The 112960-nt window shown below is 38.1% G+C and overlaps 6 protein-coding genes across 16 annotated transcripts; 3 read left to right on the top strand and 3 right to left on the bottom strand.

Moving 5' to 3' along the window:
* The first annotated feature begins 1174 nt into the window (after nucleotides 1–1174).
* On the top strand, nucleotides 1175–10108 carry man2c1 (mannosidase, alpha, class 2C, member 1). The gene is made up of 26 exons (XM_053641732.1): nucleotides 1175–1792; nucleotides 2118–2243; nucleotides 2330–2453; nucleotides 2539–2609; nucleotides 2906–3083; nucleotides 3211–3400; nucleotides 3501–3607; nucleotides 3772–3882; nucleotides 4309–4401; nucleotides 4577–4693; nucleotides 5210–5305; nucleotides 5390–5535; nucleotides 5715–5838; nucleotides 5945–6066; nucleotides 6145–6230; nucleotides 6432–6593; nucleotides 6887–6969; nucleotides 7058–7152; nucleotides 7276–7380; nucleotides 7485–7641; nucleotides 7733–7876; nucleotides 7992–8101; nucleotides 8170–8249; nucleotides 8339–8481; nucleotides 8555–8658; nucleotides 9921–10108. Exons 1-26 carry the CDS (start codon nucleotides 1692–1694, stop codon nucleotides 10027–10029), a joined length of 3084 nt encoding a protein of 1027 aa, XP_053497707.1. The 5' UTR covers nucleotides 1175–1691; the 3' UTR covers nucleotides 10030–10108.
* A 295-nt stretch (nucleotides 10109–10403) lies between these two features.
* Nucleotides 10404–15953, bottom strand: neil1 (nei-like DNA glycosylase 1). Of its 2 annotated transcripts, none has more exons than XM_053641734.1 (9): nucleotides 15238–15953; nucleotides 14346–14465; nucleotides 14026–14125; nucleotides 13853–13937; nucleotides 12164–12285; nucleotides 12031–12058; nucleotides 11870–11931; nucleotides 11598–11760; nucleotides 10404–11495 (listed from the first exon to the last, which is right to left on the bottom strand). In XM_053641734.1, the coding sequence occupies exons 1-9, from the start codon at nucleotides 15690–15692 to the stop codon at nucleotides 11386–11388; spliced, it is 1245 nt and encodes a 414-aa protein (XP_053497709.1). In that variant the 5' UTR covers nucleotides 15693–15953; the 3' UTR covers nucleotides 10404–11385. The 2 variants fall into 2 exon arrangements, with proteins under 2 accessions (XP_053497709.1, XP_053497708.1); XM_053641733.1 differs by having other exon boundaries at nucleotides 14017–14125; nucleotides 15238–15951.
* An 896-nt stretch (nucleotides 15954–16849) lies between these two features.
* Nucleotides 16850–20151, bottom strand: commd4 (COMM domain containing 4). Its single transcript, XM_053641735.1, has 8 exons — nucleotides 20081–20151; nucleotides 19791–19862; nucleotides 19601–19666; nucleotides 19476–19515; nucleotides 18088–18207; nucleotides 17851–17931; nucleotides 17536–17712; nucleotides 16850–17431 (listed from the first exon to the last, which is right to left on the bottom strand). Exons 1-8 carry the CDS (start codon nucleotides 20081–20083, stop codon nucleotides 17391–17393), a joined length of 600 nt encoding a protein of 199 aa, XP_053497710.1. The 5' UTR covers nucleotides 20084–20151; the 3' UTR covers nucleotides 16850–17390.
* A 1086-nt stretch (nucleotides 20152–21237) lies between these two features.
* Nucleotides 21238–32466, top strand: sema7a (semaphorin 7A). Its single transcript, XM_053642187.1, has 14 exons — nucleotides 21238–21676; nucleotides 21846–21979; nucleotides 22355–22396; nucleotides 23565–23660; nucleotides 23772–23874; nucleotides 24411–24521; nucleotides 24741–24883; nucleotides 25270–25448; nucleotides 25882–25990; nucleotides 26823–27018; nucleotides 28747–28862; nucleotides 29676–29821; nucleotides 29954–30009; nucleotides 30113–32466. Exons 1-14 carry the CDS (start codon nucleotides 21586–21588, stop codon nucleotides 30490–30492), a joined length of 1902 nt encoding a protein of 633 aa, XP_053498162.1. The 5' UTR covers nucleotides 21238–21585; the 3' UTR covers nucleotides 30493–32466.
* Nucleotides 32467–35584: 3118 nt separating this feature from the next.
* islr2 (immunoglobulin superfamily containing leucine-rich repeat 2) lies at nucleotides 35585–97703 on the top strand. 10 transcript variants are annotated; one of them, XR_008387650.1, is made up of 4 exons: nucleotides 35585–35932; nucleotides 93990–94099; nucleotides 96380–96481; nucleotides 96841–97703. XR_008387650.1 is itself a non-coding variant. In XM_053641310.1 (2 exons), exon 2 carries the CDS (start codon nucleotides 45791–45793, stop codon nucleotides 47921–47923), a length of 2133 nt encoding a protein of 710 aa, XP_053497285.1. In that variant the 5' UTR covers nucleotides 35585–35932; nucleotides 45782–45790; the 3' UTR covers nucleotides 47924–49834. The 10 variants fall into 10 exon arrangements, 6 of the variants coding, with proteins under 6 accessions (XP_053497285.1, XP_053497282.1, XP_053497284.1 ...); XR_008387653.1 differs by lacking the exons at nucleotides 35585–35932; nucleotides 93990–94099; nucleotides 96380–96481; nucleotides 96841–97703 and adding exons at nucleotides 36885–36898; nucleotides 69654–69820; nucleotides 90701–91288; XR_008387652.1 differs by lacking the exons at nucleotides 93990–94099; nucleotides 96380–96481; nucleotides 96841–97703 and adding an exon at nucleotides 37638–38965 and having other exon boundaries at nucleotides 35585–36824.
* Nucleotides 50358–64249, bottom strand: stra6 (signaling receptor and transporter of retinol STRA6). Its single transcript, XM_053641313.1, has 17 exons — nucleotides 63921–64249; nucleotides 63111–63177; nucleotides 62447–62529; nucleotides 62125–62258; nucleotides 61485–61651; nucleotides 60723–60848; nucleotides 60074–60144; nucleotides 56946–57022; nucleotides 56807–56868; nucleotides 56547–56709; nucleotides 55647–55722; nucleotides 55102–55235; nucleotides 54588–54705; nucleotides 54260–54361; nucleotides 53549–53712; nucleotides 52106–52243; nucleotides 50358–50690 (listed from the first exon to the last, which is right to left on the bottom strand). The coding sequence occupies exons 1-17, from the start codon at nucleotides 64001–64003 to the stop codon at nucleotides 50464–50466; spliced, it is 1992 nt and encodes a 663-aa protein (XP_053497288.1). The 5' UTR covers nucleotides 64004–64249; the 3' UTR covers nucleotides 50358–50463.
* Nucleotides 97704–112960: the final 15257 nt, after the last annotated feature.

Below are 112960 nucleotides of genomic sequence, written 5' to 3'. Positions count from 1 at the left end.
TGTAGATGGAATTATTCTATACCCTATTAGCACACCTCTGTGGGAAGGGATCCATTTAGACTTCAGCCTTAAAAGTTATGATTTCACAATTACAAGTTATGTAGTTACGAGTTAATGTAGTTGCTTTTGTGAGTCCTTGAATTAATTTTAAAAATCATTAAAAATGTGTGCCTTTTCTAAAGAAAAGTGACACAATTTGAAAACGCATGTTACATGCTTAGGTGGAATTCATAACTAAACTCAACAAAAAAGAAACGTCCTCTCACATTCAACTGCTATTATTTCCATAAAATTTCTTAACATGTGTAAATATTTGTATTAACATAAAAACATTCAACACCATCAGAGTCAGTGGTGGCTCAGTGGTTAAGACATTATGACAAGTTCAAATCTCATCACTGCCAAGCTGCCACTTCTGGGCCCTTGAGCCCTTAGCCCTCAACTGCTCAGTTGTATAAATGACACAAATGTAAGTTGCTCTAATGAACAAGTTTCACAGACACTTGACAAAAAGAAATGGAATAAACAAAGGGTGGGGGGTCAATATTAAAAGTAACGGTCAGTATCTGGTGGCCTCCACTGCTTTAAGTACTACAGTGCATCTCATCCTCATGGACTGCACCAGATTTGTCAGTACTTGCTGTGAGTTACCCCACTCTTCCACCAAGGTTCTTGATCACCTCTGCGGTTCACATGGTTACATGTCATTTTCCACTGCAAGGACGATCAGCTGTCCTTTATGTCTCCCTGTAGCACTGTCATAGGCGTCTTACATTACAGACATTGCAGTTATTGCTCTGGCCACATCTGCAGTCCTCATGCCACCCTGCAGCAGGCCTATGGCATGTTCACGGAGGTGAGCAGGAACCCTAGACATCTTTCTTCTGGTGTATTTCAGAGTCAGTAGAAAGGTCTCTTTAGTGTCCTAAGTTATTGTAACTGTGACCTTAAATGCCTACCGTCTATTAACTGTTAGTGTCTGAAGGACTGTTCCACAGGTGCATGTGCAATAATTGTTTATGGTTCATTGAACAAGCATGAAAAACATTGTTTAAACCCTTTCCAGTAAAGATCTGTAAAGCTTATTTGGATTTTACAAAATTATCTTTAAAATACAGTCTCCTGAAAAAAAGGACGTTTCTTTCTTTCTTTCCTTTTTATTTTATTTATTTTTTTGTGCTGATTTTACTGTGTCTACGCAATTTCATTTAAAGAGAGCACGTTACACGTTACTCGTTTACTGTTCCATGCTTTTATTTTGAAACGCTCAGGCGCTGTTTGATGACGTCATCGCCGCTAGACGGCCTCTCCGTTCTTCGTTCCTTCGTTGTTGTTAATGTTTAAACAAACAAACCTTCGAGTTCATCACTTCACAATGGAGTGTCAGTGTCCCGTAGCCACATTAATAACATAAACCGCGCATGTCTTCAACAACAATAACAACAACGATCAAAACGGCCTCTCTAGGCTTCCGTACCTTTCTCATCAGCCAATCATTGACTCACTGATCATAGTTTCGAGTCTCAGGATCTTGCTGTAGTAATAATAATCTCAGGTGCTTTTGAAGAACCGATTTAACCTGTGTATAATTATCACGATTAGTAAAATCTGTCACGCGTCATTTTTTTTCTTGGATTTGTTAAGCTGGGCACGGAATCGGTTCAGTGATTTGAACCAGTTTGTTTTCAATCATGTTTCACCGACCGGTGCTTAAAAACAGACGGACTCTTCTGGAGCGGGCAGAAAAGTTTATTTCTGATGTGTATTTCACTGACTGTAATCTCAGGGGAAGGTGTGCTGAAATGTTATTTCTAGTTTTGTTTTGTTTTGTTTTGTTTTGTTTTGTTTTGTTTTGTTTTGGCTGCTATGTTGTAATGTTCAGCATGTGTTCTGATCGACAGCATGATTGATATCAAATCTCACATTTATGGATTATAACATGAAAGTCTGCTTTTCAAATAAATAAAATAAAAAGTAAAGTTCTCTAGAGAATAAAAAAAAAGTTTGCAACAATGTTCTTAAGTGTCCTCTGTACTCTGGCCTTCTGATAACTCCTGTGATTTTATTAATTTACAGCAGTGACACCAGTAAAAGTTTGTTTATTACTTTCCTTTCAGACTTTATGGAGAAACCTGTCCTCTTGAGTCTCTCTCAGTGTTTCAGACTGCAAAACGTATCCCATTCTCAGAGGCAGTTCAGCAGAACTTTGAGTCTTGCAAAGTTGGTGATGCATTTGGACCCACGTAAGGTTGCCCTGAACTTTAAGTGTTTTTTTTTATGTGGCACCAAAATGAGAGAACCTTTAAAATGGTGCTCACTTTTATGGCAGGTGGTGGACTTGCTGGTTCAGACTAGTCCTAAAAATTCCAAATGAGTGGAAAGGGAAGGAGGTTCATCTGAGATGGGAGAGTGATGGAGAGGGAATGGTATGGCGAGACCAAGAACCAGTCCAGGTAAATGATTTTGGACTAACAAGACTAGCAATATGAGTAGTCATTACTCTGAGTATTCTTGCAACCTACAAAAACCTTTTGTTAGGGTTTGACCAAAGAAGGTGAAAAGACGAGCTACATCCTGACCGAGTGCCTGAAACAGGATGAACCCCACAGGTTAGTTATGATCCTGTTAACCAGATTCTTTAATGTGGATTTTGGAGAGAACAGACTGATGACGAAATATAAAGAAGAGTTAGGAGTCAAATGAAAGTTTTGGGAACATAAAATTGTTAACAACCAGCCTGCAACACCAACCTCCCTACCGCCACCCTTTTGTCTTGCTCTCTCTCAAATTATATCTGCCCCTTGCATCAATCAGCCTAGGTCACTAATGTCAGACATGATATCATGGTTGTTGTTTTGTTTTACTCTTGCCTTCATCAGTCTGATTTTTCATGAATGTGTTACAGCATGACCCTGTATGTGGAATTAGCTTGTAATGGATTGTTCGGGGCTGGACAGGGTTCCATGATAGCTGCCCCTGACCCGAACAGGAAGTACACTCTACATAAGGCTGAGCTTGTTGTTTTTAATCAAGATGTGCAGGAGCTTCTCACTGACTTTGAGATGCTTGTGGACCTTGTTAAGGTAAGAGACACTGTTCAACTGTCATGTCATATTAACTGGATAACAGTTCAAATATTTGAATTGACCTTTCATGGGAAAAAAAAGCGTTTGGCTTATATTCTTAATCTTTTTTTTTACTTTAACTCAGGTGCTAGGTGAAGGAGACCAGCGTGGATATCAGGCTTTGTTTACAGCAAATGAGATGGTAAATCTCTGTGACCCAGCCAATCCCAGCTCTTTCTCTTCAGCCCGCAGCCTGGCTCAAAAGTTCTTCAACCAGAGGAATGGACAAAGCCAACACATTGTGCATGCCATGGGCCACTGTCACCTTGACACAGGTTTTAAACTTTACTTCATCATACCTGCATAAGTGGTGATGCTGGGTAAAGAAGAGGACTGCAATTCACATTTGATGCTGCTGGTGTTTTCTTTTCCCAGCCTGGCTGTGGCCATATGAAGAGACCATTAGAAAATGTGCACGCAGCTGGGTCACAGCAATCCGCTTGATGGAGAAGAACCCACAGTTTATCTTTACTTGCTCACAGGTAATTAAATACGTCCTTTGCTTTAGAGGAGCTAGACTTTCTAAAGGGGTTTTGTTTTGAATCGTTTCTGAAAGAGAAATCCTCTGCTGTAGAGTTCTTTAAGGTTCCCTCAGAGGGACGGACTGAAGCTGAAGAACCCATTAGTCTGTGTGTTTTTCATTTAGGCGCAGCAGTTTCAGTGGGTGAAGAGCTGGTATCCAGGCCTGTTCTCCCAGATCCAGCACTTTGTGCAGAAGCGACAGTTTATTCCAGTTGGAGGCACTTGGGTGGAGATGGTGATCATTTAACTTTATTCAGTTTCGTAAAGCACAGACATGTTAATAAATGTAAATAACATGTCCTGCAAAAAAAACCAAAACACGGATGTATTTAAAGACATGAGATTCTTCTGAAGTGGATGTAATAAGACTTTGACAGCTATATTTAGCAGCATTCAAATCGTCCTTTGTTCAGTTAAGAATAAAACTTGTCAGGGAGTGCTCTTAGCAGAAAATGGAGGTGGTGTGAGGCAGCACAATGCTAAGCAGAGTTACTGTTAATAGCCCATATTTGGTATCAAAGATTACATTGGTTTTTTTTTCTCTTTTTTTGTGTGGAGTGTCTGGCATAAAACTTTGTGTGGTATAATGCTTTTTCTCACAATATCAGACTGATGTTGCTTAAAATAGAAAGAGATGCAGTGTTTTTTTTTTTAAATTTAGGATGGCAACTTGCCTTCTGGAGAGTCTATGGTCAGGCAGTTTTTAGAGGGACAGAACTTCTTTAAAGCAGAATTTGGACAATACTGCAAAGAGGTAAGTTTAGAACAACCAACTGTGAAGCAGATGTTTTCATTATGAGAGAACATTAATTGCCATTTTATATCATGGGATTGTCTTACAGACATTTTCATGATGAATCTGTACTGATTTCTATTTGTAAACTCTGAGGAAGCTATCTTCGTCTCTCTGTATTTTTATTTCCCCACAGTTCTGGTTACCTGATACATTTGGCTATTCTGCGCAGCTCCCTCAGATAATGCAAGGCTGTGGTATCTCCCGCTTTCTCACTCAGAAGTTAAGCTGGAATCTTATCAACACATTTCCAGTAAGAATAGGAAGTGTTCATCGCACCCATATGTGCTTTTTTTAACAGTCCATTTCAGATGTAATTCATTTTTTGCTGTTATAATAATCGCCACTCTTCTGGGAAGGCTTTTCACTAGATTTTGAAACATATTTTGTAGTGATTTTCAGTCACAAGAGCATTAGTTGGATGAGGAGCAGTCAGCATTCCAATTCATCCCAAAGGTGTTCAGTGGTGTTGAGGTCAGGGCTCTGTGCAGGTCACTTGAGATCTTCCACAACCTTGGCAAACCACGTCTTAATAGACCTCAGTTTGTGTACAGAGGCATTGTCATGCTGGAACAGGTTTTGGGTCTTTTAGTTTCAGTGAAGGGAAATTGTAAAGCTAGTTTGGGGAAGGCTTGTATATGGGTGTGATGGTCCACATACCTTTGACCATATAGTGACCATATGGCTTTTAAGTTACCTGTAAACAGTGACACGGTTAACTTCACTCTTGATCATAATGTGCTGAATAATTAAACTCTCTTTCTATCAGCATAACACTTTCTTTTGGGAGGGCATTGATGGATCCCAAGTGTTAACTCACTTCCCACCCGGGAACACCTATGAGATGAAGGGTAAAGTTGAGGATGTGAGTGAACATTTACCATAAAACTATTGATGACGGCTCCCTCTAGTGGTCAGTGTGATTCATTCCTCTCACTGTATTCCACAGCTAATCAAGACCCTCAGGAACAACAAAGACAAAGGGCGGGCAAATCACAGTGCAGTGCTGTTTGGTTTTGGTGATGGAGGCGGAGGACCTACCCAGGTCATGCTGGACCGCTTACAGCGCGTACAGGATTCAGATGGTCTACCCAGGTCACTTCCTGCTCCATGAGTTCAAGTGAAAAATAAAAAAAGACATCCCTTTTCCTTTAGCCTAGTCATACCAGAATGACAAAACTGACATGAGTGTGTTCAATGATGCATATTAACACTGAGCACTGCAAGCCTTGCTCTGATTAAAAATAAAAATATTTGAATGTTTAATTCATCAGGGTTCAAATGTCCAGTCCAGATCGTCTCTTTTCTGAACTTGAGGCCGACTCTGTACTCCTATGTACCTGGTCTGGTGAGCTCTTTCTCGAGCTGCACAATGGCACGTACACTACTCAGGCAAAGGTATGTGGTCATCTATCAGAAGAACACATCTGATATTCCTTCCGAGGTAGATGCCTGCTCTGTTCCTCAAGTCCTAAGGTGACCACGGTGCATGTTTTTGCCATAGATAAAGCAGGGGAATCGTCAGTGTGAGGCCCTACTGCATGATATTGAGGTGGCCAGCTGCCTGGCACTGTGTAAAAGCCCAGGTTTCTTATACCCAGCAAAAGAGCTTCAAAAATCATGGAGGTAAAGCCTTGACAGAAGACTTTAAGTGACCTGGACTCATTCGGTTACTGGTCTTATTGTCTTCTGATTTCCTTGTAGGCTTCTCCTGCTCAACCAATTTCATGATGTCATTCCTGGCAGTTGCATTGAGATGGTGGTAGAAGATGCACTAAAATATTATAAGGGTAACCTTCCACTCTTAGCATCCATACTGTAATATAACTCTACGTCTGTAGTGTATAAGCTACTGTATACTCTATTATTGTACACTATTATTTTCTGTAAATTGTATGCCCATTTTAACATTGCAAAATAGACTGATGTGACTATTTGTTAATTTGTTAATGCAACCAAAATCAGAAAAGCATTTTGTTTTTTAAATCAAGAAATTCAAAACACTGGCTCCAGACTCCTGCTTTCTGCCTGTGATGGGCTAAGATCTAGTCCCCAGCTTGGAGCAGGCACTCGGATGGCAGTTCTCAACACACTCTCTTGGGAGCGCACTGAAGTCATAGAACTACCAGAAGAGGGCACTCAGAGAAAACTAGGTACTCAAACCCGTGGTGTTTTCACCTTCACAAACATCAGGGCATTGCCAGCAAACCCTTTTTTTTTTTTTACAGTAATGTTCAGGCTTTTGATCGTTATTGACTTTTATCTTTCTTCCTGCTGTGGTAATTTTTAAATTTTAAAGCATTCACCATAAAATGTGTCCGGCTTCTGTCCCACATGGGTCCTTTAGATAAAGGCATATTTTTTTCACATGATGATAATGACAGTAGACTTAGAATGACAGCAGGTCGGGCTGAATAATAAAGTTTAACTGCTCTGTTTTCCTCAGTCTTGGTGAAAGCCCCCAGTGTGGGAGTAGCTCTGGTCTCAGAGTCTCCTGAACCAGCATCTGTAGTGACTGTAACAGTGCAGGTATTGTGTTCTGGAGTACAGTTTTCATTACAGAAAATAGTTTACACCCCCACACCACTGCTTTAATGAATGGCTCTCTCAATTACAGCCTGATGATACTATCAGAATGGAGAATGGGATTTTGAAGGCCGTCTTGGACAAAATGGGCCGTTTGGTGTCCCTGCTTCATGTCCAGACAAACAGGTGAGGTCATACAAAGTAAAATCTCTGTGATAGGAGCAACTGCATATAAATAATTTTCTACTTTGAGAGAGAGGAAAAAAAAAAGATTGAAAAACATTTATGTATTATGTACTCGGTTTATAGAGAGGCCATTTCTGAGGGCTGTTTTGGAAATCAGTTTGTGCTGTTTGATGACATTCCTTTATACTGGGATGCATGGGATGTGATGGACTACCATCTTCAGACCAGGTAATTTTAAGCACATATCATATCATCCCATCAGATCTTACTAACATCTAAGAGTGCTGCTAGTCTGCCCTATAATGTGTATGTCACGCACATTCTGTTTGCAGGAAGCCTGTAATAGATGTGGAACGGCCTGCTGACGTGCTGAGCTCTGGAGGGCTACGAGGAAGTGTGACGACCTCCCTGTGCATCAGCGGGAAGAGTAGGATCACACAAGAGGTCATACTAGATGCCAACTGTCCCTACATCAAGTTCAATACACAGGTGAAGAGAGCAGAACTCTTTTTATAATTATTGACTGCAAATCTCATGACGTCATCAAGCCCATGCTTAAGTGGTGAGAAATGTTTTTTAGGTGGATTGGGCAGAGGCACATAAGTTCCTCAAGGTGGAGTTTCCTGTGCAGGTTCGCAGTTCCAGTGCCACCTACGAGATTCAGTTTGGTCACCTGCAGAGACCTACTCACAGAAACACATCCTGGGACTGGGCTCGCTTTGAGGTGCTGAGTACACAATTGTTGTTATAATGTGTTAACCGCCTTTAAGCGCATAGATAAAAATTTCAAAGCTATTAACAAATTCCATACACGATTTTTCTTTCATTCATACCACTAGGTGTGGGGTCAGAAATGGGCTGATCTCTCCGAACATGGCTTTGGCGTGGCTCTTCTGAATGACTGCAAATATGGCCACTCTGTTCACCAGAATATCATGACCTTATCCTTGTAAGTTCACTCACTTTGAAGCATGTGTCCTGTTAAGAAACTTGTTTAAACCTCTTCTCTCCCCTCAGACTGCGAGCACCAAAAGCACCTGATGCCAATGCAGATATGGGACATCATCGGTTTACATATGCAATCATGCCACACAAAGGTGGGCCCTTACTAATTCACTAATTCATCATTTATTAAAAATAATTCTCCAATTAAAGTCATAACTCTCATGACACACTGGCTTTTCAGGCTCTTTTCAAGATGCGTCAGTCATCCAACACGCCTACAACCTCAACTTTCCGCTTCATCTGATTCCTGACGTCAACACCATCAGTCCTTGGAGCACGTTCAGCATAAGCTCAGCAGCTGTCATTGTGGAAACTATCAAACAGGTATCTAGGCGTGTTTGTCTGAATTGTTTCCTTCCCATTCTGTCAGTGCTGAGTCCATTACTCTCTTCTGCAGGCTGAGGGAAGGAAGAACATCCTCGTTGTCCGTCTGTATGAGTCTTACGGAAGCAGTGTGGCTGCAGTTCTGTCTACCTCCCTCCCAGTGCGAGAGGCTTGGCAGTAAGTCTGTGTACATGGGTGCAGTAACAGGATCATATTCACAACAAACAATCTTGAAAACTAAAAGCAGCTTTGAACTCTTTCAATGTGTATGTCCAAGAGGCATTCACATAATATTTTAGCACTAAAATCCGGCCATAAATAAATAGCTATTTGGGCTTAAACAATCCCAAGTAGGTGATGCAGGCAAACCATGGCTCATTAAAGGAAAATTGTTTGAAAGATTTTATGACAGACTATTAAGACTGTATCATCTCAGTATCAAGGATTTTGCAGTGATTTGAAGGAAGTTGGCTTACTAAAATAAGATCAAGTTCCCAGCACTCCTACTACAAGTACCAGAAACACAGTCATTTTCAAGTCCTCTCATCAACAGGAAATGCCCTCTGTATAGTATTCATTGTCTAACAATTTGTTTGTCTCCCTTATCAGCTACTAAGCCATATTACTCTAGAGCAGGGGTTTTCAAACATCTTATAGTAAGGAACCCTTTTAGCTGTATAAAAAAACAAAAACATTATTTAAATAAAAATTTGGCTATTCATTGGAGCCTTTCCACCCATAGAACCCATTATTTATTAAAAGTATCTTTAGATTCCATTTAAACATTTTTATAGGCATAACAGCTTTGGTAATGGTAGGATATGATTTCCCCCACTGTAATAAATTATTTTTTTTAAAAAGTCATGGACCCCCTGGATATACTTCACTGACCACTGTTTTTCCCGAACCACACTTTGAGAACCCTGAGTCTAGAGTAGTCTGTTAATTAAGTAGGTTGCTTAAAACAGTACTCTTTAATAATTTCAAGTAGTTTTAAGTAAATACTCCTGTCTTCTTAATTTGCCATGTGCCAAGTTGACAATTAGCCACGCCTTTATTTGAATTGGCTACATAACTCTCTCCTCTCCACTAATAGCTGGAGTGTGTTGGGCGTTCTGGTACACTATGGCTGCCGTCACATCATCCAGGTGGATGTTACACGCTAGTGGTGGTTGAGGAGACCCCCCCCCCCCCCCCCAAATTCTATGTAAAGCGCTTAAATGCGCTATATAAATTTAACTAACTAACTAGCTTTATTTTTTCAAATAGTAAGCATTATGATTTTGTTTATGATTTCTGTCCTTTAACCTTTCTTTACTTCTTAAGAATTTAGTCCTTGGAAAATCTTTAGCAATTTCTTATATAGGTTGTAATGACAAAACATGGGCCTCTGGTTAATGATGTTACTGCAACTAAATGTTTTCTCCTCTTTTTACCAGTTGTGACTTGCTGGAGCATCCTGGTTGTCCTATTGCTGTCACTGACTCTGAGATTTCCCTCAGTTTTAAACCATTTCAGATCATCTCACTCCTGTTGCAGCTACACTGAACTTAACCAGTCTTAACCATATTTGGTGGAAATAACTTTAAGAAACTTTATTAATAAAGTCAGTTATTTGGATTCTTAATATTTTCTTGTTTTATTTATCAATTGTCAAGTTCATAAACTTTTAAACACTGAGGTTTTAAAAATATTTTATTAGAGTTTACCCACTATTAAACAGGTGTTCCGTCAAATACCTACATAAACTATGTGGCCAAAAGTATTAGGACCCCTAACCATCACCCCCATATGTGGTTCTTCCTCATAACTGTTGCCACAAAGTTGGCACACAATTGTCTAGAATGTCTTGTATAGTATGTTTTTGTATGCTGTAACATTGATTTCTTTTCACTGAACTAACGGGCCTAGGCCAAAGCTGTTCCAACATGATAATGGCCCTGTGCACAAAGCAAGGTTCATAAATACACAGTTTGCCAATGTTGGTGTGGAAGAACTTGAGTGTCCTGCACACAGACCTAACCTCAACCCCACTGAACACCTTTGGGATGAACTGGAACGCAGACTGCAAGTCAGGCCTCCTCACCAAACATCAATGCCTGACCTAATGCACATGGCTGAATGAACACAAATCCCCACAGCCAAAATCTAGTGGAAAGACTTCCCATGAGAGTGGAGACTGGTAAAGGTGAAGCAGCTCCATGGTTTTGGAAAGGGATGTATACATTTGGCCATATAGTGTAGCATTATGATTTCCCTACAATGTATTTGTATTTAAGAGCTTGCACCTCTGTCGCCTCTGGGCTTGGCTCGGCTTTAACGTTCATTGTCTCTTCATGTTTTGGTTTGAGTCCCTCTAACAGTCCTTGCCTTCACAATGGGACTATAATTTGAGTGCTTTATTAAAGGTGAGGACATTTGTTTGGTTAAGCAGTTCCTGTAAAACTAAGTTACTGTGAACCTAGATTTGTCTTACAGCTGATATTAGACAAATATATATGTTGTGTGCTACAAGTGCCTATTCAATTGACCCACACTTCTCAGCTCACATATGCCTATTTCTTTCATAGATCTTCTAACTGAGGTTAGAAAAATGAAGAATGAATTAAGAATGTCAACATGGGGTCTTCAGTTTATGTATCATGCCATCTTAGAACAATTATGGTCAATAACAGTCATGCCAAGAAAAAGGCTTTAAAAATGTATTTATTTTTCCTTTAATGAAAAACACAAACGTGTTAAAAAAATAAAATGGTAATTATCATCCCAAGTAATAGCTGATGTGAACCAGATGTACATGGCTAGATTTGTTTATGAACTGCCCCTCTGCAGTTTAGTATTTACATACATACAGACAGCTGCCTCTTAATCTATTAGTCATCCTTTTTTTTTAACAAACTGCACTTAAGTAATTCTACTGCTTTTCCTAAGAGGTTTGCTGGTGGCCTTAGCTTTAGTGTTAGCGTTCCGTACACTTGCTCCTCTTGTACTTGTAGCTCTGGTTTGCCGTAGACCTGAAAAGAAAAAGAAAAAAAAAAAATCAGTGATTTAATTACAAATGGTGGTACTGCTTTGACCAAACTAACTCGTGCGATGAATAAAATGGTGGCAGTAACCTGCTGAACTGTTCTTTCTGCATGCCTTTTGTCTTCTGCCATCATCAGCTGCTTCTGCTTCCAGTCCAGTCTTGCTGGAATTCTGTCGTCTAGTGCCGCTCTGTTTCTTAGGCACATCCTTCTCCCTTTTGCCAGCCCCTGGATCCTTCTTTACAATCTTTTCCTGCGAAATGCTCTTAGTTTTCTTTTCTGTTTCACCCACATTACATACAGTGTATATATTTTTACTATTATTATTACTATTACAGTTGATACATGTAGCTGGATCTCACCTTCTTTGTATCTGTATGGTCATCTTTCTTTATTTTTCTCTTTGCCCTGGGAGATTTGGAAGCTAAAATCCAACAGCCTTAATTATAGCACCGACTCATCATGAACTACATCAATTTCTGAATAAGCAAGCTTATTCATTACATTACTGTGTAAACATTACCTTTAGGGGCCATTGGACCAGCATCACCCTGAAAAGCATGCAAACAAAAATATATATATTTATGAGATCTATGTATTTACCTATTCTGTAGCTGAGTTAAGCATTTACTTTATAAGCATTTCTAATTCCTCACTTTAAACCACATAGTTCTTCCATTGTGGTCTCTCACTGATTTCATCCCATCAACGTTGTAACACTGCAGCCAGGAAGCAAATTGTGTGTAATCGTGCTTCTCTGGGTCATAACCTTTTCCACCTAAATAATTAAAAAATAAACTGGTAGTTATTCCCAGATATAATTATCGATGTTGCATAGTTTCCATGTTAACAAGCCTGTGTCATTGCATAGAGAATAAATATGCCGTTTTTATCTGTATGTATATCCACTGTCCCATACTCCCCAATCTTTTCTTGGAGTGAGGTTTTAATTTTAAGAATGTTTCACATATGTAAGGCAGTCTGGGAAAATCTGTCAGATGTCACTGTGGCTCAATTTTGGTTTTTCTGCCAATAATATTTTGATACCTCCACTTTAAGAAGACATGAATATATTTCACCAAAACAACCTGGGAATGTTAATGCCTCGTTAGCGAAGTATGCTTTTCTCACAATTTGATCAAGCTTTCGGATAAGTACATTCCTTAATAAAACTGACATTAATCTGTACAGTATTTCATGGAGTTTTTTTGGGATTGTTGCGACCAAAATGCGTGATTTTGCTGTGGCTTTTTTCCAAAATTTGTGATGCTACTTGTAGAGTATTTTGTGATTTTTTTTGCAGAAAACTAGATTTGGTGAAATTGCAATTGCATGAAATTGTTTTTCATTGTCTTTCGCAGTGATGTTTGTTGGTAAATGAGACCTTTTAGCTGTACTCATGCACGTGAATCGAAGAGGGCTTTGGCTGAATGCATGTTGTGAAGACATGACATGACATTTCTTAGCCCAAATCTGCGGGAAAAACTGTGGTAATTTTGAAAAATTGTAAGTTCCTCCGAATATTGCGTAGTTTGCTTGATTTTGCATTCATTTCTGCAATCACAAAATCCTGGAGGGACTGACATATGCTTAATCAACTTAGTTTGTGATAAGTCCAAATGTCCATAATGTGACTGCACTATTACATCATCAAAACAGAGAAGAGCGCTTACACACTCTGTACAGACAATGACAAAGTTTTAATAATGTTTAAATTACCTAATAAAAAGACACTAATAACAAGGAATTTAGTCAAACGTACACAACAGAACTAAATTAATTAGTGATCATTTCCTAACCGATGTTAGCATTATCACTCAAATAGAGAGAATAATGAGGCGAGCTGACTTTTACCTAAGGTAAAAGTCAATGATACAAAATGATACAGACATGTGGATGATGCTCGTCATCAACCCTAACCCTTTGTTTCCCATTGTAAACTTGTAAACTATTATTTACATTTAGGCAGTAATGTTTTTCCATAAGTAGGTTGTAAATGTAGAGGTAGGTGGGGCGTCCTTCAGTGGACTTGGAATGAAATCTTAAGGTGCTATTTTCTCCCTTTTCTTGTGGGTAAACTGACTTTAATATACTCTGTATTTTTAATGTCTTTTTTTAAGTGTATTTTTACTCCCAAATGTATTCTTATGTATGTACAGCACATTAGGCAATGATTGTTGTTTTAAATGGGCTTTATAAATAAAACTTACTTACTAAAATGCTATAATTTGACTTGTGACTGAGATACATGCAAAAGAGATGAAAAGGTCTGACCATGTAAAGGGGTTTCCCCAGACTCCCACACATATACATGTTAATACAACATCAATAGATGGAATTTTTACCCAGATTAACCACTTCAAGTGGTACAGTGTGACAGAGAGAGAGGAGGTCTGGACTCTCAATTTTCTTCTCATCCACACCAGGTTTCTGAGCATGAAAGAGAACAAAGCTATTATTGTAACTTGATGAATGACTGATTCATGACCAAGACTTTTATCATGATCACCTCTGCCACCTCTGGGCTGGGTTCTGCTTTAACGTTCACGGTCTCTTCATGTTTTGCTTTGAGTCCCTCTAACACAGTCCTTGCCTTCACGAATGGAGGGATATTGGATCTGAAATGATAGGCCAAAATGACAGTGTTCTCATGAACAAATTGCATGTCTTCATGGTCTGGGCAGTCAGGGGGGTGGAAACAGGGACAATACAGGCATGCAATATTCAAGCTCAGCATCTAAACTACGGAATGGCAAAGCTTTTTCTATTGGAAGAAATTCAGTATTTAGTATACAGATTTGGATCGATACTACTGTAAGTAGCAAAGTCAGAAATAACCTGTACAGAATCTCTGCTCGGAGGTAGTTGCCAATCCCGTTGAAGTATTTCTGATTTAAGAGAGCCTCACAGATTGGCCTGTTGAATGCCTTGTCTGACAAATTGGACAAAACATTCTCCCTGAAAAATAAAGAAAACAAATACATTAGATTCAAAAACAGTCTCTTTACCACTTTGTGAGACAGTCCAAGTTTATCACTATAACAGCCAATGGCGTTCGAGATATGCCACATCCCTGCTGAATCCAAACCTGAGAGTAGTTTACGGACTAGCTACATTTGGAACAGGATAGTGTTTAGCAACAGCCACTTTTCAACTATGGGCAATTTCTCAGAGCTGCCTTGACCCACGCATGCCAACTGCAATGAAGACAGTATCCTAGATGATGACGACATGTGGTGTGTTTTTGGAGTTATCAGACCTGTCTGTATGGTAGATAATACGATATTACTTCCTCTGACTAACGGAGAAGCCCTAGCGGTGTAGGAATATAGAATCAGTCAGTCTGAGGTAGGAAGACATTCTGGCACTGAAAAGGGGTGGGACATATACGTTCTAGAGAGAATGTAATTGGATGAACAGAAGACTAGTACAGAATGAGTGTCCAAAAATGCTAACTGTTATATAAGAATATATACAATTTTATACAAGATATACTGTCCTATTGTTGTTCACTTTAACCTAGATTTCTGAGGCACTTTAATAGTTACGAGTAGATTAAATGAACAAGTATTAAGTATACAAGTATTAATACAAGTATTAAGTACAAATATAAGTATTAAGTATACAAGTGCTTAAGTATACAAGATATACTCTCCTATTGTTGTCCACTTGAACCAAGATTTCTGGGGCACTTTAATAGTTATCAGTAGATTAAGTGACCAGCCCCCACCTGAAGCTCTTATACTCAAGCATGACGCAGGGTCCTCGGTCTTTCTGCCAGCTCCCATTAGGCTGCCAGCTGCCAAACCTGCGGGTATCAACGAAGCTCAGCATTCTCTGAGGATCCTCGTTGGTGTAAAATCGCAGATGGGCATGTTTTGGGCGCTCTGATGTGGCGGTGAAGCTGAAATAGCCTGACATCCCAAACCGGAAGACCACATCCATAGGTGCCTGTTGGTTCAGGCCTGCTCTGCCTTCACTCCGGGTGCCAGTCTTGATCGGAGCGAGTGTGAGTCGCACTTCTTTTCCTCTGGACGTGGCGCTGATTCGGTAAGCATCGCTGGAAAACAGCACCTCGGCTCCATTACTCACCTCAGACTTCTCCACAGCGCCGGTGAAAATCACACCTGCACATGCTGTGTTCACAAACACACTGGCCAGGTGCAGCTCAGGACCCTCGGGCATTGCGCTGTGGACGCTATTTCAGATAAACTAGATGCTAATGTTGTATTTAAACGAGTCCATGTAAACGGCATGCGGTGTTTAGTCTGACTGATGATTCTTAAAACCGAGTGCAACTTGCGAGATGGTATTACAGAAGAGCTGAAAGATTCAATCGAGTCCAAGTTGTTGCCCAATTGTGCAGATTCTGTAACTGCTGTAGTCGGTATGAACCAGCAAAAAGTTTAGTTTACTGGCACTCTGCAGTACTTTACTCACGCTGTTTAACTAAACACCGCCATGTTTACGAAGCGGAAACAGTGGTTTGATGGGAAGTGTAGTTCCTGAGCTCGAGATACAGCAATTTTTTATTGCTGCAAATCGCTAGGCATATCGACTATTGGTTGCCATAGTAACATTTATCAGCGGCTGCGATTCGTTGTGTGTGTGAACGTACCTTATCAGCAGTCAGACTATCTGAGGCGATTTTTTCCTAAAGTTGAGCTGGGAAGCTAACGTTAAGCTTATCTTAATTTAGTTTATCTTAAGTTGATGATTTACTTTAAAAATAAAATATTTAATGAATGGCATCATGCTTTATAACCGTTTATAGTTACATCTAATGTTAGCACCTGGTATATCACTTACACTATAGCAACTGTAAACAGTCATCCCCTCAACAGATTCATTCATTCATTTTCTTTCTTTCTTTCTTTTTCGCGCTCGCTCGCGCTCTCTCTCAAAATGTAGTTTGTCATGTAACTGAGGAAGTACAAACCATCTCGTGGGGGAAAATTTACTGACCACTACAAAACTGACATTGGAGACTCCTTCCATTTTTTTATTTATTTATTTATTTATTTTTGCAGAAAGCATTACCATTATATGAATATCAAATATGAGAATTCGTCAGTGCTGTGGTATACTATTATTTAATACATAGTATGTATTTTGGGTCACAATGCTTGCCTTATTAGATTAAAGCTCAGGTGCTGGTGCTCTGTGATTGGAGGAATCACAGCCACTTACTGCTCTGTGATTGGATGAAGCTATATATGCTAATTAATTATTCCTTACAGACTGGAGTTGTTCTGTTGACACACCACAATATTTGCAAAACATGGTGGATCTACAGAAGTCAGCATAAAAAGAACTGTCATGGGCAATACATTATTGTCAAATTATTTATTTTATGAACATTCATCTAAAAAATACAAAAGGTTTTCAAATTTAAAAAAAGGAAGAAAAAAAAACCCAAAACCAATCAACATGACTGGGGGGGGGGGGATGGCAGACCAAGTAACATAACGTGTTATTTCAGTTCTTAGTACAAGGACCTGTCTGTGCATAGCTCTGTATTGTATTGATGTGCCTTATAATTAGTCTGCACACATTTGTACAGAATCACTGTGGACCAAGTAATGGAAATTGTTCTAAATTTGCTTTACGATTAGTCCAAAAAACGATTTGAAACTGCTGATTGTGCATACATCTATATAAGTGATGCACCTTATAATACAGAATTACACCACCATGTTTTCTGCTTCACAAAATAATCCCATTAATTCCACTGGAACTGAAAGCCCAACTGTGTGACTTCCAACAGGCCAATATGTGCATGGTGACCAGAAAGTAACAAAGCTACTTAAACAGTCAGAGATTCTGTAAATGTACATGACACTCATTCATAATGAATTCATAAAAACATAATACAAGATGGATTCACTGCAGTGCATTCATCATAGCTTGCGCTTGTTTAAGTTCTAGAAAGCAAAGGGGGAAAAATACATAAATGTACACTCCATATAAATATTGTATTATAAAATGGAAAATAGCAGATTTATTGGTTGCAAACTCTTAATCATACCTGTTAAGAGCACTCTGAACTTGTCTGCAGTGACTGAGACTACAGTGGTCTCAGTGGAACCGGTCTCTGGGTCCTGAGCCTGGAGCTTCAGCTGTACTGTGGGCTCATTCACCTCCTTCAGTTCGCTGGAGCTCAGTGTGTAGTCCACCCTCCAATTCACTGCTTCCAGACGCCCCACTGAACACACACACAGTGATGCACTCTGCTCATTTGTGCTATATGTGCTACTGAATATACGATATGTAGCATGTGCTCAGCAACACTTGAGTAACTAGGGGCTGATATAAAGTCTACTCCATGCCTTCTCATACTCACAGCGTAGACTGCTCTCCTTTAGCTTCTCCTGCAGGGCTATGTGTTTGTCTTCATAAGATTTACACAGTCCTGTTGTGTGCTCTGCAAAGACACAGGTGCCATTATCGCCTCTGTAACTGCTATGTGAAGATGTGTGCAAACAAATATCATGGTCACTGACTGGTAATGTAGCTGCATTAAGTGACCAAATTGTATATCACTAGTTTTTGTGTCGTAAACGTTCCCAATCATTCTCACCTTTAGGCAAGCCCAGCTGCTGAAGTTCACTGGATAGAGAGTCACTATCAACATCATGCTTTGCTGCACTGGAGAGGATAAAACTCAGTACGGCGACACTGGCTTTAATATCTCCACTCTCTGGAACAAATACACAGAACATTAAGATTGTAGGTCACAATAGCTTGCAACTGGGCTGGGCGATATGACAAAAATATCATATCACAATACTTACATTTCTACAATACACAATGCATATCACAGTATATAGTTTAGCTAACAAATTTTCTGCAAAACAGTAGTAAAATGAACAAAAACCGTTAAACTGAGTTTGACGATTCTTTTCTTTAATGCCTACAAAGATAAAGATTAAGTTTTATAAAATAAAATACATCAACTCAATGCCATCCATTCATTGCCATTTAATTTGTAATTATTAAAGACATTTAAAAAAAAAAAATCACCATACCAACGATATCTCAGAAAAGTGTATCACGTAATCATTTATCACGATATTGATATACCGATATATCGCCCAGCCGTAGCTTGCAACAAATAAATGAAAACTGTTGGTGAGAGTGGAGTTACACAAAAATGACTTTTGAACTTTTCTGATAATAAAATCAACTTCTTTGGTAATAGGTATTTTTGATAATGTTACACTTTTAGTTTTAAAATGTTAATGTGCACACAAGTGAATGTGTAATACTCAAATGTCTTTAAATATGTAAAACAGACATAAATACTGTTATTTATGCATTTAGTGGAGAACAATGGGGAAGTTCAATTGAATTTTATCTGGATAATACTTTTAAAAATAGTTATTGTTACACAGCAGAAGAAATCCATATGTAGACTTGTATTTAGATCCCTAATGAGCAAGCCAGAGGCATCAGTGACCAGGAAAAGCTCAGTGAGACAAGAGGAATAAACCTTGAAAGGAACTGAATTCAAAAGGGAATGTATTCTGTCCAGTCAGACTATTTCTTTTTAAAGAATGTTACGTGTGAGCATGTAGACACTCAGTCCGACTATAAATAGTGAGTGGTTTTTCACATTTTACAGCTTTGCTAGAGTCTCAAATGTCCTGGTAGCAGGCCAAGACAATAAAATATTACAATGCTTATTTAAGATTTAGCTTTACATCTGTTTTGTGAGTGAAGAGGTCCAGACATTTTGTGTGACTTTGTGTAATAAACGCTTATACTGTATTTGCACTGGTGATATTGTTTTTTTGGGGCACTGTATGGAAATTTGTATTAAGGGCTGTGACAAAAACATCACTGTTCGGTTCACACCCAACTAAGCAAAACCATGAAGAGCTGTAAGTTATAGCTTATTTGTGTACAGGATGTCAAAGAGGCGTATGACCCACTTTTAATACTGAAATAAATAAGGCTTTAACTCACCAAATTTTGCATCAGAGGTTAGTTTTGCCACCTTGTCATACTGAAAAGAAAAGCTAGTATTAATGATGTCTCCAGATCTACTCAAGCATACATTATAGCAGCACCATAAATGTGCTGAAACTTACATCGATGCCTTCATCGAGGATGTCTTTTATCACTTGCACACACAGAAGTTTCATCTTGACGCTTGACTGTGGTGTAAATAATAAGAAAAAGCACATCAGTGTTCCTTTGCGTTACTAATACAGTGTATGTACTGAGATCACGTGATCTAGTATGTATGTATTTTATTATAAATGAAAGCTGTTACTCAACTATTCGTGCTAAAGTGCTGATTTCAGCTAACACCCAGTCCGGGCAGTCCAAATCCCCACAAAATCGGAACCGCTGGGGGAAAAAATGAACGATCAGATTTTTAAAAACGACAGAGCATCATAACAGGTTAGCACTGCTAACTTAGCCAGCTAGATAACACGATAACCTGACAAACAACAGCTACAAGAAAAGTTTGCTTTTATTTGTTATTAGTTTTCAAATACAGCATTAACTGGTAGTTGCGAGCGAGAATAAACCTGCTGTAAAGGAAAAAAAGAACGTTATAGCACCATATTATCCTGCAGTCAGCTGCATAAACGCTCTTCTTCGTCTGTTAGCCTCGGCTTGTAACCACCATGTTCACTACACCGCCACCTGAAGGCTGACCCAGGAAATGCACCCAAAGAGAGGCTTGCACTATAATTAAAACCCTTACTTCGCAGTCTTTGACGAGCATTTTGCTAATTCATTCAGTTCATTAACGGGGTTGCTTATAAACAGCGTGCACACGGAGACTTGAATCAACAGAAACGATGAGTCACTTGTCTGGCTAATTTGATAGAGGTTTTTTGATATTAAGCAATAGATCTATCTCCCTTCCCCACCTTAGTCTTAAAGGGAAATCAGATACTCCCATATCATTACAGGAGGTGACGCGCACACAAGGGGTCACCAAACCGTATCCATCATTCAATTACGCATCATGTCACGTTTACTCGGACAGGCAAATACGACTGTAGCTTGACTACACAGTAGCTCGATTATAACTGCATATATAAACGTAGTTAATGTAATTAACAAAGGCAATGTGCAGTAATGTAGTGCTGACTGCCGTCTCTCACTCACTCTCTAAATAAAATCCAGAAAGTATTTTGGCTACAGCCATTTTTGCCTTTTGTTGGTGTTGGATAGATGGGGGCAAAGTTGACTTTAATTTCTTTATTTTTATATAATTTAAGTAAATAATATTAGATCAGTTTCTAACACAAATTAAGAGACAGGTATACATTGACCAAAAATAGCCTTATTTCTATAAATTTTACACCCATTGTTATCTAAAATATACATGATTGGAAATATGTTTTGGTGGCTTTAAAATTTTTCGGGGGGAGTATGCCCATATCCCCCATTCATAAATCTCTAGTGAAGTCCCAGGATCTACCCTTGGGGCTGGGGAGTGGAGAGTTCAAGGCCGTTTATGACCATTTTAGCGCCCTAGCGTGATTCCTATTGGTTGTCATAGTAACAACACTATCTTCAATATACACTAAACATACATTTCTGACCATCGTCTTTATGATAGCATTTTTTAAAAATCCATCATTATTATGCTAATATTCAGCAGCTTAAATGTGTTTTAACACATGGGGGATTCTTGCTAGGACAGCGTGTCATTTGTGAACGTGTTGTGCTCGTCATGATGGAGCGCTAACATGCGGCAGAACAGGTCTGCCCAATATCACCAGGGATACCAGATAAATTATTACATGCAATCATAAAGTGCTACCTGGTTAAAAATAGAGGAAAATTATTATTATTATTATTATCTACTACTACTACTACCACTACTACTAACAATAATGTACTCTCTTTCTTGTGGAGGGTGAGTCGGGCGGGGAGTTGGTGCGTTGGAGCGCTCACTGGCGCCCCTAAACCGCCGGATCCATGTGGCGACCGCCTAGTTTGCCTTTATGTAGAAACAGCTCTGGGAAGAGTGATCAGAAGAGTGATCCACAGCGCCTGCTTCCTTACACAGACCTGACTCAGACACCTACATGACCTGACGGATACAGAAATGAAATTGGTCTGCAAGTCGCTTCTTTTTGGTTCGTGTTTTCTGTCCGTTTTTTGCTCGTGGGCGATTCCCAGATTAACGTTGCGACAAGGTATGTTTATTAATCAAGCATCGCAGTTTTTTTTGTCTTGCTTTATGAATCAGGAAAACGCCAGTGATATCTAATAACTGCAGCAAAGTAAACAATGCCCTTCATCGGCTACAACGAGAACCGCATATGATTTGTGTTATTTTGTTGAAGTAAACATTTCTTTTAACAGATGATTCGCGTCACCAGCTAATCTATAACAAAAATGTAAGCCATACAGTCTTCTGCCTTCGAAATGGATCCGAGAACTTGCTCTTGGGGAAACTAAACTCTGTGCTAGAGGTGAACGATGATGGTGTAGTAGAGGTAATTATTTATAAAGATGTTTAAAAATTCAGTGCAGTCAAACCAAGGCTGTTATTACTAATACACCAAGAAACACAACTGACAGCATTTACTCACATTTATCAACTTCAGATTATTAAATGAAACCGATAACATAAATTTGTGCTGCAAGTCTATTGGTACATTAGTAGCCCGTCAATAAATACTTAATCTCTTCATTAATCATTGTGAAAGGAAGTCAAGCGATTGTGTGTTGTGTGTCTTGAGTGAATTGCCAACATATACACACATACATTATATATATATATATATATTTGTAGTATTAAGATAAGGGCTATGATACAAAAGTAATACAATAGAAATTGGTATAAAAATTTATTTACATTTTTGTTGTAGAACTTCACCCTGACAGATAATGGAGGTGACTTTTGTGATGGGGTATGTATGCCTATCATGTTCAAGTAACATTTAGGGACCATCAGAGAAGTCAGAGGAAAATGGCCAGACTGGTCTGAGCTGACAGGAAGTCTATAGTGATGTAAATCTTTTCTGGATGATTAAAATGCTTCAGCTTCACCAGAAGAAGATGCTTGAAGAATCAGGAGACCAAGAGCCAGGGTATAGTCAAAGAGATGGTTTATTATGTGCGCAAAGACACCCTGGGCACTACAGTGTTTCGTAGGCTTAATCTTAGTCTAAACATAAGTTGGACACAGTTGGCTTTTATACTCCTATGTATGTGCAAGCAACATAAGGAAAACAAAAGACAAAACACCTTGACAAAAACATAATGAAGGACAGAAACCCAAAAACATCATGCGACCATGAGTAAGCAAAAATCACATTGAGCTGATCTTAAATGATTGAATCATAATCATGGAAAATATGGAAAAATATTTCACAATAGGTAACTATTGGGGGCGGGGTTGTTGTTCTTGGCTGACAGGAGTGAAATATTATGTGGTCTTCTGCTGTTGTAGCCCATCCACTGCAAGGTTTGATGTGCTGTGATTGCTGAGATGCTATTTTTCTCACCAGGGTTGTTGCTTCTTTGATTTACTATAGTCTTCCTGTCAGCTCAAACCAGTCTGGTCATTCTCTGATTCTCTCACAACAAAGTGTTTGTCTGCAGACCATCTGCTCACAGGATGTTTTTTGTTTCTCGCAACATTCTGTGTAAAATCTAGAGACTGTTGTGTTTGAAAATTTGTCGAACCAGCCCATCTGGCACTAACAACCATGCCACAATCAAAGTCACAGAGATCAATTTTTTTTCTCCATTCTGATATTTGATGTGAACATTAACTGAGGCTCTTGATCTGTATCTGCATGATTTTATCATGGTGCTGCTGCCACATGTTTGGCTGATTAGATAACTGCATGAATGTACAGGTGTTCCTAATTAAGTGGACCGTGAGTGCATGTGTCTTCTTTGTTTAATATTATGAGTATAATTTAGTTCAAACGCCAGACACCATATGTACAAATTTACAAGCTTGTGTGGTTTTATTTAACAAGACTTCATTGGAAATGTGTAAACAGTTTATTACATGGTCTAATGAGCCAGTGGCAGTAACATTTAATGCACATTTTCACAATATTTCAGAGCTCTTGTGAAAATGTCATAACTGTAATAGAAGAACTCCAGGATTGGATTTTTGTTTGTGGGACAAATGGAAAACAACCAAGGTGCTGGAAGCTGGTAGGTGGAATATTTAACATCCATCAGCATTGTCTTTGTGCTGCTGACATGTTGTGTGCGATGCAGCTGGACTCCACTGTTCCCATATACTGTACTTTTTCTGCCTCTTAGGACCCAAGAAAAAACAATCGCTCTAGTTTGGTTGTGGAAATCATTGATGGCAGTGGCATCTCACCTTACACAGACTCACAAAACTCTCTGTCTCTTGTAGTAGGTATGGGTCATGCATTGCTACTTAAATTTGCAGATACTGTGTATGTTTTAAAGGCTGCAAGAGCAATTCAATTGTCTATGGCATACTTGTTGGCATGCTTGTAGCCTGGAAATTACTATAGTACATAAAAACACAGTGAGATGGTGCTTAATTATTAAGCATAAAGATTCAGAGGCTCAAAAATAAATTATTGGTATAAAATGCTTGTCTTTTTGCCACATATATTGCATGTATTGTGCTATTTCCTCCTCAGCAAACCCACATTCCCTTATAATGCTAAATCTTGCAATTTCTTAATTCAGGGAAGGGGTGCTTTTAAAAACAAAACAACAAAAAAAAAGAACTCTTGACCTGAATTAATATCCACAGCATGCAAGTTTCATTTTCTTACATACTAAGAGTGGGTGATTGTGAAGACATTTATATAATGCACAATATGTATTATGATGGATAGGTTTCCTTAAAAAAAACTACAAGCAAACCAGTAGTGTTGCATCATGAAAAGTATATACTTAAAAAAAAAAATCCTATTCCAGATGGAGACCTTTATGCTGCAGCTCCACTTTACCTGGAGGGAACGTCACTACAGTTCCGCAGGCAAGCTGGCAACCAAAACAAATTATGGATGTATGATCCATGGATTACAGGTAGATAAAAGTGAACACACATACCCTTGAATAATATATATTAAATGTGAAAACTGACAGCAATTCCAAAATATGTTACATTTTACCACTTAATGGGTATCTTTGCTCTATTTAATTTAAACCACTGAATATTTATGATAGTATGATGTTTATATATACAATTAACTCTAAATGGGTTTGCTGTGATAGTCGTTTCTCTCTTGGCCTATTTCTTTCCAGAACCAACATTTATCTCAGCTTTTGTGGCCAGCAGACCTGAGGACCCAATGAATGAGAAAATTTATGTTCTCTTTCGGGAGAAAAACTCAGACAACAGTCCAGAAGCTGACCCCTGGATCTCTAGAGTGGCCAGAGTATGCAAGGTGCAGTATTATATATTTGTATTGTATACTGTATATGAACATTTAATATGAAGCACACTTAAACAGGAGGGACATAACACAGATAATATGCCAAGTTACATGGTGTTGGAAGACAGTGAAATATGCCCTAAAATATTGTGTTATTTTTTCACTATGGCATATAGTGATGTGTTATCTGCTGTCAGGATCCTCATTTTACAGGAAAATGAGCATGCGTTTGAAACTGTACTGTGGGAAATCAGAACTGATGCAGTGTTATTTAATAAGTACAGTGTGATGGTGCTTAGCTTGAGCTTTGTTTGTAATATAAGAACACTGAGCTGTTTTTGTTTGCAGCAGTAGCAAGCAGATTCATTTTTGGTTTCATTCCTGGCATCTCATTGTAGGTTGACAAAGGAGGGCCTAAGATATTATTACAATATATTTGGACATCTTTCCTGAAGGCACGTCTTGTGTGTGCGATTCGTGGAGAGTCACTGTACTTTAACCGTCTGCAGGACATCTTTGTGCTGCACTCTGATGACTGGAAGAAATCTCTGGTCTATGCTCTTTTCTCAAGCAGCTGGTAAACATTATCTTCTTTTTCTGTGTAGTTTATCTAGCAAGCAGACATTCTGATCTACTTGTGTACAACTTAGTCAGTAAACATTCTCCTGTTTCAGTGTAGGTTAACACTATCCTTTAATCACGTAACGCATGACACCAGTTCAACAATATGTATGTATATATATATATATATATATATACACACACACACACACACACACACACACATATATATATATATATATATATATATATATATATATATATATATATATATATATATATATATATATATATATATAATGTAAATTATATATTAGTTTTATAGTTTAAAGTTTTTATTTTTGTCTGAAATATAAAGATGCTGTACAGTGAATTCACATTTTTTATTTTTTAATGGACCACCTGTGTGTATTAACATGTCTATTTGTTAACCCAAATGCATGGCACAGGAACGCCACGGCTGTTTGCGTATATTCCTTAGCTGAGCTTGATGATGTTTTTGAGAATTCCAGCTTTAAAGAATACAATGAAGAGATTCCCAACCCAAGGCCAGGAACTGTAAGAACTTGATTATCTTTTTACCTTTCTTTTTGTTTGAGGCTATATTCAGCTATGTTTATACTGTTATCTGTCCATTGCGACTGGAGGCAATCAAGGGAAAAAAATCAAGCAAGCCCGTGGAAATTTCATGCATCATTTGTTTTTGGATGGTATCTTTAACATGAATGTATCATTATATCCCAAATCATGCCCAAAACACACTATTTCCATGTGTATGGAGCAGTATGTGTCAACATCTTGGGTTTCCAGCTGTGTCATTTTGTTGCCACTCTGTCCTACCCTATGAGTGACTAGGTTAAGTAAAGCTAAATATATTTTATTATGGCAAATAGGCCCAGTGGTGTTATTATTAGTACATATACCAGAAATGGCTCAATTTAAAGTATTCTACCAAGGTTGTTTATTCTTGTTCCAACAATTTTCTTGATCTCTTTATCCTTTGACCTAGCAGGACCTGTATTCATATATTTGGATGGATGTATCAACAATGACTATTATATTCGCTTCACAATGGTCAGGATGTACTTAAGAATTCCCCCCAACCCCCAAATACAGATACACCTCTCTGTGGAATTTAGTATTTCTTATATACATACCTTAGTTCAATTCCACAAGCCATTATATCACTAAAATCCACATAGTTGCAGCTACAAATGTTAGTGCACCTTTTAAATATTTTAAAGAATGAGACAGGTTTGTTGCCTCACCAAATAGGAAGTTTTCATGTTTGCACAGACTGTTCTGCCTAGTATTTCATTCATATGCCCATATTTCTCAGTTTTGGAGAGATTTCATAACTAATTGTTACTGTCTTTTTTGTATTTTCCAGTGTGTGATGGACAGTAGGTCTCTGCCCATCCCTACTCTCCGTATTGTTAGATACAATCCAGAGATGACTGACTGGGTCCATCCCATACAGAAACGTGATCCTTTGTACATCAGCAATAACAATTACACCAAGATTGCAGTGGACAAAGTGCAGGCTTCAGATAAAAACTTTTACAGTGTGTTGCTGCTTGCCACAGGTATGCACTCAGCTTATATTAAATTATTATGAATTTGTTTGCCTTTTCCAGTTTTTCTGGTGCCAACCTTGATTGCTTTGACCCTGCCAATCCTGTTATTAATCTAAGTGACATGACATGGCCTTCTTAGGCATTATCCTCTGATGAGAATGAACAGAACAAGAACAAATCTATTACAAAGTAAAAATTAATAATTTCCCTCACAAACTTGAGCTCTACAATTTAGCTCATTTAACAAAGGTCTCACTGAGGCTGAGTAAGAGTCCATTTGCAGGAAGTTTAATAACAGGAATGGCAGGGTCAAAGCAATCAAGGTCGGAAACAGGAAGACTGGAAAAGGCAAACTAATCCAAAACGCGATCCAAATCATAATCAATCAACAGGTCAAGGTCACAATACCAGAAATCAGAGACAGCATTCAAAACCAAAGGCAAAGGCAGAGACAAAATAAACAATGCAGTGTCGACTGTATATAAAAGAATGACCATCCAATATAACCGTGACTCAGCACTTTTGATGGGGCAAGCTGTATGGCTTCACAGTGTATGTATGGGTCCATGTGTTTTTATAGTGTCTAATCGGAAGTTATTGGAATAAGTGAGGAGGTGCGTCAAAACTCTGATGAGGGTGACCGTTGGCTCTTAGGGGGCATGATCTATCCCATGTTCAGCTTTTGTTTCTAGGTGAACGCGTGGTGTTAACATCTCAAACATTAAACACTAAGTATTCATTGAACTTTGATTATATTAACATGTCCTATTATACTTGGAAAGTCATCACCTGTGTTTTATTCTTCGTTGTTTACTGGACTGTCCTCTTTCCTTTAGACTGTTACTCTCTGACATGGATGCTATGATGCATTATTTAGTGAGGAATTAAGGACCACGTGTGCATGAATAAAACATTTTCTGGTAGAGATTTCAACTGCACCAAATTTGATCTCTCCCAGAATTAACTCTCAAAATGGATTTGAATCACATGACACTTGTTTGAAAAAAAAAGCAATCACGAGTTCAGATGTCTAGGAGCCAATGGAGTAAACTTGGTCATGCTGTCTAAGTGGGGAGGGAGGCCATGCTGTCTGTGTCCTGTCAGTCAGCATGGCACTAGCTAATCATCTGTGATTACATATATGCAGAAGAGGGCAGATGGCACTTTCCTCTGAGTGTGTTATGCTGCCCAATGCTGCAGCATGACGCTAGTTTTCTTATTGCAAATTTTAATCATCAGTAATCAAGGAAGGGACTGGTTGTTGTTAATACACTAATTTTCCTGATGATTTGTTTGCCATGCCTTTGATAAGACTTGTCACATACAAGATAGGCTAGCATTTTAGTAACCAGCTTGTAAGAGCTGTGGAAATGTAATGATGTGTATAACGTTAATGGTTCAAAGGGAAATCTCATTTGCACACATTCTGCACAGATTCTTTGGAGCTCTGAGGCTTCAGTCATTAAAGGGTAAAGGAGGTCTGGGTTGAATGACTGCTGCAAGAGTTTTCAGCTTTGTAATGTACTTTAGACAACAGTTTTCATACAGCTGTGTGTAATGACTTCAGCATGCAGTTTACAGTTACTGATGCCAGTTAACAGTTCTAAACTGTCATTACCATTTAGATAGTAAAAGGTATAGTAATAGTAAAAAATAAAACTTGACACCAGACATGTATTGGGTATTGTGTATCTCCTCTGTAGTCATTGACTGCTTTTATATGTGTGTAAACTGCAGACACTGGAACGATCCACAAGATACTGGAGCATGATTCCAAAGCCTTTATCATTTCTGAGACAAGTCTTTGCAATGGCTCTGCTCCTGTTCTGTCTATGAAACTACACTCTGAAAAGGTACAGCCTGGTTCTACTCTAAATTTTAGTTCTTGGAAGTCTTGTCCTCTAGAATTCTTGAAATTCTCTTAATCTATGTATCTTTATGAATATAGTCTATACAACGTACATGTTAAACCACACAATTGGTACTTTTCCACTGCATTGTATGGCTTGACTCTGCTCACTTTTTGGGGGTTTTTCACTGTGGATAGTGCCTGGTACTTTTAGTACTACCTTGGTCGAGGTTCAAAGCAAGCCGAGCCAACACTAAATGTGAGCCACGCACTGAGGGAGTAGGGATTCTCCTTAATGAGTGGTTCTGTATTGTGGTTGAATAAATGTGTCATTTAATACATACTTTGCATATGGTAATATTCTAGTAATTGAAAATTGTCATTTATTTCATTACAGATAAAATTACATTAAAGGTTTCTGTCTTAGATTTTTACATCTTGCTTGTTACCGATCTCCAAACAGGTGTTTATCAAAGTCACTCCTGTCACGGCTGAATCTAAATTAGTCATATCGAGCACTACGTAGGGTCTAGAACACCATTATTTTACATTCTTAATAAGGTCTGTGTTCAGTGAACAAGAAAGGCATTTGGAATACGGCGTGACCGTGTATTTGTACGGGGCTTCGATAATGCAACATTATTCTTGTGTGAAGGCGAGTTTAAGATGGCACCCCTGTTGAGGTGGCACAAAACCGCAGTGGAAAAGCAAGCAAAGTAAAGTGAGCCGAGTTGAGTTGAGTCGAGTCGAGCCATACTGTGCAGCGGAAAAGTGGCTAATGTATTCACTCTTTGCTCTTCACATTTTACTTCCTCAGAGAAAGTTGTTTGTTGGATATCCTGGGCAAATGTCTGTCCTAGACCTGCGGAGGTGCCAGGACTATAATACATCCTGTGAAGACTGTGTTCTTGCCAGGGACCCATACTGTGCTTGGACTGAAAATGGATGCACCTCAAACATTAAGTATGTTTTCTGAACTTTTTCCATGAAGTTTGCATATTTGATAGCCTGTCATTAAAATTGTGTCCTCAAAAATTGTAAACAAGCTAAATATGCCCATTAGCTAAAAGGTATTGTATTGTAATTTAATTGCAGAGGGGGAATTCAAAATATTGCCACAGGTGAGCCGCATATATGTTCCATAAATTCAGGTAAGATTTGGCTTTAATTGCTGATTGATGGGAAAAATAACAATCTGGCACTTCTTCAGTTAATTGGTACTAAAATCATTAAAAAAACATTTTTCCTACACAGCTCCAAAAAGACTCAAGCGGGATGTACCATCTTCATTTCCAAACCCTCCAATAGTGCACACTGTGCCCAAGGGTTTCCCTTTCTACCTTTCCTGTCCAATTGACTCCCACCATGCCACCTATAGCTGGGAGCACAGACGTGAAAGCAAACCATGCCAGAGGACTCAGTCTGACTGCCTCTATCTAATACCAGCTGTCAGTGCACACGACTATGGAACGTACAGATGTGTGTCAAGGGAGCGTAACTACAACAAAATGGTTAAAGTATATGAACTGCATGGTCCCTCTGAGCCACGGACCCCAAACAGTGCCTTCAAACTCACAGCTCAGAAAGTAAGCCTGTTGGCTGTATTCACTGCACTTCTTTTCAGTATACACTAATCTGTCTAAAGAGCAGTATTTCGGCTTCACTCCTTAAGCTTCTTTCCCTCTTTGTCCTATTTAGTGATGCAATATGTCAGAGGTTGCCAGGGAAAGCAAGCATGTGTAAAAAGAATGGAACCCAGACAAAAGTGTACATCAGTGGGTGTGATGAGTCAGGGTAATACCAGTCACACAGAAAGAAACCCAGTCAAGTGGGTTACGTTCTGTGACAGCTAGGACTGTATTAAGGCTACCCACTAAACCATGTTTCAAAGTAAGCAATGAAACAGCTCAAAATCAGGTGTGGTCTAACCTAATATAACAGGGACATTAGAGCACAGTGAGATCATTTAGTATGGAAAAGACTAAAAACATTTCCGTTATATGTTTTGATTGACGCTTTCTCTGGGGAAAAATAGTAATTTATTCACTCAGTCGTACCTCAGCCAGGCCTAACGGTAACCAACTTTTTTGGTATAATGTCTTTCACAGTGTTTATAATTTAAAAAAAAAAGTTTTTAAGTCATCATACCTCTAACTGGCCTCAAAATTGCTACTAACTAGATTTATACATTTCAAAAAATTATTAAGTCATTTTGGGGGAAGAAAAAGAAACAGGAAACAATAATAACACTACTGAAGCTATTATTGTCGATATTTATGGTGATTTGTGTAAAGAAGGTTTTGGGTTTTACAGACATAGACAATGCTACAGTAAAGCTAAGAATCTGGTTTGTTGAGGGATCTTTAATCACAATTGCAGAGTGTGTGTGGATAGAGTAGGAAAAACACAGTAGGTTACAAGTGGTTATGAGTAGCTTTATTATGTATTGTATTGAATTTGTTGATGTCATTGACAGATTAGAGGCTTAATGCAGGTTAGATAATTATAAATTAGAGATTTATCATTTCTATCATGTTTGAACAGATGTAAAGCTTTCTGAATCTAAACAGCTTTAGACAAGACTTTATTCTTTATTCTTAGTCCATGCATTTTATAAGTGTTTATCAATCTCATATTGAACATTAATGATTTGCACTAAACAGAAATGACGATGGCATGCACTTCATGTGCCCCTCAGGACCCCAGTAGGATTTTTGGGTCCTATAACACTGGAATGTACTTTTATTTAGTTCCTTGGACAGTTTTTCTTCTCCTGGACAATTTTCATGTCCTTGAGTCCCCTTTGGGCCCCATATCTATTAAGGACCCTTGGCCTCATGCTCATCTTTCTCTTAACCTTCTTAAGGCATCCTTGAGTGCCCCTAATGCATCTGTAGCATTCTTGCTTGGTACAAGGTTTTAGCACATCATAAGGTTTTAAATAGCACACTACATCTTAAGTGTGGACTTACAGATTATAAAGAACAGTGTAGCAGAGGATGTGAGGCGTTAAACAACAGAGATCAGTGCTGGAGATATACTTCCTTCTGTTGATAAGAACTAGAAAGTTAGATCCGTCATGTGATGTGATTTGGGCTGTAACTGCTATGAGAGATAATGTGTTGGTGTAAGTGAACCATGTGGAAGGCCTGATGTAATTGGACAATCATGACTGCATGATTTATCTTTGCCTGGACAGGAAGTACGTGGCACCCTTCCGGGCATTGTCTCAGGGGCTCTGTTGACAAGTCAGGATTGTGAAGGAACATAAAGGATGTGGTGTGGTGGCTAGAAAACAATAATTCAGTTAATATTATTGCTGTGGACCCACTGTTAGTACAACAGAGCTGTACATATTAACAGTAATCAACTGGGGACTGAATGATGCTTGTGTGTTTGTCGTTTTTTTAAATTTATTATTATTTTAATAAGACAAGATTTTTATTTATTTTTTATTTATTTTCCAAAAGTCATTTATTACTATTTATCAAAAGTAAACTTAAGTATATTTTTAGAACTATTTTTTAGACTTTCTTTTTAAAGATATACTTTGAAACTTGTGTCCTGGTCCCTGAATGAATAAAAGACTGAATTATTATTGTGCCTGATATATATTTATATTTACATTTATTCATTTAACAGATGTTTTTGTCCAAAGCGACTTACAAATGAGGAAATACAAGCAAAATATATGGGATCATAGTGACTGTGTGCTGTTTTTATTTGTTAAATATGTGCCATTACATTATGGAAAAACATTTGCTTAAGCTATTATTTATTGACAGATGATTGCAACAGCAGGTGGTGATACAGGATACATAACAAAACAAGCAAGCATTTGTCTTGATTCTAGAGTATTTTAACTATTGTTGTAGCCACAGTATTGTTTACCCTGCGTCATAGTTTATGTACTGCATCACACCCTGCATGTACTGCTTCCTCATGTACTGAGCACAGGATATCTTCCTGTGAAATAAGGGTTGCAACTAAAATGTATTTTACTTGCTCTAGGGCAACGCTACCCTGAGCTAATAACAATATTTTATTGCAGAGATTCAAACAAGTGAAGCCTATTTTATTTTAGATATTGATTATTAAACTGAACCACTCCAGCCAACTGTGAGCAGTTTACTTAGTGATGTCAAATGAGCAAACACATCATGGAAATGGAAGTAGACACCATAGTAATGGCCAACTGTCTTATTATACCACAGGACTACTTGTTTCCTAAAGGGGGAATACCATATTGTATTTATAAGGAGGAACAAGTTGTTAGCTTAAAAAGATACAGGAAGCATGATAATGTGAATTTGGTATACCTGGAGTTTAAAGTTTGCTGGCCTTGGGTGCACAGAGCATCTTAGAGTTGTGACTGTATTATAAACCTGATTAAGGTCATGTCAGGATCTCCTGAGTAATCTAGTAATCTACGTCCTGAATAGAAAGCCAAATAAGATCATTGCAAAGGCTGCAAGACACTGCTTTATACTGTGACCTTATTCTGATGAGTGATCTGAGGCTAACATCTATAATAAGTAGTCATACCATTACTCAGAATAATAGATGCAGATTCCTCTAAAAAATTATACAATACAAAATTGTTCATTAGTTATGAGGCCAGTTTGTTCATCAAAGTCTAGACAATCGTGTTAATAAAGTATGTGCTTTATACATTATTTATTCAAGTACTTAGGGTAATTTCTTTAATAATATACACTAAGTTGCTCATTTTAGGCTTATCTACCTTGTAGTTACATTGGCTTATTTATATATAAACCTACTATATACATGCACTTAGATTATATATATATATATATATATATATATATATATATATATATATATATATATATATATATATATAAATTACTTTTTATAATAATATATAATTACTGCCTGTAGCCCATCACTTGTTCTAAACAATCCTACACTCTCTACCAAGCCACTGCAACACAAGCTGTACCAAGCGGCTTATGGGTTATAGTCAGTAAATGTGTAACTACAAAGTGGACCTGTATGATAGCCGTACCTGATTAAATGGGTAATAAGTGTAGCTACCTATCTGTACCTAATAAATGATATATTAGTATTTCTGGACATTATTAATATTATTAATATACTGCGGTGTCCAGTTGGTTAGTTTACTGCATACCAGCAATATTTCTGTTTCATAGTGTTATTTGGTCTACATTTATCATTTTTCACATGTTTCTCAAAAGTGGAAGGGTTAGTCACTTTGTCTCTGGAAGCCTTAAACGTTTCAATTCCTTTTGAACCCCGTGCTCTTGAAGCTGCTATTTCAAAACAGTTCAAAGCACACACTCTCTTATGAGTGTGTGTCTTATGAATGGGTATGGGTACAGAGGCCTTGACCAATAGAGGGCCTTCAATGAGCATAGATTTGAAGCGAATTAGGCCATTATGCTGTCAAATACAGAATGATATGTAGAATACTAGCCAATTAATGTAGTGATGCAATCAGAAAAATAAATAAATAAATACATAAAATTGGTCTGTTGGATTCAACTGATCTAAACATGGATAAATGTAAACCCACACTAAGTGTGATGATGAAAGGAAACCAAGGGCGTAGGTTTGGTCTCAATATTGGTAGGGACACCCACCCACCCTGGAAAAAAAGGACTGTTTAATGTTGACAACCAAATGGTTTATTAAAATATAACATCTATATTTACATTAAGATCTGTATTACATTTAAATACAAATTATACAAAGCAACAGATCAAAGACTAAAAGAAAGTAAACTATGAAATTACTTGTTAACTTTGGATCCCATTTATTTTTGAGGGAAATGTTAATATTGAGTGAATAGGATCTTATGTTGTTTTGATGTAAGATTTTTTTCAAAACAAACTCATGACCAATATGTTGACTTTCAAAGGTTATACTGTATATTTGCTGAACATCCTAAAGACTGACTTTAATGCTGATGCATCCCTACAATTCCAAAATATAATTCATAATTAGGACCTCACCTGAAACCCTGAAGATGCAGCTTTCATCCTGCTCTACTTCAGCCTGCTGCTGCGTTTCCTGCATACAAACTAATTCATTAAATGATGACATTTTCATGGGAATTCTAGAGTAAAATTCAACTCAACATAATGGTGTCCATTCGTTTTTTTGGTGGCATATCTACAAAGTACAAAACGTGCAGGCGATAGATGAAAGGGAGTAAAGTCATCTGAAAGACTAAATTTTTCGCCCATGCTTGAGGTATGGACTGACAGCCTTGATAATTTAGTTACCACTGACTACGTTTACATGGACAGCAGTAACGTAATTATTGACGTTACACTGGCAGCTCGAAATTTGCACGCGAGTCTTCAGATAGCCCCTTCCTTTCAGCCAATCAAATGCTAGCATGCCTAAATCCTGGAGCTTCTATTTAGAGAATGCTATTGACTTTACATGACTCCAAAGATAATGCGAACGAGTTCGCGCAAATATTGGTAGGGACAATTCTGCCCTCCAAAATATTGGTAGGGACCATATGCAAAAGTACATGCAGCCAAGGTACCAGCATATTACTTCATATACATGTTTGTGAAAAGCACCAGTGTGCAATTTTTTCCCAGAAACATGGCTCAATGCTGCTCTCTGCTGGACAAACTGTTTCCTGTGTAACAGACAAATAACGGTTTAATAAGCGTGTGCGTAGCTACGGAGCCCCTAAAGGGACATGGTGGTTATTTATTTATTTGTCTATTATTTATTTATTTATTTATTTATTTATTTATTCTTTTGCGTTCCCCCGAAAAACCTGTTATGAGTTCGATCAAACACTTCCTGTTTATTTTCCCGCGGGGTAGTGGTTCAGACAGCACCGTAGGTTCACAATTGAGCGGTGCATAGAGTTTTATTTTGAACTTGGACTCAAATATAAATAAATACGGTCTGTGCTTAGTTCGAGGCACGGTTTTGACGTAAGTGAAAGACACCTGAAAAGGATATTACGCGAAAGAGCATTGTTTCGACGAAAAAAATTTTCAGGTGATGCTGTGAAGATACAAACGCGAACCACCGCGCAGGAGTCTCGCGAGAACACAACAGGTAGGCTATCTTTGTGAGAGAACGCAAAACTTTCGATTTTTTTTCTCCCATCCCAATTTTTTTCCACCACCATGGCCCTTTAGGGGCTCCGTACGCTGCTGCCACTAACGAGAGTTTGATCACATTGATGAAGTTATTGACAAAGTTTAAGACATTGGATGTTTACCCGCTTATTTCTTTATTTTATTGTGTATGCGGCTAATTGGGAGTATTGTTATATGTTCTGTACACAAGTGAGTAAAGGTGATTACTGTGATCAGTAGTTTATGATGTTTTGTTAACCTGATAAAGATGTTAGCCCGTACTTCAGGCTGTTGGTAGACTTTGTGGCATCTGTGCACACGTGAAACCTGTGTTGTTATCAATACTATCATTTGTAATGAAAATTGTTGTATTGAATTAGAAAAGAATGCAAAATAGACGTATTGTATACGGTGGCCGAGACGTGCAAAAACAAAACACAAATATGAAAACAAAATAACATCTGAAAACAAAACAACAAATTATGAACACAATGACATCCGAAAACACATTAATATTAGGGATGCACCGAATGTTCGGGAACCGAAATTATTCGACCGAAAATAGCAAAAAAAAAAAAGCACTTTCGATGTTCGGCCAAATAAATTTGACCGGATAATGACGTGTTTGATGACGCGCCAAATAGCCTAGCAACCAGAGTGAGATGCGCGAATTTCACGACCTCCATTTCCGGCAGCGCGTTCGGAGCGATGAAGGGGCGCGCGCATGCACGAGCTACGTGCACGAGCCCATGCTCTTCCGATGTTGACAACCGTGACATTGTTTACTGTGGAGACGCGCGTTTGATTTGTTTCTGTTCCGGAGTATTCTGTCACGTTGCGAGACGTAAGGGAGTAGAGTACGGAAGCAGGTAAAGACGTTTATTTAAGGGAATGGATTACTTGCCGCTAATTGGATGATACTGTCAATCAAGATATACAGGAAGTAAGAATTTTTAAACAACTTTGTTTCTCATACATTAGTGGACTCCTGTGATTACTTTAAACCATTTTTGATCCATAGCGAAACTTTAAATGTTAGAAAATAAAAGTTTATTTTGGCAAGAAATCAGAAAAATGGATTTTATTCAGTACTACTTTGAGGAAGGAAATTCATATGCCCTGATTTTGGATCTGCTGTTAAAATACCATGACATAAAGATTAGCTTGTGCTCCCTAAAAACACACCTAAAGGACGCAGATCTGTTTAGAGGGGAAAAAACCAATTCCCTGTTAAATGAAGTAAGGCAGAGGTTCTTAACAAAACAACAGGAATTGTTATGCTGTGTGTGTGTTTCCTTGACGTCACATGATGACCCTACATTGCCGGACTAATTTTAATTGATTCTAAAATTATATTTCTGAAGATGAATGAAGGAAGGAATGACAGAGAGGATGTAGGTTTCTAATCAGTCCTTCCAGGATTTCGCAAAGGTTTTTGTGATTGTTATAGACATATGCGCTTTTCCTTTCCCGCTGTTATCTCCCACAATTCCTTGCAGCCTGAGCATACGCATATATCTCCTTATCTAAAGGTGTTTACATGCAACAAATTTCTGATTAAAACAGGCATATTCCAGGGGTGGGAATCAGAATACTGTCTTACTTTGAATCAGGCAATCAGATTGCAGCATTTACATGAATCAATACTAATGAGAATATTTCCAAATTCTGATTAATATCAGAATATTGATTTGCAGGTAGACATAGTCAGTGAAACGTCATGGAGTAAGTCCATGGAGGCGGATGCAAATACAGAACTTCTTTATTGTTGACAGACACAGGAAACAGGCTCAGGGAAACAAACATGAGGAAAGACATGCTAGGAACCAGCGTTATCAGAAAGATAGGAACTAGAAAAATAAACCCTAAGAAAATGTGACTAGAATTAATGCTCCAGCCACTGAGGAGGAAAAACAGGCAACTTAAAGAGAGCACCAATCAGGAAAATGAAAACACGTGAGAATGGTTAAGACACGAAATGGAAGGAGACAAGAGAAGTTCTGCAGAGGCAGTCAAGGTGCCCTCTAGTGGCCAAAGATAGAATCGTCCCTGGGGGCCGTGACACAAAATAGAGAATTTAACTAGTGGCATTAATTAGGTGAAATAGGAAACAGGTTCTGGTGATCAGTGAAGCATGTGACTAGGTCATGTGATGTGCTGGGGCTGATGAGTAGCTTAGTTCTGTGCCATATTTGATACTACCATGATATAGAGACTGTTCTTTGAAGTGTTTAAATATTTGTAGAAAATGTCAATTCTTTAAAAATGTATATTAATGTAAAGTTGTATATTAACGGAAAAATGTCAGATACTGCAATACTATTTCTGTGGGACAACAAGAAGTCAATGCAATGGGACAGGATTGTTTTCGTTGTTTGTTTTGAGGAGAGGAAATGGCTACAGTGAGGATTATCCACAATTGGATTTCATGGAGATGCAGGAAGCTGTATTGCTGAAATAGCTTCAGCAATAGTAATTTTTATTATTACAGACAAGACACCCAGTGTGAAAATGATGAAGCATTAGTATACATTATGAACTGTATTCTATTGTGAATGATTAAGATTTACTTTTTGTCAAAAACCCTAATGAAGCTTCACTTTTTAGAATGAAATCATAGCAGCATTTGCTGGAAGACATAAGAATATAGGCAAGGCATATGCAATTTATAATCATCATGCATCACGGACGCAGAATATCAGCATTTGATATATTTGAACTTACTAATAAAGTTAGTTTATGAGTCATGTCAAGTTTGCAACTTCAGTTCATTTTGGAGCAGTTGATTTATTCTGCTCTAATGTTTTTTTGCTGAAATGAATAGGCGCTTCCAGACTGCTGGAGCACCACTTGGGATTATTAGTTGTGAAGAAACTTATAGGGTTGTCATTCAGCCAATGCACTGTAACATTGCTGCAATCTGTCTGCTTGCTTGTCTAGAAATGAGAAAAATCATCAACTGAAAGGCTATGGGTAGTATCACCAAGAGAATCATACTCTCAGAAATAAAGGTATCAAAGTGTATTTTTCCATGTTGCTGGTGTGGTAACAAGGGTACATTGTTTGTATCTTTGGTATGTATCTTTACACCTTTAAAAATAATTGAAAGTAAAACCACTTTAAAGATATGGGCAAGTGTGAGAAAGAAGCTAAGACTCCCCACATTCATTTCTAGAACAATGAAGATACACAATACTGACTTTCTCCAATCCAAATTAGACGCAGGGTTCAAAAAATGGGAAGGAAATGGTCTAATTATGTTAGATCATTTATTTGAGGGAGGAGTCCTATTGTCATTTGAACAGCTCCAACATAAATATAATTTGCCAGCCCATGATTTTTTTAGATACCTTCAGCTAAGGCATTACTTACAGACACACAGAGAATGGGATAAACTATGCACTTCGCCATCCAATATAGAATGTTTTTTTATGTTAATAATCAAAAGAACCATTAAAAAGAAGATCATATCACACGTATATAAGATCTTACAAGAAGAACTAAAGGATGACAGTTTGGACATTAAGGAAAAATGGGAACTGGAGATGAATACCATCATTCCAGATGAAAAATGGGCACTATCTTGTGGAGAGGGACACAAAATAACAAACATCCCCATTTGGAGGGAATTTGAATGGAAAGTCAAGATGAGATTTTTCTGAACTCCCCTTATTACCTCAAAATTTGGAGACAAATCAGATCAATGTTGGAGGGGCTGTGGCCTGGTGGGAGACCATACACACATATTCTTTGACTGTCCAACATTAACAGAATATTGGCAGAACATACAAAATGAGATTAAAAAATGTTTACACATAGAACTGCCTTTAGAACCATCTTGTTATTTATTGGGATTACTTCCGGAGAAGGTGGAGAACAATAATATGATATTCTTACTGAGAGTCTTGCTCTTAATAGCTAAGAAGATGATTACGGTCTCCTGGCTGAAGCTGCAGCCCCCCACGATATCACAATGGAGGGAAAGGGTGAAGGATGTTTATTGCGTGGAATATATAACTGCAAAAGTACAACTAAAAACAGAAAAATTTTCAATTAAATGGGCCCCGATCATCTCATATTTTCTCATGTGATTTGTTGTAGGAGTCAGAGTAGATTCTCTTTGTTATCTAAATCTGAATGCCATCTTGATGTTATTCACGCATTACTATTGTTTATTCATTATTACTGTGCCTCTATTTTGGTCTCTTTTTGATTGATTTATTTATTTTTATCTATTTACTGTCTTGGTGGTTGTAACCCCTTACTTAACATTTTATCCCATGAGGGGGAAATATGTGTGGACACTGAGAAGATATTGGAAGCCATGGACTGCCCTGTAAGACATGTATACCTGTGCCATATTGCTGGATTACTAATTGTACTGTACGGCTGCACTTGATAAAATGTGATAAAAAGAAGTTAAAAAAAAAATTATAACTGGATCTTAAGGACCACTGATGTACCCATAAATCTTTACTCTAAAAGATAATTAAAGGTATCCCATATGCACTTTCCAGAGTAAAAGACAGATATGGCAACAAGACATTATATTTCACAAGAAAGGGTTTTATTTTAGTAATTTACATGTTGCTGATCACAGTCATCAATGATGCATGTGCATGCATAGTCTAGACTATAGTTGTTGACATCATGCTCTTTGACGCACAGTCTTTCAGAGTCTTTTGAAAATTTTCTGAAATATCCATAAATGACAATCGTGATCTTACACTTCTAGAGTCAAAAGACCGTTTGACAAATACATCATGCATCATGATGCATTTTTATGCAACATTGTAGAACATTGATACCTTTACATTGATACTGTTTTAATCACTCCTTTAATCACTCATTTCTATACAATAAAAAAGCAAAAAAGAACTTTGTATTGTGTTGCTCCAAATATAAAGTATGAATGAAGTAGACATTAATTTAGATTTGGGTAGCTTTATCCTGGGATCACAAGATCAAATTCTAGAAAGGAATTCGTTCTCATGATAAACATACAAGTGCGGCAGTTTGGTGGAATTTTTTCAGTGATACCTGGAGTAATATTTATTGTAGTGTCCTTCCATTGTAGATATCACCGTGTGGCCTGTATATTAGGGTCCAATCCTCTTTACACAGTAGTATCAAAAGAGCACAACACCCTGTCCTACTGCTAGTTTCATGAAATTTCTTTTGGAAAGACCACTAAGCATCATTAGACAGTGTAGGGTTTTGTTTTTACAGTGCCAAATACTGCCCCAATATGGTGGCTCTTGCTCAGTCATTGATGTGTCTTATAAACAGCGATCAATAGCGAATGCAGCATCTAGGTATTTATATCTATGATTTTATCATTCAAATTAGAAGTACTGATTCAAACTATGAGCAGTACAAGTTGATGTCTTTCAATGTAGATGCCAACCACCATCAAGAAATAATTTACAAGAACCAAATTCACTTAAACTGGTAAAGAAAAAAACAGGAGGCTTATATTCAGTATATAATTTTTTTCACACAGTATATGAAATGTAACCTATTTTCTGGAGGTCTCTGGAGGATGGACATTAATTATATAATTAGACAGGCACCTTATCCTCAAGAGTTGCACAGTATGGTATGAAGGCTGGTCTTCTATGGCAGACATAGTTCTAGCACTAATTCCTTATTTTCCTTGTCTAAGGAACACTGAGGGTTCCAGGTTGAGGTTGTAAAACAAAAAGTAGCACTCCACATAACAAATAAAAAAATAAAGACATCCAAAATGAATAAAAAACACTTCTCAGTGATAGTTTTTTTATTTATTTCACCTCTAGAGGCTGCTCTCGTACTGTATAACGACATTGGACCGTTCTCAGCTGCTCCTGCAATGGACGCAACAGGGAAAAATCGCCAGTTTTTGCTGATAACCGATAGTTCCATTTCCTGCCCATTCAGTCACAAGAGCATTAGTGAAGTCAGGCACTGATATTGGGCAATGAGGCCTGGGGTGCAGTCAACATTCCAGTTCATCCCAAAGGTGTTCAGTTGGGTTTTAGTGTAGACCACTCCACCCTTGGCAAACCATGTCTTTATGCACAGGGACATTATCATACCAGAACATGTTTGGGCCTCTTAGTTCTAGTGAAAGGAAATCTTAATGTTACAGAACACAAAGACATCCTATACAATTCTGTGCTTCAAACTTTGTGCAAGCTGGGGAATACCAGCATATGGGTGTTATAATGATAATGAGTCTTTATTGGTCACATTAAGGTGCAGCTTGGCAGTGCTGGGGCTTGAACTCCGACCTTCCGATCAGTAACTCAGAGCCTTAACCGCCAAGCCACCACTGTCATGTTATGGTCAGGTATCCACATGCCAAGCCATGTTATGGTCAGGTATCCACAAACTTTTGACCGTATGTTGGGTATATCTTGTGTTGGGTAAATATTTGTTTGCTTTGTGAATCCATGGCTCAAGTACCTGCTTAGAAATTCATCTCAGAGAATTACATCATATTTTGCAGCCCTAAAACATATTGTGTTGCACAGAGGTGTGCAGTTTATCACTGCTCACTTAGAGACTGCTGTGGCTCAGTTCCAAACACTAGCTACTGCCTACCGCCCCCAGCTGATTCAAACCCCTGTTGAGCACAATGTGAGGGGCCAGCATCTGTCTCTAATGCCCACTGCATTGAAAATACTGCCACATGACAATACAGATAACATACCTGCATTCCTTTTATATGGTAGAGGTCTCAGTATGCCCTTGGTCCTGTTGATCATGCTTTTGGCTAAATATGTCCCAGACTCAGTGGACGACTACAGGTTTGAGATCATCTCTTACCTCAGAGATGCCTATGATTACGTATGTACAACATTCGTGCCATGCTGTACAAAAGAGCAACAAAAGGTTGCCAACCTTGTGCATCTGACAGCTCACCCAAGGTCGAGTACAACGGCAGGGTTTATGTCAAAGTCATATAGACTTGTGGTACTATCTGAGATGAACTACAGACTGAGTAGTGTCTCTGATGGTGCTTTTGTTGGCATAATGTGTGCAACCTCCTACTTCACTTGGGATGAGGGTGCATTTGGTACTCATGAAACTCTTTGCAGACTGCTGAGTAAAGACTTCAAAGCCCCATATGATGGACAGCATACAGGGTCATTGTATGGTTTATCTCAGTGAGTATCTGTTTATCTTAGTGAGTCGCACACACATAGTCGCTGAACACCGCACGTTAGATGTTTGAGGACAGCCGCCAACCTATTACCCAGATTGTGCACTGAAGTCTCACCCTAACACTTCACGTTGTAATCTTAGACCTAGATGTGCATCTTACATATTTTCACTCTTACTTTATATTCAAATTAGAAGTCCACACACAAAATAGGGTCAGGTTTTGCCATTTTTAGTGCACTTCTTTTGGAAATGTTTACATTTTGAATATGTAGTTTAAAAGTCTAACCCAAGGGGTATGATGGCTTAGTGGTTAGCACATTTGGGAGTTTGAATCCCACCTCTGCCCTGTTTGTGTCGAGTTTTCATGCTTCAGGGTTTCCTCCACCAGCCTATGTTGTAGGCTGATTGGAATTTCAAAATTGTCCGTAGTGTGTGATTGTGCCCTGCAATGGGTTGGTACCCTGTCTAGGGTGTCAACTGCCTTGTCATCCTTTTTTATATATATATATATATATATATATATATATATATATATATATATATATATATATATATATATATATATATATATAATATATAAACGACAATAATAGACAATAATAGACACTGCAGTACTGAAGGACATCCGTGCACATGCGCACACTAGACGCGAGGTGGCAGCGCGCATAAAGTAACGAGACGCCGCACATCACTGGAGCTTTCTGAAGCAACAGGGTGTGTTGTGAAGTCGGCAGGGTTTTAGTCCCGTTTTTAAAGCAAGACTACACAGTAAACCTTCAGGCGGTTTACATGGGCGATAGCATCAAGGGTGTACTTGTATTTCTATTATAATATTTTAATTCAAGTACATTTTATATGAATGAGTGTATTTTGAAAGTGCACCCATAGACTGAAACAGTGAGCTGTTCTCATTCACTAAAGTGTAAATCCATGCTCTGTTATCGCTTATACAGTGTAACATTGATGGTTACACTGGTTGATTTGGTTAACGCGTAGAAATTAGCATTTTATATTCTGTTGGATATAGACTAGCTACTTGTAAAAGTACAAAGAAAGTCTGGACCATCAGTAGGTTCATGATATGGCGAAAAATTGTGCCTAATATAATAAACAGTGAGAGAATTTATGATGTGTCAGTAAAATGCATTGTGGGTGTGGCGCGGAAAAGTGGAAATCCAATTAATAACTCAAAACCGAGTAAAATAGGATAAATCGTACGAAATGACTCAACTGGAGAACTACTCGTCACTTCTAATTGTGCTTTATGTAAATAATACAATAATTCTGCGCCTCTTAAGACACAAAGTTAAATATCCAAAGCTCAAATTAGCCTATGCTTTTCACGGATCAATAGTTTTAATGTACTTGAATCGTTATCAGATTGATCATACAATTGAGTGCTGTTACTAGGTTAGGCTATTGATTAATATCCATTAATTAGTGTATGACGGCGTGGACAATTGGTTATAGCGTAAATGTAGACCTGACTGCTACAGGAAAGTATAGAAAAGATGTTGCGGATGGTGCTTTCGCATTTTTATTAGCATAATGTAAGAGTTTTGTGATTGTTGGAGTGAAAAATATCGTAATCACTTCAATCTAAAACATAAAAATGTTCTCCGTGGCGCGACAAGTCCCGTAGCTTTAATGTATAGAAAGGGAGAGGCTGCGCGTGCACGACCCTTCCCTTTGCTCTAAGGAGGCGGGCGCGCGCAATGGTTTCTGCTCACACTCGATTGCATGCAGAGAACTACCTCCGGATTGCTAAGCATCACAGTGAGATGAAAATGTCTCATCTGCTTTGTCTCATCGACAAATATTGCTTCGTTTTACAGAGTAACATAGGAGTATTAATTATGTTTTGGAATAATTCTCCTTACCACCTCTAGATAAAATCACATTATATTTCATCGAGTGTTGTTTTGATTTATTTCCGTACGAGGAGTCGGAGTACTCGCGCACAGGTAAGACAGTTTAAAGACTTCCTGCTAAGATGGGATTAAATTCAAAATCAAGCAACTAAATGCAATATAAAGTTGCATTTGAAAGTTTTTTGGGGGTTTTTTTGGCACAAAACTACTCCGCATATCAGTACTGCCCGGACTCCATTTCACTGAAATTAGTGATGTGACATATCTTGTCAAGGATTACTACGACTCATATTTAAGGGTTTATTTTCGCGAAAAGAGATGCAATTAAACGTTATGAAAGATTTTCAGCACCACGGATAGCGCGAATGCAGCGCGCGTAGTGTCACGCGCGTTCACCCTTTTGCTCTCACTGTGAAACACGCGCGGTCCATCGGCACACAATTTGCTTTTTCTTTTGGTTTATCCTTTACATGGTATATAGTATATTATCTTATGACAAAAAAATATGTTGTAGTATATTCAGTATTACACATACGATTGGAGCAAGTCGTGCTCCATTTAAAAAAATAAAAAATAATAAAAAATTTTTTTTTCAAAAGTACATTTGCCATTTCTCTAAACCATTGCCTCTACATATGTGTATAGAAACTAATGTGCTAAATGTAAATATGGGGTAGCATGTGGTGTCTCACTGTCGTTGAACAAGAATAACTTTTTCCTTAAATTATTCTAGCCAGTGGATTTGTGCTTAGACCGAGTTATGAACAGTATACTCATCCCCTTCTTTGTCAATGTGTTCAGTGCAGGTGTGGAAAATGGCGAGCAGGTACTTGATGCTCCTCGCCTTGGGGACTGCAGTGATTACCCTTGCAGTGACTGTGCAGTGCTGTCCTAAGCAGTGTAGTTGCTCAGATAAAAACCCCCATCACTTTGTGGACTGTGCTTACAAAGAACTTCAGCTGGTACCTGAGGGCTTGCCATCCAATGTGACCACTCTGAGCCTTTCAGCAAACAAAATAAAAGTGTTGAAATCCCAAAGTTTTGTAAATGTGACCCAGGCTACATCTCTCTGGCTGGCCCACAATGAAATTGTCACCATTGAGAGAAACGCACTAGCACCAATGTTCCAGTTAAGGAATCTGGACCTAAGTCATAATAAAATAGTAAATTTCCCATGGGAGGACCTCGCTAACCTGACTGCTCTGCAGCTGCTGAAAATGAATAACAATGAGATGGTCAGTCTGCCTAAGGACGCTTTCACCAACTTGAAAGATCTGCGTTCAGTTCGCATCAACAACAACAAGTTTACTACCATTGCAGAAGGAACTTTTGATGCCCTTATCTCCATGTCGCACCTACAAATTTACAACAATCCTTTCACCTGTTCTTGCAAACTGGAGTGGATGAGGGATTGGATCACTAAATCTAAATCTAAAATTTCCATTCCTGAGCAGAACAATATCAGATGTGAGGCACCTTCCCATTTAAAAGGTTTAGAGGTCACTCAAATGCCAAAACTGGTATGTCAGGCTCCAACGGTTACCATAACCCATCAGCCTAACATTGAAAACACAGAAATTCATGAGGGGTACATGGTCATCTTACACTGTGAAGTTAAAGGGAGCCCCAAACCTGATGTTGAGTGGGAAGTATTTGCAGGAAACCAACTATTAACATTCCCATTGCCCTTAGTTGTTGAAAATAGTGAGGTCCCTATTAACGGTGCACCCTCTAATACAAGATTCCTCATCTTTCAGAATGGAACTCTAACCATTCCTCATATGAGCAAAAAAGAAAACGGAAACTATAGCTGTTCTGCTACTAATAGCATGGGCAAAGCTGAAAACACAGTGAAACTTGCAATGACTGTTACCAAAATAGAATCCACCAATTCTGTGCTAGACACAAAAGGTATTGGTCCAACTAACAATAACTCTGGCCCAAAGGACCCCAATAACAATGTATGGCCCATAAATGAGAAGCCCAAAATTCTTTCAACTGGAACATCATCCATTAATACTAAAAAAGTACCGGTTAATACTGATACTTTACCATTTACCAGTAAGTGTGGAATAAGTCATGGTACACAGTATATATCCAATCATGCATTTAACCTGAGCTTGGATGACCTTAAACAGTACACCTTTGACTTTGGTGTGATTGCTTTGGAGGTGTCAGAGACTGAGGCTAAAGTCCAGCTTAATCCTCTACAGATGGCAAATGCCAAATCAAACCTTCACCTCAACCAACTCCAAGACCTGGAAACTGTGGATAAGGAACCGTTCACTCTTTACCAGTCATCATCCAGAAAATCTCCCATTGACATGCTGTATGTTTGTGTGAGCACTGGCAATGGACATTCAGTTGTTCAGTGGTCCAAGATCGAGGACGGTGTCAATACATATCGTTTCCAAGGTTTACGTCCAGGCACTAATTACACTCTGTGCCTCACCTATGGAGGCCAGGACTGCCAGGTTCAAGTTGTATTTACGACAAGGAAGAAAATACCATCATTGCTTATCATAGTGGTGGTCAGCATTTTCTTACTGGCTCTGGCCACAGTGCCCTTGCTGGGAGCCACCTGCTGTCACTTGCTGTACAAGTATCAAGGGAAGACCTACAAACTGATTATGAAGACGCAGAATGCAGATCAGATGGAGAAGCACATATCAACAGATTTTGATCCGAGAGCCTCTTTTGTGGGATCTGAGAAAAACTTCAATGCAAGTGAGCTTGGTGAGGGAGACGCTGAAGCTGATGTGGAGGAAGGAGAAGGGGAAGGTGAGGAAGTCGAGGGCAGTGTGGTGACTGAGTCCATTCCTGAGTCGCAGTCCAAAACTCAGGAAGAGTTTGAAGTGGGCTCTGAGTATAGTGACAGGTTACCTTTAGGGGCTGAGGCAGTGAATATATCTGAGGAAATAAATGGCAATTATAAAGAGCTGCGCTAAAACCGACAGTGTGTAAAATATTTACCTTTCGACCACATTCCAAACCAGGTAAATACCGATGAGCACATCACCTTACTATTGTAATACTCTGCAGAAGGTGCATTGACTCTGTTTTACCTCAGTTATTCAGCAGTAAATGTATATATTTCATATTAGTTCTTGGGTTTTATAATAATAATAATCTCTATGAACAAAAGGAATTTATTCCAACACACCTCACATTGAGTTGTATATTCAACTCAACCTTAAATTGATCACCTGGAAAGTCTTAGCATTCATACATGTAGGAGAGTGTGAAATTCATAGTACCAGTCAGTCACAAATAAAATGTCCGTTAGTTGAGGGCTTTGGTAAAGGTAATGTTGTCTTCACACTGCGCCCAGGGAGTACAACATGTTCATCAGTTATTGTTCAAACGTCGGTGCACAGATTGTTACTTCTGAAAGGGAATCGTTTCACTTCACGGCATGTGCGAAAAATAGTAGGCTAAAAACCCAGGTCACCTTCAAGTGATATTTTCTGTAATGTGTGACTTAAGATCTCCGTTAAGGAGCAGGTGCTTAAGAAGATCCTCTCGCCTTTCGGGACTGATTGAACGTCTCCTTTCTCTAGTTTAAGGTAATTTGTTCGTGGCATGTCACACAAGAAGTATTTCCGAGTGTGTTTTATTAGCATATATAGGACGGTAGATATTCTCAGTGTCGATATGTGGTGTAAAGCAGTCAAGTGTAATAACGATGTCTTTTTTTTTATATCTCAACCGTCGCATTTCACCATCAGCCTGTTCGCACCCAGTCCCGTCCACTTCCACTTAGTGATTTGTGTCGAGCTGTTCAACTGATGTTGTGAACCATCTTTTCAAAAATTTTGATATGATTTTATGTACGTGAACTTAATAAAATACTTATGAATACCTTTGGTTTAGTTCTTGCAGTGGTAAAAATGCTTTGTGTGTAATTTGAATGTATTGTTTAACACATCAGACTATGTGCACTGGGTATTTTATTCATTTGACATGATAAACAGAAGGCTATATGATTTAGACATGAGGAAAGCAATTTATTTGACAGAATAATTATGAAACACGATCACATAGAGAAAAATATTACCGCACATTGTTGTTGTTGTCAACAAAAGTTAAACAATAGAAGGAAAATGCACACAAATTGGAAAAAAAAATGCATTTTTAAATATGCGTGAAGATTCAAATTAATAACCTGAATGTGTTTTTCAGGACATTTTCAGGCGTTCCTGCTGTCCGTCCTCTCTTTCCCCACGCGGAAAATGCGCACGAAAGTAAATTTTCTAGAGCGGCCACACACCTCATGTTACATGTTTCACAGTTTCTTTAAACGGTAAATAAATCGCTATATATTTTGTGAGGGATCGTGGTGTATTTTTTGGTATTAAGAAACATTTGGAAGAACAAAGAAATGAAGTGCACTTCGTCGCAGGTTGCAGTGCGCTAAACTGTGGCTCTGATCCGCGACCCGCCTGCAGCGACAGTCTTAAAGCGCTCAGTTATAACACCAGAACATCATAACTGTTCAGTTAAAAAGAAAGAGAGAGAGAAAAACTGTCGGAATTTGTTTGTAATAATAAAAAATAAATGAATAATAAGTAAATCATGCATTATATTTCGTGCGCCTTAGACTAGAGCAATCAGAATGTAATTATAATGTTACAATATTTTAGCTTATCAATATTATTTATTTCTTTTATTTATTTTTTAAACAGCAGTGTCTTTCGGGAATAATTACACACCTATAGGTAATTAACTTTTTTCATCCTTATAGCGTACTTACATGCCACAACGCGGTATCGTTTCCTTTGTTTGACACAGACACCGCCACAGCATTGCTTTTATTTATGTGTTTGTTTATTTATTTATTTATTTATTTGGGCAAAATCGTTTCAATCACAACAAAAATCCGCTTATTATTTTTCTTCCAAAACTAACATTTTCTTAAACTAAATATGCATGGCTGTAAACTTATTTTATTAACTAAAAAAATTGCTTATGCTTTATTGTATTAAAAGGTAACATGTTCAGGCAAATTAATCTTTAAACTCTCTTCAGAGGTGCCAAGGACAGTAATAAATGCACAGGAAAGACTCGGCATGGAATTGGGGGGGGGCACCCAGAAAGAAATACATCATATCGTATATCATCATACATAAATAACCAGTATAACTTTGCACAAGTATTTATGTAGGAGTTCAGTTCCATTGTACATTTTCTGATAATCCTGCACCAGAAACTTTCAAATGAGAAAACAACAATTTAATCACAAAAGAAAGAGTGCACCCATCCAGTCAAAAAAAAAAAAAAAAAAAAAGGAAAGAAAGAAAGAAAAGAAACAGTCTATACTTCTTCCTGAGGCACTATAAGGTATAAGGGCATTTATTCAAGACAAAGTTAATTTCTTCAGATACTAACAATAATACTATTATTATTATTATTATTATTATTATTATTATTATTATTATTATTATTTTGTGTGTTGTCAGTCTAAGTCCTTAAATGCAGGTCCCTCTCGCTATTTGCTGACTGCTGTGGTGCCGCCTTCCTTTTTGCTGCCTTCTTTGGAGCTCCGTTTAAGGGTCCCGTTCAGGACACTCTCTGAGCTCTGTCGCTGAAAGTGTTTCCTGGACCCCACCAAGGATGGATTATTAACTAGCGTGTAGAGGAGATGCCAGTGTCCACGTGCTTGCTTAGCATTGGGCACCTTGTTCTGTTTCTTGTCCTGTGAAACCAGTTGAATTCCTGCAACAAAACAGCCAGATAGCCTCCAACATTAGCTTGCTTTACCTATAGTTAGTTTTGCATATCAAATATGTGCATAGGCAGATGTGGTGCAATAAAGGAGTTAAAACAACCCTAAGGCTATTCATTTTATGAAAAACAAAACAATGTGCATAAATATTACATAACATCATTCGACTTATTTCCTCTGATGTCTCACAAAGGTGTTTACAGGAAAATAAATATGAAATCGGGAGGTATGGGTAAACAGTACTTCAAATGTTAATGTAGTCAACATAGTGCATGAGGATCATCAGCACACTGCTACATCTAAAGGCAGCCATAATGGAATCTTTTGAGTGCAGTTGGACCATATTGAGCATGCCATTACCATGCTAAATCGCACACCCTCTGGGTTGCATAAATATGAAACAGTCAATTAAAATGGTCCCTCTGTGTAATCCGCTAACCTAATGCTCACCTCAACTACACAATAGAACCTTGTACAACATGAATTATGGGAATTTTGACTGTATCTAAATACAAAGACATCCCATAAATATTTCCAATTTGGGATGCTAAGCAATTTGTAGATGTCAAGGAATTAAAAGAGAGACATAGAGATTAATTAGAGCTGTGTTTTTTAGAGATGGTGCACTCACCATCTGCTTTCATTGACAATTTGTTAACTTCTTTGGAAGCGAACAGCTGCCATCACACTCTGTTTCTGTGACTCTGAGTTCCATACAGGGTAAAACGACAAGGATATGTCTACCTTGCTTGATACAAACAGTATAAAGAGGGAGAAAAAAGTATAAGCAAAAGTCCTGTTCATCTGGATGAGGCTCTGTTCAGCGGAGGTCGGATGTTTGCTTTGTCTGTGACAGGTCTGAGTGAGAGCAACAGTGAGGCCAGAGAGACTCAGTGTACATTATGGCCCAATTTATACTCACAAATTTAATCAGGATAGATATGTTCGCCTGCTGCGTGCAAGACAGTGTGATGAATCAATTAAGTTTTAAACAATGCTGGCCAACTGCCTGGAAATACAGTCTAGATGGCCCAGGAGAAATCAAATACACAGACACACACTTGTGCACAGGCCTAACCTTTATCCTTCATGGATCAATTCACCACTGTCGAACAGCAGAGAAACAGTGGACTTTTTCATAAAACACATTGGATTAAAAAAAGGGATGTAAAGTGATGAAATCTAGTGTGATCAGATTTTTGCCTGTGTACTAGATTTCATCACTGCATAGTAAACATCAAAACTGATTCAGAAACAAAATTCCATATAATCTGTGTTAATAATTCATTACACTTTTTGTTCATGAAAATAAGTATAAGGTAATTCAGTTGCATAGAGCCATGTTGGATGTACTTTATGCATGATGCAAGGAGCACATAGGAATTGTATCAGTGGTATCACCAACCTTCCTCCACATTGCGTGCTGCATCTCCAGTGCCTTTGTCCTGGCTTGTAGACTGTAACAGCAACCCGCAGAAGGCCTTCATGACTGGGTGCGACTGACTAACCTCAATCTTTAAATAATGAGCATAGCAGCGATACCCTGCAGAGCAACATAATGGTGCGTGAGTTGAACTGGGGAAAATGCAATCTACAGACAATCATACACTATTGTGTCTAGTGGCAATTCCATCTGCCCTATCAATATGTCTGCTCCTTAACTGTGCAGAGCATTCATCTCATATAAGACCTACAGATTACATAGCAATCACCGTCTGGGGAGGATTTAAGTGTCATACAGTTTTTACAGCTTATATATTTTTAGGAGCCTGTCAGCACGCTGTCATTTTTGCAGAAGAAACATACAACATATATACCAGTCCCTCCAGGATTTCGTGATTTGGCGATTTCAGGATTTAGGCATAGTCAAGCAAACTCTGCAATATTCGGCAGAGCTTGAAATCTTTTCAAAATTACAGCAGATTTTCCACAGATTTGGGCCAAGACGCATCGTGTGACGTCATCACAACGTGCATTCAGCCAAAGCTCTCTTCGAGTCATGTGCGTCAAACATGAGTACAGCTAAAAGGTCTCATTTACCAACAAACATCACTGCAAAAGACCAACAAACATCACTGCAAAACAATTTCGTGCAATTGCAAATTCGCCAATTCCAGTAGATTTTTGAAAAAAATAACGCGCAAAAAACTCTGCAATTTGCATCGCGAAATGTTGAAAAAAGCTGCAGAAAAATCAAACATTTTTGGCTGTAACAATCACAGAAGAAACTGTGAAATCCTGTATGGACTGATACTGTATTCAGATAGGTGACAGATTAAAGGAAAAACCAACATACAGTGTCTTAATAAGTTGTTGAAATACCACAAGCTATAAGGCAAGCTTCAATGAACCTTGGCATACAAGTTTCTGGAACTGTACTGGAGGGATGAACATCATTGAAGGATATTCCCTCAATTGGTGTTTTGATGATGGTGGTAGAGAGCCCTGTCTAACACATTTGATTGGAAATCTACTATAGGTGTTCATTTGGATTGGGAGCTGGTCACTGTGAAAGTCATAGCATACGTATGATTTAAATAATTCTCAAATCTTTCAGTGAGCCCTCGTGCCCTGTGAATGGAGACTTTGACATCCTGGAAGGGAGCACTCTCATCAGGATAGAAACGTTTCATGATAGGATAAATTTATATGCAGTAACTCTTCGCTTTAAGAGGTCAGGTGGATCTAAACCATGCCAGTAATAACAGCCACTGATTTTTCCTTTAATTTGTCAACCATCTGTATGCTTCACTCTTATATGTACAAAAACAGGCAACAGAAAATAAGGCACTAAAGGAAGGTGAGCTGGTCTTTGGTTGAGCCAGGTTACTAATGCAATCTGATGTACCTGTGTCAAAAGCTTCCACATTGCGGTTGAGAAGGCTGATGTCCATGCGGCCAAAATGGACAATGTTAAAAAGAGCTGTGATGACCAACCTCCAAATTCCCAACAATGCACCCACCAGTACATTGACTGGAAAGAGCAGGTAGGTCAGAAGGAACAACCCCCCCCTATAGAGACCAGCAAAAGACATTTACTTTTGAAGGTAAAAAGAATTGACCTTCTCCCAATATACTGGGATATTGTCCAATCAAATGTAATACTTTTGAAGACTTTTACAAAGGCACTTTGTAAACAACAACAAAAAAAAAAACAGAAACAAATTACATTTAATTTTATCCCATATATCGGAAAATGTCCAACTAATTAGCATATACAATTATTATTCAGCAACAAAAAGTTAAAAAGGTATTTCTATTGCAGAGATTGGAGTGCTCTATATGCTTGTTCAACAGCTGGTAGCTAACAATAGCATTGATTTAATGCACATTCCTGCCTCATGCAAATTACGTGTATTATTCAAAACAAATTCAAATGTACATAAAAACACATGAAATGATGCCAAGTTATGAATGTCTGTAGCTTAAAATCTAAGACAAAGTACATTTGAATTTAAGACAATTTGACACTTATTTCAACAACATGCAATAGTTTATTAGTTATGAAAAGATCTAATTGAAAGCTGCATTATTTCATAGTGGGCACGGAAAGTCCTACCTGTTAGTTAGGTCTTGCGTTCCAGCTTCCTTTTTAATGAAGAAGAACCTTGATGTAAGATGCTGAATAAGCACAGTCAATGACAACGTCAACCAGAAGGGCCTGGACATGGAGATACAACACATAAGAGAGGATTTGTTTCAAGCAGCACTTCTTTAAGTGGTGTTTATGGATTAGGACGTGAGATGGTGTAATGCACTTGGAGATAATGCCATGACCCTGGACACAATGAGGACGCAGAAGAGACTAACAGCTCAGGGTCACTGACCAGGACCATGATGATTTAATATAATCGTCCTCATCGGCAGTGATGTCAAAGTGTACTCACCACATTTTGCCAATGATGCGGAAGACCACGAGATTCTTTCCATATAAGATGGGGATGATGATGAGGAACACAGCAAATAGAAAGCAAATGAAGAACACCAGAGTCTGAATAACCATGCCTTGATGAGAACAGACACAGAGAGTTATTCTATTGTACTTGGCTCAAAAACGTGCATATACATTATTTGGTAGATGTAATAAAAATGGGTTATATTAGTAGATGAAATTGAAATGCATGCTTAAATCCCAGTTCTAGAGTTTTCTCAATCTTGTAAATACATATCTTTCAAACTAGCTCTACAGTATTTACTGAATAACTCATAGTAAATGCAGAAAATTGTGTTCTAAGATAAATAATAAATAGTAAGTTGAGATTTAACATGAAATTTAGGAAAAATATTATATTAATACAAAAAATCAGAATCTACATGTCTATGAAAATAAAATAAAATGGCCCTTCCCATTGGAAAGAGAAAAATGAATGTTTACTAAAATTAATCTACAGTTTAATTTACCCAGACAAATAAATGCAGCTTGGTAGCTGGTGTAGCCCATCCAGCACACCAGGGCAGGACGTGATGGCCTTATGCTCCTCTGGCAGTTATACACATTGTAGATATCCCCTCTGTACAACCCCCTCAGATTGGACCTGAATTCAGAAATATGTAATTTTGGGAGTTAAAAGAGTCCTAATGTATGAGGAATATAATGAGGATGTGTGAAGCAATTTGAATAAAAATAGCTGAGATACAATTAAAACAGACTCAATTTGAGAACCCATTATTTCCAGCTTGTAGTTTGTAAATTAGGGTCAAACAAAGCCTGCTCCCATTGGCAGTAATTGTTATCATTGGGAATACAATACCTTCCACTATTAGTTTCATCTCTCTCTCTCTCTCTCTCTCTCTCTCTCTCTCTCTCTCTCTCTCTCTCTCTGTGTGTGTGAATGAGTGAGGGAGAGTGAGAAATAGAGAGAGACATACCGAAAGAGAGATGCACAAATGTGTGAGAATAAAGCATTGCTGTGAATCGTTAAACATTATGTACATTTTAGCCGTACCTGTGCAGGACCATGGACCTCATAAACATGATCAGATTAACCAAGCAGGTCAGGGTTACTGCTGAGACGTAGCACACTGAAATGACAACACACACACACACACACACACACACACACTCAGCACTTTTCACCACTGGCTGATTTGCAAGTAAGCTCTGCTATGGTCCATCAGTCTGCTCTGCTGACTCCATCACTATTCTCCAATCGTAATTTGTGTACGTGGGCTCATGCATGTTTTTGTGCACATAGTATAGATTTACACAGGTGTGTATAAGAAGGAGAGTGACAGTGGATCTATACTGTATGTTCAGCAAAGGATCCATTACAGGCCTCTGGGCAATATTTCTTGCAGTTGTCAGGAAGCTTAATATAATTAGACCGCGGGCAGCTTCCTCTACTGAGCACAGAAGCCCCTAATTCTTTTTTCAATACCAAATATCAGAAATGGAAAAAAGAATTAAAGCAGCAGTGAGGAACTCGTGAAATTTTACACAAGATGAGCTCTTTTTAACCCTATTGGTTAAAAAGAGTTTAATATCATAGTCTTTCTAAAATATATTGGTTATTTACTGTTTAAATACAGTATAAATACTGGAGCTTGAGCTCCAGGTGTCAGATCACTTCTGAGAGTTCACACTGGTGTGGATCTCATGAGGTGGAAATAAAATCTGGACCCTTGCTTCTTCTCACTCACGGCTGGTGTCTTTTTTCTATCTCCGACTGGGTTTACAGATGTGAGTATTTGCTTCTATGTTGAATTTTAAGTGTCTTTGGGTAATAGGCTAAATTTGGGCCAGCACAACTCTGATTTTACAGCTCGTACGTTCTGCATGCAAAACCAGTCCGCTAAATGTTGTTTATTTTGGTTTCATGAAAGATTCTGAATGATTCTGAACTCACCCTCAACACACCACATGTAGTACACTACTATCTTAACCACCTCTTTCCGATCGTCTGCCAGAATTATGTTAAAGCCGGCCAGGAGAAATGCAATGTCTTCGTTCACTCCTTTTCGGACAATCTGGAGAGTGGGCACTACTCCAATGACCAGCAAGAGGGCCATCTGATAGAACATGGGCAAACAGCATATAATTAGGCATGTACTAATCCTGCAGTAAACAATTAAAATGTCTTTACAAGGGAGTTACAAAGATACACACCTGATAAAGAGCAATAGATGCCACAACCATAGAGATGGCTAACTTTAGAGGGAACCTAAAAACTAACAGAAAAAAAATCATAAAATTATGACTGCAGATATTATCACCTAACACTACATACAAACAAAGTGGTAGTTACCTTCTTGAGGTGTGTATATGTAAGACTTGAGTGTGTCAGTGATTCTTTCAGTCAGCTTGGTTTTAGAGCTGCTTGAACTGAAAAAGAAGAAACACAACTAAGGACTGTCATGCACATGGAAATTGTTAGCTTTTTGGACATATTTGGACAAGCAAACATTTGATCATCTTTGAAACAGTGCCTATTAATAAAGTTGCTGTACTTGAACAAAACACAAGGAAAAATAGCTTTTTCAATCATTTATTCAACAGAAATATCTATAGATTTGATATTCTTCTGTAGAAAAATTAAGTACACCCTTGGCCTCAGAAGCTATTATTTAGCCCCCTTTAGCAGAAATGACTTCTTTTAGGTGTTTTACCTAATTGTCCACCAATCTCTGACATTGGCTTACTGGAATTTTTGACCGCTCGTCCATGCAATATTCTTTCAGTTGCAAGATGTCTGAGGGTTTTCTTGCATGTACTGCCAGTTTCAAATCCCCCACAACATCCCTCCATTTCTTTTTTGAGCCATTCCTTGGTGGATTTCCTAGTGTGCTTAGGATCATTATCCTGTTGAAAGTTCCATGTTCTGTTCACTCTTTGATATGATGCAGAATTCCTTGTTGAATAAATGAATGCAAAGCAACCCCAAACCATAATATTTCCACCACCGTGCTTCACAGTTGGTATAAGGTGCTTCTCTTAAAAATCTGTCTTTGATCTGTGCCAAGCATGTCTGCTTTTACTGTGGCCAAACAGCTCTATCTTTGATTTGTCTGTCCAGAGCGCATTATTCCAAAAGGCCTGGTCTTTGCCTATATGCTAATTGGTAGTCTTGCTCTATTGTTCTTTTTAGACAGCATAAGCTTTTTCCTGGCATGCCTCCCATGCAGGTCAAATTTGTGCAATCTCTTGTGCAATCTCTTTCTGAGTGTAGAAGCATGCACTGACACCAACAGTTGCAAGACCTACTAGCAGATCTTGTGATTAAATTTTGGGGTTCTTGGAGACTTCTTTTTGCATCAGATGGTTTGCTTTTGGGCTGAATTTGCTGGGACAGCCAGTCCTGGACTAATTGGCAGTCATTTGAAATCTGCACCACTTGTAGATGATTTTCCTTACAGTGGAATGATGTATTTAAAACTATTTGGAGATCTTTTTAAGTCCCTTGCCAGACTCACAACCTTTTTTTCTGAAGGCCTTTAAAAAATTATTTAAATCTTGGCATGATGACACCACATGCCTCAATCACAAAGGAAACACCAGTTACTAATTATGAGAAGGGTATAAATAAGACAGGTTTCACCTGCACTCCCTAAGCAGGTTCTAATCACTGGCACCCAATCTTGAAAACCTAATTCTAATTTTATGGATTTGAAGGTGTTATAACTGTATTGGTGTACTTAATTTTTCCACATGACTGATCTGTTATTTTTTTGTTAATTTAATTAATTTAATTTAATTACTACAAAGTGTCATTTGATAGCGTATCACCTTTATTAACAGGCACTGTTTCAAAGAGGATCAAATGTTTGCTTATCCAAATATGTGAAAAAAAAACAATTTCCATGGGGTGAACTTATTTTTTCACTTGACTGTATATAATATGTCCTTATAATGTTTAACAGGATTTATGCAGAACAGGAAACTTCTAATCAACTGACTAAATGACTGAATGATTTATTATTGTTTTGTAAATTCATACTAAATTCATACTCAGACTGCAGTGTTTTTTTTTTGTTTTGTTTTTTTACTGTGGTTGTGTTCACACTGACAAACTTTAAGTCAATTGTTTTTTTTTCCTCTTAGATCCAATCTTTCTGCACTTTGTTTTGTTAAAAAAATCACAAAAATACTCTCCTCTCATTGATATCAAACAATTGCAAACAAAACACAGGTTTATCCAAAAATATATATCTTTGTTAAATACAAGTGTGTAACAATTATTGGCACACCTATGAATTCATATGACAAAAATATATTTGAAGTATATTCCCACTGATATTTAAAAAAAATAAATAAGAGGATGGTTCGAGTGTCCAAAAAATCTCCAAGGTTCACAGCTGGAGAATTGCAGAAGTTAGTTGCATCTTGGGGTCAGAACGTCTCCAAAACTACAATCCGAATTCACTGACATCACCACAAGTTGTTTGGAAGGGTTTCAAGAAAAAAGCCCGTACTCTTATCCAAAAACAAATTCAAGCATCTTCAGTTCCCAGACACTACTGGAACTTCAAATGGGATCGAGTTCTATGGTCAGATGAAAACAAAATAGAGCATTTTGACAATAAACACCAGAGGTGGTTTTGGTGCACACAGAGAGGTAACCATATGGAAAAGTACCTCATGCCCATGGATAAATATTGTGGTGGCTCTTTAATGTTTTGGGGCTGTTTTTCTGCCAGAGGACCTGGACATCATGGACATCATGGATTCTATCAAATATCAACAAATATTAAATGAAAACCTGACTGCCTCTGCCAGAAAGTTTAAAATGGGCCGTGGTTGGATCTTCCAGGAGGACAGTGATCCAAAACATACATAAAAATCAACACAAAAATGGTTTACTGGCCACAAAATCAACGTCCTGCCATGGCCATCCCAGTCCCCTGACTTGAAACCCATAGAAAACCAGCATGGACCTTGAAAAGGATCTGGAGAGATTCTATATGGAGGAACGGTCTCAGATCCCTTGCCATGTATCAGGCATTATAGGAGAACACTCAGAGCTGTTATCTTGGCAAATGGAGGTAGCACAAAGTATTGACTAAAAGGGTGCCAATAATTGTTGCACACCTATATTTAACAGTTTAAAGGTTTTTTTTTTTTTTTGGATGAACCTATGTTTTGTTTGCAATTGTTTGATATCCATGAGAACAGAGTATTTTTGTGATTTTTTAAAAAAAATCTCACAATGTTTCACAGCCTTCTCTGCTTATATTTTCCACAGGTGCCAATATTAGTAGAGGGCACCGTAATCATTATTTGATTAGCTGCTGTATCTCAGCAAAGATATTCCATTGTATAGAAAACATATGAACAGTCCTTAATAAGTCAGGTTGCTTAATCTGATTTACATACTATTTGTGATATATAGATACAAGTGGGTTGATAGACAATATTGCACAGCCCACACCATCTAACCTGGCTTGAGATGGTTTCTTCTTTTTGAGGATGTTCTTTACATAGTGTGTGTAGTAGCTGCTCTTTAGGTCCTGAGAGACAAAATTACAAAATTAAAGCAAATGGAAATCAATATGCATTCACATTTAAGTGCTGATTGTAATCCAGATTTATCTAATCAAATATAGTTATGAGTTTTAATTTAAAAGGTTATTAAGAGAAGATCCTTGCCCTCAATTTCAACCTACCCCATACATTTTTACAGAGTAAAATAATAGCCAAAGCCAAATAAGAGTACCATTGTTTCCTCTCTGTGGGAAAATAACACAACTGCTGTGTAATCTATTCTGTCACAGTCCAGAACCCAATCCCAGAAAGCTGCTTATGATTAGGCAATGGAATGACATTCTGGTGATTAAACACAGTTTTACACTTTGCATTGTGTTTGATAATTAAGCTTTATAATTTATGATTTTAAAATGTTCTCACGTGTGCTCAGGCAGTGAAAGCAGGAAGCCACAGATCTTACCCATTTACTTTTTCTAGACAGCTCAAATGCCACCATGACAAATTCTAGGCCTCAAATATGCATGACAAGTTTGTTAATGCCACAAAAACACTCAGTCTGGTCCCAGTCCATTTACACATCAGTGGCACTGTACACACTCACCTCAAAGGGATCGCTTTTCTCTGTTCCTTTAAAGCCCTTGAACAGGAGAAGAGGATACTGGAAACTGAGAAATGCCAAACAGGCAATCTCTGGCAGACTGCTCAACAGGGAGTGGTACTTGTATATCTGCAGAAGACAAGTAGAAGAATACTACAACATGAACAAATGTCCTACTTTTTTATACTTTGGGCTAGGAATAATTTGAGCTTCTCAAATGCATTATGATTTTAATTAAGTAAATTGCTTATTGCAAACCTTGCTTATTTCACATCTTACTTAATCTTACTCTTCAAAAGCACCACAAGTGAAAAGGACAATAAGTCTATTTACACGATCATGCCTTTAGATATTGTTTACAGCTTTTACTTAATTTTTTTTTTTTACCTTTTTGATTAGCTTTAACTTTCAGAAGATACTCTTCACTCTGACTAACTCAGATTAACTCTGACAAATGCACTGTGGCTGGCTTGAAGGAAGAACAAATAATTTTATACCTTGAACATTCATTAAGAAGGCAATAAACAATAAACAAATGATATCCTGTCTCTTACGCTGCAAGAAGGAGGTCTGAATCTGACACTATTCAGATTCACCAAAAACAAGTGTTAGAAAAGATATCTGACCACAAATCCACACCATAATGTACTTCTAGCTAACCTGAGATTCAGTAGATTCTGTCAGATGAACATCTTATGTAATGTAGTAAAGATAATAATATCAACCCTATCATTAACAATGCCAATACAAACTGAGAGTACCAACCTGTGGGGTTTTGGGGCAGTCGACTTTATGCCAGATGAGGATGCCAAAATGTGTCCAAGACAACAGGCTGCCCAGCACATACCCGACCGTGATGTGGAGGGTGCCACAGGCCAGCAAGGGGTAGTACAAAGCAGGGTAGTAGAAGAGAGCAAGGATCAGCCAATACTCTGAGAAAACCAATAATAAATAACAACAAATGAAAAACATTTGTCCGACATTGTTTCTCACAACATTTGTCACCTTTGATACAAATTACACTATTAGTTAAACATATTAGATACATAGATAATAAACCCCGGAATATGTTCAGTAACATAACTACGAGCTTCCATACAATAGTTCAAAGAGTCAGGTAAGGAGCTATTATTTGTCCTCTTATGTAAATAGATCCTGTTTTTGGATAGGGGCCATTTTGTGAATAAGTAAACTTCATTTGATAGTTCCAGTATAAGAATGACTCACTTCGTCTCTGGTTCATATCATATTTACCAGTTTCCCAGCTATCTTGGTGGTCTCAAACATTAACAGAATGTTCGCTGAACTGTTACGGTTTCTAGTCCCATAAACATTATATTGTATTAATTTCAAAACATGAAGAAACCTGATAGTTATTTTGTTCATCACAGAAGAATCCCCATACCTTTGTTTTCTGTGTCCTTGGTAAAGGGCAGTGGGGTGGGGGATAGAACCAGTCCAACAAGCCTGCAGAAGAGGACTCCAAACACAGCTACAGACAAGGCTTTGTGCTGTGTATGGTCTAAAAAATTCACAGGGCTTGAGAAAGAAAAGAAATATTAAGTCATCCATACAATAATAAAGAAATGAACAAATATCTTGGTTAGACTTAGATATCAGGTTGCTTATTTAAGTTCAGTGTAAAGTAAGCATAAAGTAGAAGAAGCTGATTGCTTTGACAATGGCTGTGAATAAAGATGTGGAAGTGAAAAGCATTCTGGGCTCACCTGAGTAAAGCTGGAACTCCTTTTAGACTGTCTACAACTTTCTGCCGTCTTGCCAACACCAAGAGGATCAGCATGACCACAAACTTCACACACAGAGAGAAGAGGAAACTCTTGACCAATCTAACCTCGCTAAAATCCAACCATAACCCACCTTTTGAACCCAATGTTCTATTGCTTTCCCATTCAAATTAAAATAACAGATCCTCATTAGAGGGAAATGAAACAGCCTCTTCTCAAAACAAGGCCATGTGATGTGGCCCTGTCCTCCATTAATCCAGTTCAATGAACAGAGGATTGGGATCAGTGACCTGCTCAGACCTATCATAGCTTTAGGACTATCCAGGGCTTCAAAAGCATGCTGGGGGTTGGCCTGACCCTACCACATGGGCCATCACATTTACCAACATCAAATATGCTAGAATGATGGCTGTGACCTAGAGGCAGTGGGAAGCCCAGGAGCTATACATTATAAGTGATTAGATTTTACATGATTTGCCCAACCAAAATGTGCTATTTTATTTGTTGTCCTGTAATTAGGTTCCATTTATAGGTTTATTTTATAAAAGAAAGACATCAAACACTAGTGTGAAGAAGTTATTTTAAATAACATTATGTAGGTGCGTGAATGTGAAGAATCAGAGAGTTTATCTCAGAAAAGACTCACGGATATGACTGTGATGCATATGTGGAAGAGACTTTCGTCAGCTTTTGGGTCACATGGTGGGATAACTCTGGAAATTTCACAGAAACAGAGTATTTATCATAAGCTGCCATGAAGCTGCTTATGCAGAGCACTGGAGCATAAACCTCCCTTTCCTCTTGGAAGTCTTAAACTTTAACTGCTCTACTCTGCAATAACTGAGGTTAAACTATATCTTACAGTTCTGAATTACTGTGATAAACAAAGAATGAACTAAAACCAAAACAAAGACAAAAGTGGATATTTGCAAATACTCAGACTAATACGATGAATTATATTATGAATGTACAACAGGCTGTAAATACACCACCAATATTTGGAGTCTCCTATTGAGGATGCAAATCAAACAGTATATTCCTTTAAGTGGTAACAGGAAGTTCAGTGATAGGTCTGATACTGAAATGCAAATTTCAGTGGCAGAATGTTTTGAGTATAAATGACATTTTCCCATATGATTCAAAACATAATTTTGTATACTGCTGTAACTGATAGTACAGTAAATGCACTAGTAATAAATGCTGAAGTATGTCAAACAGGAAAATATACTGTTTTCTGTCAAACAAATGCTCTTCATTATGGATCACATAAACTTACAACATACAGTAAGTGTAATATATCCATGCTCAGTTTGAAACATTGTATGTATTAATAAAATGTACAAGGAGTTTTAAAACAACAACAACAACAACAACAACAACAAAAAGCAAAACAAAATAAAAAAAAATAAAAAAACAGAAAAAAACATTGGTAAGTACATGAAAAGGAATTACTTACTCTGCAGGATACTTGGTGGGTACAGCATTATCATACAAATCTGGATAATCATAGTAGTCTTCCTTTGCAGGTTCTGCACTCATTATTCTGTTTTATGGACCAAAATAGATGTATCAGTATATCAAAGAAATCAAGGAATTCAAGCAGAGTGGACTTCTCTTCTCTCTTCCCTCGTCCCGTGAGACACACAAAACACTTTTCCCCTGTTCACTTACACTGTGCAAGAAAAAAAAGCTCCCTTCAAAGTTTGGTATTGTAAAGTCTTGTGTTCCCTGTGGTCTCTCACTCCTTCACTGTCTCTCTCTCTCTCTCTCTCTCTCTCTCTCTCTCTCTCTCTCTCTCTCTTCAGGTGCTCCAATCCTGTTTTTTGTGAGAGTTGTGAACAATAGTATAAGCAGGCCTCCAATTTCAGCTTTAGACTACCATCACACTGGAAGACTGGATAGAAAGAAACTAATACAAAGACAAAAGAGATATAACGAAAATATGAAAATAAAGCGAACAACAATGCAAATAAGGGACAGCCAGTCTATCCTGCCACCTGTGGCTTACTGAGATTGATTGACCTTGCAGGGGCAGGCTGCTGTCTGAGCTACCAGCATGAAGAGTATCAGAAGCACAGGAATGTTATAAAACACTGAGCTGTAGGTGTGTGGGATGGCTGTGGCTGAGGAGGTGTGGTCCATTCATTCATTTCCATTTTCCATTGAGATAACAGCAAAATACATATGAGTGGAGCTATCTTGCTGTGACGATTCCTAATGATAGTCAAAAGCAAGTAATGATAGGCAATAGTATTACTGTCCACACATATACCCTTACTACATACACTCGGTGTATGGGCTAAAATTGGTCTTCACTGTGTTAACTCTTTACTTTGCAATCATAATATTTATATTACTTTATAGATTTAAAATGAATCATTTAAGAAAATTTTGCTCTAGTTTCGCAATCTATAGTGTTGCCTTGAATGCCAATGACCCTTTTGATGAATGAAACTGTCATGAATGTTCTGGTACTTTAAAGTACGACTGAACTCACAAACAGAATTTTTAAATTCTCCTCTTGGGACACTGATTACAATTATCTAGGTTAGTATATGGTCCAAATCTGTTAACATAGAGCAAAGGTAATTTTTCCCCCACCTTCTTGTCTCTTTCTTAATACCTCAGTTGAAAAACACTTCAACCTGGGAGTATTGTGCATGAGTGCAGTCTGTGTTCTCACAAATCAAGCTCAACTGTTAATTATTAAGTAAATGATGAGCTAGTGCATTTTAGCCCCAGAAACTAAGTTAACCACCTATATTAATTTGTTAATGTTAGTAGTAAATAAAATATAGTTTTGATTGTTTTGTATGTTTTGTCAGGATTGGCTACTCTTAAATTATCTTCTGAGAAATCCAACTTATGTCTCTGAACTAGTTATTTATCTGTTATGGATTGCAGGATGACATGGGATGTTCCAGATAGTATATTCACACAATCCTACAGTTTTTGTTGAAGATAAAGGTATGAAAATGTTCCTAGGCCATGTTACTTGTTTCTTTGGTATTCAACAACAAACAATTTATCATTCCACATAAATTATTATACATTCAGTGGTAAATACACACAGATAAAATCTAGGATTACATTATAGTTGTAATGACAGCATTATATGCAAGAAAACGATTTCTATACAGGCACATGATTTGTCACAAACTCTGAAATGCATGTCAGCTATTTGGAGATCCAGAGAGCTGAACATTATTAATTATGCAATAAATAATTATAAGCTGGCTAATATAGATTTACAGTAATAGCATTAGAATTTGCAATAGTAGTGTCTTCTCCATCAAGTGTGCTAGGTATCAGGCTTTTAGCGATGGGATTATGTAACTTTAGATGCACATAACTTTATATACCTTTAGATTTCATACAAGACACTACATCTGAAATTAGAAATGTTTCTTCTGCCCCAGTATTAGCACAGAGGCAGAGCCACGTGAATGGCCTGAAAACAGGATGAAAGGTGAAGGTTACATCTCCCTCACACACAGCACTTCATCTCCAATTACACACATTTAATTATCTGAATAATGCCAAGATTCTGTCTAAATTCTATAATGTGCATTTGACAGTAAACAACAGTGTTTTTCCAGAGAGTTGGAAACACAACAAAGCTCTGTTGCCAGTCTCCCTCCCTCTCTTTTCTCTTCTAGCTGTCGTTGTATATGTGTTGGCATCTCTGAAGTTTTGTAATCTGAGTCACAGTGTCAGGGTTGGTTTGCTGCTCTCATTATGCAGGGATTACAGTCAAAGAGAGTTAAAGAAAATTTCAAAACCATTATTGAAACTCCTGATGGAAACTATAAACTTCACAAATCAGTTTCATCCTTCTGTGAGAAAAAAAAAGGCTGGACAAACAGAGGGTGCTGAACAAAGAATGCTTTGAAGACTTACATCACCAAGGTGGTGGTGGAATTGGGCCAGAGAGTTTGTTTGGTCCAGGCTGAGAAATAGCTGGTGCTTGGTTTTGGTCTTGGAAGTGAACAGAAAATGTCTTTCATTAATCAGAAGATAAAAAGAGGTATACTGTTCCTCAGGCCCAGTGAAAACATTAGTGATATTCTATAGCACTAGAAAACAGAAAAATTCATACAGATATTAATTATAAAAAGACAGACTCTTTAATTTTATGCAAGCAATAAATAAAAAATGCTATGCTTTGTGATAAATATAATCAACACTATATTACATCTTAAACCATTCAAGCCACTAAGTACCAAAAAGAATTTTCCTTATTAAACCATCCTTAGAGCATCACTGTCCATTACTGGGGCTTTTAAAGCTGTGTGCAGCTTTCATGTGACCTGCTCTGGCACGGTTAACTAGAAAAGGAGGTCTGTGTATGGCCAAAACCCACTGAATGACCAAATTTAATTAAAGAAACAGCAGAAAGAACACAGAGCAAGATGGACGTTCTCTTTAAGGATTTCATATCCCCCATCATCACTCATGGTCTCTGGGGAGCACTAACGTCAGCAAGTTAAAGGAAACGTATTCTTGATGGTGCTAACCTAGATAACAGATTGAGATATTTAATGTTGGGGGAGAAAAACAGTCATTCGTCACTGACCAAGCATGTGACAACGTAATCTCCTGTCCCTAGCAGCCTTAGGACAATAATGAGTTTCCTTTTGTATTTTATTTTTTATTTATTTATTTATTTATTTATTTATTTATTTTAAGGACATCCATAATGGTCAACTGCTCTTGATATTTAGCCTGTATGAATAAAGACTATTATAAGCGTTGCATATTTAATGACAAGTCACTAACTCCTTAAGTGATGCTCAAGTCTTATACAGGAACAGCTGATTTATTAAATATAGGAATAAAGCCCTTTTAGCAAGCATTTCAACAAACCCAAGATGTGAAAATCTGTTGCTGGCAATTTCTGAAGAGCATAACACCCCAGTTTGTATTAGGAATTTCAGCAGGCCAACATCATACTGTCCAATAAGACCAATTATCCAGGGTTGCCAGGTCAAAGGAACTAATCTACATTTAATCCCTTTACTTTGGGTGATTTTTGTCTGCAGATTAGGGATTGGCTGTTTTGCATATATTACCCTAATAATATCAGAATTTTTTTCAAGGTGTTTTTATGCACACAGTAAATGCATAATTATACACAGTAAATGCTGTAAAAGCTGTTATAATAACCTTGACACTTCTAAAAATAGCTTTCCACTAGATTTTGGAACAAGACTGTGGAGATTTGCTCATTTAGCCACAAGAGTATTAGTGAAGTGAAATGTTCCAATTCATCCTAAAGGTTTGCAGTGGGGTTATGGCCAGGGTTATGTGCAGGCTACACCAACTTTGCCAAACCATGTGTTTACGGCCCCATAGTATCAGTGAAGACCCACATATGGCTGTGATGGTCAGGCAAAGGCAATTATGATTTTGCAAAATAAGACAGGATTTGGGAAGGTCAAAGCTTGAGTTTTGTAACTGGACTGGTTATATTCACCACTGGTTAGTTTTGAATGACAATTTTTTTCCCTGTAAAGCTGCTTTGTGTCAATGTCCACTGTTAAAAAGTGCTATATAAATAAAACTGAATTTAATTAAATTGAACAATTATCTGGATCTGGCAGCCCTACTAGCTCTGCTCATATTGGGCAGTGTTGAGAGTTTGGCTTCAGTTAGCCAAGTGTGAAATCAAACCTCATAAATTTAGTAATGAAATGCCTCCTTTTCAGCGGCATATCTATCACATTATGTACTATGCTGTAATATACACACTTGTTTGATTGCATATGTGCAGTGGATGTAGCATGATATTGTGTTTGTTTCACAAAACTGCTCTAACAGCTGACAGGTTGTTTTTAACACATTGATATTTTTACCTCACTGTTAATACAAAAAAGGTTATCGATGCATCACACATTGTATCACAAATACTTAATTCTACTGGTTTGGAAAATGAATGTTAATTTAGGTTAGTTCAATTTTCATAAGTTTTTAAATGGATTGGAAGTCATCTCCAATCTGGCAACCCTGCTTGAAGAGAAATGAGGATGACACCCTCATGCTGAATGTGCAATCCCAGTGCAAAAAATACTCAAAGCACTGATCTCAAGTAACTATATCCATGAAATAATTATAGGCTAACGATTCATTATAATGCCTCTCACCGTATCTTTCATAGTATCAGAGAGAAGTGGTGTAAATAGCACTTCCCTGCATTTTCCATGCTTCTTTACACTTTATGTGCATTTCATGAAATACTGAAATTTTGGATGCATGAGCCTTTTTTATTTGAAATCTTAGCATAGCATATTATCTTATTTATTAATAAGCTGTACAAAAACACATTACAGTGCATGCTCTTACATGCTCCTATATGCAGAAAAAGTTAATAGTAAAACAAAACTAAAGATAAAACTTACCTGTAGGTTTAAATATGTTTCGCCATGCCACTTAGAATTATCCTATGCAGAGAAAAAAAGAAGTGCTGCAGTGTATACAATCTTATGGGACTTTGCCCCTGATTTTACAGTTCCAGCCCTTGAAGTGAACCTGAAGAAAGTTTTTTTTTTTTTTTTAAAGTAAGGAATTGCATGGGTATCCATGAGCATATCTTGGCCAAATATGTGTGTTCTTATCTTAATATTAACAAGATTCTTTTATTTTGTTATATGAATGAATTGTTGTTTCTCTTTATCACACTATAAACACTGCAATAAAAACACATAACACTGATTACAGCAGTGTTTTACAGTGCCTTTAATTATCTATTTACATTCATGTGAAGGGATATGGTGTTTGACCTGTATCTCCAGCAAGAGAACAAAACTTTGAAGGTAACATAAGTACTAGGTGACCAAAGGACAAAGCCCTGACTGAAAATAATATTGTAAGGGACTTAATAATGCTGAGGAACCATATTAAGCTTGAAGAGAAGAAGCTGGAGTTTGTCTTTGAATTTGTGAATGTCCAGTTTAATGAGCTGGGGCAGTACAGGTTTCTGCTGACTGTGGAGAATCCACTTCTGGCAGGATCTGGCTCTGGAGTTCAGCTCAGAGTGAAAGATGAAGAGATCATTCAGGCAAACCCTGTCTCCACCAATACTGTTGAGCAGGCTTGTTTGGTAGAGGTCTATGCTTTTTCGAGCAACAAGTTTGTCTTCACACTGCCCAAAGGTGGGATATGTTACTTCAGTTTTGGTTCACTGTTGCAGGACAGTCACCATCTGCATGAGATCAAGTCAGTGTTACCCAGATGGCTTGGTGGCACCATGACCCTGATCAGGATAAACTGCTCACTGAAGATCAACGAAGATCAGAAACCATGATGTTCGACTAGAAGTGGAGGCCATTCATGTAACAGACTCAGAGGTGAAAGCTGGTGAGCGTTTGTTCGCAATTTATCCCAGAACCAGCACTCCCCAGATTAACCTGTATGCAGACTCAGGGGAGGAGCTCTATCAGTACAGTGGTATCATGGCACTGCTCTGTGTGCAGAATGATTACCTGGTCATGCATTGTGGGCGCTTGCTCTACTCAGTGGCTCTACATGAGGCCTAGCCCATTAATGTGAATGAAAATAACTGTTCTTGCTTACCTTTAGTAAAGAAGGAGAAACGGTATAATAGAGATCATGTTCCATGGCCTTGCTCTACCCATGTGGACAGTCTGGAATCTTTTGAACAGCAGGAAAGTCAGTGTGGACCATTAGATGTACAGGAATCCCAAGACACTATGTACACATTACCCAGCCTTTGGCCTCAAATGGTACAAAATTTTATTTCTGCATTAGGATGCCATTTTTGAATGTCTATAATCCTACTGCTTTCATGTTTTTTAAACATGCTTGTGTTTTGTTACTGTAGCCCATTTTGAATACAGAGCCTGATGCTAAAATAGACAGCTCCAGAGAGAGGCTTCCACTCTCTGCAAGGAATGCTAAAGGCACAGAGCAGCTCAAAGCCAAGACCAAGCCTGATTTGAGTGGCTTGGGCTTATTTCCACATGAGCACACTCCATCACAAAGTCCTGAGCCCTACCTATATGTTTACATAAGTAAAGTTATCATGCTTAGATTTAATTTATTTGTTTGCTGCCTTTTTGTATCTAAGATTAATAAGATTAATAGAAGCGTATTTGCTTGTGTCACTGAATGATGAATGTATCTGACCCTGGCTCTCAAGCCCCTCATCAGATTCACCCCTGTTAGCCCCAACATTATGTCCTGACACCTCGAAAACTCCCATTTCACATGCGTAATTTCTGAGGTTGTGGTGTTAAGAGTTATTCTATTAGTAAGCAGCAGTTGTAATCAATGAACCCTGTTGTACACAATTACTAGGTAATTGGATTGGTATGTGTTCCTGAAATTCTCTGCACTGTGTTCAACAGAGAAGGCGGACACGCTTATCACTGGTGACAATTATGTTGTCACTGAACTGAAGCAGCATCTGTGCCTTTCAGGACAAATATCACCAATCTTCACCATCTACTTCTGTGCATGCACACAACCCAAACACACGGGAAGGCCAAATGTACATTAAAGTGTCAATGTTTTTATATGCTTATTTCTTACTGCAGTAGTGGAAAAATGCTGGCTTGATTGCATGCTGAGATATTGGGGAAAAGGCATTAAAACTCACTTTAATCATTGCTAAACCTTTATTTTATGTGATAAGTCATTGAACTGTACCTACATTTCATCATACTGAACAAATTCAGCTGGTCCAAAGGTTACCATCATAAGTTGGAGATCACATACAAAGATAATGTATGCTTTTTGCTCCCTTAAGCCACTGGATTTAAGTCATGTAAAGTTTGATTATTACCCGAGTTCCCAGTACTGACATTGAAAACCACTTGTATAGATGTACAGTAGGCTTTCAGCCTTGACATCCATGCTTGATGAAATTTTTCACATTGTGCACAGGCTATAAAAAAAGGAAAATCAATTTGTGTCATTGGTGGCAATTTTAAAAGCGATAAAGCAGTGCTGTAAAGAGGGCTCGAGTACATGATGGTTCAGTGAGAGAGGAATGTGGAACCAGGCTGCCTGTGACAAGTACAAATACTTTTGATGGTTATTAAACCAGGAACATTCATCATAAAGACACACTCACACACACACACACACACACACACACACACACACACACACACACACACACACACACACACACAGATATGGCAGTCTGTCTTCTTGCTTGTCACATTTGCCATATCTGACAGCGCTTTGATATACAGAGGAGAAACAGAGCTGTCTGCACATTGCTCCATTTGATTTCCTGGAATTCCTGACTAATCGAGGCATCAGCCACCTGTCAGGTATTCTGTGTCTGCACAGTGAATTCTACTGCAGTATAAAACGAATATTTTTTAAAAATGACCCCAGAATATGACAAACATTACTGATTAATAAACTGTAAAATCTAAACAGATGAAGGCCTAATCTAAAAGGAAATATGTATTTATTGTATACTAACAGATTGTAGTATTTCTGGTCATGTGATTGAGTTTGTGTGTGTCCTTAGTTAAGAATTTTAAAGTGAGGGACAGGTGATTGATAGTTTTAGATGCTTGTTCATTAATGAATCGGTGCAAGTATTTCTGGGCAACACACATGTAATGGGAAATTCAGAACAGTTACATGAGAATAGAGCCTGTGTACTGGTCTAGTTAGTAGACAATTTTAATTAAATAATTTTGCAGTTCGTATGATTTTCTTGCTTCAAGACCAACTGCAAAATGTGGAAGGTTGGGGGGGAGTACTTATACAGAGCACCGTAGTGATGAAGTACATACTGAGAGAGTAGGAATGAATGTATGATTGGAGTATAGAATTACACAAAACTTTTCTTTTTGTCTCTGCAGGAACTTCCTTTGGCCGTGAAATGTAAAATCTTGTTGCAAGTGATTTCTGAGGAGAGAAAAAAATAAATATACTGTCTGTTCATGTTCCGTATAGGTATTTTGAATGGTACTGTGGAAGAGGCGATTGAAGGTCAGGGACTGATTATATCAAAATTTGAGTCAGAGATGGAAACTGCTCAATCATTTGCATGTAAAGTACAGATGGAATAACGCACAAAGCTTGCAGGTCACTTGTGGTCAGACTGAATATATAAGTGAACAGGAATATAACTAAACAGCAATGAAACACACTTAGACTGAATCCCAATATTGAAAGAAAAGAACATTGAGCTTGACTATGCCTTTAATTACTGTTTGTTCCTGACTGCTTTGTTAGCACCCTGCTCGGTTCTCCGCCTCTGCCTGGAGCACATTAGTGAGCCGTGTGTGTCGCATCACACCAACTGCACTGCCAAGGCTTATCAGCACTAATCATCACATCATGGTGATACTGTGACAGGAACAAGCCTGCTTTAATGAAATGCCATGGCACCCAACAAAGATCACCACTTGCTACTACTAATGTAGTAATATACAGAATCCTTATTAACTATGCTTGCCTTGTCCTATTTTTTTAATCCTGTTATCTGTTTTTCAGTACATTAAGAATGTCATCTTTAGCATATCTATATGTTCTGTGAGAGTCTTTTCCCAATAGAAATATTCATAATTAATAATAAATCCTCATGAGAAATCCTCACAATAAAAACATATCCTTGGGTATCTCTCATCTAAACATTGCCCTCCCTCACCTTTCCCTGTCTAGGGCATAGTGTTGGTATTGTATTGTAAGGTGTTGCTCCCTAGTGTGTGTCCATCTCTGTCCTGCTGTGTTTTCATGGTTAGGACTGACCTCAGCATCTGCTCTTCTCTTCTTGCTAAGCCACACACCATATAGGCGCTTTAATAAGTCCTTTGCAGCTTTTCATTATGAGCTCTACTCAGTGGCTGAGGATAAACAGGCTGTAAAAATGTACTCTTGCAAATTAGTACCGTAATTAATAGCTGAATTTTATTGTGGTCTAGGGAGTGTTTGGGCTAAAGGCTGAGCAGAGGTCTAATTGTGTGCACTGCTGTTATGGGACAAGTCTTTACATAAGTGATATATTGTGTTTTTCAGGCTGGATGTGTGCGTGTGCGTATGTGTGTGTGTGTGTGTGTGTGTGTGTGTGTGTGTGCACATTTGTTTGTGGTCAGTGGAAAATCAGCCTAGTGTATTTTTAGTTTTTGTGGTTTATGTCATTAACTGCACCAGTTTATCCAAGACATTAAAAATTTCTCTTCTTGGATTCAATGAGTGTGATTTTAGTTTGGATTAACATTTCTTTATTGGATTTGATCATTATTAGTTATCAAGTTATCTACAGGGAATAATTCACAAAAGAAAAAAAAAATCAAGTCTCAAGTTGGATTTCTTATATATTAAAACATAAGAAACATAAGAAAGCTTCTCTAGAACTCAATTATAAATCTTGTATTGTAGCACTACTTGTATTGTTCTCTGCTTGATATATCACTTTGCTTGTATTTCCTCATTTGTAAGTCACTTTGTATAAAAGCGTCTGCTAAATGTATAAATACAAATGTAATGCAAATGTAAAGCAGTTAGCATATGACTACATGTTTATTTGTAAAAAAAAAAAAAAAAAAAAATTATGTAACATGTATATATTCAGTGTCCACCACTAATATTGGCACCCTTGGTAAATTCACAAAAATCCTCCATAAGAATCTCTCCAGATCCTTCAAATTTCGAGGTCCATGCTGGCGGACTCTCCTCTTCAGTTCACCCCACAGGTTTTCTATGGGTTTCAAGTCAGGGGACTGGGATGGCCACGGCAGGACATGGTTTTGTGGCCAGTAAACCATTTTTGTGTTGATTTTGATGGATGTTTTGGATCATTGTCCTGCTGGAAGATCCAACTACGGCCCATTTTAAGCTTTCTGGCAGAGGCAGTCAGGTTTTCATTTAATATCTGTTGATATTTGATAGAGTCCATGATGCCACATACACTGGTAACATATGTTCCTTTAATCAGATATTATTTTATTTGTCAAGGAGGTGTGTGTGTGTGCATATGTGCATGTGTGTATGAGTATGTGTGTGCGTGTGTGTGAATTTGAGTGTGCGTGCGTGTGTGTGAGGGTGCGTGTGTGTGATTGTGTGTGTGTGTATGTGTGTGAGTGTATCCTTACAGTGATAGGATAGTTCATATGTCCACTTATCCTAAACAGGGTCACAAAGGAGCCTTGAACCTATCCCAGGGAACTCGGGGCACAAGGTGGGGAACACCCTGACAGCACATCGACGAGCACAATCGCACACACATTCACACACCCATTCACACACTACTGACAATTTGGAAATGCCAATCAACCCACAGCGCATGTCTTTGGGTTGGGGGAGGAAACTGGAGTACCCAGAGAAAACCCCTGAAGCACGGGAAGAACATGCAAACTCCACACACAGGGTGGAGGCAGGCTTCAAACCCCCAACCCTGGAGGTGCAAGGCAAACATGCTGCATAGCATTCATTCACTACAGAAATCATCTTTTCGTTAGTTACCACACGATATACCATGGAAACCAGTAGACCAGTCTGCTATTTGTGGTGTTTGTACTAATTAGGTATCTGATAAAATGACACACACAAAAGCATTTTTTAGCTTTACAGTAGAATGTTTCAGTTGCTAAGGGTTGTACAGACAGGACTCTCTTTAGCACATTGTGTTCCTGTGTACATTTGTTTTTATTCTGCATTTATAATTATTCAGTGTCCTCATGAGACAATGGTTGTTTTAAAGGCCCATAAATGTAATTTGCTCCTTTCCCCTCAATGTTCCTCCTCGCAGTGGGAAAACAGAAGAAACCCAGAGAGCAGTTATTGCCGTTATTGATATGGAGCATGAAATTGTTATCTGGAGCAATTTCAACAGGCTTACACCAGACTCATCCACTCTTCTTATCTTCTATTTTTATTTGATTAGAGAAGGCTGACAGATCCAAGTTGTGGAATTTCATTGACTGACCAGGCAGTGGAGATGAGACATGTGAGAGTGTAATAATCTTATTTCTAATATGTGATCAAGTTATTTTAAACTGAATAGAGACTCCTATGCCTTATCTATATCAGATCTCCACACCAAGTCATAAAACTGTGTTTTCTCTTAGAAGACGTTGTGCAAGTGTTGGAGTTATCTATTGCAGTAATCTATGTGATAATGTTAAAGGAACACGGCACCTTTTATCTCCCTAGCATTTTACAGTATGTGCCAAGCATTTCAATCCAGTAATTAGTGCTTAAGTAATTAAGCATAAAGATGTTTAAATGTGCACAAGTGGGTAAATTTATAATGGGAAGAGATCCTGTTAAGTATGATCTCTACCATATTTTTTTTTTTAGTTTCACTCCATCATGCTATCAGCTTTTCTAAATGGACCAAATAAATGGAAATGTTGTTCATTCAGAGCCCCTTTAGAGAACCTGCCACTCCTGCTTTCATCCTCTCAAATGGAGCATTTGCCGGCTGTGTAAGTGGTCTCAGGCCAATGCTTTGAAGGCACACTGATGGTCACTATGATGTTTGTGCAAGTCAACCATGTACAAATGATCAGGCAGGCCCTGATGTATTATGAAGAGCACCCCACTGTGTGAGAGGAGACTCCCAATAAGCTAGGTCCCTACAAAGATCGGCGGGATGCTCCATACACACACACACACACACACACACACACACACAGGAGCATAAAAGCCTGTCACACCGGATTGTAAATGGCTGCTGTTACTAAGGAAAGTGTGAGATGATTCAATAGGCAGGAGCATTACTGAATGTGAATTAAGTCATTTTGGACTATTATGGCTGACATGTGGACAACTGCCTTGTACTATTCTTTCTCTTCTAAACCATGGGACCATGCAAAATATGCCTGGCAGCACATCCAGAATAGGGGGTGGAGTTGTAGGAAATATGAGTAGTTTGTAACAGATTTTTTCTTTTGGTTATCAGAGCATTTTTTAACCCTATTCTTCTCCAATTTGTCAATTCCCACCCACTAGCTAGCTCTCCATTATCATAAGACATCTACAAACCCGACAGTGAAGGCTACCATGTGCTTCCTCTTTGACACGTGAAGACAGCATCTTTTTGAACTACGGCTACGTCACATGGCAGCTGAACACATTTGGAGGAAAGTACTAACTGCACTCTTTTGCATACATCAGCTTACAGATGCCCTTGATTGGTTAGTGTTGCTCTGATTGACGCGGAGAAAGTAATGCTATCCCTCCCTCACAGAGAGTACAGCCAACTATGTTCCCATAGACGGCCGTGACATGTCAGTGTTCAAACTCATGAATCATCTGTTGAGCTATTTGGTTGCTCCACTCAAGAGCCAAGCTTACCAATGTTTAAAAATACCTCAACCAACTCAATACTAAACTAACACTTCACCGATATTTTTGTGATCTCCAAGTTTAGAGTAAATCATCTGCTACAGTATGACAAAATTTGCTAACACAGTTTGGCTGATAAATGTTAAAGTGTTGATTAATGAAGGCCTAGATGTACCTTGCATGTTGTTTTTTTCTCCTGCTTTTTTTTACTTTACTTTTACTTTAAGAGCTGATTATTCATGCCACCTTTTTTACGATCGTACTGTAATAGACTTTGCTGCTTCATTAATGTAAGGATTTGTGCCGGTGCAGTTGTTAATAGAAGTGGACCTATGGCAGCTGTTGTATGAGATCTGTAATAAATCACCTCAGATTAAATGGTGATCTCACTCTCCTTGACTGATACACTGTAATCTTTGAGTCATCCAGGATATGAGCTCCCTGGAGGAATCTGCTGGACAGATGTTCTCATGGATGCTTGGTTTTGATGGGGGTAGAATGACAGTGATATGACTCAATACGGCATATCCTGTGAATTTATGGTCACTGGATATTCAGGTTAAGGGCACCCTAAGTGCTTGCTGATATTAAAGTGTGGAAATCACACAAGATACTTTCAAGTCTTCATATGACATCAGACTTTTGATAAATTGTATATGGCTGGTTTCATGTATAAAGGAGTATTGAATAGGGCTACCTGTTATAAGCCATCTTATAACAGCACTCCAGGGCAGTTTTCAAAGCTTGGCACTTCCTCCCATATCCTTAGGGATGGTGGGAAAACCACACCTTTATGAGCTGCTCTTGTCATATGTCTCAGACCCTTCATTATTAAAGTAACAGATTGAAATTTGCATATGCATAACCTTAAGGTATGTGTGTGTGGGTGGGCATGTTTTTATATCTTAGTGGGGCCAAAAAGTCCCCTTAAGTATAGAAATATCTGACAGGTTTGACATTGTGGGGACATTTGGTTTGTTTAAAAAAAAAAGTAAAACAGCGAAAAGGTTTTCTTTTGGTTTCTGATGATAGGGTTAGATTTTGGTGTAGGCATACCATTAATACTGCACAAGGATATTAAGATAAATGTGTGTGTGTGTGTGTGTGTGTGTGTGTGTGTGTGTGTGTGTGCATGAGTGATGGGTAGGGAGGATGACACTTAATGCTAATCCCTCAACAGACTCTTAAGCTGAGAGAAAATCAACACTCCCATTTTGCTACTAAGTATGAGAGTGGGCTGATGATTGCCTTTAAGCATCTGAAATGGTCTGTCCTAATGGAGAAAAGGTCATCTGTGTTTTGTTTGTTAGTTAGATGCTGCCTCATCTGCTGTTTGCTCTCACACTGAATGCCAGTACTCAATGATTTGTTTGATTTGTATTATCATTTTGTTAACTGTATCTTCTCTCAATCTTGCTGAGAATCAAAATTGATCTAATAAAGACATCCAGGTAGATTGCTGTTAGAGAGAAGGATATAACCTTGTTAAACCAATCACAGAGCTCGCCGTGGGGCAAGTCACAAACACGCAATTTCCTCAGAGACAAGGTGTGTAGTTACAGTCCCTGCAGTACTCATTTGTGGAACAGTGAAAGGTCGATCCTTTCCACAAGTCTCTTATTTACTCAAATAGTATGTTCTGTGCTGTGCCATTAGTGCATTTGCCTCAGAATATTGTCTGGTGCTGTTTACTTAGGTGCAGGATTGCCTTTTTTATTGAAAATTATTCATTTTTAACTAAATTGCAGCCTTTATACTGAGAAATAACCTAATGAGTCAATAGTGCTTTGCCACAAAGGGTCCATGAATGAATGTGAATATTGCTAGGCTAGTTTTCTGATGTATCTCTGATTGTGTGTGTAATGTGTATGTTATCTAATTCTAGTGATAGAAATGTTCTCTTCCTTTAAAAGCCCTTTATTTCACAAACCCACTCTACCTCCCTGTGAGAAATCTGCTCAGCTCCATGCGGTGACATTTCAAATTTGACACTTAGCACAGAGATTTTTTACAAACGAGCATCGTTAGTTTTAGTTTTCAAAGGAGGAGCCCTGAGCGGTGGCTGATAAAGGGGAGGATTTTCAATCCTGCTGGGAGATTTTTTCCTCTGGAGACATGAGGCACAGCGCTTTAATCTCCCTTTCTTTTATTTAGTCTCTCACATTTTGCTGCCCTTGGCTGTATGCATGTGTTTTCAAAAGCACTGCTGAGTGTGTTTAACATTATCATGTTTTGTTCTACTTTTATCTGATGAATGTGTGTCTAGGTTGAGATTCTTTTCCTCTTTCTTCAGTCATTCTAAATTTTGCTGTTTGTTTTATCACCACAGGACCTGCTGACTGATTTGTTATTATCAAAGAACCATTTAGCATGAGGAGAGGAAAATGGGTGTGTGTTAAATGTTGAGGTGGCACTTCATACTGTTCACACCCAGTTCTGATTCTCTGAATGAATGTATCTGACAATATCATACAGGGCTCCCAACCCTCGTGTAATCTAGGTGAAATTTTAAATATAAACCTATTAAAGTACAAAATCATGGCTCTCATGCAAGAGAAGAAATAAACACTGATAGAAAAAAAGCTGCTAATATCTCAACAACTGTTTTAAACAAAATGGAGAGTGAGGTACATGGTTCCTCACTAAATATTTGAACATGCACTCACCAGTAACTTTAATAAAAACACCTGTACACCTGCTCATTTGTGCAATTATCCAATCAGCCAAACTTGCCAGCAGTGCAATGCATACAATGATGCAAATACAGATGAAGAACTTCACTTAATGTTCACATTAAACATCAGAATGGGAGAAAATGTAATCTTAGTGACTTTGACCATGGCATGGGAACGTGAAAGGAAGCAAGATGCACTATGTGCTCAATAAATGCCAAATAGTGAGCAAAAGGTTTGTTTAACAGTATTTTACTGTTTTCTAAGCAAAATTGCTGTCCAATTATTCTATTGGATTGTCCTTTTGTTGATGTTGGTTGGTCATGATCATATGCCTTAAAGCGCACAGAAAATGCTCACACTCAGTACATTTACATGGACAACAATAATCCGATATAAAGCCAATTAAGACAATACTCTGATTAAGAAACTACCATGTAAACAGTGATTACTGATTAGTTTACTCCGATCAAAGTCATACTCGAAGTAAACACAAATTGAATTCAGACATGTGGATTATTCCTATTTTAGTTGCATTATCGAAGTGCACACACCTTAATCACACTATTAACATCGTGTGGGAGTTTTCACTGCATTTTGCGACAGGACACATATATTTACATTTACATTTATTCATTTAGCCGACGCTTTTATCCAAAGTGACTCACAAATGAGGAAATACAAGCAAAGCGATATATCAAGTGGAGAACAATACAATAGGGCTACAATAGGGCTACCATACGAGATATATAATTGACTTTGTATACACATACACACGGCAGTGCTTAACCGTTTGACGGCAAACAAGAGAGCATGGCTGTGTCTAAAACCGCGTCCTTACCTACTATATAGTAGGTGAAATACATGTTTTTAGGTAAGTACGCGGTTTCAGATGCAGCCCATGGCTTCAAGCAGTCGTCTATTTGCACGTATAGCATGACAAATAATCACCTGTACTTGAAGCTTTTGTAAAATAAAAAATTAAACACCCAACACTGTATACGGTCCCATAATAAAGACAAACTGTATGTTGATACGTGAAATTCTGGAGGGAATGTCGGACGGCGCGGTGTGGTGACGTAGTGCCATTTATCGATCTATGTTCTATAACATGTAAAATGGGAAAAGGAATATTCTAAAAGCGACTCATGTAAACACCTTAATCAGAATATTGTCTTATTCAGAATAAGGTCAATAATTAGATTAGTGCTGTCCATCTAAAAGTAGTCACTAAATACTAAGCATCACAGTTTTTTAGGTTCTTTACAATTGCTTGCTACTAGCTAGCATCCAAACTCACATGGTAATTATTGTTTAAGCATTAATAGGAAAGGTTTATAGGAATATTTTACCAGCTACATCTATCTTATGCCCTCTCTTGTTCTCCATCACACTCTCCCTTCCTCCCTGTCTATCTTCTGCCTTTGTCTGTCTCTCTCTTCCTCTGACCCCGAGCTACATTTATGTCATAGCTAAAATTAGAAATAGAGTGATTTCTTGGAACAAATTAATTAATAAAAGAAGACTTGTTTTCTAAAAGGTGCTTTTCAATATAGCTATGTGTGGGAAACACTAAAGAGATGTGGCTAACTATGATATCAGATAGTGAGACAAAACTCCATAGATCACATAATCCATCACACAAACATGTCTTTCCACCCGTTCCTTTTATTTCCTTACTCTAAACCGAACTTTAAATACTAAAACAATTGCTGTGCAATTTGTGTAATATAATTACAGCATTGCAGATACATTTTCCTGTTACATATTAATTACTGATTATGTAGGCAATCAACAATCATTTTGTAAAATGACTAGGATTAGCCATTTGATCATTTACAGAGATTAACGGCATTAAACGTATGTGCAATTAAGATAAATTAAGATTATGCATTGCTGCAGCATCTTAATGTAGCATAAGTGATTTGGCATAATAATCATGTGCTCTTATTATTGGCCTGTCAGTAACTGCAGTTGGGATAAGAATTAGCTGAATAACATTAAAAAATTCAGGATATTGACTGCTTGAGCAGGAGTTTTCATTTATTTCTGAGAGCAATTGATATTTATTTGGGAAGAAATGTTTTTCCATTCAAAAACTCTTTTATCAATATATATATATTGATAAAAAATATATATATTGATATATATATAAAGCTAGAAGATGTTTATAAAATGGCAGTAAATCAAAACTCCATTAATATTCCACTACCACTGCCTTTCACTATTGCAAGGCTAGAATGATTGGTAGTGAATGTTGTGTTTATACTCTGACATTTCCCATGCTTTATGACTGTGAGTGTCTTTCATCTGGTCATCTTACTTAGTCTTCTGCTCTGCACTAAACATATCTCTCCTCTGGCTCATTTTTTGCTCACCCTTTAGTCAGCCCATCCTTCATTTCCACTTCTACCCCCACCAATTCCCCTTCTCCATCTCCTGCCCAATTCTCTGCTGTCTATATCAGCCTATTACATTTCTTCTACTAACACTGAATTATTGACAAGTCTGGAGTCTCAAGAGATTGAGCATGCGAAGGCAGTTTTATCTGGGAAATATGGACATGACTTTTATATTACACTCACTGGTCACTTTATTAGGAACATTGTATTAATACTGGGTAGGATTACTGTAAACTCTTGGTTTTGCATGAAAATCCCAGTTGATCAGCAGTTTCTGAAATACTTAACCAAGACACCTTTTTCTGCCACATTTTTTTCTGATATTTGATGTGAATTCTTCACCTGTAGCTGCATGATTTCACAGATTGTGCTGCTGTCACATGATAATTACATGAATTAATGTAATTAATTCATCACTATTAAAGTGGCTGGTAAGTGTATATATACACACACAGGATGAAGTTACATTTATTGCATGTAACAAACGTGAATCAGATTTCAGGATATTTGTTTGTACAAGCCCATGTTGGGCCATGGGATAAGGTTTCATTTCAAATGATTTATTAAGCGACTCGTGAAATGAGTTAATAATTAAGGCTTTTTTCCCATTTTTAATTTGATACTGATATCAGAGCTGTAGATATCAAAGACATCAAACACATATCAGCCAATACCCAATACAGATTTAGTACAGAAACATCAGAAGGCAACATGCTGTAGGAGAGGTAGTGTCCTATTTTATATAGATAGGGCTTAAGTATGGTGGTGATTTATGTAAAAAATACATGTCATGATGCACTTGGAGATATCATCAGTGATGTTTCCTGGGGTCATCAGGTGTTTCGGGTCTTTTGAACGTCACAGACACCCTCGCCCAGGTGACTCTGCCTGAGATGATCATGGCCTGGCTTGTGTCCAAATATAAAATTTTCTACAGCTTACCCCACTCGTCCTTCAGAATGGCCACCATGCCTAATACTACCAAAATATATAGGCTTCTCAAAGCTGTAGCGAGCCCACTCAGACTTGAGCGAGTCCATCCATAAGGAAAATATAAAACAGTATATTTGTCTTAAAGTGATTACATTTTTCAAGCGCATTTTGGATAACACCAAAAGAATCCTTTTTCCACATTGAAAACTTTGCCAAACTGCCTTTGTCAGCCTGTTTTCTTTTCTCCCTCTCGAGAATAAGAGGCTTAATTTATAAGACGATAACAAATTGAAGCTCTAAGAAAATCCGTCATTTGAACAAACCAGAGCTTTGTCGAGAAAGCCGACAGTCTGTGGGAGAACGCTTATTAGGCTGCACATGTGAAGGGACCTTGAGTCATAGATAGATGCAGCCTCATTGTTTTGTGGTGATTATTTTTCACGCCTTTCATTTCAGTTGAATAGAAACAGCCCTCACCCCTGTGCTTAAAATGGTAAAGAGTATCTCAAGGCTGGCTACCGAGGTAGTGTTGCACAAGATTGACTTCCAGAAGCTCCCAACTGCTACTGTGAAAAGCCATTTCTGCTACAGCTGCACATCTATTGTATGATTACCTGTTGCTTAGGAACCACAATGACTTCATGTGTTGTTTCTATTTTATCCAAGCTTATTACAGAGAATCAACATGTTCATTGTTGTGTGTTTGTCAGGTGTGATTTAATATACTGAATGCCTATGCCTAATGCATTTACATCTTTTTTTGTATATCTTGAGATAAGCGCAGTTTTCCCTGCATGTTATTCAGTGGTTATGTTCTTAGGGAGATTCCAACAGTGTTTAATCCATTTGTTCTAGTAGAGATTTAGTGCATAGTTTTGTGCTAAGATTGCTTTGTACATACACATACTTTCAGGCACTTAATTAAAGTAAAAATAGCTTAATCCTGTTTGCTTAAAATATTTTGAGGTCAGATTGTGTTCCATCTCACTGCTACTTCTCATTACTCGGAAAACCTCCCCTACTTCAGAGGTAAGTATGCTATGTGTAAAATACAAGAGGTGTGCTGTTTAGGAAAATAATCAACAATGAAGTGGTATGATGCATGCTAACACCCCAAAGTTGATTATTTTCCAAAAACAGCACATAAAATTGCATAAAATTGTTAAGGATTACAATTATTAATGAACAACATATGCTTTTTATCCATATTAGCTACATTTAATGTTGCCTTCATAAATAAACATCTTACAGAAACCATCACCATATTAACGATTGGACATCTTATATAGCCTTTATTATTAGTCTTAAATTAAACTAAATTAAAGTCCCTTTTTTTACTATAGAAATGAAAACATATTGGGACAAGCATATTAATATTAACTGGTCATTAATTTAACAGTACCATGGGGTGTTTGGGCCAGGTGACAGAGTGACCCCTGAGGAAAGAAAGTGCTGTTCTGCCCCCACCCTTTCCTACTCATGTGTCCCAACCAGGGCATGAGATCATCAGCATCACTCTGCATGGTGCCACCAGTCTTCCCCACCTGATAGACGGAGGAGTTCCACTGCCATTTGCTATTGTGTGAGTAACTGTAACATCCCTGCCAGTGGTAGATCTGGTACACAAGTCAAAGCAGGCTCATTCTGAAGATTCTAAACGATTCTCAAGCAGTTGGGTGAAAGAGTCATAATGTTTGGTGTTAGAAACCCTTCCTGGTAGAAAAATGCTAGACCATTATATAATATGTTTTGTTCGGTGCACCTTTTTTCTTTGTGCAGATTAATCTCAATGTCTCAATGGTAATGCTACTACTGGTGTACTGACACACTACACACTATTTAGTATAGTAGTATACTTTTTGAGCCTGCATTAGATTGCCTAAAAGTGTGACTGTGTGTGACTGTGTATGTGCATGGTGTCCTGCAATGAACTGTGTCCCATCCTGGCTATCATTTGGTCCTGCTGGCTTTATGTGCTCTGTTCTAATGCATTGGTCATCAGAACACCAATGACACCCCAAAACTGTGCTCTTTATGTATAATCAAAGCACAGAGGCCACCAAGTAGTTGGGCAAAAAAAAACCTCATCAAGTAGTTTTTCATATTCAATGATAAATAATAAGGTATTTCCACTTAGATCTTAGTTCAGTTGTCTTCTTAAATATTAATAAAAATACCAAAGAAATGATATCCTTTAACTTTACAGGAACCTCTTCAGGGTAAGTCTTACAGTCTGTAATCTGAGAGTGACCACTGCCTCACCATTTCCTGTGTTTTTGCTAATGAGTTTCGCTCTACTGGAGATGCCATCTGCTTAAGCCTCAGTAGAGCTGCATGTATGGAATTATTAATAAGCTGGATATAAATAAGCTTGCACACACACCTCACAATACATTAACGCATGCTTCTTATTACTTTTCTTTCTTGCTTTTAATGATTTTATGATCGGCACTATATGTGTGTGTGTGTGTGTGTGTGTGTGTGTGTGTGTGTGTGTGAAAATGCCTTCCTGTATGGTTTTTAAAAAAGTGTCTGGATTTAGTGAACAGCAAGGCTACATAGTCACAGCCTTCTATGATTCTGCTTTATTTTGCTGTCACATCTTCATACACCCTTGAACTCAACCCCAATGCACACCTGGAGCAATCTGTGTAATGGTGCTTTTAGTGTCTTGTGTGAGAAAAGGTTCACGCTACGTTTGGCAATTTCTACAAAGCCAGCTAGGCGAATGATTTCTGGAACGAAATTCCGGAAGAAGGCAATGGCCACCCGGTGAGCCTGTGTGTATGCGTTTGTATATATAGTACATGTGTGTATGTGTGTATCTCTGTAAGTGTATTTCTTACTTGTTGCTACACTTATTGTGTGTTTGCTACAACCAAACATACTAAATTTGTTTGGTAATTCTAAAAATATCTTGTTATACAGTATAGAAAATATGAGCACTGTTAATATTGTTAAATTCTGCATTTTAACGTAAAGACTACACCCATCTTTACCATGTTTGTTGAGTTCTGATGCAAATTATTTTGTATCACATTAATATTCATATGAATTATTGATAAACTAACGATTTCACAAAAACATTTTAAACATTTTATGTTATCAGGGAACAGTATAGGCAGTGAGTCCACGCCCCATTATTATAGAGCTCTATAATAACGTGTTTGTTCCTTAGTTCAAACTAATCCTGCAACACAAAACAAAAACAAAGCAAAACAAAAAACAAAAACTCATTGCCAGTTTCCTGTATATTCCTGTAAATATAAGCTCTTACCAGCTAATAGTCTGTCATGGTTATTACAAACTCGGCTTATAAAAATGTTTTAAATTTATCTGGGTTGTTTAAGGTGATCATTATTAATGACTAGATTTAACAGTCATGTTTCCTTACAAATATACAGTACTGCATTTAGGGGGCAAACATGATGTCTAATCTCAAATACTTTCCTGATCTAATGAAATTGCTGCTCCATCATATTTTAGTCATTATTCTCAGTCAAAGGTGTTGACCTATAGACTAACTGTAAGTATGCTTTCAAACACAATAATGTTTAGTAGACTGTAACACTAGTTGTATTGCGCTGTGTAACTGAAGTTGCAGACTACAGCTCCCATGATCCGCAGCATGTGACCTCATGTCATCACATGACCTCAAGCTGCTATCAAATGATTACTAATCAAACTCACCTGTTTACAATCACAGTACTCCCTTTAAATAACCTGGACGTTCAGCATTGCATTGTGAGGTCTTTCCCAAGCAGATAAATCTGTCTGCGTGGTTCTGCGTGGTTCTGCGTGGTTCTGCGTGGTTCTGCGTGGTTCTGCGTGGTTCTGCGTGGTTCTGCGTGGTTCTGCGTGGTTCTGCGTGGTTCTGCGTGGTTCTGCGCATTGGCTAGCCCTTTGATTTGTCTGCTACACTGTTTAAAAAATGAAGAAAAAGACAGAAAACAGGCACTTGTGTTCATCTGTCTTCTTTATGACAACCTATAGCTAAATCGTCTTGTAGGTGACCAATTTTTTTTATTGGTAGGCTACATAATAGTACATGTTTGTTTTCATGTCATATTGCTGTAGGACATTGTTTATTGTCACTAATCTATTTGTGTTTTTCAATAATGTTTAATGTATTTGGGTTATTAATTGTGTTAACTATTTTTTAATTTACTAATGTTCAGTATGGAATACACCACTTAGTACAACACTGTTATGCTTATTGGCAGGTCCGGTGATGAAGCTACAAATCAAAGTGACAGAGATGAGGTTGAGAGTCAAAGTCATAAACTTGTATTACTTGACCACAGAAAAGACAATAATGCAATCATATGTACAACAATTGTACATCAGCCAAAATACATAATCATGACAGTAGTTGCTCTATTTACTAGAGTGCTATAAAAAAAAAAGTTTTTCCCTTGCATAATTTCCATAAGATTATAACAAAGAGCTGTTCTGAATCCATCATATAAAATTGCATGCCATTACATAGAGAAATGCACACTTGATGGTTTGCTGGAAGAATCAATTCTCTCAATGTTACCTCTTTTTTTTTGGTGAAATGGAATGAAGAATTTAAAAAAAAACAAAAAAAACAAACCCTCTCTCAAAACAATCCTCTTGTGGTGTTGCTGCAGGCTTTTCCCACTGAGAGAGTGAGCTATTGTGCTAATGTTTCTCTACCTTTTGATCTGATAGCCAAATAATGAGACCCTTATGAATAATAAATTCTAATCATTCAATGTGACCTTGCAGGGAAATGCAAGCCACAAACACACATCGGCTATAAAGTACACCAGTGTAAACTGGATTGTAGGCTCTTCCCTTCCCTTGGAAGAAGTGTTCAGCACAAATTGTTGATTTCTGCTTTAACACACATACTAAACCGAGTAATTAACTGGTCAGTTGAACAAAGAGGCTTTGAACCTGGAAATCACTAATCAGTCTTGGGCTCCTGTTCTCCAGGACTCAAGTTGTACATCCCTGGCCTACACCCATCACTAATTATCACTATCTGGACTACTGGTCCTGTAGAAAGCCTCCTGAGTCAATAGTGGATTCAATCAATCCTTGATTACACTAGATAGCCAGTTCAGATGAGCTTTAATCAGCAAAGTCCTGACACGCACTGTGTCAGAGTGCTAAGATGGCCACCATCAGAGGGGTTAGCTTCAGAGAAAGCGCTTCAAAAGGAATGGAAGAGAAGGATATTTTTTTCCAAGCCACATTGTCATAAATTTTTCATCTGCAGCTGGCTTTGAGGCAGACAGAAGAGGAGGCAGCCCAGGCAAGGGGCAAATCGAAGGCTTCAAACCAACCTGGGCTTTCAGAGTGAGGGGGAGGGTTGCTGTACAAAAAGAAAGAAAACATTGTGATTATTTACTGAAGAAGGACAAAGACCATCTCATGCTATATATTTGTTCAAGGGTTATGAACCAACTTTGGTTTATATGTGTCAATCAAAGATCATTAGAGTCTTGTCTTCAGCCTGGTACAGTACTTATGATAATGCCTTAGTGGTACTGCATATGATACCCCCCCCCCCACCCCCCTTCTCCTCTTACATATATTATACATTATATTTGAACAATCCTTCAGCTGTCAAGTAGCTTTTTAGTTGCAGCCCTTATAGTATACTGTTTTATAGTACTGTTGAAATTAAATGGTAAATGTTTCACTTTCACAATGAGCTTAGATACCTATCTGCAAAGCTGAAACAAACAAACAAATGATTCTCTTGTAATGATTCTCTTGTAGTTTGCGATAACTCATGAGGAGAAGGTATCTGTTAAATTAATGATAAATGACGGATTATTACCTGACCGTACTAGACAATAAGTAAAGTTTTTCTTCTGTTCAAATTTGAGGATTTGTGGTGTTGATGTTTAAGGTTTTAAATAATTCTTAATTGTTTATCATAGTTGACTTTGGCTCTTTGGAGACGTACTTGTGGCTCAGTTGTAATCCTAATTTCCTTCATTTTGTCAAGCATCTTTGAGATACAGCTTCAATCAGAGATACAAAGTCTTACATTACTGCATTTCTACGTAAGTCTTAATGAGAGATGTCATGAAATTGTTGCATCCTCTGGGTACTGCTTCTGTACAGAGTCTAATGGGATCTGACTGCCCTGGCCTTATTATTACAGCCAATATCTCAAATATCTTACTGATGCTCCAGTATTTTACAATATATATTATGACTTAAATCAAAGATTTATGCCCCATCTTCTAAATTGATATGAGTCATGCATTTTGCACAAAGACAAGACTCCATAGAATTTTAATAACTACACTATCAAAACTCTTTCCTTGTAGTGGAACAAACTGGAGCATGAAAAGCGAACTTCTGTTGACTGTATAACAAAAGGTGCTTGTTATTGTGGCTGTGGGTCAGAGTTATGATTGTTAGGACTTCTGATTCCAGTCATAATACTTTTTTGTTTTTCCTTGCACCATTTTAATGATAGCAAAAAGCTCCACTTAGTTGCGCAGTAGATAACATCTCCTGAGATATAAAAGGTTTTTTGTGTGCATTACTTGAAACAATGTTTCATTAATAAACCATTACCATCTACCCTGCTGTCTTTCACACAAGTCTATGATTGTTTCTTGTCTAACAAAGATCATGCTCATTAGATTCTACTGCTGTCTCTCAGATTGCTTGTTTCCTAATCCTGCAATTTGCACTCAGCTCATACATGGTGCAGGTATAGCGTTCAGATGAGGGAAGAAAGGGGTTGGAGTTGATTTGTCAAAGCTGCCTATGCATTGGACTGCCAGATTACCAGTAAAAGGTCCCCCACAATGTGTACAAACCCAAGAAAGGTTAAAAGGGATGTGGCTTCTTTTGCTCCTTTGTCTGTTGGTCTTTTGAAGAAAGTGAGATTAATAATAGTTACACCTAATAAATATGATATTTTAGATAAAAGCAGGCACAGAAAAATTCTGATTTTTCTTCCAGTTGTCAATCTGTATCAATTAATCTATTCGACTTTCACACTTCTAGATTATGTACAAAATAATTTACAATTATTAAGATAAATACAACTTTTTATAACTCATAAAAATTGTTGTATTCTAAATTTCTGACGTAGAAATTTAACAAATATTTTGAATTTCTTAATAGCGGGTATAAATATCACTGGAAGGTTTATTTTCTAAAGCCTAATGTTATGTAGTCCATGTACCAGTTATTTATATAGATGACAAAAATGATCCATGCTAAAGGATGAACTGTTTCCTGTTGTTAGTTACTTGCAGTGTGTTTATTGGCATTTCTCAAAATTACGTCTCTCTGTGAGCCATATCATTAAACTACATTTATTAATAATTTCACACACTGGTTCATGGGACTTTGATATATGTCTTTCCTTTAATAGTGAGTAGTTCTGACAATTTAAACATAAAACTATACAAAATATGCACTTCCATTAAATTTCACAAAACAACATTTTTATAAGCTGTTTTGTGTAAGTTTGATTATTGTGTCAGTCAAATCCAGTTGTTAAAATGTGATCAATAATTGCATATTAAATGTGTTTAAAATTTTCTTAACAAAGTAATAATTAAAAAAAAGAAAGAAAGAAAATTCCTAAGGTGTAGGGTAAACTTAGACTCCAATTGATCAAAGATTTGTGTGTGGAAGAAAAGCATTCAAATGATTAGTTATCTGTTAGTGTATGCATACTAAAATTACTTTGTTTATTTTGCGTGTTTAAAAAGCAGTGGTATAGCGCTTGCAAGAATAGTAGTGAAATAGATAGAATTTTATGTTTACAGTTGTAAGGGGATTAAAAATTAGAAACATACTAATTCCTGTCCTGCAATATTTTGCAATGTATCAGTAAACCAAGTCTTGCTAATGCTGTGAATTATTAAAGAGTAAAATATACCACAATCAGCTAAATATTTAAGTTGGATTCTGTTTGTGTGTATTTATGTGAACACCTTCAGTGGGACTGAAGAGGATGGGACGGGTAGGTGGTGGAGCCAAGCAGTAACACATTGTGCTCTGCAATCCACTCACAACCCCTGTGGAGCTCATGGAGGTTGAAGGCCACAGGGAGGGTAAGCTGTTTCGTAGCTAATGCAGAAAAGTAAAATCATCAGTAATGTTCTGTGGGCTGGGGATAGTCAGTAAATCATACAGGCCATAGCCAGACATCCTGGTGGATTTGACAGGTACAGAAATGTACAACTGGCTTGACCCTTATTCATATTATTTCTTATTCTGACTGTGCTCCAGTACTGCACATTTTCTCTTCTGTATCAAGCACTAAGTCATCGCAGGTTTTTAAAGAAAAATTGAGGGAAGAAATGTAGCATATTTCTAATCAATTCCTAAAATTGTTTCATTTGTACAATTAAAAAATCTCCCAAGAATACAAATTAATAATAAAAACATTAAACAAAATTAAACATGTATTGACATTTATAATATCTACACATGAACTGAATGATAGTTCAGCTGGATGTTTTGGAAACTAAAAATGGTCTTCAGTGGATGAAGACTGTCCAAATCATTACTCACAACATGTTTAGATTTTTTTCCCCTACAGTGGACAAAAGAAAGAGAGAAAAAAATTATTAATATTTCCAAGCTATGGTTGCACATGAATGCTCTGTACTGAATGTTAATCGAGCAAGTATTGTTCTCTCCACTGTGAGCTTAGAAAGACTGACAGAGGAAGCAAGATTGAGAAAGAAAGTGTGTGACAGGAAAATCTATTTGTGCAAAATTGGTTTGTCTTGATCTGCGAGTCTACACTGTGAATGGGCTCCTGTGTTGATGATAATTGCAGTGCGTGGGTCTGATTATTCCAGCCTCATGGTTTCTGCCTGTTAAGTGACAGAATAATTACCCACTGGGCTTGATGGCTCTCCCAACAAGAGTGGAGAGAATGATTGCTCTGGATTTGCTCTTGATGTGTCAGGAATGCTGATCAAGTGAGGAGACAATGGTGCTAAAGCATCTCAAACAGGTGCAATCTTCCAACTGTCTCCTTTTCTCAATTTTATGTGCTTCTTCCAGTCTGGGAAGTAAACTCATTGGCTGAAGGCAAAGTCAAGGGGCTGGCCTTGTGTCATTGACAAGCTGGTATAAAGATGTCAGATGTGTTTCTGAGCAGCCTGGAAACATGTTTCTAACATGACTGGATGCTATTGGTGATACCGGCATTGGCTATTGACTTGTAGGAGGGGGAAATGTTTTCATCTTGAGTCACAGAAGATCTAGTGCCAGGGCATACCCTGTATCTTCTTAGTCAGAGCAGGTGTTGCCATGATCAACTTTCAAATTTTCTTCTTATAAATTTGCTTGTTGCATTTTAGATAAAATCCCTCTTTTTTTCCTCATCAGCAGCCATTGAACAGTTTGGATTGAGCCTGTGGCTGAATGAAGAAGGAGCCAAAAAAACAAAACAAAGCAAAGTTAACAATTGGTTTAGCTGATTGTTAAGACCCAGTTTTTGAAAATTTTTGAAACCAAAGATTAACTTAACACTTTCTTTGTTGTGCAAACAGACTGTAGCACAGGAAAGACAGTACAAATATTTTAGCTCATGCTTTTTCCCATTTAAATTAGCATTCATTCATTCATTCATCTACAGTAAATTATAGATCAGGATCAGGAGCCTATCCTGGGAACACTGGGTGCAAAGCAGGGTTCTTGGATGGAATGCCATTCTGTTACAGAGCACCACACACACACACACACACACACTTTTTTTGGAAGTGAGTTGAAACACATTCATAGAGAATATGCACAGAAATGCCACACAGACAGTAACTCAAACTCAGGATCAAACTGTGTACCCTGGAACTGTAGGGTGGAAACTCTATACATTGCGTCACTATGCTACCGTTTAAAGTATCAATGTTTTTAACATTAGTGCAATGTTGTGTGTTGGAATGGAATGAGGATTATGAATAGTCATTATCAGAGTTTGGTATATTCTAATTACTTTTATTGTTACTGTATTCTAATGACTTTTTTTTAACACAGTAATGTAATGGATTACATTTTAAATTTATGCAATTTGATTACAGTTACTAATGTCAATAAAATTAAATTTACTTGCATTACAAATTTATTGTTAAGAAAACAATATATAATTATACAATATATAAACAAAATATCATTTAAAAATATTAAGTAAAATGCATTTTAAAAATAAATCACATTTTGTGTGGCTGCCAGGGGTGTAAACTTTACGTCCCGAATAATTAATAAAAAAACTTTTCTTTAGCCCCGAATAATTCCCCACTTGGAGCAGTTTGTCATTATGTAACTGAACGTCAGTAAAAGACAACATTGTTGTACTTTTATATCTTCAGTGAATGGAGGTGAGACCAATCAGACAGGGTTTACAGGAAAATACGTGGAAATACTCGTGTCTTATTGGCTGACAGCTTTCAATTCTGCCAAATGCTAGCTCACACAGTCAGTCAATCAGTGTGAGGAAAAGTGGATATACAGTACACTATTTTTTTTTTAAATCAATAAAGTGGTTGAAACTGAAACACTAATATTGTGTCATGCTGAGCAGGAAAACAAATAGTATAGATGTCTACATGAGTTCCAGTTTACGTGAACATGCTTTGAGCAGAACATAAGGAAAGATAATGTACTTTGCATGGCACTGTAGCAGCTAAACCCATTTAATGATAGCTGAGCTGTGCCTCCCCTTGGCTAATGACACCAAACTAGTCTAGTTAGAAAAGTTTTATATTTTATCAGTCTATCTTTAAACAGTGACAACACCCGAGGCAAGATTTATGATATATCCAACTTTTTCCGATCATGTCATACATTGACGCTTGCTAAAATTACTGAAAGAACTATGAGTGCTATGAGAACTATGACAAACTTTCACTTTATGAAGGTTTGATATGTTCTGAAAGTAACTTGAAAGCAAAGTAATTTGTAATCTGATTACTTTTTACATGTAGTAATCAGTAACATAATTTATTACAGTTGTAAAGTAGTAATTAGTAATCTGTAGTGGATTACTTTTTTTGAGGAATTTATCCAACACTGGTGGTTATGAATAGTGAGCTACTGGTTTAAACCGTTTAAATGAAATGTTCATATAAATCAAGGCATCTATAATCTCTACAAACTCTTTAAAAATGCTTACAAACTTCAAACAAATTTGGGGGGATTTGCTGGGAATAAATAGGTTAACCTTCCCATGTTGATAATTTCTGTATCCTAATTATGATTCTCTTTGCTGGCTTGCAGATGTTGTCATAAATATAGCAGATTGTCCATCAAAAGAGCTCCTGGCCCATTTCCGGATGCCTTCATTATATCTTGAGTCTTTTCAACACTACCACCTGGAGCTGGTACCGGTAAGTGTCTACCCTTCCAGCATGTATAATAGTTATACAGTAACTGTAAAAAGCTCTAACCTAAAACTCTAAAAACTAACCTGCATCTTCCCAACTCAAAACTTCTTCAAATTCAGTGGGGCATTTTCGGTTTCCTCCCACTTCCCAAAAACATGCCAGCAGGTGGATTGGCTACTTTAAATTGCGTCTAGTTGTGAATACGAGTGAATGTGTCTGTGTATGGTGCCATGTAATGGATTGACTTCCCATTCAAGGTGTATTCCTGCCTCACACCCAGTGTTCCTGGAATAGGCTTTGGCTCCAGCTTAAACTCAATCAGGATAAAGCAGTTACTAAAATTGAATGATGTCTGTGATTGGCTGTATAATGCTACATGATTAGTTTCAGTCAGTAAAAATTGCCCACTCTTGCACAGTTCCATAAGCTTAATCAAATTCTGCATACAGTCAGCATAACAGAGTATTCTGTGACACAGTTCACCTTCCTTATTCCTGACATCAATTTTCGGTCTTACATCGTTGTGGTTAGACAGGTCTAATATATTTTTAGTTTAAGGGGGACCTACAGGCTGCTGGAGTCACTGTGTTCATCATTGGCACTGAGGGGCTTTGTCAGCGAGATTGAGCAAGAGGAGCTGCCTCAGGGGCAATCCATCAAACAGGACTTGTGCAGGGTTTATAGAAGGAAATGAATAAACCATGCTCTCTAGAACCCTCTGAGGTTGGTTACTACAGGGGCAATAGTTTAATGGCATCTTGAACAGTGGTGAGCTGTCTGTAAGAAAACAAACGTCATTTTTATATATACTGTAGGAGCTCTGAAACAAAGATCAAGTGGGACTCTGAATGCATACATTCTGTTTGGGTTGTATAGATAAGCGCTTGCCCATCTGTATGCTTGCAAAATGATTCTTTAACCTATACAATTAATTACATTTTCAAACGGCAATAGAAGAGGTTTCTAAGTTGTAAAAGCCTTTAGCTTCTTGCACACCATAGAAAATACATGACAGAGGTTCCCTAGTTTATGTTTATTGCGATTGTAACCTGTGAACCTAAACAGCCTGTGACTCAGTTTAGAGCTTCTTGTCGTTAGTGATAATTACAGAGTCCCACCTCCAGATCATTCCGGCATCAGCTGACAGTATCGATTCTCAGCAGCTTGACAGTAAACATGCAGAGGAAATATTCTGAAGACTTTACTGTGACTCACTGTGACTTACTGGTATAGCAGATGGCTGCTTTTTGCTGGAGGACATTTTAAGAGCAAAGTATGGATCAGCTATATAAATAAGAGACAGAGAAAAAAAGAGTGAGAGGTATTTCTGTTTTTTCGGCTTCACCCTGTTTTGTCCTTTAGCTGTCAATCACTACCCAAAGCCCACAGACCAGAGGAGATGTGAGTTTACACATGATTGGGCTTCTCTGCTCCAGTCTGCACAGCTTCCATGCACCAGGGCTAGTAGACTCCACAACATAAATTATTCATCAGTCACTCTGTGGCCGTAGCGCTGTCGGCACTGTAATTTCACTCTCTGCGCTGAATTATAATGGTCATAATTAGCTATCGCAATTTCATATTTTTCTTCTCCTCTGAAGAATCATTTTCCTCTTGTACCTTAGTCATGAGGTAAATGGAGGGTTTAAAACGATTACAATGATTGCAGTTGCATTTCTCAATAAGACTTATACAAGCGACATCAATGAAATGATTCTGGACTGACTCTAACTGGTTATTCATCAGACTCCTAACAAGCAGCATGCCCTGTTCTGATGAAGACATGCTCAGGGGTCACTGGTACCCTAGCTGGCTCTTCTTTATGGCACCCATAAAAATTGATCAGTTCAGTGTTGTGTTACTGAAGCATACTCTGGAGAACACATATCTGTAATCAAACATGCTGCGTAGCCTTGTGAAACCTCTCTCCATCACCCTGCAATTGCAACAACCACACAGACAGATGGCTACATTTAAACACCACCTATTACTATCATAAGGAGTGGTAATATTTAGAGACTTTATTTATTTACTTCCTCCCTGTGGATGCAATGGCTGTAACTAGTATTCTATTTAATCTGAAATTTATATTTAATCATATTCTGTCTGGTCCCAGGGTCTTCCTGAATATAACTACATAAACATAATTGCTTCAAACATCCATATGTTTAGTTTGATTTTGCTTAATATTAATCTTGCTCTGTGTGTGTGTGTGTGTGTGTGTGTGTGTGTGTGTGTGTGTGTGTGTGTGTCTGTGTGTGTGTGTGTGTGCACGCACTTCAGCCCCACAGGGCAGTACCCTCAAGAGTGTGCGTCTATGTTACCATGGTGCGGAAACTCAGCCTCATCCCCAGACTCCCTTGCTTCTCCTTCACTGGCTTTGAGGTTTGCATTTCCTGCTTCCAGCCACATCATATCTGTCTCCTCTACACAACAGCTTAGATTAGAAACATTTTTATTATCACATAAAGAGCTTTGGCATGCTTAGGCTGCAATACTACTGTACATTATCAATTAATGGTATTATTTGGCACTGGGCATGTACTGTAAATGGATTGCCCTTTGTCAGAGCATCACTGCACCCTGAACCTTGCGCTTGCAACAATTTTATATAAATGACCTTTTTAATCTATTTGTATGTCAGGAGTGTTTTTCACTGATTGAATACCTGACCTCATTTGTCTGTCTGCCAATCTTTCATTAATACAATAAAAAAATCTAATTTAATATATGTTCTCTTGCAGTTTCCCATTTACTGAGATCACGCATTGATCTGCACGCATTGAGCTGCACACCAGGAAGTATTGAATATCAGATGAGCCTAAAATGTAGCTTTGTTTTTCTGTTGCTGTCTGCCCCTTTGTCTCTCTGTCCTAAAACTCCATTTTTAGTTTCACAGTCAGTTTCTCTTTATTTCTTTTTATTTTCTCTGTCAGTCACCCTGACTCATTTTGTCACTCACAGATACTATGTTTTTTTTCTCCCCTTCTCATTATCAGGTATTGTTTATGCCACAGTCCATTAACAGTCCATTGAAAGATCCAGTGGGACCCTTATTAGCTGTAGCCCATATTGTTGCTGATTATGATTCATACAGGTATACACTCTCTCTCTGAAGTGCTTTGACTAAATCCATCACAACTACTATATGTTGTAGGCGAATGTGCTCTTCTGTAAGAGCTTAGAGCTCAGAGCTGCATTAAAAGCATCTTATCATACTGCATGCTAATCTACTTAAGGTCCATGACATCACTTAAGAGAGAAAATGTATAATGATCCATGGCTGCAGACACTTAAATGAACTGCCTGAAAGCTGGGAGGCAGCAGTGGGAGGGGTCTATGAGCAAAATTTTCTCTGAGGGTTTAGGACTGGACTTCATTTATGCTTTACATGTGTACTTGTGGCACTTATAGTAGACTAGAACATAGAGATTTTGGAAGATTTCCATCTCCAGTACTCTGCAAGTCTGTTTACCATCATGAGGTAATTGACTAGAGTAATAATTGAAGCCATTGTCCACTGTCTGTTTATTTCATTATCTTCCCATTGTATGTTGACTCACATTCTTTAGGTTGCATTTAACAATAAAAGTACATGAAAAATCATGTCCAAGTTGTGTTCTTTGTCTCTCACTTTTCCATAAATCCCAAAAATATAACTTAAAGTGGAAAACAGAAAAATGAGTTGTCATATTTTTCAGCATTTGGTAATCATTTAGTTTTTTTGTCCCCCCCAATCAGTTAATTAGACTGATGATAGAAATTACAAGTACGTTATCTCAAATGCAGGTACTGGAAATGCTGTGTGTGTGTGTGTGTGTGTGTGTGTGTGTACACTGCACCCTTCAGATGTCTTTCACCATCCTTTCAGCAGGTCCTGACACACACACACTGTGCTGCTAATAATAGCGAGGCTTGCCAAGCTGCACTATTGGAAGTGTGAATTCATGTTTTATTTATTTATTTATTTTGATTCATTCCCAAATGGGTTTCCCGTGCCAGTGTTGTAACTGTAATCTCAGAACGACTGCTTGGCTGTCACCTTCACGTTTTCATTTTCTGGCTGTGTGCTTTGGAATAGGTATGTGTGTGTGTGTGTGTGTGCGTGCGTGCGTATGTGTGTGTGTGTGTGTGTGTGTGCACGTGCGTGTGTGTGTGCTCACCACCTCATCAATCAGCCAATCTCTATAACAAAGAACTGTTCTTATGGTGACCGTGTCTGTCAGTCAGAGTCAAATATAAAACAGGATCACTTCTTTTCTCCTTTCTAATCTTTCTCTCTATACCTGACTCCTGTTTGCAGTTTATCTGTCCATCTCCTCCTTCTGTCTGTGTGTGTGTGTGTGTGTCTGTGTGATGTCTGTTCCGTTCCCACAGCCTCCTGAATCTGTCTTCACTCTGCCGGTGCTCACAGCTCAGGGCCAGCCTCAGGTCAGACACATTTCCCATACACTCATTTCTGACTCACTCGTGCGTCAGCTTTTTCACACTTATCTTGACTTGCTTTGCTCTTACTTTAACTTATACATGACATTCTTTATCTGGTTGAATGCAAGACTTGTAAGTGAATTTTATGTATATTGAATTACATTGTACATAACTTAACTATCTCAGTGTTTCTGTGATAGAAATATGATTATGCAGTCAGGCAAACAAACAAAGTAACAACGTTTAACCTAATATTTATTCTCATTTTCAGAATAGTCTATAAAACAATTGATTCATTATGGAAGGTTATCAAAATCTGAACACAGAGTCACACACAATGTGGTGTTATTAGACACCCAGCATTCATTAAACAAACAAACAAACAAACAACATTATTATTTATATTGTGTTTGTGTGTAGCAGTATTTCAGCTTAGCTGTACTTTCAGTACATACTAATAGTATAACTAATCCTATTCTTTCTCTCTCTCTCTCTCTCTCTCTCTCTCTCTCTCTCTCTCTCATTTTTATGTTTTCTCATTTTTCTCATTGCTTTTTGTATTTTTTCTATACTTCTCTGCCAAGTCCTGTAAACACAAACATACACTCATACTCATGCAGAACACTCTGACTGGCCTTGCTAGGTGACGTGTCATCTCCTGCTCTCTCACTTGAGGATAATGTGATTCCCACAGAGACAGAGCCATATTGATCTATCTGCTGAACTGCTTTTTTTCAGGAATTGCTTCTTATGCATATGTGTGCATTCATTTGATCTTTTGTGTAAACATGTTCAGAAATTCAGCTCATCACAATAAAGAGCACAGTGCAACAGTGTCCTTACTGTGGGTTACATGTAAACATCCCTATTTATTGCATAAGTAGCAATGACCACCACCTGCCCTGGAATGTGTATTCTGTATGAGTGTGTGTGGAGGCAACAGGAATGGCCTAGCATGCTGGTCCTGTACCATCTGTGCCCAGTCAGTGCTGTGGCATGTCTCCATGTACAGGACGTTCTATAGCCAATCATATAGTAGTCCCATAGTATGAGATGCAATATGAAGGAAATCCTGTTCTTTATATTTTTTAGATCTATATGAGATGTCTGATTTTAACATTAAGAGATTAAATTAATGTTTGTACGCTACTAAGTAAATATACAATGGACTATATTTATATTTGACTATGATTAATGTCCATACTTTTATCTAAATCCCGTATGAAGGATTTGCCCTTCTAAAACCACATTTAAATCCAGTTTTTCTCTTCAGAAACTTGTGCCGATTTTACTTGAAGTACTTATCTTACATCAAAGCTTGCTTTTTATTGCTGAATTTTAATTTCTGAGCCAAAGATCCTTAAAATCTGCAATCACTTACATGATTAGAATGTCAGTGTGCTGTGTAATTGCCCCACGATTAAGCCAAAGAGCGAATCGATTCTGACTGGAAGAGTCACTATCACTATTGACCTTCGTGTGAGCTCTGGGTTGCTGGTGCTAGTGACATTTCGGCAGTGGAGCTCTCAGGGGAGAGGCACTCATCTGTAGCAGCCCATCTTTCACTCCTGATGTGTGCCGACTTCAGCTGCACACATTTGGCATGCAGAACACAGGATAACTATTTAGTATTCACAGAACTACACAGGATAATTGCAGACGCTAAGTAAAGTGTGCTCCAGTAATAGTTATTAGTCCTTACTAGTTTATTTTATGCTGTAACAGGATTTTAAGAAGGTGTAGTTAAAGGAGCAGAGTCATTAAGTCATTGTGGAGTTTATTATTAGAGTCATGACTGCTAGCATCTGTCTCCCTCCAGCTTGCCTTGACCACTGTACCCCCACACTTTGAACTCAAGACCTCCTCACCTCCACCTCTTAACCTGTTTTTTGCTGTGTATCGTTTACTCCTGTCTTTCCCTCTACCACCATACATAGGCTAGCCTCAGGGTACTGTGCCAAGCAGCAGGCCAAAGCCCAGTGCCCGCAGGGAATAGGCCATCTGCTAGCCATGCCAGCCCTGCTGGTCTCCCCACCCATGCAGAAGTAGGCAGGCGCCATACACACTCACACCTCATCTCAGAACAACAGCATTACCCTCAGGGCCCAACAAGTTCTATGCCAGCTTTCCATGTCAAGAGCCACTCTATCCACAGAGCCAGAGACACTGACTGTAATTTAGACGTTGGAAACAGACTTGGAATTCTTTCTTGTTTTTCCTGCTAGTCTCGTTATACTGCATAGTCCTAGCAGTCTAGCAATCACATAGCTTCTTCCTAAATTGTGCCTATTTTCCATTCTCCTAATCATTTGTGTTTCATTTCAATCTGTGGTTGATATATATTCTTTACATAATAATAACCACACGTAGTGTATATGATAACTGAGGTTTAAGTAGTCCATATCTCAATGTTATAAAGACTAACCAATAAAAAATGTTCTGACTGTGTGCAGGACTCCATCAAGACACCTAAAATAACTTTCTAAAATAATGTTTATCTACTAAGTCTGTAACCCAGATTTATATTCATATGGTTAAATGATACGAAAACAAAAAGCAGATTGTGACTTAACTCTTTCAAACACAAGGCATACAAACAGAATGAAAAAGGTAATTATATGGAGCATGATATGCATAGGTTGCTGAGGATATCACCCTAAATCACCTTTAGTTACTGCTTCTGATCAATCAATATGTCCTGTGGGAAATGTGCAGATTTCACAGCCAGGATCACCTGAAGAGCAGCCAGTGTGGAACCACTGCTTCCTGTTCCTGGGTCGTGACTGTGCCACTGCCTTCACTCCGGGAAAACCTTTGGTACTCGAGTACTATCCTGCAGCAACAGGTTCAGACTACACTCTTTTATTCAGACCAATGGGATGTGTGCTGTAATATTGCTTGCATTTATTGAGAGAAGCAATATTATCTCTGTCCCTATAATCGCTAATATTCCTTGTGGAAAGAAATTACCAGCTGCAAAAATAATTTAATGCTATTGTCATGCTGCGGTGGGCCAGTTTGGGTATCTTCTCATCTACAGTTTATTACAAATTGTGCATACACTTAGGGCAAAACAAGAAAGACAAACAAATGTAATTTATACCAACATAACATTTAGTGTGTTAGGTTTCACAGATGTTACTTCATTAATACAATAACGATTAAACAAGATGATCAAATAGTGCATGTTACCATCAGGTAAAGTTTGCAACATTTTGTCAAAGTAATATAAATGTGTGGTGGAATGGGACAAACCCTTTACATGGTGAAATTTTGGCATACCCTATTTAGTTCTGAGCTGTAATATGTTTGTCTTTTGCATGTATCTCAGGCAGAAGTAAAGTAAGTCATGACATAATATATAACATAAGTTTTAAATCGCAATTAAAAACTCTGTTCTTATTGCTATGCAGGAGCATTGCAGGCATTTTGACAGCCAATATCTGATGTCCGTTTCATTACAGCATGTAGCTATCCAACATCCAACAACATGATATAAGACTAACAGTCATTGTGTGAGGAAATTGCACTCAGCTTGCAAGTTTTTCAAAGACATAGCCAGACTGCCTGTTTTTAGCACTGTGTTAAACTGGCCTAGCAAAGATTAAAAAGTAAATAAAAACATTTCCACATTGTTTTGGTGAAGCAAGTCCTCATGAAATCAAAATTTGAAGTTTTGTGTCTTTTCGTATGAATGGGTTAGCCTTCTGTTCACCTGTTAAGCTAGTGTGCTTCAAAACAATGACAAAATTTGCATTTAGAAGATAAATTCATTCAAAATTTACAGTCTCTCTCTACCATCAATACGGATCAAAAATTTTGATGACGTCATTCTACATTTCAGCTTCTCATCAGATGTTCTGTCCAGTCAAATGCTCTCAAAAATATAGTGTCCCACTGCCACACATACATTGAATAGAATACATTTAACCAGATATTAAATAGATACAGTACAAGATCTTTCTTTTGTAGTAATGAATACCATGAGCTGGCACCTGAGGAACCCTGTAGCATTATCAGCCCTGAGTCTAAACCAGCAACTCTACAGCAGCCTAATGTCTGAGAGAGGCCAGAGAGGCGTGAGACTGCAGTGCCTACCTCTACAGGTGAGAAAGGAGGTTGATTCTTATCCAATAGTATTGATAGGATTTTTACTAACACTATGCTGGCCCGTGTATGTACTGTATATCAAACTTATTGCTACCAATGACAGATTTTTGGAATTTCCCCACTTTTTAAAGCTATCCTCTGAAACATTCTCATCTTTAAAACAAATAGGTGATTTAGAATTAATGGTGTCATATATATGCTATGCTGCACAGGGTGGCTCACTGCAGACCATTTCATATACGTCACACTCCGTCAGTCTTGTGCTGCGTCTCATTGACTCAGAGGTTTGTAAACAAGAGTGGTCTCCGCCAATCAAATTACACCAGTCTTTCACCCATGTCTCTCTCTCAAGTATTTTTCCTATTCACATGACAATTTCATGCACTGTTTTTTTTTTGCTAGTAGCCAAAGGTACATTTTCAAAATTTAGTAAAGAAATATGTGGCATAGGGTAATGCTTCACATTATGGTTATTGAAAGTAATAGCAGTAACACACGGTAGAATAATGCCTAATGCAGGAAATTCATTTTACCAATTTACAAGAGCATAATCATCATCATGTACAGCATAACAGGATCTCTTAGTTGTGTTATGTGAATACAAAATGAGCTGATGCTCACAAATCCATCTATATGCAAGTCTTGCATTGTAAGACAACTGAATGTGACAAGCTTCATACGCTATGCACATGCACACACACATACACACACACACACCCACACACACACACACACATGCACACAGAGCCCACAGTGTGAAGAGGGTAGTGAAGCTGTTTTATTGCCCTATAATAATTTCTATACAGCATTATTATCTTAATGCAGCCATTTTTACGGGCTGCAGGGGATAGGGAGCAGTTTACTGGCTCTCTCAGGAGCACTCTTAGTCACAGTATCCATCTCCATCTGTCTCTCCATCTCTCGCTCCCTTTACTAATCTCTCATTCCTCCTCAAAAGCTGCCTCATAACGAGCTGGGCATGTTCTAGTGACTTGGATTGGATGGCACCGTGATTATTAAATGTGTTATTCTGTTCCCATAACATTTGAATATTTAGTTCTAACTGTCTTTAATTTTGTGCTTTACTTTCTTTCAGACAATATATTTATATTATTATATATAATATATTTTCTTGTTTTTCTTTTGGGAGTATTTTCCACATTTGTAATATAGAAGTGTTTATTAGCTGTTTTATTTGTGTTTTATCAGCTACTTTGTTTACTCTGTCTAACACAACTCTGATTGAAACAATCAAACAATTATCATGCCCTTAAGGAAAATAATTTCAGCACTGTTTTACTGATAATCAGCTTTACATTTTAAAGTAATGGCCTATGATTTTTCTGCATGGTGCCCACGAATGTGCAGAGTAAAGCTCCCGCTCTGTTTGTCAGCTCAACAGGAGGGTGAGGGTGGGCGACTGTGAATGTGGGTTTGGGTACTAGAGTGTTAATTGCGTACGAGAGTTGGATCCGAGATCATGCAGACATGATGGTGTGAAGTGAACAGAGACAACAGATGAAGAAAGATACTAAAGAGTGGAGGAGGAGCAGGAGGAAAGAAATGGACCTGAGTTCTCTACGGGCTATTGGGTGAACAGCTCATACATCAGGAAGAACATATATTTCTTTGTTTTGAACAGCTTGACAGACTGGGAATTTGTCTCTAATAAGGCTACAAATCTGGGATCAAATGAGAATATAGATGGCAAAATATGAATGTATATTTTCTTTTTTTTTATCATGTAATTTAACAATTAATAAACAATCTGCTATAAAGTAAATTGCATTACAACAGATTTCAGAGCACTTTAGCATCCGCGGGTTAAAATGGAAGGTCATGTTAAGCCACAGTGTAAACTGAAGCTTCTGAAGGAAGGCACAGAGAGCAAAACTTAAGAGTGAAATGAATTGTTTATTTTTTTTTTACGATCCTATTTTTCCAGTTATAGATGAGTGGTCCCATTTGGGCTGTAAATGTAGAGGAAACCACTCAGAGGACTGTTATTGCAGCACTGAAACATTAATGTTTTTTGTGTGTGTTTTTTTTGCTACTGTTCTCGGGAACCAGTGGCTGCTGCTGTTCAGACTCTATGTAATTATCTTTCAGGCTATTGCCCTGCTTGTCATGCAGCTGTAAAACCAGAGACCAGGAAGGGGCAGAGCAGGTGTGTGTGAATAAGTGCATGTGTGTGCATAAGTGTATGAGGGGGGTGGGTGAATGGGTGGGTGCACATGCACTGCCTTGCAGATTAATTCACACTCTTGCCAGCCACATGCAAGTTGAGACATGATTTTCATTAAAACAGAATTGTCTTATTCATTGCCTGATGTGTTATTTAGTCTTACCAGCATGAGACATCTTTGGGGCTCAGATATCGTACATCACTCTGCTGATTTTCATTCACACATCCTTAAATTCACATTTGTCAAAGCCATTATTTTAGGGGTGGTAATGTAATCTCAGACTGTCCTTCAAAATCATATGTGCAGTAGTAGCACATTTTATAAAGGTATTTAATTTTTTTTGTCTGTGTTCTTTCTTTTGTTCTGAATTTCCATTGAACAAACCCCCAGTGTCAGTAGAACCTGCTGGGCAGCAATGTACGGTGCCAGGCAAACAGGTGCTCCCATTTTTCCTGATGTCAAATTACACATTAGCTTCCAAAATGATTCCGACAACCCGACAAATGCAAAAATACAGACATCTGTTGTGTATAAATGGACTGGCAACACAGCGTTTGAATGCAAATGCTGTGAAACGCTTGTCATCCAGCCTGCAATCCCCATCCCTTTCATCCATTCCAGGAGTTACATTGACATAAAAATGCATCATTTTATATATTAAACCAAGTCTCTTATTCAGAGTAAGATAGAGGAAGGTCTAAGGTTTTTGGTTATCTGGTATTAAAAGCTGAGACATGGATCCAAGTAAGAGGAAGGAGGAAGAGAAGGCTGAAGATGGATGCTGGTTAGGAGATATGACAAAGTTACAGTTTAAAGCAGCCCAGAACTTACAACATGGCTAAGTTGGTGTGTCAGAGGAGTATATAGGACAAATAGGCTTGTTTTCTGCACTAACCTGCTCAATGACTGCTTGAAAAAGACAAACTGGTGTTTGCTAGAGGTTAGTGTGCTGGAGTGAAATGCATGTATACATGTGTATTGTGTGTATGTGCCTGCTTGCCTCCATGTGTTTGCCTGTGTTTTTGAGGCACACTCACTTGCTTGACTAATGAGATGGACTGAGCTGGGGCATGGGGGGTTGAGACATGTCTTTGTCAGACTGCACACACTTATGCTTCCCTCTCACGCTGTGCTCCCTTCTCCCAGGGGAGGCCTCTGAAACCTGTTAATTGAATCAAGTGCACATGGTGCCTCCCCAGCCCTGAGCCTCAGAAAAAGCCAGATCTGAGCTGTGATGCTTTTGTTTGGCTCAGCACTATGGACAGAGCCCAGAGACATGCTGCTGCAACTGGTTGCTGCTTCGGGAGTGAAAAGGCATTCTGGGTGTATGTCATGTGGTCCAGGGGGCTGTTAATAAAGCTCTTGAATGTGATTGCAGTCTGTGTCGTATGCTGGAGGATGGATGTAACGAATTAAAAACAACATGTAGAGCACAATACAACTGTTGCCTCTGCTCATTACTGTTTGGGAGAAGTGTAAGGAATACGGATGAGCAGCGGCTCAATGAGAGTGTGATAAATGATTCTGCACCGCTGCCATTTGTTTTTGACACGGCTGGTGCAGGAGGTCAATCGTGTGTGTCTGGGGAGAAGCACTCAGGTGGGAAAGGAATGACAGAAGAATGTTAAACAGGACAAAAGTATTGTGTGTCTGTGCATAGTTTATGCTTCGTGTCTCCGATATCATATTACCTCAGTGACCAGATTAGGATTAGTGTTGCTATTCTCACTCTTTAGCCCATATAAATAGTTAGTTTGTATTTTTATTTAAAAAAAAAAAATTGTAATGGCATCAGAAAAATATATTTAGTATTTAGTGTAAAAAAAAAAAATCATGGCATCTTTATTCAGTGCACGTTGTTGTTTTTTTTTAAAGTACTGTATGTATTATGGTAAAAATACTGACTATTTGTAATTATTGTTAATATTGCACTTTTTGTCATTGTCATTTTAACCTTGTTTGTTAGGAGATTTCGTTTGAGAGTGAAAGGAGATATTATATATACACTATATATAGTTATGCTAAATTATTTTTACATAAACATATGTTTACTTTTTAATCTGATTTTTCAAGATTTAGGGACTTCCTGTAGGACAGTACAATCAGTGAAATATAAGCTTATTTACTTCCTGTCCAGAGGGATAAGTAAAGTAGACCTGGATAAAAGACTAAAATGCAATGTGATGCAATTATGTATAACAGCTGGATCAGTTCTACTGATGTGCATCCGCTTATAATTACATTAGTTTGGAGTCTGGAAGTCCATTTCCAGCACACAGTGCCCATTTAGGGCAGAGTGCTGGTTGATGGTTTTAGTCTGGCAGCCTCTGCTCTCCTGGGCCATAATTCTTTACTCAACCCTCAGTGTCAATTATAGCTGCATGACCCACCTCTGAAAAGCTTTTATTTCAAGGTTATCTAGGGTGTCTCTTTCTGCATTAGCTCTTTCTTGCCTCTTTCTGTGTGTGTCAGCCATGCAGTTCAACAGTGCGGATTAAAAAGACATTGTGCCATAGCTGTTTGAATTGAATAACAGCAGTACAGAGCTATCCTGTTTCCTGTACAGATAATTCAGTGTGTGTGTGTGTGTGTGTGTGTGTGTGTGTGTGTGTGTGTGTGTGTGTGCGTGCGTGCTTGTGCATTTGCCTGCTTATCTCTTTGTTTTATAGCGTCCGGACTCCACCCTGAGCCAGGTGGACTGCAGATCACTTCCCTGTCTGGAACTCATGCTCCAGAATGAGTTCCTCTCTGCTCTTGTTGAAGGAAAGCTAGATGTTCCTCACACAGTGCTGGGGTTGGAGCAGGCAGACAGTGGAGACAACTCTCCGCTTATAGAAAACCACACCCTACACCAGTCCACTGTGAGTCTCCCTCACTTTCCACAGCCCTCTTTCACTCCTCCCCTCTCAGACCACCACACCCTCCTGCAGGCTGCTGTGAGCCATATCCATGCAGCTCTCTTCATCTTTCAGCTATTCTCCCTCTTGTCCTCTCCACGCCTTCTTTTTCTTACTCTTCCAGTCTTTTGTCCCCTTGCAGAAAACCACACCCTGCTGCAAGACCCCCTCCCATTTGCTCTACTCCACCCGTTGTGCATATCAACTACATTGATTAAATATAGTCATGATGATACTATGTAACAGAACTAATCTCTGTAGTAATTAATATGTGATTGTGTAGGTGATTCTTTGAAAGGTTAAAGGGTTCTTCACCTTGTCCCTTAAATTTATGCATAACCTTACAGCAAACGATTTCCCTTTTAGAGAACGTTCTAACTAGAAGAGTCAGGAACACTTAACTATCCAAATAACCCTCAAGGAAACCTTTTCCCAAGGATATACTTTGAAATGTTATTTAAGATGTAAATGGTATGTTGAAGCTGCTGTGTCTGTATTCGGCACTAATTAGGGTGACATAATTGCATACATATGCATACCCATGTTCCCTTAAAATTTTGCTTGATATTCTTACAATACTTCATCCTCAGACAGATTGAACATTCAATATTTAGCATTATCCCTGAATTGATTGGGAACACAGCGGCTGTCGATGGCTGCAAGTATGAAGCTGGTCAATATTCACCCTGAGTACACATTTCGAATTCATCAAGTCGCCTTATATTGTATTGATCCTTTTCGGATTGAACGCCTAGAATGGAATCTTCCTGAGCCTTTTCCTAGCAGTTTAAAACAATTTCATAGAGGTGATCGAGGACAATTATTCTTTTGTCCATCCGTAAAGAATAGACAGTAGGAAAAAACAAATCAGATGTTTTTGCTTCTCCTAAACCACTGGAAAAAAAAATAACAGTTGACTGAACCAGTTTCTTTAAATAAAATGATTCTGAAAGATTAAAGTGTCCATAAAGCATTAGTTACCAAACTCCTTAATAGAAGCCCATATTGGAGCTCAGTCTTGCTTTGTGATAAATCATTTATGTATTTTTTATTGGCAGGCGTGTGGTTTTCCCAACAGGACTGGCCTGGGGTTCAGATATTATAGAATAATGTATGCAGTCTTTGCCAGCTAGCACTGGAATGTACTGTTATTCTCAAACACACACACACACACACACACACACACACCCATGTATGTATGTATGTATGTATGTATGTATGTATGTATGTATGAATGTATGTATCTGTGCTGTGCTCCTATGGGACAGGGCACTGCAGCAGTGTGAGGGTGTCTGCTTTGCTGGCTGTCTGTCTGCCTGTCTGCCTGCCTGTCTGTCTGTCTGTATGTCCTACTGGCTCACTGGCCTCAGGGTGGAGTGTCATAGCTGTACATACCCACAGTGACATCTAGTGGTCAGTTGGAGTTTAATTGACTTTGTTGGTTTACTGTTATTTCACAGAGAACATTTTGGCCACTTTTTCCCTGGTGCTTTTTCATCTGAGCTGTCACAGTTTCATCACGCTGTCATGGATGCTAACAGAAAGATGTATGCTGTTGTGCACCGTTTAGTAGTCACTTTTGGATGTCATCTCTCGAACCCAGTCAAATGTCCTCTGCTCATTACACAAGTCCATGTTTTTCATGGTTTTCAGCCAGGATTATAGCAACGTCAGTAAGTACAGGTTCAGATGAGTCCAGCAAAATCAATCTGCTGGATGTACTGTGTGCAAAGCCAACACATTCCTGGCCTTGAGAGACAATGGCAATCAAGCTGGAGGGTGTTCTGAAATGTGTGTGTGTGTGAGTGTGGGCATGCGTGTGAAAGCATAGCGTGGGAGGATGCCGGAGGTGGGAGGCAAGGTTAAAGCTATAGATCTGTGTGAAAGAAAAGAACACAGTCACAGACTCAAGGCTGATCTTTGTTGAGAATCCCTGCAGGTGCTTTCATCAGCCAGGGCTACTTCACCATGTAACCTTCATACTAAGAGTGTCTAGTGAATGCTTTACATGCATTTATAAGCTCATCCAATTCTGTTGTTAATCTTAAATGTAGGCTAAATTTTTTAATTTTAATTTTCCAATTTGATTTTGAACTAGAAAACGCGCTTGTCTCGTAGAATTAAATTTCGAATGTAAAGTCTTGCTAGCTATCTTAAGACACTTTCATTAGCCCCTGTGTTATCACTTGGGTTATTTACTGCAGCTTGCAGAGCAGTGCTCCTGCTCTTGTCTGATAACAGTCTCTCGTGACTCACAGAGGAGAGCAGTGGGAAACAGATTTGCTTCTGTGGACTTGCTTTGAAGCGCCAGGGATGCTGCTGTATCCGTTTACAGCAGCTGTGTAGTCGAGAGAGAGAATGAGAGAGAGAGAGAGAGAGAAAGATGGGTGGGGGTGGGAAGGTGGGTATTGAAACATTGAACAGGACACCCTTCTATTACCATCAATTATGCGTGTTCTCTCTTCTTCGTCTCAAGCTCATAGTTGAATCACATTGTCCTAATTTTGACTTGTATTGTCTGTCCTCCTACACTATCTCCTTCATCTTAACACACTCTGAGCAGACTGTAAATCAGAAGAAAGACATCAGCATGATAAAGGAAGGGTCAAATGTTATGGAACGATGCAGATGATTGTGGAATTTATATTATCCTGGTCTTGTGTGTGTGTGTGTGTGTTTTTATATGTATTTGTATGTGTTTTACAGCTATTCTGCACTCCATCCTGGACAGTTTCCCTTCTGCTCTCTACTGATATGCACACTAGAGCCCAAGCAATTTATCAGGCAGTTATTTGTTCCACTGGCTTTGTCTTTTGGGGTATGATTGCATTACTGAATGTTTTTATCTCTCCACAATTATAGCTGTAGGCAGGTTTGCATTAGTTTTATGATCTGCATCTATAATCCCTGAAAGACTTAGATGTGCAGTGGTGTTTTCAGTTAATGCCTTTATGGAGTTTTATGGAGTTGCCCACTAACCCCTGCATATTTAAACTAAAGTAGACACAGAATAAATCATTACTGCCATTAACCATTCTCTGATCAGATTTCAATCCCACTCACACACCCCCAACCCCCCACCACTATCAGTTTCCCAAGACAAGATGGAGTCTGTGTCCTGGCCTGGCCTGAGCTGCTCTTAATGTCTGAGTGTGTGTGTGTGTGTGAGTGCGTGTGTGTGTGTGCGTGTGTGTGTGTGATCGTGCGTGTGTGCATGCGTGCGTGCGTGTGTGTGCTGCATATGCAGAAATAGACATGCCTCCAAGCTACCTGATGTCTTTATTTTTATTTTCATTGTATCACTCCTTAAACCTTAGTTTCAGGTTAGGGAAGCATATGCCTGCTGGGCACAAAGAACATTAAGTGTTTTTCTGCTCAGGTTGGCGTGTATAAATGTCACTCTCAATGTAAGCCATTATGCCATGCTTGTACTATACTTTGAAAAGGTCACAGAAGCCCTGTGGGAAGAAATGGGCGCAACTGGTGAACGTGTACCAGCAGAGTAAATTGTGGTTTGCATGGTACACCAGCGTGGTGTCACACTTGTAAATTTATTCAAATAACTCAATTTGTATAATATGAAACATAGGTTAAGTTTAGGATTAAGTGTGCTTACTGTGCTATCTTCAGTAGCAGTGATTTGCATGAAAATATTAATGGATATGTTGTTATAGGCACCACTGTGGTGTGTGTGTGTGTGAGAGAGAGATCAATCCGACATCCCATCAAGGGTGCATTTGCCATCACACCCACTGCATGTTCCTGGGATAGGCTCTTGAGCCACCACAACCATGATATGGATAAAGGGGTTACTGAAAATGAGTCAGTAAGTAGATATGTTTTATGATTATGAGGGAAATAACACTTCCCTTATTATGTAACCACTTACAACGGATTTGTAGTAGCATTGGATTTTTCAGCAGGGAACATCAAATCAACAGATAAAGTACCAACTCAGATTTTATTAAATTAACATTCCACATTATTATTACCCCAATAAATACCTCCTTCAAGCAACTACTTTACCTACAGTACAACTAAGCCCGTGGAAAAACCCAATGTTAATGCCCTACCAAGCAAACAGACCTTTAACAATTTACAAAGAATAACACAGTAACACACACACAAAAAGGGGGGTAGAGAAGAAAAGAGTGATGCTCAGCTTAAACATCTAGAGTGTTAACTAACTCATAATCCAAGAAGGGGCGCCAGAGTTTGTCAAAAGTCCTTAAAAAAACAGTGAGTGATAGTCTAATTTTTTCCAGTTTAATGCAAGTAAACAGTTCTTTGAGCCACATATCAAAGGAAGGGCATGTGACATGTTTCCATTTCAAAAGGATGAGACGTCTTGCTAACAATGTAGTAAAGGCTAAAGCCTTTTGATCCATCACTGAAAGGCCATCACCGACCGCCATGCCAAAAATGGCCAAAAGCGGATTTGGGTTGAGATCTATGTCAAAGGCATCCTTTATTTTAAATGTTTTAGTCCAGTAATCGAATAATCTAGGACATTCCCACACCATATGAATGAGATTCACTGGTGAATGCTTGCACCGATCACAGGCACATGCATCGCTGACAGAGGGGTATATTTTAGCAAGTTTAGCATTAGTATAGTAAACCCTATGTAGAATCTTACATGTATGAACGAGATCAAGAATGCGTTCCCAGTGTTCATCAGACAGCTCAAATCCCAAGTCCCCCTCCCAAGCACCCCTAACCTGACCTAGAGAGCCTGGATTAATATTATGAATCAGGTCATAAATGACAGAGATACAATGTTTTGATTTTGGTTCAAGCTTTGGCCAGTCACCGAATGGGGATTCGGGGGGGGGGGGGCAAATATAGTCAAATCAATCTAGTATTCACTATTACTATATTATATTTTTATCCATTTCAAGCTTTACATTTTTTTTTTATTGTCAAATAAATTTGCTTCTTTCTATATTTTTCTAGAATATTTCAAGCTTGAAATCATTCAAATAAAATCTAGAAATATGCTTAATAATCTTACATTTGTTTTATGGTAATCTTACAGTAGGAAATAATAGATAAATATGACCATATTCAATATATTTTCACCTGCTAAGATTACATTTCCTGCAGTGCAACTGAGAAGCTATTTCGTTGATAAAGTGGAACACAATTCCCAGATTCATTCCTCAGCAATGGATTCATTTTTATAACATATTATGTTATGTTTTTGTATTGAAATTATTAAATTTTTCTTGCCATTACATGTT

The sequence above is a fragment of the Ictalurus furcatus genome, chromosome 14 (assembly GCF_023375685.1).
Source record: "Ictalurus furcatus strain D&B chromosome 14, Billie_1.0, whole genome shotgun sequence".
NCBI classification, from domain to species: Eukaryota; Metazoa; Chordata; class Actinopteri; order Siluriformes; family Ictaluridae; genus Ictalurus; species Ictalurus furcatus.
Note: the sequence above shows the minus strand (reverse complement) of the source record. Positions and strands in the feature narration are given on the sequence as shown.

What these genes read in the sequence shown, in the direction of transcription:
- stra6 (XM_053641313.1), bottom strand. Translation starts at nt 64,003, where the DNA reads ATGAGTGCAGAACCTGCAAAGGAAGACTACTATGATTATCCAGATTTG. An exon ending in CAAGGACACAGAAAACAAAG is followed by an intron (nt 61,652 to 62,124) that starts GTATGGGGATTC and finishes TGGTTTTCTCAG; the next exon opens with AGTATTGGCTGATCCTTGCT. An exon ending in CTACATGTGGTGTGTTGAGG is followed by an intron (nt 55,723 to 56,546) that starts GTGAGTTCAGAA and finishes TTGTCATTTCAG; the next exon opens with TGTGCTACGTCTCAGCAGTA.
- man2c1 (XM_053641732.1), top strand. Translation starts at nt 1,692, where the DNA reads ATGTTTCACCGACCGGTGCTTAAAAACAGACGGACTCTTCTGGAGCGG. An exon ending in TTGGACAATACTGCAAAGAG is followed by an intron (nt 4,402 to 4,576) that starts GTAAGTTTAGAA and finishes ATTTCCCCACAG; the next exon opens with TTCTGGTTACCTGATACATT. An exon ending in CGTACACTACTCAGGCAAAG is followed by an intron (nt 5,839 to 5,944) that starts GTATGTGGTCAT and finishes TTTTTGCCATAG; the next exon opens with ATAAAGCAGGGGAATCGTCA.
- sema7a (XM_053642187.1), top strand. Translation starts at nt 21,586, where the DNA reads ATGAAATTGGTCTGCAAGTCGCTTCTTTTTGGTTCGTGTTTTCTGTCC. An exon ending in ACGATGATGGTGTAGTAGAG is followed by an intron (nt 21,980 to 22,354) that starts GTAATTATTTAT and finishes TTTTTGTTGTAG; the next exon opens with AACTTCACCCTGACAGATAA. An exon ending in TATATGTTCCATAAATTCAG is followed by an intron (nt 30,010 to 30,112) that starts GTAAGATTTGGC and finishes TTTCCTACACAG; the next exon opens with CTCCAAAAAGACTCAAGCGG.
- neil1 (XM_053641733.1), bottom strand. Translation starts at nt 15,692, where the DNA reads ATGCCCGAGGGTCCTGAGCTGCACCTGGCCAGTGTGTTTGTGAACACA. An exon ending in TGGTCCAATGGCCCCTAAAG is followed by an intron (nt 11,932 to 12,030) that starts GTAATGTTTACA and finishes GTTGGATTTTAG; the next exon opens with CTTCCAAATCTCCCAGGGCA. An exon ending in ACCATACAGATACAAAGAAG is followed by an intron (nt 11,761 to 11,869) that starts GTGAGATCCAGC and finishes AGCATTTCGCAG; the next exon opens with GAAAAGATTGTAAAGAAGGA.
- commd4 (XM_053641735.1), bottom strand. An exon ending in TCAGCACTTTAGCACGAATA is followed by an intron (nt 19,667 to 19,790) that starts GTTGAGTAACAG and finishes TTTACACCACAG; the next exon opens with TCAAGCGTCAAGATGAAACT. An exon ending in TCCTCGATGAAGGCATCGAT is followed by an intron (nt 19,516 to 19,600) that starts GTAAGTTTCAGC and finishes TTTTCTTTTCAG; the next exon opens with TATGACAAGGTGGCAAAACT.